General features: G+C 40.5%; 5 protein-coding genes across 7 annotated transcripts; 3 read left to right on the top strand and 2 right to left on the bottom strand.

Annotated features, from left to right (window-relative positions):
- Positions 1 to 6,148: 6,148 nt before the first annotated feature.
- Positions 6,149 to 7,478, top strand: fgfbp3 (fibroblast growth factor binding protein 3). The gene is made up of 2 exons (XM_076075684.1): positions 6,149 to 6,426; positions 7,055 to 7,478. The coding sequence occupies exons 1-2, from the start codon at positions 6,149 to 6,151 to the stop codon at positions 7,476 to 7,478; spliced, it is 702 nt and encodes a 233-aa protein (XP_075931799.1).
- Positions 7,479 to 21,001: 13,523 nt separating this feature from the next.
- On the top strand, positions 21,002 to 23,562 carry LOC142931802 (protein phosphatase 1 regulatory subunit 3C-B-like). Its single transcript, XM_076075903.1, has 2 exons — positions 21,002 to 21,164; positions 21,558 to 23,562. Exons 1-2 carry the CDS (start codon positions 21,151 to 21,153, stop codon positions 22,561 to 22,563), a joined length of 1,020 nt encoding a protein of 339 aa, XP_075932018.1. The 5' UTR covers positions 21,002 to 21,150; the 3' UTR covers positions 22,564 to 23,562.
- A 20,789-nt stretch (positions 23,563 to 44,351) lies between these two features.
- hectd2 (HECT domain containing 2) lies at positions 44,352 to 84,912 on the bottom strand. The gene is made up of 22 exons (XM_076075806.1): positions 83,694 to 84,912; positions 79,135 to 79,276; positions 74,572 to 74,710; positions 74,319 to 74,421; positions 74,014 to 74,103; positions 73,207 to 73,271; positions 72,926 to 72,971; positions 71,488 to 71,597; positions 70,013 to 70,161; positions 69,773 to 69,896; positions 68,966 to 69,062; positions 68,591 to 68,698; positions 66,991 to 67,123; positions 64,650 to 64,738; positions 60,744 to 60,808; positions 60,355 to 60,448; positions 57,952 to 58,026; positions 55,015 to 55,102; positions 54,195 to 54,301; positions 49,610 to 49,725; positions 48,387 to 48,530; positions 44,352 to 47,090 (listed from the first exon to the last, which is right to left on the bottom strand). The coding sequence occupies exons 1-22, from the start codon at positions 83,775 to 83,777 to the stop codon at positions 46,970 to 46,972; spliced, it is 2,289 nt and encodes a 762-aa protein (XP_075931921.1). The 5' UTR covers positions 83,778 to 84,912; the 3' UTR covers positions 44,352 to 46,969.
- Positions 84,913 to 99,310: 14,398 nt separating this feature from the next.
- LOC142931699 (polycomb group RING finger protein 5-A-like) lies at positions 99,311 to 114,728 on the bottom strand. Of its 3 annotated transcripts, none has more exons than XM_076075759.1 (9): positions 114,509 to 114,728; positions 110,537 to 111,328; positions 110,054 to 110,150; positions 109,373 to 109,428; positions 107,950 to 108,009; positions 107,261 to 107,439; positions 106,943 to 107,041; positions 106,015 to 106,104; positions 99,311 to 99,734 (listed from the first exon to the last, which is right to left on the bottom strand). In XM_076075759.1, exons 2-9 carry the CDS (start codon positions 110,649 to 110,651, stop codon positions 99,687 to 99,689), a joined length of 744 nt encoding a protein of 247 aa, XP_075931874.1. In that variant the 5' UTR covers positions 110,652 to 111,328; positions 114,509 to 114,728; the 3' UTR covers positions 99,311 to 99,686. The 3 variants fall into 3 exon arrangements, with proteins under 3 accessions (XP_075931874.1, XP_075931871.1, XP_075931873.1); XM_076075756.1 differs by having other exon boundaries at positions 107,261 to 107,442; positions 114,509 to 114,723; XM_076075758.1 differs by lacking the exon at positions 114,509 to 114,728 and adding an exon at positions 114,303 to 114,442 and having other exon boundaries at positions 107,261 to 107,442.
- Positions 114,729 to 120,997: 6,269 nt separating this feature from the next.
- ankrd1a (ankyrin repeat domain 1a (cardiac muscle)) lies at positions 120,998 to 138,961 on the top strand. Its single transcript, XM_076075942.1, has 11 exons — positions 120,998 to 125,927; positions 126,578 to 126,639; positions 132,611 to 132,783; positions 133,815 to 133,997; positions 135,243 to 135,371; positions 135,883 to 135,990; positions 136,265 to 136,363; positions 136,510 to 136,608; positions 136,810 to 136,908; positions 137,001 to 137,099; positions 137,353 to 138,961. The coding sequence occupies exons 3-11, from the start codon at positions 132,757 to 132,759 to the stop codon at positions 137,464 to 137,466; spliced, it is 957 nt and encodes a 318-aa protein (XP_075932057.1). The 5' UTR covers positions 120,998 to 125,927; positions 126,578 to 126,639; positions 132,611 to 132,756; the 3' UTR covers positions 137,467 to 138,961.
- The last annotated feature ends 5,218 nt before the right edge of the window (positions 138,962 to 144,179 follow it).

Genomic DNA, 144,179 nt, shown 5'->3' with positions numbered 1-144,179 from the left:
AGATCTGTGCTGTAAAGGTCACTGGCTCTGCAGGAGCTCATGTCCTCATTCACATTCAGGAGGAACTGTCAATTCTTTAGTGCTTCAACATATTTACCATAGCCATCTCAGCCATCTCACTTTTAACCTGTAGTTCGGAGCTGCAAGCTCTGCTTACAGAGGCTTCAATCAAGTTACCACACTACCACACAAGATATGACTGCATACATATCATGAAATTGTCATATTGTCTTTTGCAGGCATCAATTAGACTGAGCGTATAACAAACAATACATCAATATTTGCTGTTTTTAAACTGAAAAACAACAGACACACAGTATATCATCATGCATTGGGTTCAATAACTCAACTGCATACATGGGGTAAATTTATTTAAAATGTTTTAACTTTTTAATCATGTCGAGAGAGTCTGTCATGACACAAACCACATAAAAACCTGTTGTTTGTCACCTTCTGTGAGGATGCAGGCTGTAAAAAACCAAAGGGACGAATAAGTTCAAAGACAAGTATTGTTTCTCTTTGGGCGGCGCAAGTGAATTTGGGCAAAATGATGTATGAGAGCTCAAGTGAACTCAAGAGCAAACAAGATCAAATGGAAAGTTATCTGAGCAATTGCTTCACAGCACCTCGATAATCGTCTTTAAAGCACCCTGAGGGGTGCAGACTAGGATTTAAATTTTAAATTTGAATTGTTGGCTCAACTCACACAATTTTGTGATATTTTGTTGTCTGTTGCCTCGAAAGTATATATTTTTGCATCACTGATGTTGAACTCTCCTTCTATCTCTTTCTCCTTTTCACTGTGACTTGGAGTCACATTGAGCTGCTGATGTGGTTGTTGTGGATTTCAATTTTTAATGTTTGTTTTGTCCCAGTGCTTCTTTACAGCCGAGTGCTTCCTGCTGGCTTTCAAAACCTGACTATTTCATACAACCATGAAAATGTTTTACTTTATAAAATGCTCTCACTCTGAAGAGCAGACAGTATTCATTATTCTCTGATAACATTGATGCTTATAGTTTTCTAAATGAATTCTGAATATCATATAATGACAAGCTGCTGTAGTATATGGCGGATAATCAATCCCAATCTCTGCAACAGATTCATCGTAATGTCATGCATTATTTTTTTCACATCTTGTACATCTCTCTCTCATTCTCATTTATCTGCACTGTTTGTTGTCTGAACATTTACTTGCAGCTGTCTGATGCTTTTCCAGGGCTAGCACCGGAACATGTCTATGCATTATGATCAATAAAGTGTATTTAAAAAATATGTACTGTTCATGTTAAAATTAAATATAAGCATGGTGCCTTCATGTTTATATCAAAATCCTTGCAACTTTAGAACACTAATTCTTTTATCATATTTATTTCAAAAAGATCAGACAAAATCAAGATGCTGCAGTTGAAGCATTTATGCAGAATCTTATAAAAAAGAGTTTTGTTCTCGAGATGAACGACACTGAGGCATCCAAACCCCTGAGATGTCATCAGTGTCCTACAGAGTGGGAAACTTTGGCAAGTGTGTCCATTCTCTCTTACTCTCTCTCTCTCACACACACACTCTCTCTCACACACACACACGCACACACACACACACACAACACACACACACACGCACACATATATAGGGTTTTGTCAGGAGGGGTAAATGTGGGAGGTGTTTTTGGTTTTTGGGTGGGCAGTTCTTCGAATAGTCCTCCTCATTCCCCCTCCTTCCTCCACCCTCTCCTCCTTTATCCTCGTATTCTCCCCTCTTTTATCCAAGTGTTTGTGGTCCCCACATTCCCACAGCAACTCTGAGCCGTGGAACGTCACATGGTAAGAACACCGGGCCTCTGCTCACACTGACTAACAAACCCTGAACACTAAACTACTCTTTTCTACGCATTTCTGCATCTTCCTAAAGCTGTCAAACCAAATATTAGAGCGCAAGAGACAAAGAAGAAAGACCTATTTTTTTGTCATGACTTATTGATGAGGGGTGCATTTGGAGCGGTGGGGGGGGGGGGGGGGGGGGGGGGGGGGTGCATGGAAGGGGGGATTATTTTTGTTTTGGTGCTGTCTGTCTTTGTTTTCTATCTCCCAGAAACTCGTTTTAAAACGCTGCAGTGGAAAGCTGTTTCATATTGCCAAATGATGTGATTTTTTTTGTTTTGTTATTATTCTTATTTCAAGATGAACATGAACTTCTAAAAATAAATCCTGAATAGGGCGATCTGAAAGGGAGAAAAAAAAGTCATCGCCTTAAACCAGTTTGAGAGAAAAAAGGGACACTATTATATATATAACGTTCAATTGTTATTAACTAGTAACTACAGCTGCTGAAAGCAAGGTAGTGGCCTCACTTTCTTCTTTTATAAGAAGCAACTTGATGTTATTTCTCTGACAGATATTGTCGCAAGAGAATTTACTTCGGGAAACCAAATAAATATTATTTAATTTTTAATTTTGATATTATTTCTTTGCATATTTATTTAGCCAAACTCAATGTTTTTGGCTAACAGCTAGTGGAGCTACCAGTGCTGAGTACATCGCCGCCTCTCAGCTGCTGCTACGCGGGCAGAGACCTTGGTGATGACATTTCTAATACAAAGACTTTGAGCGTATGGCCTACATACATCGCTACTTGTTTTGAGTTTGAATGAAGTGCGTTCGACAACGCATTAAGGCCAATTGGTGTCTAGACGTGGGGGGGGGAGTTAGCCAATTGTCTGTTGTATTGAGTCAATCACATAATACAGCAGTGCTCTTGCAGACACACATGGCAGAGATCTGCACTCATTGTAGTTGAACAACAAATCAATTCAGGGTCAGACACAAAATTACATTTTACAAATGATAAAAAATAAGTAACTACACCAAAAAAAATGTATTTACATTCGGCAACACTTTGTAAAGTGAAATGAAATGTTGACTGACATTGATCCCTCTTTGACTAAGATGCACAATGATCCCTTATGGAAGGACAAAGCACAGAATAGATGCTAATGGTTTACCTCTGTGTGCTATATTTTGTAACGGCACAGGCCAGAGTGGGGAATAATCTTCAAACCATGAGCACTTATCACCATTCAAAGTCAATTATTAAGCATACCATGGCATCGGAGAATTCTCAACTCTGATTGGTTCACATGTATTGCTTTATTTTTTTGTATTATACAGGTGGAGGAGATCTTGTGGTAAACCTTACATGCTGTTGTAATATTTACAATGCCCTACATATAGAATTTTGTTTCCTTGCTGGACAAACCAGTGATTTTAGACAGTGACAGTGTAAGTGGAATGTGTTTTTTTTTTTGTGCTGCATGGAAATAAAGTAGAAACCATGCCCACTAACTGTCTAGTAAATGTATTCATAATAAAGTAGTTATAAAAGTAAATGAATGACAGCTATTTGTTACATTTGTTTGTATAAGGTTGTTTGTTGGCGAGTGGCCTTGATCGATGATATGATTCTGCTTATGAGTTTTACGTTCCTCACTGATGCATAATCATGAAGCGCACAACTTGTCGTGTAATATCTTTTATATTGTGTCTACTCAGTCACATCATTCAGTTATCCGTTACGGAAACAATACTCTTTTATATAAATCAAGATAGACACCGAGACACTAATAGAAGTAGCTTCCTTGGTCGATCCACTGCACTGGACTAAAATGTAATTTACAGTTTTGCAATGAGACAATGAGCAGAAAAGCTCTGGGATCAGTATATGGAGTGTATTTTTTATTTTTTTTTGCTTCCCAATGGGAAATATAGATAAATAAATATAATAATTGTAGTAAAGTGCCTGGTTGGCACATTTGTTCAGAGAGCGTTTTGGCTATAACCGAAACAAAAACACGAAGAGCTCTGGAGCATAATCTACTATTGATTTAATTTTCCACCTCATTACAACACAAAAACAAACATTATTAATCAGAATAATTATGAAACCTCACAACCTGTTTTGTTGTTTGCACTGTATAACATCATTAACGGTATGTTGGTACAGGGATACAACCTGTTCAGTGTTTATACACTGACCCAGGGGCACAGTGGTACACAGGCTCATTAATTCAGACTAATTGCTTACTTTGCTGATTGCAAAGGACGTTAATTAAACACACAACACCTAACTTGACAAATCGACTGCAGGCAGAAGAGACAAAGGGATTTTACCTTTAGATTCACTTGTTTTATAAATGTATTGACTTTGCTAAAATCAATATTAGAATATTGTTGTATGTGTTAGATTTTTTGTTATTATTAAAATAATTTTAATTTCACAGATGTTTTTTCTGTATTTTCTTGTTATTTTTTGCATTTGATACTACTGTTTTTTGTAAAAGAGAAATACATGTGGAAATGAATTATTAATAGGAGTTTAGCTGTAATCCGTGCACCTTCCCTTCCTCCGTGCTTGATGTTTGATAGCTGCATGTCCGGTCTGGGACATCTTGGGGGAGTGTTTCTGACGCTTGGCTGACTTTCAATAAGTCACTGACAGAGACTCAGGCCCCCACTCTGTGTTCATTGTCCATTTAAAAAAAAAAAAAACATTTAACACTCGTGCTGTGTCACTCTATGACATTCTGGACCTCTTGAATACTGTTTATGCAACAAAAAAAATCTCTTTTCAAAGATTAGTAATGCTGAATCCCTTCAGACACAGAGAATTACTTCAAATTACATGTTATAGTGTTGAAAGTACAAGTGTCTATATATTTTTATTTTAGCTCCTAAGATCTCGTTTGGAGTATTGAAATACACCGCTGATTTATAGAGCTCTCATTCTCACAGGGCTTTTTTGAACATTTCCTTTGACCTTTGTTAAATATGTGGTAGGGATACTGTGAGTTACATCAATGAGGAAACGATTTGGGACATTGTTGGGCGGTCTTGGCTGACATGCCTCTTCAGTGTGGTATGGAGGATGGGGACAGTGACTGTGGAGTGGCAGACCTGGTTGGTGGTTTCCATCTTTAAGGCCGTGTGCCGGGGAATCCTGTGGTGGGTACTGTGAAAATACAGGGTACCGGGCTCGTTGCTACGAGACATGCAGTCCTTGTATAACCAAAGTGAGAGCTGTGTCCGTATACTTGGCACAAAGTGACATATGTTTCCAGTGCGTGTTGGCCTCCACCAGGGTTGCTCCTTGTCACCAATCCTGTTTGTGGTTTTCATGGACAGGATTTCTGGGCATAACGAGGGGAGTGTCCCGTTTGGGGATCTCGGAATTGCGTCTCTGCTCTTTGCAGACGATGTGGTTCCGTTGGCTCCTTCAGAATGATCCTTGTATCTGATCGTTGTGGTGAAGAGAGGGTTGAGCCCTAAGAACAAAGGTTTCGATTTACCAATCCACCGTATATGGTCAGACCCTCACCTTTGGTCATGTGCTTCAGGGTGGCTGGGCCTAGACTTAGAGATAGGGTGAGGAGCTAACAAATTCGGAGAGAGCTCCTAGTAGAGCTACTGCTCCTTTGCATTGAAAGGGGCCAACTGAATGGGTCCGGGCATCTGACCAGAATGCCAAGAGGACCTGGGGGATTATATATATTTCATCTGACCTGGGATTGCCTCAGGGTTCCCCAGGAAGAGCTCAAAAGCTGTGCTGGGGTGAGGGACGTGAGCCTGTTACGTTTGATAAATGGATGGAGGAATGGCATTTATTCCTATCTTTTTGTTTAGTTCAGTTTACATTTAACTGTGAGTCGTATTCAGCCTGTGAAACAATGTTCTCCTTGGCTTTGGGGGGAGCTTTCTAAATACTAAAAACTAAACCTGATGATGGGCACATGGACATTTACCAGGCACAAATGGCCTAACAAAAGAATCAATGGAGTTGCATTGTGGAAAATGTAGGATCCAGTGTGTAATTATTTGTTTTTGTATTTGTTTCACCTGATAAATGTAAGCCCAATATTCCCTTAGTTTTAGCTCTGCTTTTGGTCTCCACCGACTCCTGAGAAACATACCTGTCTCTTTACCTGATACATTTTACATTTTCTTCTCGAGCTAGGCAGGTAGGGTTTTGTGGGTGGTTCTATGTCACAAAACTAAAACTATGATCTTTAAGTGGATGACATTGCATTTCAACACAAAGCAAAAGCAAAAGTCGACCTTTTATCTTTTTTTTCTGTGTCCAAATGTCTCCAGCCACCATGAGTGTCCTGCCATGCAGTTTCCTCCTTCTCCTCCTCCTCCTCTGCCTCCCCGTCGTCCCTGAGGCCAAGCGGCAGCCTGGTGAGGAGAAACCCGAAAAACCCCGTCAGCCTCCACCGTCACCGCAACCAGCCAAGAGAGCTAGAAATCGTTCAGTGCCGGGCTCTGGAGAGCTGACCACCAAGGAGGGCCATAGCTGCACTTGGCAGACGTCTGGTGAAGGCCTGGTCCGCTTGCTGGTGAACTGCAGCACTGAAACACTGGGAGTCCAGCAGAGGTGATGGAAGCATTAATAGTAATAGCTCACCTGAGACATAAACGTCTCGCAATGGATACCGTATCACCTTGAAGTCACCTGTGAAACTGACTAAAGCGTCATTTTGAATTAAAGTCTTTTTCAGTCATTTAAATAATTCAGGAGTTAACACAGTGAGAATGACAAAACTGGAGCTTATTATTCAAATCATGTGGTGATTATTTTAATTCTGGACTTAACTGCCTAATGGGGAACATTTAATACATATTTATGATTTAGACGGAACAGCTGAGTTGGACAGTCTGTTCCTGTTTGACGCTATAGCAGGAACATAAAGTCAACCAGTGAGTGACGTTTAAAGATTCCTTCTGTTCAGGGCAGTCTTTGTTAGTAATACTCAAACATATCTGACAAATTCAGCACTTTGACATCGGAGACGATGGCTCACATCATGGTTAGGTTCAGGTTGCACACCTGGTTATGCAGAAAAAAAACAAGATTGTTTCTTTCATTAAGAAATATGAAATTATTAATTATTAATGAATTGCTTTAGTTGTTCACTAACTTCAATTTCTTTCTTGACCTCTACGCACGCTTGTCCTTATCAAAACTCTCTGATCTCCGTGTTTTTGCTTCACTTCTCCTCTAGGTATTGGTGTCGTTACGCTGGTAAACCAGACCTTTGCCAGGCCTATGGAGTGAAGTCCAGCCAGTACTGGAAGCAGCTGGTGGGGAAGCTGAAGAAGAGGCAGAACGCCTGCGAAGGAGAGAAAGTCCTCAAGGCTAAAACCTGCAAGAAGGCTCCCGCCGAGGCCCACATGAAGCTCGCCCAACGCAGTGGAGAGGAGGAGAGGAAGGGAGGGAAGAAGAGAGTACCGCCGGCCAGTAAGAGCTCAGACGGAGGGAAGGTAGAGAGGAGGAAGAAGAAGGAGGAGGGAGAGGAGAAGAAGCAGGAGGATTGGACTGGGTTCAACGAGGAAGGAGTGGTGAACGACATGGAGCCTGTGCAGACTTACTGCAGTGAGGGATGGCACTCCGTCTGCTCGTTCTTTGTCAAGTTTTTTGAGGGTTGATGGGAAATTATGAAGGAAATGCAAATCTCATTTTTGATACATGATGGTGCGAGTTCACAATCTGAAAACAACCCATTGAAAGATGTTTTTCTTTATTATACAGGAAACACCAGGCAGCTCATTTGTAAAGATAATTTAGATTTATTTTTTCTTCCACAGCTGTTTAACTATAAAGTAAAAGTGGAGATTTCAGCCACTTTGACTTTGATTTGACCGTAAAACAAAACACTTTGTTCATATGAGCTTTTTAAAAACGTAGACGTTTAACAAATGGGGCCACCTGGCATCTAATTTGCAACTTAAAGTGGATAGTCAATTAAGACCTGGCGAATTATACAAAACCATTATATTAAACCTATCAATACTAACTAAAAGCCACAATTCACTAAATGTCCCTCCAAGTCATTGCACACTCCATCTGCTGACGTAAATCCATGGGGAGGGAACAGATGAACAATATTTGAATGGAGGAAAATGAACCATTCTGATTACTTAAGTTTTGTGTTAATTAAGCATATTTAGCTTTGGAATGTGTTATGTCGTATAAACTTTGTTGTAGTTGAGCTGTTTAAAATGTGTAATTTTTTTACTTTCTGACTAACAAATAAAAATAGTGTTTTGGTGAACAATCAATCAATGACCACCACTGATGATGATGGCGATAATAGTAGTGATTACTAGTTTATTTTTGTGATGAGTAACTAATATTTTGTATCAACTTTGTGTAACTGCTCTGTATAAACAATCTGGTTACTATTGGGTGTGATTTGTGGCAGTTAGCCTTTTTTATTTTTTATTTTTTTTATTTTTTAAAGAAATGTTAACATTGTTTCTGGAATTCTTTAATAAAAACAATATTGTTTCAATAAATAAATGTTTTTCCAGCTCTACCTCGTCATTTAAAACACTCACACGTTCACCTCAGAGATGCAAATGATTAAATATAAATATAATGGGGCGACTTTTTTGGTCAATACAGGATAACAATGTCGTAATACTATGGAATTTACAGAGGTTATAACCATATTTTGTTTTCATCAACGAAAACATCTTGTAATAGCAAGGTTAGTTTTAGTAGTAAGCTTCTGAAAGGGCAAAAATGGGATAATATTGACTTATTACAGCTCAGTAACACCTTTCACCAACCACCTTTAAGATATTTCATTGTTCTCTCTCACGAAGTTATAAATAAAGTTTTGGATGAGAAGCAGTTGTTCATAGTGACCTAATGTGTTCTCTCTTCCTGTTGCTGTTTCCCTTCCTCTCTTACTATATCTCTCTATCTCACATTGATTCATACTTCCTCATCTTTCTTGTTATTTTACAGTTTGTTGATGTATTCCCAGTGATGCTGTATTGCAGCAGTACGAATGGAGAAAATACAGCAGAAAATTGGTTCGAGGAGTTATAGAGCACCAGTGTTCCAAGCAGCTGCACTTTTCTTATTGTTGGCTCTTCCATTGATCTGTGGCTGCATGTTGCTGCTGCAAACTGCTCTGTTGTGCTCTGGAGTGAAAAGAAACAGCTTGGGGGATTCATGTACTGTACAACTGGAACTTTGAGAGAAACCTTCCACCTTCACAGTGGAATTGGAGGTAATAAGTCATTTGTTTCTAGATCTGGCCACAAAAAGGATTGATTAGGTATGTTTTGACTGAGGAGGTTTCAGTACCACCTCGTCTTATTTCAGTCAATACCCTAAAGGTACATGCACTGACCCAAACCAAGATGCGACATCATGGATTTGATTTTGGAAGATTTCTTTTTAATTTTAATTGTAAGTGTCTAAATGTAATTTGTTCATCTCTGACCAAATAGTCTTCCTGCTGATTGTAGCCTTATATTAATTAATGCTTATATAAATTGTTCTGAAGGGCAATTACAGACAGCAAGGTTAATGGTGTATGGTATATGGTTTTAAAATATATTCAAATATATGAAATTATGCAGACATGTACTGTATGTACTCAACGGCTTAACATTTGCAAGCACCACTTGGTTGTCAAGGTGTGCATGTCCACTCAACACACTGTCTACAGAAGGGCTTTAAATATAGAACATCTAACTTTGCAGTAGTATGAGTCCCAAGAACAGAAAAAAATAGGGAAGAAATGGGAATTCGAAGAGCCTGGACACCTTTCAGTTGTTACCATGCCAACAGCCCAAAAGGCGGTGTGTGTGTGTGTGTGTGTGTGTTGTAGTGGTTTCTGTGACAATTTGGCAGGATGTATAGCCTAGTGTAGCCTGCAATTTGTTAAAAGGGGTTGTATGACCCTGCGGGCGCAAGTGTGTCACACACACACACACACACACACACACACACTAGCCCACCCAAACTAATCTAAAGAACTTTAGTGTGAACTGGGACAACTCTCTGCTCTGCTTGATTAGACCTGGGATCATACATTTCTCCCAAATCTGCATCCATTTATCCATTAGTTAATCCGTTCCTTCATTCATCCATTTGTCTACTAAGAACAAGATAATATTATAAAGTTACAATTCTAAGATGCTAATTAAATCACACTGGCCCTGTAAGGCTGATGTTTAGATGTTATAGAAATATTTTTTTCATACCTAATTTCCAAAGCTATCAACATTGGATTGCGCAATTAGGAATCAACCACACCAGTGTGTCAGTGCTCAGAGTAGCAGTTTTTGAGATTTTATCGCTCTAATGTTCTGAGTTCTTACTTTTAAGTTTCAAGTAACATCTTTAGGCAGTCAGGCCTAAAGCATGTCAAGTCTCACAAGTTGAGCAATAACATTCTTATTTTTTAGTGTTTCAAATCTGACAAAGAGTCAAAGTCTCAAGTCAACAGCTCTGCAGATACTCTTGTGATTGTATCACATCGTCAAAGGGAAAATCACACCTTTTATGTGGATTTCCAATCAGTTCTGTAAATGTAGCTCACTGAAGAAATCCCGGGAAAACCCACGCTGACACTGGGAGAACATGCAAGACTATGTTTAGCTGTTGGAAAAAAAACACGATGAGAACATGGACATTTTTGAGCGATATTGCAATATTCCCTACACAGAATACAAATAGCAACGCCAGTGTGCTTGTTTTTCTCGAGGACAAACTTGGGTGGGATAGGGAGGCTGCAGCAGGTGCAGCGTGATTGACATAATCGTCAGCAATACATTGTGCTTACAGAACGCATATTCTAGCGAGACTGCGGTTATACTGTTATTGGTCATTCCGCAATTTTGCATCCAACATATGGATGCGCTGGCACTAAATAAATCATACTGGAGGGACAGTATAGCTTTCTTCCAAAAAACATTCCATCATTAGGTGTTCAATTGAGCTGAGAGCTGCGACTGCAGAGGCCTTAGTTTACATCATATATCAAACAAACCAGTGAACCCTGTATGAAGCCATCTGCACTCCTTATGCATGTGTCTCATCTCATGCATTCAGGATCTTACTATCACACACTTTGTCACAGGCTTTGCTTTGCATGTAGCTTTACCAATGTGTATGTATGCTGAAGTTGAGACTTTCTGCTAGACCACCCCAATGTTAGCCCCAGTGTTGTGTCGAAAATCCAAAGGTCACATAAGAGCAAAATTGGTGGATTGCCTATATTGCCCGTTATTACAGGCTTTTCAGATCCAGGACTGAAATAACCACATCATAATCACCTCTTCCACTTCACATCTCCATGGTCGCCTGATTGTTTTGGTGAAACACACACACACACACACACACACACACACACACACACACACACACACACACACACACACACAGCAGGGAGCAGCATGGGTCAGATCCTCCATAGATTCGGACACTAAGACCCCCCATGTTGGACGCTGGCGTTCTGCCTATGAGGACTCGGGCACAGTGAGGGTCTGGCAGCTCTCTGCCTCGGCTCAGCTCAGCTTTTATTCCTCAGCTTTTCTCTACCATCTTCATTTTTCCTCTCCCTCTTTGGTCATTGTGGGCACTCACCACCATGCACACTGTCAAACAAATCCAAGGTTCTGCTGAGCCGCGGATGAAAGCACTAAACCTTTGTGGGAAACAGTATTCTCTATCGTCTTTCACGAAACTTAAAGACACAACTTTGTAGTCGAACTGATTTCTTGTCTCCTGGTTAGACTGTATATTTTAAGTTGCACACTGGATTTGAACCACCAAGCTCTCTGGCACCGAACATTCTTCACCAGCCGAACAATCACATCAGCGGATCAGAATTTTCATCACAATCTGTAATTAAAACAAAGTCTTACCCTTTGATCTACATCTACAAGAACATTAAGTCACTAGAGATAACTCAATGTTAAAGGTACTGTATGTTTTTGGGCTGTCGTGCATAAAAAGCCACACCAGTGCCTGTGTCCAATGATTGACTATCAGTGATTCATATTTAAGACAAATTAATGACTTATGGTGTAATACGTGTACATCTGATTTCAAGACATTTAAAAACAATATACTGTGTTATTATTACGATTATAACTTTTATACAATCAGGTATTGTCATTGAGATAAAGATCTTTGCAAGAGGATCTGGACTACAGCAGAAGACTACTATGAGACACAACAGAACACAGCCACACACAAGCACATGCAAACAGCATCAGAAGCAATCACACACATCTAAAAATTCATTCATCCAATGAGACAAGAGTTGAGTTTTAAATTCATTTGGGAGGTCATTCCATTGACTTCCATTGAAATCAGCTGCTGCTGCTGCTTCCTGTTTGTTTGGAAAGACTAAACACCGCAGACTCTTCTGTAGCCCATGTTTGTCCAACCCTGGTTTCAAGCAGATGCATTAGTTTGAATCCTGAGTTCAGCTCATCTCTGCTGCTCTCTGCTGGAAAAGGTTTAGAATTGCAAAATGTTGGTCAATAACCAATTCAATAAATCCAGAATAAAGCATTGATATTCATAACAAATGAATGAAGAATGTTCTAACTGTATCATTACACAATATTGATATGTAATAAGGTCTTTAAAATATTGATTTCAGCAAGAGATAATACCTGACCATTGTGTGTGATTAAGTGATTCTCAAGTGATGTTATTGAATTTTTTTTTAGAATTACAATTTCTGCACAGCAACAGAAACATGACCAGTTAGGATGTGCCACCAGAGGTCACCGCTGGATCACTGCAGTAAAAACACTACGTAATGAGTGAGTGCAATAGGGCAAGACATAATGGAGATACACTAATGTGTATGAAATATAATGAATAGAATGGCAAATTATCTACGTGGACGACTGAGAAAGAGAGACAGAAATAGATCAATAGATATGGCTGACAGGACTCCTCATGATCAAAGCAGCGACAGTAAGAAAAAAAAAACAATCACGCTATAAGAGGAGCACAACTTTATGTATTTTATTCACAGGAAACAAGTGTTACTGTATTAAATGTACAGCTTTAAACTTCTAGTGATGATCTACTATCTAAAATGTTGAAAAATGTCCTGTCTTATCTCTGACTAATGGTTTTGTCCTGTAGAACTCTGACATAGCAGCATGCGGGTCAAAAACTGAAACGTGGGCATTTCACAGCTGCTGCTTTATACATGCTTCCTTCACTCAAACTAATTGATCACACGATTTACGATGAGAATGAGGCCAAGAGTCACCTGCCTCGTGTCTCAACCTTTAACACGTCTGGCTAATCATTTACCACTCCCATCCCCCCCTTTCCAATCGTACCATTCCACTGTCTGAGCAGGAGAATGATATAGCGTCTGGGATCTTTCCTGCACTGTAATATCAGTGGTGGAAACAATTCCAAGAAGAACTTAAGAAGAATCATACAATGCATATCATGTTCACAGCAATATTGGACTTGAGATTGGTATATTTAATGTATGTGTAGTTAGGGTCCCACACTTTTGAGTGTGGGTATGTGTTGCTAGTCACCTTATATGTCCTGGTTGCATATATTAATGTAGCTCTGGTGCAATGAGGCAAGGAATTCAAACCGACTTACATCAATGAAGTGGACGTAAACAAAAAAAAGTTGGAGATAACTCCATTTTTTGAATTTTTTGTTTTCGATAAAACCACGTACCTTACAGTATGAATGCAATGAGTATTTAGTCAGTTTTCTGTGTTCACTCACTAAAAACGTGAGTACTGTCTGTAGGACCATGGTTGCTTTTTGTGATGAGAAAAAAATACGCCTTACATGGAAAATCATTTTACATGCCATTACTTCAAGAGAGACTTTGGACAAAAAAAAACACTACCTGTGTGATCAAGGCCTTCATGTGTAAATTAATGCTTTACATTTTATGAGCTGCAAAATAACCGGTTACTACAGCTTAAATTTAAAAAAAAGTAGTGTAGGAAATTGCGCTACATTTCCCTATGAAATGCTATCCCTACAAGAAAGCCATCACACTCCCACTTGATATAAGTCCAGCAAGACTTGTTGACATTGTGTTGTCCTCCTGTGTTGGACTAAAGTGACCGCTGGTTAAGGACAGTTTCCTTCAGTGTGAGTCTCTCACACCCCTGTCAGAATATTGACACAAGCTTCATCATCAGTCAGATAACAGTCTGGTCACGGACGCCTGATTATTTCAAGACCAGCTGAGCCTGAGGTGACATAATGTGTGTGTGTGTGTGTGTGTGTGTGTGTGTGTGTGTGTGTGTGCGTGCGTGTGTGCGTGTGTTTGTTAATGTGGTTCAGATAAGGACAAGAAAAGGTTTCAACATACTGTGAGCCTAAATGGATGTTAGTCAATGTGCTTGTGTGGGTAGGGCTGACCTCATTTCCCCACAATGCTCGGGTGTGCCAAGTCTGCAGGGTTAACGAGGGATACACACCTCAGCATGCTGAAACTACGTGACTGATAGGGACAATTTTGACTTTTAACTTCATCGACTGCACTAGCACAAAAAAAGCAAACAATCAATTTAAAAACACTCTCCCCGACTGAACTCTTGGACGTTGGAATGTTTACGTGCTCCAAACATAGCACATGAAAAAGAACTGGTTGGTCCTCAACTCTCCACTGCAGGTCACCTGACCTTTTTAGAGTCAATGGTGACCTGAAGTCCCTGATAATGAAGCCATGCACAGGGCCTCAGGCTGCACACCGGATCCTGACATTAGAAAAAAACATTGAGATTGGATGATTCAGCAAAACCTGATTACATGAAGGTTTTCAATGTTTAATGCCATGAGACATATTTCCTGCTGCAATATTTAGGTGTCGCAACCATAGACTGTATATACGAAGTGGAGGTAGTCATCATGACGTCTCTTGGTTTGTGGACTATTGTCTACCTATTAATGACAGGGTAGCCCTGCCCTGATTCATTTCCTGTTTTGTCCATTATTTAATAAACTATTTGCTGTGTATATTGAAAAGGATTGACGTATCAAAACTTCTTTAAAAAGTTAAGATCAGTGAAGTCCGTAAATTATCCTGACAGAGTTCTGGAGTGATTGGCCCTGGAGTGACTTCTGATAAGTTTTCTGAAAACAGGGTTTCGAGAGAAATTGGGAAAATGAAAAAAAAAAGGTTGTTTTTCGAGCAGAAGCCCAACGATGCAGATCAACTGAGAAGTAAACCATGTTGTTTGAGTTCATTTCAACAATGTAAACTTGTTTGTTACACGTCTACCAAAAGGAAATGAGTGGCATTTCTTGTGCCTGAATAGTGGGTGGAATTTGCAACCCACCAGCCAATTTTGGTAACAAAAGAGAAAACAGCAGGTAATAAAACAGGGAAAACACGCACAGCAGGTATTTTCACCTTTTCACCACCTGAACATTTTTAACTCAGTCAAAGTGAAAAATGTTTAATATCAAATTCCTTTTTTCCCAGATTTAATCTTCAAGACTTCAAAAACATAGTAAACATTGCCCTCTAAAGCTAGACTCAGGATTAAGTTTCCATGAAGCAAGAGCTGCGGGCACTTCATTTGGCTAATCACTGTACCAATGGCCTTACAGCTTTAAGAATAGATGTGTGTTGTGCAGTGTCATGGGTGTGTGTCCAGGTTTAAATTTGGTCAGCTTGCAACCCAGATTCTTTGTGAAGTCAACTTTCAACTGAATCTGAGGAGCCAGATAAACATCTCTGGAGCTCATAAAATATCAGTCTCATTTACATTAAACTAGACCTGGACTAGTTCTGCTGGACTAGACCTGGACTAGAGTCTGCTCCGTATACAGCAGGGGTATTCAATTAAAATTCACCGAGGTCCACTTCGAGAGAATTTCCTCACGCAAAGGTCCGGAACATCACAATAATGTCTAATTTGCGCAATGATTTAGTACCATATGTATTGAAGTAGCCGAACAGTTGTATTACCGTCTGTATGTAGTCAACAACTGGCTGTCAAATAAATTATAGAAAGTGCAATTGAATAATATCTCAACAATATTTGTCAGTTTTCAAATTTAACTGGATGAATTATAATTAATAATCAAATACATGAATTTAAAGAAATTAAAATATGGACTGGATTAAAGAATAAGTTACATAACGGAAAGCTTTTAAAAATGGTGCATCTTAAAATAAAGTACTTCATTTTAGAAAGATGAACTGAATTGACATGCAGCTTTAAATTCAGTTCATTCAGGTGTGAAGTCGTGGCACTTTTTTTTTTTCAGGTGCAGGTGAGATTTGGGTGTGGCTATAGTTACCACACAGTACACGGGATGCACTATATTAGCATTTAAATATGAATTTGCAAACATAGACAGCTTAACAATGTTAAAAGGATAATTTGTGGAGTTACTTGCAACAGCTTAAACTTTTGTTGTGACTTGTTGCATGTATGATTTAAAATATCTGCAATCTGCAAAGCAATAGACACATTTCTTTTTTGTAATATACAGTGTTATTTCATTACTGCTAATGGGTCATAATGTGTGGAGTTTTGTGAAAACTGTGCCATGGAAAACATGGTGAACGCTGGACTAGCAAATAGTGAATTCATAAAAGAATTCAAAAAAGAATTCATAAAATATGTGTAGTCAACAACTGTCAAATCAAAAAAAGAAAGTACACATCACTTATATTTTAACAATTATTATTCTCAGTTTTCAAATTTAACTGGATGGATTATAAATAATACATAGAAATACATAAATAAATTCTCATTTCAAGTAAAATAAGGGCTCCATCTAAAAATAAAATACACAAAAGAAAACTTTTGGAAAACTTGCATCTTAAAAGAAAGTGCTTGATTTTAGAAAAATTAATGAAAATGAAAAAGGAAAGAGTTCGGCTGGAGTTAACTTATTTCTTCTGTTTTGTTAAATCCATTTCACATCATAACGGTCTCAATCAACTTTATAATAAACTATCTCTACACATCTCAACATCTTGCCCTCAGTTCAGACTGGAGTGTTTGCTCAAAAGAGTTCTGTTTGGTCTCGTGGTGGCGTTACACATCGGTGCGTTTAATATCGGCCACGGTATCTGAACACATGAGGCAGAGTGGTTTAGTAGCGCCAGCAGGAAGAATGAACAAATAAGAGTCCGTCCATTCTTTGCTAAAAGCTGCGTTTTCGAGATCCACTCGCCGTGTGAAACTGCTTCTCCAACTGCTCTCTCTCTTCCCGTCTCTCGACTCACGATGCATTTTGGAATACACATATTCGATTGGCTGAGTAGCATCACGTGAGATGATTTACAACTTGTGTAGCCTAATTGGTCGGTGCGTTTCCTGGACTGCTCACTGAGAACCGTAGAAAACCGTAGAAAAACCGTAGAAAAGCTGCGCAGGTTAAAATAGAAGCGCTCCGCCAAAATGTATAATTCTCAATTATCCATCAGTTATACATCCGGGTCCGGATAGGACAGCGTCTGGGTCCGGATCCGGACCGCGGTCCGCCTATTAGTGACCCCTGGTATACAGCATCACTACGTCACTCCACTGTAGTCCAAATATGGTCATTTCCATTCACTGGTTGCAAAAAGCCAAGATGGCGATGACCGTAATCCAAGATGGTGACGGCCAAATCGTCAAACTAAAGGCTTCAAATGGGTGACGTCACGATGACTCGGTCCACTTCTTATATACAGTCTATGGATTCAGCTTAACTCGGCCCTTTTTGTTTGGTTTTCATTTTGTTTTACTGACCTATCAAACAGGTGTCACTATGAAAATGAATTGTTGCATTCTATTTAGGCATCTTCATTAGTGTTATTGGTTCAAGAAGCTGCGTGTTTCTGGTGAAATTAAGCCAAATGTTTTGGAATTACTATTTCTGTCAGGGCTAGAGGTGAGCCAATCAACGTAATAATAAAACTGATACTAATTATTGTTTTGAGTACCAATACTGACATCAATAGGATCAAATGATACCAAAGAAAGGATCCGTCTCACATAGGATCTCCTTCTTGGCACATGGAAATGGTATGACTCGGGAAGAGATATTCTGGTTTTACCGTATCTGCCAGCAAACATTCTTCTTGACCCCTACACAGAGTTAACCAACAAAGAAAGTTGGCAAATGCTCTCATCAATGTTTGTTATGCGGTTAATTTATCAATAGCATGCTCTACAAATAGGCTTAACTGCTTCAGGTGACCTCAAACATTTCAAGTAATGAAGTAGACAGCTGTCAGCCTGTTTCGTCTTTTTTAAATAAAGCCGGAGTATTCATGTTCACTTGTGTACTCAGAAGACTGCAAAGCGTTAACCGTAAATTTATCTGTTGATCCTGTCAATGACTTAACTGACACAGTTTGATCTTGACCATTGACTGGATCTCCATTACTCTCCTTAACCCGAATAAATGAAGATGGAATTAAATCAACGCATGGAAGGAATCCTTGCTATTTTTATTCTGGCTATCACACAGGTATGCTTGATATTAGACTTTGCTCTGCTGGACCTAAGTACTTGTGGGAAATAGACTCAAACATAGATTTCTCTTACGATGTTGACAGCACTAAAGTTAAGTCATGCAACAGCTGTCAGCCAATCGTGATAGCCTCTCCTGAGTACTTTTGTCTGCAGGCCATCGAGTGATTGCTACGTGAACAGGAACCGTGTCAACTGGCAGCCCGTCTCACACAAGGGCCAAGAGTGTCACATGGTCTCTCTGTCAATCGCTCTCTCTCTGTTACCAAAAGTGTCACAACCTTCATGTTGCCTTCAGATCTGTCAGGTCTCTGTTGTAATGCCGGCGTTTCCAAACAGACTAAAAAAGGAGAAAGTTCAATGTTATATTTGCACAGGAGTGGCAAGGAGTTTCCTGCATTAGAGCATTCAAAGAACACAACCCTAGTCATACAAAGTGGAAGGTAAAAATGCTGAGACAGCATTAAAAATGTTCTACTGTACAGAAATATTGTCAGTACTAGTACTCATTAAGCAAATTAGTATGCCTATATTGAGTATATATTTACTTATTGTGTAAACATAGGTGGTACATTTTTTTGGATCACAAATGCGACCCGTTTTATTTTGATGCAAAAATGTTGTAAGAAAATAAATATACAAATGTTGATCTTTTTACTAATGTCATTATTGCCCCCAATCCATGTTTTGATTTCTGATTCAGCGATATGTACACAGGCAGCAGTGGTGATCCAGTAAAGGTCACTGAGCTTGAATTGCAAGATAGAAAAAGAGAGATTAAATTAAATGTTAAATGCTCCAAAAGAGAGCAGAAGTGCTCAATGAGAGTAAACACCCAATATTCAAAATCCCACAGTAGCCTCACCACCAAAATCAATAACATCAACTTATTTGCTAGTGGTCGAAAAAAAAGACACTGAAACTATCATATTATACGTAAAAATATATCTGAATTTCTGATGACAACTTTAAAGTAAAGTCTATTTATAAACCACATGAACAATATTCACTTTTTTATTTTTATTCTTACAAACCTGTTATCAGTGTTTTGAAAGGTTAACCTGGATTTTTCCAGCATTTTTTGTTAATTTTTGAGTTTACTTGGTTGAAAATGCTGCTATATAAAGAAATGTGTTTTCTGATGCAATACTGAGTCCATGTTGAGATTGATTTCAGTACAGCCAGACAAGTCTGTTGTCTTTATGATCACGCACAAGTGGCATGTTTGATACTTTGAGTCTAAAGTCTCCCTGCAGATAATCCAGAGGCACACAGAGGCATTGCACCCTTCAGAGCTGTTATTTTGGTTTGAAGCAGCACAGCCTCTAGGAGGCACAAACAGGCCTTTTAACTCTCAGCCCTGTTACTAAAGGATCAAAGAACTTAAGGAGGTTGGGATGACCTAAGATTTAACAGTGCGAAATGATATTAAGTTCACCCATTTCTGTCAGTTGTGATAAAACATTCCTCACCCAAATAAAGTAAACTTTGCTCCATTTGATGTTTTTGGGGATAATGTTTAACCGACCACTGAAAAATCAATGAAACGTTAAAAATAGCATCCCTGTCAACAAGTATGGAACCACACATCAAAACCACTGCTACCAAGAGAGGAAATCCAAAACCCTCAACTTTTACTTCTTAAATACAAAGGTTTTAATCTTTGGGCATGAATACAATATGTTTTACTGAACATTTTTAAAACTTACATGTGTTTTAATCTGAGTATATCGAAGATTTCTTACACCACTAATTAGGAAAAGGGCGTTCTCATATCACATATTTTGGTCTGATCCGCTTTGACACTAAGGCAGGGGAAGAAAAGCCTTTGAATTCACACTGACATTATTCATTATTTAATTTATGCCTAATGTGTTAAAAACCCATCAGATACATCACAATATGACCCTCGTTATGTAAAACTACAAAACCCATCCCAGAAATCACAATGTATCAGTGTCAACGTGGTCTATTTCAAATACATTTCTTCAATTAAAGCTATCTCACTGTTGACTTTCATTTTCTAAATAATGTTTGGTTTGGGACATTAAAATTGTGTGCGAGTGTTTCTTTCCTTTTTTTTGTTGGTCTCCAAATGTGCTGACCCAGCAGAATTCGACAAAAATGAATGCCATTTAAAATGTGAAATTTTTGTTTTGTTACTCAATTTTGTTTTGTGGAAAGGAATATCAGTATATGGCTTATAAAGCATCACTTTTCCAAAATAGATTTTAAAAGTAAACTGCTTTTCTCTCTGTATTGTTCGGGCAATTAAATAATCCATTGAAAAGTATCTGAATATTTCATCATATAAGGAAATGCTTATTTGTTTCAGGAACTAGGGCAATCATATTTTTCATGCATCACACTTTGCCTTCAGCAAAGTCACTGGGACAGAAATAATCCTGCTGTGAAATGGAGAATCCCAGTCATTAGGGTGTATATGCAGCGCTCTATAGTGAAGGTCATCTCCTACACCAGCAGGGGTCCTTCATGTTTCTCAAATAGCAGCTGAGGCAACAGCCTGAGGCATCCCAACTATGAGGCCCATGCAGGCAACACTCCCCTATCAGCTGGCCAGCATCCAGGCCAAGTTTGGGCTGATTGGTTGGCGAGGAATTCCACAACCCTTTCATTGGCTGTTTGAAGAACCATATGACAGCATATGCAAATTGTCTCTATGTGGCAGTTGAAATCCCTGAGTGCGGAGCACAACCCCCACACTCTGAGGCAGAAAGAGCAAGACTGAGGCGGAAGAAAAGGAGGCGTGACGGCAGTATGACATTTTAAGGAACCAGTCAAAGGGACAGAAAACTTTTAAAAGTGCCTTTCCCCTTGGAACTGTTTATTTCTTTATTCCATGAGTGCTGCAAGGTAAGGATCTGAAAGCGCTTGGTTTTGGTTTTGCAAAAGTGACGCACGTCATGCTGAAAAATAATGATGATGATGATGATGATTGAACGTCTTTAAAAGTTTTTTGTGTGCATTATTTAGATCCCAAGTCTAGTTTAGATTTAATATGCATATTATAAAGAAGCATTATTTGTAAAATGGGGACTTTTCACAGAAACAGAAATTGCAAAGTTTGGGGATTTTGCTGATTGCAGAAGTGACAAGTTACATCAAACCAGAACTTTTTTTGAAGTCAGAAAAGTAAAGCCACTGTTCTAATCCATCCCTCTTTCTCTTTCTTTATCTCTCAACTTACCAACTCTCTCCCTACCTCCCACACCACCTCCCCTCTTCTCTTCCCCCTCCCTCGCTCAGTTTGCTCAGGTCTTTCAGTCCATCAGCAATGCCTGGTCCAGTAATGCCTATGGACATGGCTATGAGATTCTACATCAGCCACTCTCCGCCTCCTCTCCGAGGTTTCCTCAGCTCCTACGAGGAGCTTCAGAGGACCAAGAACCGGGTCAACCAGCAGCACTACAAACCATTGCGGCCATGTCTCAGCAACCTGCAGAAAGCTGAGGATGATGGCAGCTGCGTGGGCTGGAACAACAGCAAGGCTGGCAAGAAGAAGGTGGTTTTCGCAGACACGAAGGGCATGTCACTCACCGCCATCCATGTCTTCTCCAAGTTCGACGATGAGCCATATCAAAACAAGAGTTGTAGGGGAATCAGTGAGGAGCTGCAATTTGACATGGCAGACCTGGAAACAGCCACAATGGATGTTAAGATCAGCTTAATGCGCAACCTGGCACTGGACTTTAAACAGCCCTCAGCCGACTACTTGGATTTCCGAAACCGCCTGATTCAGAACTCAGTCTGTTTGGAGAACTGCTCGCTGCAGGAGCGCTCGTTGACCGGCACCATCAAGGTCCGGAACAAGGGGTTTGAGAAGTCGGTGCAGTTGCGCGCCACATTCGACTCGTGGGTCAGCTTCACTGACGTTGAATGCACCTTCATGAACAACATCTACAGCTGCCAGGATACTGACACCTTTGCATTTGTCCTGGAGCTGCCTCTCCACATCCCACCACAGAATCGCGTCGAGTTCTGCATCAGTTTCAAATCCCAGGGTCAGACCTTCTGGGACAATAACGACGGCAAGAACTACGTTCTCAAGCATGGTAGCTGTAACGGAGAGGACTTGAACACTCACATGCCCCCAACTTCTGTTGAGCAGAGGAAGGCATCAGAGCACAAACACGGGGGTGTGAAGGTACTGGAGATGGAATTTGATCAGTTTGGTAGCCCACGGATGTCCAGCGGACTCTTTCCTGGCTGGCAGAGCTGGGGCCAGATTGGTAACGCCGTGCCTTATTGGTGAAAACGTCAGAATGTTTGATGAAATATCATTGGAAACCAGCTGTGCATAGACTGGCTCTCAGCCAGGACTAAGCTAAAGCAAACAACCTCTGCTTTTTTTAGCAGCGGAAGTGTACAAACCAGTCAGAAACCTGTAATGTACTCAACTGACCCGCTTCCTGTTGTAACATGATCATTAGGCCCTAGAGACCTAATGAAATGTGGTTGGAGGACAAAAAAATGGGAAAATAATTATCATTTTTCACATACTGCTCTTTTGTAAAATATTAATGTGCCTTCTCAGAGTGCCTGCCCACTAAAATACAGACAATTTGTACAGCCCACTACAAATGTTGAGCCCCTTCTGAGGGCCTGATGTAATGGTTAAATATGCACTGATTGCGATGTCCCTCTCAATGTGATGTCTGAAACTGAAGATGTGGAAATGGAGCTGATTAAGTCCTTCATATTGAAGGGAAAGTACGGAGTGCATGGCAATACAATGCTTCTCTAAAGAAACACAATTGATTCATTTCTAATGAAAAATGGACACTAAACCTTTTCACTTTCAAACGAAGGAATAATAAATTATGATTCAGAAGGCCTTCATTTTTAAATGTTGAGTCATGCAACCCTTTCTTTCCCTCTATGTAAATAGTACTTGTCTGATGAAAAATGTTTGGAAGATGTAAGTTTGAGGTTTCTGGTGGAACCGAGTTGCTATCAACAGATGTGTCAGAAGAGAGACTCTGCACGTGATTGGTTGTCTCTAACAAGGAAGACGTTTGGAAATTTTGGTGGTTCAAGTATGTCAAGAAAAGAGATGGTTGAAGAAGATTGTGTCTATTTGCCTGTTTTAAGAAGTGCAATTCTGTGATGAGTGTACAGTATGTGTGGTTGGAAGTAGGATATCTATTTTTACTCAACATGAAGAAAAGTCTTCGCCCCAGCATTTTGTTTCACTTGAAGGTGTGTGTGATGTATTTCCCTTGCAGAAATAAATTTTTATATTTAAAAATAATTCATGACTTCGACCCTTTTGTTATGAATGTTTTGGAAGTTTTTGCTCAGTATGATGATCAAGACAAAACTTCCAGGTGTTTTAATGGAAGTGCTTAATGTGTAATAACATTTATTATACACATGTAATAATGATTGAGAAATAAAAGTCAAAAGGATAATTTTCTTAATTTGTTTCTCTATTTCCATCAGCTCTTTACACATTCTTGTGTAATTAAGTGTACTTTTTTTCCTTTTTTTATTATTTATTATTATTTTTTTTACTTCCACAATGCCTTCCCAATGTGCACGTAATGAACAAATAAAAGTACAATTAGTGCTCCACACATCAAACAAATACATCCAGTACAACTATTCAAAACACAACAGGTTTGTTAGAGCTGGGACTCAGACATAACGACAATGTTAACAAATTAACTCATGTAATCAAACCTGTTAGAGGTTTATTACATAAGTGATGTTTGTAAACATACTAGAGGAGCAAACTATATATAAACTATAGTCTTGTCTTTACAAACATTTGAGTTACATCAATACTATACGCACCTAATCAGAGGGTGCAGCCTTTATTTACCTGAGCAACGGCGTAAAGCAACCCTTAACAAGACATTAAGTCTTGCATGTGTATGAATCTCTCTTAATTTTGTGTCCTGCACACACAATCTACCTTATGCGTTTAGAATTTCTGACTTGCCAAATTTCCCTTCATTTGCAGGAGCCTGAAATGAATCACTAAACCTCAAACTCATGGGCTCCATAGTGGAAAACACACTTTAACAGATATAACATTGCAAAGCCCTCTGTTTATTGTATATTTGGAATAAAATGAAAGCAGAAAAAAGGCTGAATTGCTTGCAGCAGTCTCTTCCCTCTGACTCTTTTCAATTGTTCATGCCGCTGTCCATGGATTCAAAGTCAGCAGGAAGAATGCTCACTCCCTTCCTTTGGCATGCACAAAGGAAAGGCCTCAGGCTGGACAAGGATGACCCTCTTAAGCTTGAAAATCCCTGCTTTATTAGTTTGTAACTCTTTAACCTCAGGCTTTTCTTTCTGGGTATTTATTTTAACATAAATGGCAAAACTCTAAGTAGTTAAGAATACCATGACATGCCATTTTCATGGCTCATAGTGGTATTTTACCCAGTTACCATATCAATGGTAGTAGGAACTGATCTACAGACTTGTAAGGTCGATGCAGATGTATCTATAATATACAATATATACTTGACGTTTTGAGGATTCACTTCAGTTTTGATTATGTTTCTAAAAAAATCATTGCATGTGTAAAGCATACTGTGGATGCATTACTTATTTTTTGATTTGTAACAGTTTGTTGGATCTTCAGAGGTGAGTCAGACCTCAAGTTATCACTGTAGGGTTTATTATGGAAGATGGAAAAGCTGATTCAATATCAACTACAAAAGGCAGCTTTATCGTGAACTGGACTCTGCACCTGGTGCCTGATACATTCCTTTAATACCTGCAATTTCCCAATGAATCACTGTAACCATCCGCATTCTCTCCAACCCTCCATCTATTTTTTATTCCCTTTGCATCCGTATGTTGTAGCATTCACCGGCTTTCTCATTTCCCTGTTTTGTTTTCCTGTTTACATTCCTTGATGAATTAAAAAGTAGTTTTACCAATGATGCTAATCTGCTTAGATAAGGCCAGCTAGTGGTTCATTTCCAGTAAGAGGTGACTGCCATGTTTGAATGGTTTCCCAAAAATGTTAAGAAGATAAACTGTTTAGACTAAAGACTTAACAACACAGTTTGTTTAGTTTAACTGTCCTCCAGGCGAGTTACTTGTGAAACTAATGGGAAGAAAAAGTATAACAAAAATATAACAAGTCTACTGAGGAAATTAGTGGCAATAAATGGTATTGTAAGTTATCTGACTTCGATATGTAACAAATAGCCCAATAACCTGTAGGCGTGTGTCTCACACAGCAGATACTCTTCTTAATTACAGTATTTGTAAGGATACGGCCTCCCTTTAGTTCCTTGCCAAGGTGTCTGTGTTACAACAGCAGTAATGGAGCCTGAGGCACTGAGGCATCCCTCATATACAGAGTTGTTTGATAGCTGGGTCAATTGGGCTGCTGTAGCGTTTTTGCAATACTTGCAAACAGCCAATACATTGACGTCAGTCTAAGAGAAATATTAAATATTATTGGTGAAGTCTCAAAATGAATGTTGTAATATATTATTGATGTGAAATACACACAGAGGGGTGAGTTCACAAAAGGATTGCGCATCAATGCCCCGCCCTGTCTCTGATTCACAAAAGACTCACGAATGATCACACACACCCTTGAAGTTTTGCGTGTGAAATTTGCCATTTGGGCCGTGTTGGGCAATATAGGCGACATAGAATTCACCTTTTGCAGGTGCTTTGAGAATGACACATCTTTTTTTTTTGTGTGTCTCATTTGCACAGGTTTAGTAGACGCAAAAGCCGCACGGTAATTTTGTAAAATTCAACCCAGACAATCTTTAGGAGTACAATAGCCGTCTTAACTCTGGCTGAACAGACAGGTTGACACAGGAGAGATTAAAAAGATATTATACATAATTGGTGTTGTGCTCGGTAACATGGAAGGAAGACAAGCCTCAGCAGAGACATTACGTGCAGGTTGGCAAGAACACACCACGCCAAACTGGTCGGATGTTCCCTCCACCAAAAACAAATACAACCAACTCCTCTTTGAAAACAAAGGAAAAGAAAACTAGGTGACCAGGTTGATGTTGTGTAAATGTACCTGTTTGCTTTGACAGGAGATTACATAATAAGCTTCACCCTTCTGTTGTGTTCTGGTCTAATTTGACCAATTTTAAAGTTTTATTTCTGAAAAATACATTTGATTTAATCTGATTTTCATAAAGTTTCATGACTTCTTCAACACAGAGTATCTCAACACACACAATTTACTTTTGATCATTTTCATCAAGTTTTTGGTGTTTTATTTAACTTTTGGTGTTCAAAAATGGCCGGCTATTAGAAATGAGTGGGTGAGACTACAATTAGTGAATAACATTGGGTTTAGACACATGCCCATTCATCAGACGGACACACACAAGAACACACACACACACACACACACACACACGAGAACACACACACACACACGAGAACACACACACACACACACACACACGAGAACACACACACACACACACACACGAGAACACACACACACACACACACACACACACACACACACACACACACACACAATGATTAAACGATAAACTATTAATGTGAGACTTGATCATATCGTAGATCATGACATTGGTGAGGGGGAGAGAGGCCAGGGAACTGACAGTGAAGAGGAAGTTATGACGTAATGATGAAAACAACACAGATTATGAACCAGACTAATATTATTTATTTATTTCTAAACAATTAGCTGTAAGAGCACAAATCATATAAAGCAAATAGGAGTTCAGTTGATAAAAACATCTAACACAACATTAGGTGATAATATATGTGTTATTGTGGATTTATAATCAGCTATATTGGGGCAATTATTTAGCATCACAGCATTTTTTAACATGAAACAAATACAACAGGTCAACATTTGTACTTTATAACAAGTACATAAATGTGTGTGTGTGTCCGTGTTTTTGGACTTCACAAGGCCAAATTAACTGAATGTTTGTCCTTTTTGACACTGGGTGTGTGTGTGTGTAGGTGTGCGTGTGTGTAAGTGTGCGCGTGTGTGTGTGTGTGTAAAGTGTGTGCATGTTGTCTCAGTTGAAAGGTCATATGGACAGCACTTTCCCTGGCACGTGACCAGAGAGATAAGCAATCAGTCAGGACAGAAGGTATTATTTTAGAGTGTGTTTATGTGTGCCAGTGGGTTTGATTGATTGTCCTGTATTGATCCTGAGGGTTCATCAGGAGTCAAACCTGGACGCCTTTTCATATTTGGTGTTCAATAAATGGAAGCACTTTCAAATGGTGGATGTTCTGATATAAAGTTTCCATTATTCTGTCTAGAAATGTTGGTGCATAATTTCTGAAAATCAATTTTCTAATGGTAAAGCAGCACACAAACAAATTGTGTTCACCTCCATTGTATTGGAATGAAACAGAAAACTTATGGAAGACAAAAAAAAGATGCAGCCTTTCAAAGTGCAACAAGAAACCAAGGAAAGGATCTGAGATTGTTGCAATTTATATTTCCCTCTTTCTTTCTGTCTTTGACACAGCCTGCAGTTTTGTTATTGTGTTATTTTGGCCTGGAGTAACTTAGACACTGATAACCTCTGCTCACACGTGTATGAACTCCAACACATCTCCACATGCTTTAATACATGTGAATACAAACCAACGCAAACAAGCACAGATACATGACTGAACAGAGAATATCATTTAAAGAATGAATGAAGGTAGCAATATGTTTTCCTGCTCTGCTTTTCAATGTTCACATGCATGATTTAATTATATTCATTTTATTCTGAATGACAGTGGACGAGGCTCTGATTGTTTCTCTCCACAGTTGTGTGCAACTCCACGGTTTTCAAGTTAAAACAACGAGGTAGTTATGTAACAATAAGCAAAACATGGAGAAAAAGTACAACTTTTATGACTCCAGCAATTCACGCATCTCTTTTTGATATCTGTAAAATCTGTAAAAGTTTTTAAAAGTGTAATTTTACAGGAAATTTGTACCTTCTTGTATAGAAAGTAAATGTTGCATTTAGTCTAATCTAAGTACATACAAAAGGAGTGGACCAAGGCAGAAGAACCTCCAAGATAAATTATCCTAAACTTACAGTTAACTCCCAAAATGAAGTGACACTGATAAAATGAAGAGTGGGATTTTAATACTAATTGGACAAAGAGGGGTAGGTAATAGGACGGTCTTCTTTCAAAGCATGATCTCAACACTTCAGGTGTTGCTGCCACAAATCTATTTGAGAATATGTTTTACACAACCCGTTGGAAATACAGGAGGCACAAGGAGCTTCACTTTACTGCCGCTGCTAGATCTATATGTTGTTCATACATAAAATACAAAATATAGATTTGTCCAGGAGAGAGTCCACCAGCAGAGATGTTTTTAGAATTTTAAAGATGATTTTTTTTAAAGGCTCACAGGTTTGAGGACAAGTCTCTCTTAGCACAAGTGTTCTGTTCTGCCGTGAGAAGGAGGAGTGTAACGGTGGTTAACCAGGATGGGAATAGCTGACGACTCGCTTTCTGCAACAGACTGTCTGTCTGACTAGCTGGAAGAGGGCCATGAACGAGACACATAGGCATGCAAGAAGGCATGCGAGCCAGAAATACACACACATGCACTGGAAAAAACTATAGCATTAACACCTGACTCATGACTCATGTTATTCAGAGCATGTTTATGTTCCCTCAGATCAGTTCCTCTGCTGGTACCATGCCATTAGTCCATCATTCAGAAACCCCAATAATCCCAAAATGGTCCCAGTGGACTGAAAGACCAAACTGCCATTGTTGCTCAGGTCCATTGGTCCGACAATAGAACAAACAGAAGCACATGGCTTATTAGAAAGGTGGACTCAGTAGAGTGCAGATCTCCACCAAGTGTTTCCACAACGACCACTGCTGTAATGTTTGATTGAATGATGTTTGTTCGAATAAATACAACCCACAACTGGCTAACCCATGTCGAGACTACAAGTGTCAGCTTGTCAGGAGAACGCAGACACAAGATTGATGAATGTTCACAGTAATTTGAATGGAAATAAGTGTTGAGTCTCTCTGTCTACAAGATCTCCTAAGTTGTAATTGGTGAGGTCTTAATAGAGAGCTTCAGTCTCCAATGAAATAGAAATACTCATTCAAAAGTGTGTATACACTGGTGAACTCTTTAAAATCCTGTGAGACAAATGACAAAGCAAAAACACTTCTGTACACAACCAACCATGCACAAATACAGTAGAGTCTCTATGGTTTTCAAGTGGGACTAAAAAAAAACAGTAATCACCAACAAAGACCTTCTTGTTGCTTCCATTGCTTGCTTGGTCACAGAACCTGCATGAGTTTTTTCTGTGGTTGAACTTCACATATCAGGACCTGTAGGGAAATGCCTCAAATCTTTGAAATCTTTAGCTTTTGAGAGACTCACGCACAATTTGGAGTTGGCAGACAGGCAGAGGTCATGCAACAGGTTTCAGGGCGGGATCTTACGGCACATTAGCAGGGCTGCATGTGGTTGGCCGCTTCATCAAATTTGGGTACAAAGTGCTGTTTCAGGTACCAGATTAGCTCCACAGAACTAAATGTGCTGCAGCTGCAGCAGAAAAGAACATATTTTAAAGTAGCATTGAGAACATGGCCCATGTCAGAGTGCTGGGAGTTTCTGAATGGGAACTTTCCTGGCTCAGGAACTGAAGTATATCACACATGATAGAAGTGCTCTCTATGTGGTTCTGGCTAAGGACCAGAGGAAACCTCACACCTTTCTTTTGCCAAAATAACTCTGCTTGCTACTGCAAGTGTGAGTATAGTGTCATGTGTTTATGTCTCACCCCCTTTTATCAACCTATCACATCTGATACAAACCTTTAAGCTCAGTCTATTTGTGCACAAGATGAAAGCAGACTGGATGACTCTTGCCCAGCAGCAAGCTGCTCCTCTAAGAGCTTCTTTATAAAAGTCCAGTTACATAATACAGTAAAAAGACTGTTTAATGGCATATTATGTCTAATAAAGCTCCAAGACCTGATGTCAGCCAGTCAGCAGCACTCTATTTAATGGAATAAACAGGCTACCTGGGAGCCATATATGCCTACCGCTGGGCCTGCAAAGGTAGAAAAGAAAAAGATGGAACAAAAATAGAAATGTGCATAGTGTTTATTCATAAACTTCCCTGTTTGTTTGTTATTATGCACTTTTATTCAAGTCCAAAAGCTCCATCGTGCTAAGTTGATGCATCGCTGTTAAACCTTGTTTGGATATAAACTAGAATTATTGCGTCGTCAGCAACACCAAAGATTTGCTAAAACAGCTTTGGGGTTGTCATTATGCGACTCGTTTCCCGCTGCTAATCTGAGCACCAAGATACTAATGGCAAGGAAGAATAATGAAAACTGTATTATTTTGCTTTCTGTATATACCGACCACTTTCTAGGGTTGTTTTTGGAGTAATGTCTACCTGATCAGAGGATGAGGTTGCTCTACCTCTAAGACAAGAGCTTAAGAGTTGAGTTCACAAAGAATTGATACAGCCATGCAGACCGGGCATGCTTTTAGTGCATGTTTGTGCATGTGAGCTGGTTATAGATCCCGGCTACTGCCTTGCTCTGCTCTCACGCGGCGGTTACAGCTGATAACGCCATCCCAACCGACAGCGTCCTCATGGAAGCGTAGCGTGCACCCTACGGTCCACCCTCAGGCAAACACTGTCCGCTCTGTCAGGACTTTCGCCGTTGTTTGCATTGTTATACCTGTTAGCACCACATACCGCCAAACAAAATGCTCCCAATCTCGGATCAATAGAGGGATCAGGAGGTTGAGGTTTTTTCTTCATCCTTCCATTGTCCAGTTGTTGCTTGTATGCAGCCTTGTTTGATGTTAAACACTGGGAGCTGTGAAGACTGCTCAGTTTATAAGGTCATAAGTATGTTTTACCATATACAGAATTGTAGTTGTGTGTGTGCGTTTACGTTTGTGTCATGTGAGCAGTTTGTGCGTCAGTGTGTGTATTTGTGTCTGTGCGATGATACTGGCTCAGCATTGTAGGTTAAACAGCATAGAAACATTGTATCTCCTGAACTCAAAAAACATAAGATCACATTCCTCTGACGCAGAAATTTGTCCCAGCCACACCGCACCTCCTATTTCAACAACCTATTAGTATTTTTCCATGTTGAAGTCCAGTTACTACACATCATCTAAACTTTACATTAACTCCAGACTTTACTTCAAAAGCAGGATACTCATACGTGGATTCTCTTTATCAAGCAAATGTTAAGTATCTTTTAACGTTAACTATTTAAAACATAGTAACCAAAGACTGAGAATAGAAGCTTGATAATCGGACTGAACTTCAGTCTGACATTGTGTTTTGGTGGTTAACCAATCAATATTCAATGACATATTGTGTATTCCATCAATGTGATTTTCAGATGACACAAATTATGTGGAAGTGGTTGATAGGAGCAATTACCTTGTTGTTTATGTCCATTAAATACATATGTTTGTGAAAGAGTTGTTATTTCTGTTGGTCTATTGACAAAAACCGGTGGAGTTGTATCTCATCCACTCATTTCTGGTCTGAATGGATGCTGGCTCTGCTACTAAACGACTACATCCCTATTCTTAACCTTGTACAGCTCTGGTTTGGTCGACTATCTCTAGAACTGGGGAAAGAGCCATGAACCAGCACATCAGACCTATGAAATCACTGAACAGATTGAAGGTATAGGCAGCGATTCAGAGGTCTGGAACCAGAATGAAGATATACATTTGAAAGTATAAAAACTGTCCTATTCTTTGGTTCGTAGTCAGCAGGCTTCACATCTAACCCATTCAATACAGTCGGGACTTAAAGGCCTTTTAAAGACCTATAAGAATCACAATTGTTTCAGCAACAAGACAATCCAATCCAACCTGAAAGCAGTCGCTGCTGTTATCTTAAATATTGAAATAAAAAGACAGCAACAGCTGCAGCTTTAACTTTACATTTGGAATGAGTTAAGCTGCAAATGTCTACACTCCATTGAGCCCCACTGAAGGAGTCATGAGCCTGAGATATCTTCTGTTTTTTTCTCCCACACGTTTGTGTCTTATTGTTAAGAGGATGAGTCCTGATACCCTTGGTGAACCTCTGACTTTTCAGAGGGGCACTGACCAAGCCTCGGCATTTGTTGAGTTAAGAACAGGTTGATGAACTTGGTAAACATTATACCTGTTTAACATCAGCATCTAGTTCAGACTCTTAGGCCTTGTTCAGAGTGTCAGCTCAAATTCTTTTTTTGGCATGCCCAGATTGTATCCAGAATAACTTTAGAAATTCTGGACATCAAAAAAACACATGAAATGTGATTTTTGCAAATTAGATCCAAACCACATTTGGCGGTGGTTTGAAATGCAATTCCAATAGGATCTCTACAGATGCTCAGCACAGACAATCAGATTTCAAAGTGTGGAAGTACTGAGCAGAATCCATGCTGCCAGCAGAGCGCTACGGAGGACAACATGGAAGAAAACAAACTCAGTTCTGCACTCAAACTTGACAGTGCGATTGTTTTAAAGCACAAATGCTTCAGCGTAGAAAAGCCCCATCACCAGTGAAGCTACGTATACGCGTACATAGTTAGTTACCAAAGGAAACCCATGCAGATTGATAGGGTAGTGATGTCTGGACAAACAAATCTGATCCCTTGCAAATAGTCTTTCTCAAGGATCTGATTTTAGAAATCATTAGAGTTTTCCTGCAGTCTAAACGTAGCCTTAGTCTTGTATCAGTTCGAGATGATAAGAGCTAAATTGATGGTCAACGGGTCGTCGATAAGCAAAGCTTAGGAGATAACGTAGCTCAGAGAGAAAATGGGTGGAGATGTTGAGATAATGATAATTTTCCAGCTACAGTTACTTCTCTAAATCATAGCTAACTAGAGTTCAAAGTTCAAGGTACAAGGTAAAACTGATAAGAGACTAAAGTTCCTGAGAGTGAGAAATGCTCCCATTGAATTTAAAAGGTAAATAACCAAGTATATGAAGTCATATACAGTGAGTGCAGTTTTAAAGGTTCTGCTACTACTAGTATTTTAAATTTGAGAAAGTGTTGGTCTTGTAGAGAAACAAGTCTAAAAGCTGTCGAAAAAAATGGATTTACCCGTTAGGCAGACCAGTAATTGTAAATGCACATACATTTTCTTTTTACAAAGGTAATCTGCATTACATAGTTAGTGCTCATTTCATGTAATCAATAAAACCATGTTTATCAGGTCTGTTTCTGAACTGTGAAATGCTCCGATAAGCCTGCGGTGACTCCTTCCTGTATTGCACCTATTGCTATAAGTAATCATGAATGTGTTTCAATGCCAAACATTTTAGAGATCTAATAAAAAGTAACAGGCAGCAGCAGTGAACATCCTGCACATCCTCAGGTGTGGACAGCATAAATTTATTGTCAGCATAATGGACCGTCTTCTCCTGAACATGTCAGTCAGCTGGGGTCACGTTTAAGAATGAAGAGCAGCTATTCCTGTAGAGCGGTGGCAGCTGATGGGGGTTGCCGCAGAAGTGTGCAGCTGTAACGCGATGCCATGGCAGTGCAGCCACGCAGGGTCCATGGGGTGAGAGCGTGATCAGCTGGAGAGGGGGAGGGAATTGTATAGGAGAGTAGTAAAGGCTGAGGCGAGTCGAGGACGGGGGAGAGTTGGACAGGAGAGAGAGATGGTAAGGCACTAAAGAGCCTTTCAGAGTCCTGACCTCAACTCTTGTTCAATTCCAGTCAAAGTCTAGACACACAGGTCCCATCTTTTTCTATGTATCGTGTACGTACAGCAGGAGTTCACAGTTTGTCACAGACCGGTTCTCATTAAGAATTAAGGACCCTTTATTAATTATCCAATTTTGTCCAAAGGACCCATTAGAGAAGATTATTATGATAATTAATTACATTTAAAACTTTTTGGGGGTTGAATACAAGACAGTGAAAAAGCATAAAATGTGTTCCACATGCCTTTCCTGCATGACAAAAGTACTGATCTGTAATAAAAGCTGAAGACTATGTGCCATCAGAGATAAATAAGCATCCATTAGCAACAGTAATGCAAGAGCACAGAGGATAGCGGCGTCTTTTTCTTTTTTTTCTGAGAGAGAATTTTAATGGGTTGTTGTTGTCTGCTGTCAGAGAAATGTGACGAGGAGAGTATGAAAAGAACCGGCATCCACGTGAGTCTTTCTGAATAGACAAAGGGACAAAGAGAGCAGAAGCCTCTTCAAACCCCACTCACTCACACACACACACAACCTCCCCTAACAAGCTATAAAATGTTGCATCCACACACGTAAACACACACGCATAAATAAACTCTACGTACTCTCACGAATGCAAACAAGCACACATACACACATGAGGGGTGAGCAGTTGTCTCTCGTGATCTTTACTTCCACCTCACAAACATAGGAACACACACACACACACACACACACACACACACACACACACACAGGCAATACGCATGTCATTCATTTAATCACTCAACATTTTTCTGTCTATTTGGAGCACAGAAAGAAAATCACAGATTCAGAGGTCAAATGCCAAATGGGTCACAGTGAAGGAACGGGGAGATCCAATGTCACCTCACAAACATAGGAACACGCACACACGCACACACACACACACACACACACACACAGGCAATGCGCATGTCATTCATTGAATCACTCAACATTTTTCTGCTGTCTATTTGGAGCACAGAAAGAAAATCACAGATTCAGAGGTCAAATGGGTCACAGTGAAGGAACGGGGAGATCCAATGTCGCTTTGACTTTGTACTGAGCTAAAGAGGCTGCTGACCTGTTACAGTTGACCCTCTAATGTAATAATCAGCATCTGCTAAATTAAACTTCCAACATATTGCAACCAGGACACATGAAGGATTGTTAAAAAATTGCATGCAGATTTAACTAATTGTTGAACGTGGATAGAGGGCAATTACTTCATTGTGGGTTCTGTTCACCAAGCGCAGCAGGTGCAGAATGAGGTTGACTTGATTAAGCGGTGATGAAAGTCACACGACACGGTGCTGACAGACAAGTCTCGGGCAAAAAGTAACAGGAAGCGTCGCTGCAGTGAGGGAGAAACAAAACTATTTAAATCAGTTTCAGCAAACATAATAGATTTAATCTATTTGAGATCTTAATTAATATTATTGCTTCCAGTTACCACAGACACATTTTAATCTGGTTGGCATTATCGTATTATTTAGGTCTTTGGCAAGATCGAGTACAAACTGAAAATAATACGGAGACAAACAAAAAATATACAACTTGCCATGTATTTTTATCAAATTTATAGATTTCAAGGTTACAAAGGTGATTAATAAATCCATTAAGCACCTAACATGATAATAATAATGGCCATTGGGACTTATGGGTCATATTAACTTTGCAAACAAAGCAAGTCTTAAGCATGGCAATATTTATCAGAGCTGCAGATATGTTGACATTTTGTGCATTTCTTTCACAAAAAAAAGTTGCATTTTGTTCTCAAACTGTGTTTGTCTTTCCAAATAAATGTGGTGACCATATTTTAAATGTTCCATTCAATCATGTAACACATGCTTCCATGTAGTTATACTGGATGCATTTACTGGCAAGAATTCAGCCAGTTCAAACTGGTTGACATGGGATATGGATGGAGGCTTTGTCAGAACATGTGAGCTGGAATTAGGCCATAGGGTAAAGGTCAAACACTGTATATAACAGAGAGGGGGGAGGTAAAGGGAGAGACAGGGAGATTGGGTGACAACGAGCTGCAGGGAAGAAGAGAGTGTCAGAGCGGTGAAAGAAGATTGGAAATGGTGCAAAAAGTGGAAAAAAAGCAGACGTGGGTAAAAGAAAAGATGAAATAGGTTGAACAAAGGCAAAAGACAATAAAAGTATGTCAGGGAAATTGTAGATAAAGAAGTGAGAGGAAAGAGAAAAGTTTGGATTGAGAAAGGTATAGAGTGAAAGAGCTGAAGCCAAGTTCCAGTTGACCCTGAATCAGAGGCGAGAGAGAGAGAGAGAGAGAGGGTCAACAGCAGGCTAACCTGATCCTATAACTTCATCAGATTCTTTAGAACACACTCCTAATCCACTGGCCATTACACACCATATTTAGGACACATCTAGAGAAGACGTGTGAGTATCCATAGTTTCACAACAGAGAGACACACACACACACACACACACACACACACACACACACACCCAGGGTGTGATTCCAGTTTACTCAACTCACAGTCAGACTGACTGGAGGATGATAAAACCATCTTCACTTTTTTAAGTCACGTCACAGTCATTACTAATACAGTGAATTCTTGTCATCACAATAAACTAATTATTGTATAGTTCAGTCCAGTCATTTCAAAGATATCCTCTTTGGGTTTAGTACTGTTTTCTGTCTTCAACATGATATTTAATGTGAAAGCATTTGCTCCACAATAATGATTTGCAATAAACATCAGGGATGAAATTGATCTAAATTTGTCAATATACTACACGTCTTTATGCATGTTGCAATTAAAGTGTTCTTGCACAGTACAATATGCTTCATTTCTTGTTTTTTAGATGGATGATAGATGATAACTTTGAAGAATTAAGAGAAAGCTGAAACAACCTTGTAGAATGAGTATGTGAGTATGACGACACTGGGCAGGGTACCTCAAACTGCGAATATATTTTTCTATTTTCACAAACTCAAATTGTGTCAAACTAAAACAATACCATGCAACAAAAATGTATGTTTTCTTATGTCTTCACCTCTTAGCAGAAGCACCATTCCTAAAGAGCAAAGAACACGATCTACTTTAAAGTATACTAGTCTAATTACTGATGGTGATCTTCTGCGGATCACAGATTCAAAGTAAAATCATGGACTTTAAATGGGAAATTCATGTTTTAATACCCAAAGAAAGTGCAGACCCAGCCTAGGCAGTTTGTGTGTATGCTGCACTGCTGCCAAGAATATTGGTTTGTATCAAGTTCTCACCTGATTTTACTGAGTCACGTCCTCCTTGTCTGCCTACAGTAATACAACCCGATATTGCACAAGTTCGTTTGGGTAATGCAATGTTAAACTGGCAGATAAAGGGTGGAGACAACAGTGTTGCACAGCATCAAGATAAAAGAGAGAGAGAGAGAGCACGTACATACTTTGCTTTGTAATTACAAAACCAAGAAAACACAAACACATCATCCTTGTATTGTGTAAATCTAGAAACCAGTTTGACCATACGGGAAGTCCAGTAAAGTCCCTCCCTTGTTGACTGTGGCAAAAACGCAGAAAACAAGAGAAAGAAAATGAGTATGATGGTGAGCATGATGGTGACAGCCTTACGGTTCTGACCTCAAACACCTGTTGCTTTCCGGGTCGAGAATTATGGAGGCTGAGTCAAGTTTCGTGCAAACTCAGGAGGTTCATCTCGCTAGGGTTCTTTGTGGGTATCATATAAACATAAATAGGACTATATAATACTAATATAATACTGCTCAGGAATTCTATCTACCTCCCCTCTTCATGCATACATTCCCCTTTCTCAATACACTGTTCAGCTTAGGAAGTAATTCTAAAACACTGCAGCTGCTTTAGAGAATAGAAGAAGTGATGTAAAGTATACAAGCCTGTGAATGAGCTAAACCATAGATAACACAAGTATGGTCCATCACACTAATGAGAGACTACGTATGAGGCCATGGGATTCTGTGTGTGCAGGGGTCTATGTTAGCTCGCAGCATGTCTCAGTAGTTGTCTGTAAAAGGTTGAGGTGATATTGACTGTCAGAGAGAGACGTCGGAATGCTAACGTCTGCACATCCAACAAGGCATGTAGTACATATAGATACACACTGAACTGGAACCTGCTGTCCAGTTTAAGTAGCAATTTAAGATCAAACTGACTGAGATATTAAAGGGGGGAAAGCATTAATCAGGTATGTCTTGTGTAGTAGTTATAATGTGGGTTTTATGTTTTTTCTCAATTAGGCCTGGTGTCCAGGGTATAAGAAGAAAGAAGAAACATTCCTTTATTAGTCCCACAGTGGGGAAATTATTCTCTGCATTTGACCCATCCCTGTATATATAGGGAGCAGTGGGCTGCCAATGACAGGCGCCCGGGGAGCAGTTAGGGGTACAGTGTCTTGCTCAGGGACACTTCGACACAGGACACGGTGCAGCCGAGGATCGAACCGGTGACCTCCTGGTCTCTAAATGAACTCATAGGTTTCAGTATAGCATAATTACGAAATTTAGGAAATGGAGAGAATTTGCAATGTTTTGTTCTCTTATTAAATGACGAGGTAAGATCTGGTGAAGAGAAGTGATGCAAGTTTTCTTGTCTTCTTTTCTTCTGCCATCTAGTCCCACTGTGTAGGACAACAAAGGAACACTTTTAAAAGATTCATGCAAGACCCTTAATTAAGTCCGTCAGGTAAGGAGAAACTAAGCCTAAAGTTTCAAACTAAAGGAGAAAACTTAAGATGTTCGATGCAACACGCCCCAGGTTTAAGCATTTTAACATTAGTATTAGGGACTAGATGTTATATGATGGTCCTCGCAAGTATAGAAGTACAAAAGTGTGTGTCTTTACTTTGAGCACTGTGCTACAGGTCACCTCAGAGTGCTGCCATTATGTCAGCTGATGGAGGAAGGAAATAAATACGCATTACTAGCATAACAATGAAGAACATGGAGGGACACCAAGTCTCTGTTGGATCTGAACAGATGGACTGACCTTGTAAATCTATACCAGTCGGCGTGTGTGAGCTGCTTTTCATCTGGTTTATTCCATCTAAATGGCTTTCCATTGTGCCCTTTTATCCTGCATTATGTGCTGGATCAGTTTAGGCTTTTGATATTCATCGCTGCATTTTTAATATATATTTGAGTCAAGTCCAAGACTGGATGCTTATTATCTTTCCTACATGCATAGCAATGTGAATATGAAGCAAGCAAAGCAATACAAAGTAAATAGGTTATATAGGTCTGTCTCAGGTGTACAGACTTCTACCTGCTGTTCCTTTTTTTCGTGCAAGTGCAGCAGCTAAAGTGCGTAAGGGCTTGTTGAAGTTGAATATAGATCGGAGAGTGTGGTGGTTAATAAATATGCTCTCAGCCATTCACATCTTTAGAGTCATCACTCTGAAATATCGGATTCAATCACTGTAGTACGATTACAACAAACAAAAATTAGGAATTGGCTTCTCTGGAAAATCGTATTGTTCATATTCTAAGAAATCAAAAGTCATGATGTTATTGGATGATGCAGTTTGATGAAACCAAATCTCTTGTTGTAAAGTGTTATTGCGTTACAGCAACAGTGTTTGCACTATAATGCATTTAAATAAGAAAACATGAAAATATTGCATATTTTTGCCCTGCTGTTAGGAAGTATGAGCTTTTTTTTATAACTCATGACTGCAAATGCAGGTTGTATGGACCAAGGAGAAACGTTTTGAGGACGTAGGAAGGTTATTATGAGAAGAGGGTTGGAGGAGGTGAAAGGCTGCCCCTTATGCTGCATGCAGACGTGGGACTTTTTCATTACACCCCCCCCCCCTGCCACTAAAGAGCCTGGAACACCACTGCAGGACAGGTTATGTTTAGTGCTGGATACTTGGCTGGATACGTTTAATGTTGTTTACAAGCAGTGAAAGGGTTAGATGACATTTCACTGGCATCAGATGGACATGATTAAGATACTGGTATCCACTAATGGACAGAGAGAGAGAGTATGTGGCGGACAGGAAGGGAGTTTGGGTGGAGCAAATGAGGAGAAAGAGAATTTTGGGCAAAAGGATAATTAAGCTCTGTCGTCTGCTTCAAATGCTTCCAGGCATTTGGCATCAGTGGCAGAGATCTGTTCAAAGAGGGGATTATTTTCTTGACGGTGTTAAATGTAGCACGGCAACATAACGAGAGCCCGGGCAAAGTGCTGAGCACTGTAGCCAATGTTAGCATGACTCAATATGGAAAAGAGTGGAGGAACAGAGCAGACATTTGCATTACTCTCCCCTTGGTGTGATGAGGAAGCTATGACGAAGCTAAAAAAGCTGCTTGAGTAACCGTTCTCGCTCTGTGCCAAGTTTGTTCTCTCACCCAAACCAGGTTGTTAAAGTCTATTAATCTGCCAAGTCAAGCTCTGAAACTCCTCCAGACCGCCGACTGGCTCAGAGTCTGCTGCACACAAAGACTGCTTCTTTACATCTGGAACAGAAACAACAAGAGCTTGTAGGGCTGTCTTTGTGTGTTGTGTGTGTAATACTTGTGTATCTATCTTTCTGTGGACCAATTTGAGTTTTAGACCTTCAGAGTGAAAACATTTTTGGAAAGTGAGGACATTTTAGCCAGTGAAAGGTCTGCTTGAAGTTTCATACTTTAATTAAGGTTCAGGTTAGAATTATAGGTTTAGGTTAGGGTTGAGGTAAGTGTTAGATTTAGGCAATTAGTTGTGATGGTTAAGGGGATAGGGAATGCATTATGTCAAAGGGTGTCCTCACAAAGATAGAAACAAGTACAGCGATGTTGCTGTGGATGTGTGTGTGTTTAAAAGAGTGAAGTAAACACGAGTAAACTGACTCACAGTCAGTTTCATTTATTTTGGCCGACACATCTGCTTTATGGAGCCAAGAATGAAGAGAGCAGCCTCAGGGGTCGACTGAGGACAGCAGCCTGCACGATGATTCAACCACAGACAACTTTAACTTTACAGACAACAGGATCACCATTTAATATGGGCCCTGGAAGGAAACATGCTTCCTTTTTAGGTCAAAACCATTGTCCCTTTGCGCGAGACCAAAAGATTTTTGTGCAACCCGGAATTTGCGATATGATCCTTTTATTTAAAGATGGGAATAAGATCAATTTCCAGTGTTCGTCCCTATAATCAGTATCACAAATCAAGTTAAAACTTTGATCACTCAATTTACAACAACATCCGTTGCATTTGTGAACATATCAGCGAACACATCAGTGTTATAATGTATGTAGCCTATTAAATGCATAATATTCATTATTTAAAAGGTAAACTGACAAATGTGTATTATATGAAAAAAGTAGCCCTCCATATTACTCTCTAACCTCAGGTACAGTAGCTCTCAAAACGTTTGGTGACCTCTGTTTTAATAAATTCAATGACCGAAATTGAGTTTATAAATAATCCATTGCTGTCTAAAGCAATGACATATGAAGATCTGACACAAGTCAGGTTACCTTTAAAGAACAGTAAAGGTTATTCTGAATCATCATGAGGAAGAATTGTTATGGTTTCAATAACCTCTATCGTCTCTCCCTACCTGCCTGTTTTACCTGATTATCAGGTATGAGGTGTGTTACACAGGACAATAGGACTGGCTGACAGGTAGAACAATAAATTGTTATAAATGTCAATTTTCTAATTATAAAAAAATCTTTTCTTTTTCAAGTCATGTCAGGTCATGTTTAGAGCTGGATGTTAGGCATATCAGGAGCTGTATTTAATATTCAGAGCATTAATATAGCAGCAAAAAAACGTTTAGCTATGTAAAGATGAAGTGCAGTAATGTCTACCTGAGCAGATAATGAAGTTGCTCTCCCTCTGTGTGTGTTGTTATCAGAACTTCTCCTTGCTTTGTTGACGTAGCCAGGTGGGCTGTGCTTTTAGTGTAGGTCAGTGCATGTAAGCGTGCATCACTGGTTAGCTCACGGCGCTGCTCTGCACTGCTCTCATAACAGCGTCCCGAACGTCATCATGAAAGCACATAGCGCCCACCGTCCGGTTCCAGCTCAAATAAACATTGTTAGCTCTGTCAGCATGTTAGCGCTGTTAGCAAAGTTAGCTATGAGCTGCCGGCTAGCGTCGCCATGTTGAGAGCTGTTGAGAGGCAATCGAAACGCTCTTAATCTTGCAATTGTGCACCTTTTAATGCTGTTTGCAAGCATGGAAATGGTCACATGACTTTTCGTTAGCATCAGATGGACATATAAAATATACTGGTATCCCCTACAGTGAAAGAGTGTTTAGTGGCCAGGAAGGCGGTTTAGGTGGAGTGAAGGAGGAGAAAAAGAATTGTGGGAAAGGATAATTGGCTCTTGTTCTGTCTTCTGCTTTAAATGTTTCCAGGCGATTGGCATCTGTTGAAAGATTTGTTTTAGTGTTGAAAAAGAGAAAGACAGTGGCAGAGTAGTCGAGCAAAAGAAACTAAACCAAACCAAGTAAAAGAAAACATGTCAGAGCCAGCAGGAGTTTTGGTCAGTAACCTTAGCTTCAAAACAATGACACACTAGGTGTCATGGAGGTGGAAGATTTCAGTATGCTGTCATCCACAGAATCCACAATATAGGTCAGAGGACACAGAACACAAACAAAACAAGAGACTTTGACTTAAGTGAAAGTGAGTTTGTGGGCATGTATTGACTGTTAATAACAAACCACCAATGACTACAGTACCACCTCCACTCCCCCCCCCCCCGATGCTCCTGTTATGTGTACACAATTATAAAAGTGACAGATCATTTTAAGGTCATTGTCAGGTCACGTGGTGCAATAGTGTGATTATTTTAGAAAAATTAATAGGATCAAATTTGCTTAGTCAGCCAGCCAGACTGCTCTCCTATTAAAAAAAGATAATGGTGGACTGTTGGCAGGTTACTGAGTGACCAAGCGGCGCTGACCATGGCCTACATATTTCTGTTTGTTTAATAAACGATAAGATCCCTTGTTCCCGGCATCAAAGTAGGCCACCTCACCACCAAAGAGAGACAGAGGAAAAAAGAGCCTGATAAAAGCATTGAGCATTAACTGGTGTTAACATCAAAAGAGAGGAGTGATAATTGTGTTAAGCGGCAACCTCCGGCACTAAGAAATGAAGCCAACATGGAAGTGCAAAAAACAGGTGCAGTTCTTCGATTGGCCACTTGAGGCTGGCTTCAAAAGCGAGTAAAACATGTGTTAAAATGCCCAAACTTTAAAGCAGAGATGAACATTTACAGCCTGGTACAGACTGTTTTTTTTAACTTATCTAAGATAAGACATATAAGTTAGACATAATTGAGGGCGTGACCGCTTTGAGTGACATGTGGTTGCCGTACCAGGTTGCTAGCGAACGATATCTGTGTACTTTGCTCATTTCAGCTTTCCCTCAACTCTGACTGCTGAAAAACACCCAAATAGCAGGATGCTGCAGCCACCACCATGCTTCACGGTTGGATTGGTAAAGACCATTTTCACTGCAGCTATAATGACATGAAACAGCAGATAAACACAGGGTTCTGTTCCCTTTAATGTAGCAGTGCCTTTCCAGCGAGCCAACATGCACAATAACCCTGCACCCTGACTCTGTTCGACCTGAAGGACTGGAACCTTAATTATTATCATTGGCAACACTTGTGATCTATTTAATTTCAAAATGGCTGCTGTGAAAACGATCTCTTATGCAGGTGATGAGCGGTGTCTGGTTTCCTCCAGACATGACGGTTGGATGCTTTTTTGCAAAAGGCGTCTTCAAACTCTAGGTCGTGTTCCAAACTTCTACCATTTAAGAATTATGGGGGCCGCTGTGCTCTCAGGAACTTCTAATGCAGCAGACATTATTTTTGTAGGCTTCCCCAGGGCTGTGACACAACAAAACCCCGTCTCTGAGTTCTGCCAGTAATAGCGTCCATCTAATGGCTTGGTTTCTGCTCTGATGTGTCAGTTGTGAGACCTTATATAGCCAGGTGTGTGCCTTTCAAAATCATGTCCAATCAGTTGAATTTACCACAGGTGGACTCCAATCAAGGTGTAGAAATTGGAAGTACCTGAGCTAAATTTCAAGTGGAAAAGGGTCTGAATACTTGTGTCAAAGTGATATTTCAGTTTTTTGCTTTCTTTTAAAATAGCAAATTATTCTAATATCCTGTTTTTGCTGATGAGGGGAAATTGAACATAAAATGCAAAAACAAGTGGATGCACTATGTATATAACCTATTCCAACTTAAGTCTGAACCATTACCATTCAACTGCCCAGTGACAAGAGGACTGGTTGTTCTGTGCAGTTCCCAGTGTGAATGTGAGGATGTGTATGAATTCACAGGGAGGTGTCCCTAACAAAAACAAGCATAGTCCGCAAATCTTTTCGAAGAGAGTGATGACCCCTCGTCCACTTTTTACTGTACATACTTGTGGAAATGCTGCACTATATACAGACATTATATGAGACGTGGGCAACAGAGAAGCATATGTACAGTATGGCCATTCACTAAGGAGAGAGAGGCATTACAAACTGCTGTGACTTGTGGTAAAACCTAACAGAACTAAATGTACACAACATTGAACAGATACTGATAAACCGGAAGGTTTATATTTGTTAAATAATAATAATTAATTAAACAAAAAAACCATCAGAAATACATGACCTTTCTCTACTTTTGACGTGCTTACAAACATCTGACAAGTGAAAATAATTACATCTCAACAAATTCTTTGGATCAGTTTGAACTATTCTCAAACCGCCATCCCACTGTATAACCTGACACAGTTTGGTCCCATTTACAAACAACAGACCTGGGTCAGATTAACATCTCGAAAAACAACTTTTCTCGCTTGACCAAGAATGCGTTCCTTCCCATTTAAAGGCCAAAAAATGTGTCCTTTTAGTATTCAGCACAAGGATGCTGGCATTTTCTCCCAATCAGCTGCTCGTTTCTACAATAAGTCCGGCGTGGTGCGAATGTGGTATGAGGTCCTTCTCGAACCCCCTCCTGCTGTTGCACTGAACTTAATATAAAGGATCCACTGTTGTATAAGGAGGGACCCACATTAGACTGATGTGAGCTGCTCGACTGTTGCTTGGTAACTTCTGGGCTCTTTTGTCAGTTAGTCGTTAGGACTTTAGACATCTTGCATGGCAACCATACGTAGTGTTTACAACCAGCACTGCTCAGCTCCAGACAAGGGGCACGAAAGCCAAACAAGTTAAAGAAAGCTGCACTTGTGGTCTCCATTTAATCGGATCTTCGATGCATTTTGTCAAGCACAAATTATCCAATAGAAGCAGATCCTCAGTGCTTTACTTAACGATTCCATCAAAGTTTTTGATGACGTCCAATGCTGTGTAAGCCACTGAAGCTATTTCACATTAAACTTGTTTATCGGCACTTAATACCATGTTACAGTCCGCTTTCTCCTATCAGCTTATTTTTGAAATGTCATGTAAACGAGAAACCTGGTTTGGTTCAGAGCACTGAACACCAGAAATAGGTGCTTAACTGAAGTTGCTTTGCAGGACCGTGATTGTAGTCTGCTGTAATAACCAGTAAGTACTTGGCCACAATCACTGAAACATCTCAATACTCAAATAACCAGTCTGACTATTCACCTACAGTACATGCTAATAACAGAACAGGACACACAGAAGATGGCTTCTTTTTCCATCCTGCTTCATCCTCTGTACGATACTCAACTAGCAGTCAACATCTACCAGCTTCTGGCTGCAGTTTGCTGGTCATCTCTCAGCCTGGTTAGAGCCACGAAACAACAGAACAACATAAGAGAAGTGAAATAAACACAGAGTTGTCAATCAACAGTTCTGGATCAACAGTATCATAATATTACAACATTTAAAACTAAATGAAAACATTTCTGCTGCAGCCTTTTGTTCAATAGAACAGGCAGCAATGTCAAAAAAACAACAATAACAAAACTTCAAAAGACAATCTATATCTCATGAAAAACAATAGCATTGTTCTCCCAGCAAAGCTTTATATCCTGACAGTGTGCTGCAAACAAAGCTAAATGATATGAAACATATTTCCTATGCCTTCATATATTTGAAAAGTCACCAAAGCAGTGAAGTCAGAATAAACACATCACAGGAAATATTAAAACCATACATCGCAAATCTTTGAGTGACCTCCAGAATCATTTTCTTTACTCATTGCTGTGTCATAAAAATACTTCCTTCCCTTTTAATTCTTTACCCCACAATCATTGAATCCATGTCCTTTGAGTATTTTGTCTTTTGAAGCCGGATTTTCTGTTCAAATCAATTTAGCCGGCTTAATGGAGATGTTCTCTCAGTTTACTCTGGACCATAAAATAGAGGCTCATTGACCAGAGTGTCACAAAAGTAAATGCCAATGGTGGGAGAATACCCAAAAAAGAATTACCTGAGCAAATCAGCATCCTATTACAATTCAAGAGAAGTTTACCGTTCTGTTGACACAAGGTTTCTAGAGCATATGATTATGTTTTCAATGGTATGGGACCAGAAATATTTAAAACTTAATTAATGAAACTGTAACTATGACTTGACCAGTTAGGTTTCTGGGAGGCTGACATGTTCTTTTAAATAACATTACTGACGTGTGAAAATCTAAAATATCATTGTCTTCAATCAGTGTTGTCTTAAATTAGAGCCAACACAGTCCATGTGCAAATAAAAGGATTTCTAGTGTTTCTCTGTAGCTGTTGCAGGGAGAAGCTCCCACCGATTCTGATGCAAATTAACAAAGCACAACATTAGCAAATTGACGAGTCCAACAAAATAACAATACAAACACTATTTCAGTCATTATTTTTTGACATCAGAACTCATTTGTTGACAATCCAGTTTTCTCCAAAGTCTAATCCACAACCGCATAATGTGTGTGTTGTGGTAGTTGTGACAGATAGCTAACGTCGCTAATAGTCTACCTGTGTTTGTGTATGTGTTAGTGTGCGTGTGCATGTGTGTGTGTGTACAGGCTGGTCACTCCAGGCCGAAGCCTTCAGCGTTGGAGATGGCGATGGTGAGTTTGTGCTTGAGCTCCTTCCTGGTTCGATAAGGAGGCAAACAGATCTGATTAAAACAGGTGTGAGAGATCGGCAACCTGCAGAGAGAAAAACAGACGGAGAGGGAAATTAGTTATTAAAATCATAACTTTGATGTATGTTGAAACCTCAACCTCAAAGTTATTTTAACCACAAGTCAGTAATAAAAAAAAGAAAGCCTGGTCAAAGTAAGACGTTTGTGATGGTTTAGGGGCTACGGAATGCATTATGTACATGATGGTCCTCATAGGGATAGAAAGACAAACATGTGTGTGTGTGTGGGTGGGCATAAAAGAAATACGGTGGGGCCGCTAGCCCCTTCCCTGACCCAGATTCAGGGAATTTGCTGTTAAAGTTCGACGGTGGATTTTAACTCCTGCAGTTTGTGATAACAATCACTTCAGTACAATCCACAGAGAAGAAAGAGAACAGTTGACGTGTCAAAACATATCTGCAGATACCTGTGAGGCAACACAGGCAACACACAGATATCTGCTTCAGTTTGATTTCAGATAATACAATCAAAGGGAGGAGACAGAAAGGTATTTGAGTCCTGGAAGGTTTGTCATGACTTTTTGTCACATTCTGTCGTCCAAAGGTGTATGATATTAAAAGTTATGTGTAAAGGCCTTTAACACACAGGGGGCGTGACAAATACAAGCAACACAAAAACGTGAAATACTTGCATGTGAATAAAACTATTCATACTGGAAGCGACGCAAATTTGCGGAAATCGTAATACCCCTTTTCAATAAAAGCTTTAAATAGATGAATGCAGGCAGAGGACAAACTACCGGGTTCCTATTGACCCAGAGCAGCGTCTGACAGTCTGAGGGTTGTTGTTGTATAGCCTAAGCAACTATAAGTTATTTTATTGAGTTTTCTTTTATCAAAATGCTTCGAGGAACGCAGTGTATAGGTCTAGGGCTTTTATTGTGAAAGGTAAGAACGGAGGGGGTGGATCTGAACTGCGCTGCCTCTGTCAAGGTTTAAAGGAGTAATAAAGTTGGTCAGCTTGTGACTGACTACCGAGCCTCTGTGCTGTGGTACACTATAGTGTATATGCTGAATATGTCCTTTCCACACAACGTGATTGGTTGATGCCTTTATTGGCAGTGTGAAAGCTCGGAAAAATAGCCCTCGCTAAGGAAAAATAGTACATTGATTTTAACCGCGTAATATTCATGTTCTGTGTGAAAGTATTTATGACAAAAACAGTTGTGTTCAGTGTATATGAAAGTAAGAGATATATTTCCAGTATCTTTCAGGGCCACTGTGTTAACAGATTCTTTTAATGTACATTCAAAGTTGTCAGTGACAAAACTGAGTTGTGGTCTAAACTTCTGGAACCATACCAGTCCGTTGGAACGTCGATCTTGGAGATTTTGAAGTTTAAGTCGGCCATTCCTCCGACGGGAACGCGGTCACTTCCTGTGGCGAAGTGGAGGAGCTTCTTCTGTAGCTCCAGAGGGAAGGACAACACCACATCCCAGAAACACCTGATGCAACACACAAAATGTGCATTGCATTAGCTGATAGGAGGCCTCAGTGTGACCTGGGTGAGAGCTGCAGGCACATGGCGTTTTGACCTCCAGTGTGACCTGGAGCTGGAGTTTCTCATTTCAAAACAAATGTGCTTTTTGTAAACAGTAAAATGGAAGATTGTACTGTGAACAAGGAAAACCTTTCCACAACCAGGATGTTTGCATGCAAATAGTTTTACAAATGATAGGATCAGAAACAAACAAACAGACAGACAGACAGACAGACAGACAGACAGACAGACAGACAGACAGACAGACAGACACAAACACACACACACACACACACACACACACACAGTATTGACATTGTGCAACGAGTCTGCAGCTGCTTGTTGTTAGCTTTCAGCACCGTGCTGATTAACATTATCTGAGGCTGACAAGTGTTGGCTCGTCTTCCTCCCATACTGCATGAAACAAAAGCACATCTCTATGTGTGTGCGTGTGTTTGTAATAGCGAGAGAGAGAGAGAGAGAGAGAGAGAGCTATTTCCTGCTACAAAGTGAATGCCTTGCATGCAAACATTTGCAGCTTAAACCAAAGGCTAAACATTAGTCATCCATCACTGACTTTTACTTGAGTAGAAAAATCAAACGGGCCACAATTATTTTTTTCCAGTCTCAAGCAGCAATGCAAGACAGTGGAGCCGAGTATCACCAATATTTTTGATTTGCATACTTTGTTTATATGAAATTAGCTCAGATTCATGATACCTGGGCCACCTTTCTGAACACTTCAAAAACTGTATTTCTTTTTCTGGAGTGGTGACCTCTTGTTTGTAATTGCACTAATTGAATTCAAGAAAAATGTTTAAAACAAATTAATAAACAGACTGTCCTCACTACCAAACATCTGTTAGACAGTGACTTAACCTGTACCACACAGTGGGATCAGTCTGTCCAATAGAAGAAAATGTTTTGTAAATGTGTGTATTGGAGTCTATTGAAAGGAGGTGTGAGGTGGTTTGACTCACTCTACGAGCAGTGAGTGAGTTGTGAGCTGGCTGCCGTCATTAATAGGAAGTACAGGCCTCTTACCGTACGGTGGTCTCGGTCTTGCTGTATCCTTCATACTGAGCGGCTTTCTGCAGAGCGCTCATGTCGAGCTCTGGACTCCCGCACACCAACATCTCCACCTCCTCCGGCCGCAGCAACTGCAAGAACAAGAGAAAAATAATAAATACACCCTACTGACAGAATGTGTGTGAATACAGATTGGGTGTACAATTCAACTTAGACCAAAGATTTTCAAAATGTACAACAACAGCAAACACCTCAAAAGCCTTTTCACATGTCATTAAAACCAATAAATAAAGTCTACTACTGCAATAACAAACATTGTGACGAGGGCCAGGTGTGTAAAGTGGAGGGGCCCTTTCCCCACATCCTAACCCCTACTTCCTGCGCCCCTTGCTGGGACCACACACATCTTCAAACGTGTGTTCGTAAGTGTTGTCATTATCTCATGTAAGAATAATTAGACAACGTAAAATGACACAACAGAAAAATTTACGGAACATAACATTACAGAAAACAACTTAATGTTCCATACAAAAACAATGCAACATGAAATAATGCAATGTTGTGTAAAATAACATAAAATAAGTGCATGTGTTATAGTGTAGTATGACGCAGTGTGCGTCCTTAGCTGGAGCATGTTATTAAATCAGCTGGACGGATGCAACGTCAGACTATAGAGCAGAATTTCCTCTGAAACACGACCGCAGTCTGAAGCAACAATCGAGCGGTGTAAGAAAATATCATGCAAGAGCGACACAGCCGGTAAATCAGCCGAGGCAACAGGAAGTTCTGCTTCATCAGAGCAGCTGATAATATAAAATGTGCCACACTGTCAAAAAGTCATCTTCATAGGGGTTTCCAAGAGTGACATTTGTTTTTTATTTACAACCAGAACTGAAAGTGCATTATAGATTTTGTTAGCCACACAATTTACAACCTAATGTCTAACTTGGTGGGGACATCTGCACACAGGAGGAATCAGCTAAGTATAAACATAGATTGGACACGTTTCTAACAGCAAATAACACATGTAAAATACACTGATGATTATATAGTGCTATTTAGTGGTACATATAGTATATTCACAAGTTCAGTAGTTGCTCTGACAGAACTGAGAGATGAAATATCTGAGACCAGCTGCACCTTTCACCATTTTAACGTTTAAAATACCAACACATCTTCAAAGATGGTTCATTTTACATCGGAAAACTTTGTATCTTCTGGAAGTTCAAACTCACAGTGAAGGAAATGAGCTGGACCTGAGACCATCTTCAGGGCCCGTCTAGTATCCCGTATTACAGTAGTCTCTCACCCATGAAGCATTCTTTTGTGGAAAACCAGAAGACAGACGCACCTAACACCCAGTATGACCTTGGTGTTGCTGCCTGACCAAGATCATTAGATCTGACAGCCAAAGAATCCACAGCTGTGTGTCACAACCACACCCACGAATAAACGACAGGCATGCCTCATCACATCCTGTCAGACCATGTGGACATGACAGAATGATCGGATGCAAACTGAAGAGACATCCAGAAACAAAAAATAAAACAACAGTGACATGTAAGCCAAAGAGCAGTGTGCACACACACACACACACACACACACACACACACACACACACACACACACATAAATGATGTCATGCAAATATAAAAAGGTAGCTACTTAAAGTTGAGAGTGATGTGCGTATATTTACATTGATTTATTTTGAACCTCAATGTTAGCTTCAATGTCTTCAAATTAATGATCAACTTCAAATGCAAACAGGACTCAGGAAAGTTGTCTTTCCAAAGTGTGGGGGGAAGAGAAGGCAGGTCAAAGCAGGTTAGTTATTATCTGCACAGCTGCGAGTGAGACTTGTCCTCTCTGTTTTAGTCTCAGCAGTTCAGATCAGGCTGTCCCTTCTCTGACCCAGATTCCGGCTCTCAGCTGATGGATTGTGTCAAACTGCCAATTTTTCCGTCTTATCTGCAGTCTGCCTTTATTTCACTGTGTTCCCTCTGCTGCCGAGCAGATCGGAGGTGTGACCTGTTAAAAACAACGTGCACACAGTCGTGCATAGATCACCGCCAACTTGACTGTTCGACCTTCAAGTATAAACTATGTGGGCCAGGACCCAAAAGATGTCTCTGGTCTTTTTTTAGCAGTCTTTGTTGTGTTAAAGTCAATTTCACCACGACTACTGTTATGTTCAAAATGTTATGAAAAAGCCCCCCCCCCTCTTTGCTCCTGATCCGTCAGCAAGATAAGGCCGAATCAGCTGGTTGAAGTTTAAATCAAAAGTATTTAATAATTAACAGAAGCTAAAACTGAATCACACTATGAATTACAAAACAAATATATATATTTCATGAAATAGAGGCCCAATCTGCACCACACGACAGACTGGTATATCTGCCCCATAGTCCAGAGGAGGTCTGATCATCTCTGGGGATTCACAGTATCTTTGTCCCTCCAAAGTCTCTGAAATGTCTCATATTACACATTCCTTAGCCCATCGATCAGCTCAGTGATTGGCTGAACCCTTCGGACTTCAGTCGGCCACTTCCTTGACCAATTCCTCCCCCCTTCTTGAAGGCTGTGCTCAGAAACTCTTCATTAACATCCCCCTCTCTCTGATTTGTATTACCTTTTATGGCAGCGTCATAAATTCTCTGGCTTCTCTCACAGTGCACAATAACTTCAGTAACTCTCCTTTTAGTTTAAACCTTCTACAAGTAAACATATTGTAACACATAATATCCATCGCTAGGAGCGCTTTTAAACTTAAATTCCTCACACTACCAATAATACTAACATTTAACTTACATATAAATAATGTAGGTATTCTTTAAAGGTGCTACTACAAGTCAAATAAAAAGCAAATTTATAAAAAGGAAGCAATAAATAATAAATAAATATATACATCGTAATAGTGTTAACAATAAGGCCACTCACACACCCACTAACTAACAAACCAACTACACAACAACGATGCTCTGCAACAAAATCCACACAGCACACACAATTTTACTTTATACATATTTATAAATAATTGTTTTGCAATTTTAATAATGAATCTTGCTGGACATAGTAAGCTCTTAAGATACATGTTAGTGACAATTGTAAGTGACAAATATATATATATATATTATATACCTGTTGAGGCTTTCAGGGGGTCTCAAGTGTCAATCAAGGGGTCTAGGACCTCCTGAGACTCTCTGTATTTAACACACTGATTGCAATAAATCTTATTTATAGACTTTAAAGAGATTATAGATCCCCAAAAAATACCAAAAAACAAACAAAATCAAGCCAAGTCACATGAAAACTCTATGTGATCAATTGAATTATTATTATATTTGCGGACAGGATGCATGTTGTGGATTTTTATACTGTGTACATTTGAGTCCCTCTGGGATCTTTGACCCTCATCAGGGCCCCCAGAGTTCAATAAACAACAACATGGGCAGCTTTTTATCAGGGAGAGATAACTTTTGGCAAAGGATGACAACAAACAGAGTTTACTGCCTGAGCTCCATTTTTGGCCAAATGTTTTTGTCCACGATGAAGGAAAATGTATGTAAAGGTTAAGATTCACAAATGTGTGTGCTGTAACTTCCTACTAAAAGAAAACAGTGTCTCAACAAATGAAAATTCTCACTGTTGCTAAACAGGAACAGATATGTGTCATTACCGGCATGGTCCAAATGTTCCAGGGAATTTATATTCACAGTTTATTTTGTCTAAACCAGACTGATGAAGTCCACTGAATTAATTTAGCAGATGTGTTTCCGTTCAGTACAAAGAGAGAGTTGGTTTATTTCAATATCTATTCTAGAAAAGATGCAATGACGTCTCTTCAGATATTGATAAAATAATCAGACCTAAAAATGAATACACCACATTTTATATTTTTGACTGATGCAACATCACTGTTTTAGAGAGGGTTGATATAGTCGGATACACTATAAATGATGTGAGGGAGTAAAGGAGTGAATATCAAATCCTCTCCAGTCGGTGACCATCACTGTTCATTCTGACTTCAACTCAAACGATACTAGATTTCTGAGACCAATACCGGTCATTCAGGATCAAAAATGCGCCTAAGATGTATTGAGCGTGACAGTTTACAGTTGGAAAATACACTTTCCGCTTTGACTCAAAGACACAGCGTTTAAAATAAAATAACTTGCAGCTTGGTGTCACGCATAACCAATTCATTGTTACTAAGTATATAAACATCTACTGATAACTCTGTCATAACCAACAATACGGCAGTGATATTCAAACACAGGCGGTTCCAGTCTCATGCTGCTCTCTCCAAGGATGTGGAAAGCCAGTTTTGCCACGACTTGTTACCTGTGTTGTTTGTGATGCTGCCCCGAAGAGAGCCTACTGCTACTGTACACGGATGCCATTGCATCTTCATATTGAATGTCATGCAATGTCAACAAGTGCATGCCACTGACATACACTGAGAAGCATTTTTGGCTGCAATGAGAAACTGGACGGACTGACGAATGGAAAGTTTGCGTGTGATATTTGTTTAATGAACAAGTAACCCTCAGCAAGCACACACACACACACACACACACACACACACACACTGTGGACTCACCATGAGCGCGTCAGAGGCACACACACTGTGGAAGCCGTGGTAGAAGGCAGCAAACTGTTTATAGATGGATTTATTTAGCAGGAAGTCGATGTAGAGCTGGACATACTCTGTGGAGAAAGAAGGAACAGAGAGATTTTCAATATTCCATTACAAACCTTTACACTTTCACCCTCCAGTCATGGCCCTTCAGTTTAACACACAGAGGGACATTGGGCACAGAGCTGGACCTGGAAAATGAGGTTTAATGAGAGGAATAAAGTTGACGTTCTCAGCTTGACTCCGTCCTCTTAAAAAGAACAAAGAAGCTCTTGAGCTGAGGTAGGTTTCTGCGTTCTGTGCAGTCAAACAGCACATGAGGAGGATTAAAACAGTTGCTGTGGATTACACAGTACTGGACACACTGTACAGACAAAGTGGCATCAAGAAGAGAGTGGGTAGCTGCCACTGTCTTGAACAAGCGGGGGAATAATTTCCATCGGGGAGAAGCTTTTCAAAATCATATTTTTTGGCCCCTCACTTTTGTAGTTTCAGGGTGATTTTCCACAGAACAGTACTTCATGGGTGAGAGACAGGCTATGAAGATAGTCTTAGGATCGTCATTTGTATTGAGATGTGTTGATATTTTAAACTTGAAGAAGAAAAAAGGTACGGCTGGTCTCAGATTTAAGCAATTACCATGTTTGTCAGTAGAACTTTGTATCTGTTTGGACCATCTGCTCTTGATTGCATTGTGGAGCCGGTGGTCTGTGTGCCAATGAGCAAGAAACACTCCCATTGCTGAGGAACACGCTCATTGCTGAGAATCTCAGTGAGGACTCACCCTTCCTGTTCTGCTTGGTGACGGGGATTTTGTCTCCTCCAGCCTTCAGGTTGTGGGATTTAACCACGCCCATTTCCTCCTGGAAGACCTGCAAAACACACACAAAAAGTATGTCACATAGGGGATTAGGAACTTGATCGAATACTTTTATCGTTTAAATTATATAACAATGGTAAATGGCTGCATTTATATTGTGCTTTTGTCCAAAGTGATGTAATATACATTTGCCTTAATACACTAACCAATGGCAGCAGGCTACCATGGGAGGTGACCTGACCATCAGGAGCAATATGGAGTTCTGAACCAGAAGTGACAAGAGAGGATGGGGCTAAGTACAACCGAACACTGAACAAGACATACTAAAATGCTAAAAATAACTTTAATGAACTGAAACCATACTGTTAAAGGGTTAAAGTCGTAAGTTGAAAACACAGACAACTCCCAGACCGGATACATCTGTGGTAGAGACCTGTCAATCACAACGTAGCCACGCCCCAAAGCATATCCTGTTTTATCATCTATTTGACTCTAAATGGACCATCGTTTACTAAATTAAAATCATACTGTATTGAAGAAGACTAGAAACTAGCGATTGAGACCTTAAACTCGTGTTTACAATGTTTATTGAGGTAATAAATCAAGTGAAAAGTGGGGTAATTTTCTCATAGACTTCCATACAATCAGACTTCTTTTTGCAACCAGAGGAGTCGCCCCCTGCTGGCCATTAGAGAGAATGCACGTTTAAGGAACGAAGGCACTTCAGTTTTTCAGAGCCGGAGGTTGATGCCTGGTTTTTGCAGAATTATTAATGTAGGATTAAATAAACCAGTTATGATGTGTTTGAGCATTAAATGTGCTCTAGCTTCATATTTAAAACTGATTGTAGGTTTCTATCTATAATTTGTTCATCTTGATTTCACGTCTGTCCGTCCAGGGAGAGGGATCTCTCCACTGTTGCTCTTACTGGGGTTTCTCATTTTTTCTCCATGTTATAGGTTTAACAGCGAGGATCTATGGGCAGAGTTTTTTCTGTACTGTACGGATTGTAAAGCTCCTTGAAGAAAATGTGTGACATTGGGCTATACAAATATAACCTGAATATAACTTGATTTGCCCAAATGTGTGTCAATGTGCTATATACAGTAAATAAAGTCTGGGTTTAGGGTTATAATTAGGTTAAGGTTATGGTGAGCAGCTAAAGGGAATAAAGTATCTAGTGAGGGCTCCTGCAAGTACAGCAGTACAAAACTAATATGTGTGCAAAAAATAGAGGGGTATATATAAAAGAGACACACATTGATGAACAAACATACACAAAAAGTAAGGAGACAGTGAGTGAGAGAAATGACAGAGAGTGATCCAGCTCACTGCAGGTCGGTGGGTTTATCTGTTCCACAGTGGCGTGACTGTGACCAGCATATAGCTCACAGTCAGCTTACACTGTGGGTAAAAATAACACCTCCATTCAAGCTTTAACATAATGTTTCTTCTCATATATGTTCCAGCTTCATGTATAACCCCAGCTGCACCATAAAATGTTCCATTATATCTGGTTGCTACGCTCAGAGGCAGAGAGCAGCCTGGTCGGACAAGCCTGCGTCATAAAACATGCTGATGTCATGTAATGTAAAACCTAGTATGAGGAACTTTTAAAAGGTCCAGTGTGTAGGATTCAGCAGTGAGGTTGCAGACTGCAACCAACTGAAACTTCTCTTGTGGGCCAAGCATGCCGTAGAACTACGGAGGCGTACGCAATAACAGGAATGTCCCTATCTAGAGCCAGCGTTCGGTTTGTCCGTTCTGGGCTACTGTAGAAACATGGTGGTGCAGCATGTCGGACTCCGTGAAGAGGAGCCGCTCCCTATGTCTATAGAAACAGCTCTTTCTAAGGTCACAACAACACAATGACTCTTATTTACAGGTGACCGTAGAACTCACAGATAATCATTGTGTATTTAGTTTCAAGCGGTTAAAGTGAGCAGTTGGTCAGCATTCCTGTACTGGTCTGTAGCTGATAATCAGTACACATATCTAACTAGGAAGTTGAACATGTTTGGGGCACTTTTTGCAGTCAATTGAGCCTGCAGTGCTTGTTTACATCAATACAGAGTTCAGATCATATCTATTGCCTCCACCCGGCTCTGAACATGGCGACTGCTGAGCCGGTGGCTCGCAGCTAACAGTGCAAACAGTGCAAACAGTGCAAACAACAGCATCAGTGGTGACAGCGCTGACAGTGTTGACGTGAGAGGGAATCGGAGGGTGGGTGCTATACACTTCCACAAAGACGGCATTGCTCGGGACGGCCAAATCCTGGTTAATTTATCCTATCAATGTTTTTGTTAGAATAAGTATAATATTTGGAACCAAACAGTTCCTGCTTACCGAAAACCTACATTTTTATGATTAAATAAATCTGCTGAATGATGTAAGTGGGACTGATCCAGATTACCTTCTGGTCTAGAATTAACTTTATTAATATCACGCAGCAGTGACAGCAGTCACAGCAGTCTGTCAGCACCGTCAGACGTGCCGAGACACTGTAATTGTGACATCTGTGGTGTGTGTGTGTGCGCCCTGACTTTTAACAAAGTCCCATGAGGATTGACTCCGACTTTTCTCAAATCATTAACAACAGTGGTTATAAAATAAAAATAAAAACCTGGCAAATTAGTAATGATTCGTTAAAGAGTTTATCAAGCATACTGGTAATGCGAAACTGAAACCGTGATGAGGTGACAACAGAGATTAAGATTATTTTATTCCTTCTTGGCTTCCCTCATATAAGTGACATTCTTGTGACCATTTTTATGCTTTTATGCATTAAAATCAAGTAAAAATACATGGGGCAGACAAACTCTTTCTTTTGCTATTGCCAAATTCAAATGGCCCGTTCATCATGAACCTCCTACCCAAGCTTTAAATGTATCTTGATACCTGGAACATGAGGTAGAAGTCCTCCTCTACATTCCCCTCGTAGCTCAGCAGTTCTCCCAAACCATGAGCCAGCTCCTGCAACGGAAAAAAAACAGTTCAGGATCAGGGAAAATCTTTTGGAACAACAAAATACAGTGATGGGATTAACAGGTTACTAGATTCAGTCCCAGAACACCTGAGAATAAGTGTCTGCTCTCAGAAATCCAAGAGCACCTCATGTTTTCAGTGTATAGACTTTTAGACTCTTCTGACAGGACACCAGACTAAGACCTGTCTGAAATGCTCATTGCCTGAGGTCTGGGCTCATATGTAACACCTAATTCTGTCACTATTTCAGATAGTGAATATCAGGACACACTTAAGCAAGGAAGCAAAGCTCCACTTGGTTGTACAGATTGATGTAAGGTATCTGATGAATAATGCTCTAGTACTATGCTTGCCATGGGTCACGCTGACCCCCGACTGCAGGCCTCATGTTTCATATCCTGTGTGTGTGTGTGTGTGTGTGTGTGTGTGTGTGTGTGTGTGTGTGTGTGTGTGTGTGTGTGTGTGTGTGTGGTGTTGTTGACTTTCCCAGTGGGAAAGGTTTTGGATGTGAAACAGCTTGAGGATCAAGTAACTTTGAGCGAGTGTCAAAAGGAAGTTTAAGATCTTTCCCTTGCTGTTGCATACTACTTCCATCTGTCACACAGTGAGCCTCTGTTACAAAGTGAGGACAAAGAGTAAAAGAAAGCTATTCTCACTAAGTTGCAGACTAGAACTGTCGGACCCTGCAGCAGGTGTGTGGGGTTACAATGCCTCACGCAAACGCACCTGAGTCTTTGTTAGCAAGTGCATGAAGAGCATGGTTTTCAGAAAATACTCAAATCGTTACATATTGCAGCATCAAAACAAGTTTTTGTTCGGCAAAAGGTTTTCTTCAAACTACATATCCGCCAACTGTCTGTCTTTAAACTTGGCTTGCCTTGATGTGGATACGTTCTTCGCATCTCTCGAGAAGCATTCAACTGATCGACTTTACACAGGTATCGTGACCTAAGGACACTCAGCATCCAACATGCTACAATTTGACCAGATGGTGGCGCTGTAACAATTAACTTCACTTTTCGGCCTCCAACTTTTGAACAGCAAGTCTCCCAGGTATTGTGAGTCCAGACAAATCCATCTGTATAAGCAATGCCCAGTTGCATCAACATTTTCTGCTATTTTGAATTGTGTCCACATTTATTTTCCTACTCCTCCCACATATTTTCAGCAATTGTCATATCGCCAACACTTTTTGCTATTGTGACGATATGACGTCAGAGTGTCCATGACAGATGATGTGCCATTTGGCCAATAAGTGGCGCTGTAGCAGCATCATCTTACAATAATGGAAAGGAATCTCTGTTTATCTGTCTGTGTCTTTGTATTTATGCATGTATGCAAGCAGCACTTCTGTTCCAGACGGGCACTGGACTAGTATAATCCAAAATGTGTTCACAAACCTCTTTTTCAGATGCACAGTTTGCTTAACTATCAAATCAAAACGCAAAGCACTCTGCCTGTGTCTGTGTCCCTGAAACGTACATGATGTGAAATAAAAATGTGTGCAGAGAGAGGAACAGAGGGAAGTGAACTGTAGAAACACTCAACAATTCAACTAAACCTTCTAACTCTTTGTTCCATCTATAAATTGTTAAATGTGAACTTTACCTCAACAAATACTCTGTGGGGAAAAAAAACTATAGTGGGTTTAACTCAATATTTGGAGCTAATTCACTCACAGAGAACACCGTGAAATAATAATAATTTAAAAAAAATGTATGAGATTGCATAGCTGAAGGTGAGCACACTAATTAGAGGAAAATACATAAATTTCATAAACTCATAAACTCTGAAAAAAATCTTCAAAAAGGCATGCTTAAAAATACTTAAAAGAATGTACAGTTGAAAAAGTACTGTCAAGGTTGATTCAAAGTTAACAAAACTGAATATACTATCTGGTGGGACACTTGACTTCATTCTGACAGCAACATGTGAAGTTAAATTTAGACTTTGTAAACCATTAAGGGTTTAGCTGAGGTGAGAGTAAACAAAGATGAAAAGTTGCACTATGGCTCCCTCTAGTGACAGCACAGAGAACTGCAAGAAGTAGATAGTAAACAAATGTGCAGGTAAATGTGCTGTGGGTGAATTTTGGCTGAGTTTTCTTTTAAAGTTTTGGTGGTTTCTACTGCCCAAATAAAATATGCATCAACAAGCAAAACAATAAATAGAGCACCGATGCTGATTCATAGCAAATGTACCCTCCAATTAAACCTTAGTCTTACATTTCAGGTCATATCTCATCACACTTTCAAAACACATTTTTGAACACTGTCTGGAACTCAAACTACTGACATGTCAAGCTGAGACACATACCGGCATGATCTGCTGCAGGTCCTCCAGGGTGGTATTTGCCATGCCGACAAGGGCGTTTTGGTCACACGGTACATTGGGTGGAGTGAGGAGCTTCCTGTCAGGGGACACATAAAGATTTCTACAGCAGCTATATCTTTCATATTTTTGAACATTTTGATTTTTTTTCTCTATTCTTGACTTTTTCTAAACTTGCTCTTACTTTTATTTTTTCTTGCCACGTTGATTGTTGTGCAAAGCAAATTCCTTATATGTGAACCTGATTCTAATAACACTGCGACTGTACAGAGGCCTAAACAGAAGCACTCCTATTGTCTTGATGTGGTGATTAGAGGTGACACAGCTTACACAGCAAAAGTAAAAACACTCAACACACACACACACACACGTACCTGTAACAGTAGAGGGGGAAGTGGATGTCCAGAGCGATGCTGTTGTAAACTGCTAAGCCCATCAGCTGAGAACACAACAGGTTAAGGAGGAAGTAACTATTGACAGATGACATTGGCTATGTGCGTATCATTTCCTTCCCCTGTAGTTCGGTGCCCTCGGTCCACACCCCTCTTCAAATTCGACATTCATTTTGACTTGCACTGTCCACAGACATCTGGCAATGTACTCAAAACTGCTTCTGTGGTAGTTCCCGTTACAGAAGGTCTCTCAAGGAGCACATTACGCCATGATGACAATCACACACAGACTCACAAGATGAAAACAATAACAGTAACTATCACCAGGAGTCTTCCGTGGCTCGTAGCAGCCCCATAAACTAACCTACAATTCATGAGCTCAGTTTTCACTGTGAGTTTGGAAAGCAAACGATCAGTTACATGATGTCATTCTGACAGGAATGTGACCTACCAACTCTTAAAACAACCAAATCCTTTGATCAACAATCAAAAGTAGATGTTAAAGAGCTGGATAGTTTAGGAGAACTTTGACTTCATCACTAGAACAGCCACCATCTTTTATCGTTGTTTAGTTTCAGAAACCGTAAGCAATGACCAAAGACAGGTTCATCCTCTACCTGATGAGTCAGATGAGGTTCTGATGGGGCATCTCTGGCTCGAGAGTTACAAAATGATTTTGTTTTATCTTGGTTTCAATTCTAATAAATTAAGTTCAGATATTACCTTCCAGTTCAACAGGAGATGCTCCTTTTTATGGAACATGATTCAGATGGAAGTAAATGTCAACAAAAAACAAACAAGAATGAAAGCTGGTGGAAGGGAAGTTAACACGGCTTCTATATAGACATGGAGCTGAAAATCCAACAACAGCTGGAGTGAAGACCAGCTCGTCTACTGGTGTCCAGTCTGAACCTCGCAGTGTAAAATCTGAACTCATGGTTCATTTAAGAGACCTTGTGTGAAAAAAGACCAGTCAGTCTTTAAGTCTTTAGCCAGAGTTTAATACGGGCGAAATTACTTCATTGTGTAACTTCAGTGTGTGTGTTGAGTTCATGTACTGAACATCCCATCCACCTGCAGTATTTTTATTTATTTGTTATGTTCAAGGGGTGGTGGCCTCTCACACACACACACACTCTCTCTCACACACACACACACACACACACACACACACACACACACTCTCGTACACACAGCTGCCACATATGGTCACCACATGTGGTGGCCATATGTGGTGTAATTGTATGTGTAGGTTGAGTGTGTTTAGGAACTGAACGCTACTGATTACAGGTAGGTGACACACACACACTCTCACACACACACACACACACACACACACACCGACATGAAAATAACCATCCACTGCACTATTACCACAAGGTCATTATGAAGTCAAAAACACACACACAGATATCAAAGAGAGTGTAACAGAAAAGCATTTAGAGGCCCTCTTTCATATATCTCCACTTTATGGGACAGGCATGAATAAAGCTCTCTCTCTCTCTCTCTCTCTCCCTCTCTCCCTCTCTATTCATGCCCGCTCTGTTTCACATTATGTCTCTGTCTGTTTTTCTACTTCACTTCCCACTTTCAGCCCGTTCCTTTCTTTCCTTGATGCTTCATTGGTGCGACAGCAAGATGAGGCACAAAACAACAAACTGAGAAAAACAGATTCTGCAACAATATTATGCAAACATGAAGGTTACAAAAACTCAAGAACAAGAACGATCTTCTTATCAACCAAAATGTCCAACAGAATTGCTAACTGACCAAGAATAAGCCCGGAGCTTGGTAATAAATTACTTGGTAATAAAGACTTAAGGGACAGAATCTGCATGCATGTCGGTCTCCCTACACAGTGCAGAGACCAACTTTTACTCTACAAACTAAGAGAAGCTGCGTGGTAGTAAATCATTTTTATCACTGAAAATGCAGTGTAATACAGTAAAAAAATCATCTTTTCCCACTTTTTCTGGCTCGTACACAGAACCATAGGCCTAGACTTTATCAATCTGACAATAGTTTTAGACCTGAATCTACACATTATTTCATGAATCTGGTCCTAAGTGACCCGTACTTGCAATTATCTAATTCTCCCTGTCCAGCCTCAACAAATGTCTCTCTACTAAGCTTCCCATCACCTGCCTACATATTGCATATTCCCAAATGAATCAGTGATCAGTCAAAGTACCACACAGCAAACCTGTGTAATGTAACATTGCAGCATAGGAATAATGCACACGTGCACAAATGCACAAAGAGCAGGGAAACCGGGCAGCTGCAATGCCTCAGTCTCATCTCTGTACTGTCTCTCTCGCTTCATGTCCCACTTTGTCTCTCTTCTTCTCTGCTTTCTCATCAATGTTTGTTCTTTTATGTTTACTTTTGTTCATAGTCTTTCCATCTTTCTTTCTGCTTTCTCTCTCTGTTACACATTTTCTCCTCACCGCTCCCTTTTCATCTTCATAGTGACGCAACACTACCATGACGACTAAACAGGATCTATGGCGATTGATAAATTAGCTCTTAGCGTGCGCACACATGTGGAAAACGCATGGAACATCCAGGAGCGCACACACACACACTCACACACACACACACACACAAGAACCTGGCGAGGAACAGGCAGCTATTAGGTTATATAACCTTTTGACAGTTCCCAGCTGGCCAGTAACTAAGGCTGAAGTGCTGGATCGTTCTCTATACACATACACACACACACTGTACTGCATAGATAGACACTCTCACAGACACACACACACACACACACACACACACACACACACACACACACACACATGGACAAAGTCCTGAAAGTACACTATACAAAAGCAGGAACAACAGCAGAGCTATCCTGCAGTATTTGAAACTACACAAGAGAAAGTCATGTGAATGTTTGAAAGAAACGTATCCTTCGATTTCTGTCCACCTGACAACCATTTGTAATTACTAAGTACTGTACGTTTCTAATGAATGCAGGTACAAATGGAGTAGTTATTGTAAGTGTCGGGCAAAATAGACTCATTTCCTGTTAAAACAAGCTGCAAGTGGAGGAAAGAATGTGCAGCTGTCTGAGGTATTATGTGCTAAAGCTGTCTCTAAGAAATGACTCTAAGAAATGACTAGCTTGACCAAACGTCTGTACAGTCAGTGCACTGGCTCTTTGTAGTATAACTACAAACTATCAACATACACTTTAAATACCACATTCATAGCATTGCTAGCGGCATCCGAAGACCTTTCAAAAGAAAATTGCGAATGTCTTCTACAATACTCAGTTCGCTTTTAAACAGTTTTGACTCATTTCTTATGTAAGAGTCTGTGGGTGTGAAATTACTGAGGCCGTCTTGTTGTGGAGAAATGTTTCACTTTCAAACCCCGTCTGTTTCATTTCATATTTTCTGCAGAAAAAAAGTTGTATATAGTTTGCGATATATCTGTTACAGCCTGAAAACACACATTAAAGTATCTCTTTCTCCTCTGTGGTTTGAAATAGAGGAGTTTTATCGTACAGTTTGTGAGAGTTGGGGAGGGAGTATAAGAGTAGAGTACGTATGTAGGTGTATGTGTGTGTCTGAACAACCCCAAAACACTGCAGTTTTGTCTGGGAGACATAAAAGCTACAACCAGAAGCTGTGAAACCACTGTAGAACTATGAATATAATTGAGGAACATTAAAATGCTAATGTATCTGTCTGTGCAGACGCTAAGCTACTCTTGATGGGAAAAAAGTCAAAATTGTACAAACAAACAAATTATAAAAGCTAAACATACAACCATGACTAAAAAACAAACTCTCTCACTTTATTTTAATAAGAACATACAACCCACAGTCTCCATAAAGACAGTGTGTGCTGAATCTAATGTGTTTTGTTTCTTTAAGGATACAGTCCCGACCAACTGGAACTCAGAATAGTTGTCACACTTCCAACTGCTGAACCAATGGCAGCGCGAGTCCTTCATGTAGGTGAACATTCCTAAAAAAATAGAATTAGGTTTAGCACATTAATGGTGGTTAATAAATCAATAAAGCCTGGACGAATGGACCGACAAGGGAAGGAGAGAAGGAAAGATGGAGGCAAGGTAGGAAAAAGTTGACGAGATGAGATGCAAGATGGACGATGGCCTTGAAGGATGGATGGAAAGAGCAACCAAACTTATAGAGCAAAATTGTATTTTGTATTGTTAATTTCTATTTGAATGTATTTTCTATTTCACTTTGAATGACGAGAAATCTGCATGGTCTGAGTTGTTTATTTCCGCTCTGCTGAGCACTTCATCGCTTGTAGCGAGCGATAAAAGAGGAGCAGGTAGTTGAGCAGAATACACTTGCAGGATCGTGAAGCGCCGCTAAAGCGTTCCAGCTCTGACTGAGAGAAACAGCAGCAGTCTGTTCTGACACGCATCTGGACCGCTCACATCTCTGAACACCAGAAATTGACACCACTTCACGCATAAAAGAGCCTGTGTGTGTGTGTGTGTGTGTACACCTGCATGTGTGCAGCTTAGTGTGTGTGTGTGTGTGTGTGTGTGTGAGGCAGAGCCGGGGCTTTCCCTGTGCTGCTAATGAGGGGAACACAGCTTTCATTGAGTGTGTTGCTTTGGGCCGACGTCCCCTGGCACCAAAAACACAGACGACCGCAGAAAGACGGAAAGACGATGGAAAGAACAACTCGAAGAGAGGAGAGAGAGAGACAGAGATAAAGAGAGAGAGAGAGAGAGGGGGGGAGGGGGGAAGAGAGAAGAGGCAGATACAGACTCGGTTTCCATTCAAGTATTTTTTATGCAGACGTCAATGTACTGGAGGAGAAAGGCTGACTTGAAACAGCAATTCTTGGAGAAAATTCTACATCAATATTGTAAAAGAGCTTTTCATCCTCACATGACGTTAGAATGTTTCTTGTGGTTAAAGGAAATATTGGAGCAACAGTGATGGAAACGCACTTGTTGAATAAAAAGGGAGAAAGCTGTTCACTCACATTTCATACAAATTCAATTTGGATTTGGATTAAAATAATGTCTGCGAGTCCCAGTCGTCTATGCAGTGTGACTCCACCAAATCACACACTACCACTTCAGCATATTCCGTTCTCAAAGTCAGGTTTACTTTCCCAAATATTTTGAATATTTCGTACTACTCTTTGTTATCGGCATAAATTACATCCACCCCAATTGTGCGCTCCCGCAGATCAGAAAACATGTCTCTGCCTCATTCTAGCTGGCATATTTCATCATTTCATGGTCATCAAGTTTACATTTACTCTTCTGTAAGCACCAATGGGCTTGAGGATGTGAGCCAAAAAGTATACGGATTAGTGGAAGTTATTGGGAGACATATTTTTGGTTTTGGTCTTCAGAATAATACCAGTGTTGTCATGTTTAGGCATAAACACGGCTGGACAACCAGGATATAATGGATTTCAGTGGTGACCCAGAGGGAAGCCAACAGTTGTTTGGAACATGCTGAACTTATGAATCAATGGAGAAGAGGTGGATTGTGCTGCATGAGTGGTTTGAGATATGAAAGTTTTGATGCTTGATACTACATTTTTTTCAGAGCCACTTTTTAAAACTATAGGGGGCAGATTCAATACACAAAAGATCCATTTTTGGTTTGTTTCTTTAAAATGTCAGGATTGGAGAGGCTCAAAGACAAACGGATTAAAGGAGGAGAGAAGAAGACAGGAAGGGAAAAGAGACAAGGGCACACAAACATAGTGACACAGATATGGAGATAATTAGAGTCAGGCCGTCTGTAGGAGAGTAAACTGAAAAGAGAAACAGACGGAGAGAAGAGAAGTCATAACAGGAGCTGCTCCAGTTTCCAAAACCAACACTGACCGCTTTTCTCAGCCATCTGACACGTATTCCTGCTGCAGCTTCCCCAACTTGAAAACTCTCAGAGCTTGTCCACAGAGACCTCCATCGAATAAAAATGCACTTTCATTTTCTCTCCACTTGTTTACAGTAAATTACGGCTTCACTTTCCATTGACTTTGCATCAAACTGGATTTCCCACCAGAATCGAGTCGTTATCTGTTGTTCTCTGTTGGTAGATCTCAGCTTTTCCATGTTCTTTATTCACACTACATTGATTAAGGCTGTTTTATGGACACAGTTCATACAGTTTGGTAAGAATAACCTCTAATAAGACCACCGCGTGGTGTGCGGTGTCAGCTGAAGCCCCTCTGTGCTACACTCTAGACAGCCTGATGGAAGTGTGTCTCACCGTAGTCTGTGTGGAAGATCTGTCGCACCAGCAGCAGGAACCACTCCTTTGTCAGGCCGCCCATGTCCAGCCCCGCCTCCCCGACAAACGTCACCCGCAGCTTCTTTTTCAGGTCACACCGCTTCCTCGTCAGCTACAGACGGAGGAGACACAACATAAGATTAATGCATGCAGTTTTGAAACCAATATTTTCTTTTTTTATAACAAAAACTATCACGTAGCTGTTTCATTAAAACCCCAGAGTTTAAAACATGTGATCCTTTACTCCCAAACTTGTCCAGGCCAAAAAGGACAGAACCCCGAGGACCATCTTAAAGCTAAAGACATTTGGGCTGAATCTTACTTCTTGAAGAAACTAACATTTAACATCACTTAGACTTAGATTTGAGGGTTCACATGAGATTTACAGTTCGGTTTAGGTCAGACTGAGCGTCTGAGGTCGACACATGAGTGGTTCTGTATTTTCACCGCCCTCTCTGTGTTCCCAGACCACACATTTTGCCTGTTTTTGTCATCAAAACCTCATAACGCCCTAAAATTCATCTGTGAGATGAAGTCCTTCCTTCTGTATTATCTTTGCTCAGTGCTTCAGTAAACACACTTCTTACAGGCAGATGTGTCAATAAAGCATCATGTGGTAATCTCGTGATATGGGTTTGTATTTTTGTTGTTGAAAGGTTTAACGGTTTTAAATGTTTCTGCCTCTTTCCTCGTGGAGAATTCTGGAGGCTGTGTGGTCAATTATAAATTAATGTTTTGACAGCAGTGTGGATGCAAATTCAGGAGGCTCATCTTGCTACACAGCATGGCGACACATTCACACAGTATCATATAAACACAAAAAGGTATATAATGTAATAATAATAATAATAACATCAAATATAAATATCATATAGTATAATATTTTGTATATAAAGGCAGAGACTTGACATCATACCTGGGAGATAATACCAGTACATTTGAGTAAAATACAGACTTCCTGTGTGGATGCGCTGCACAAAACACAGACATGGGGGATTATTCCTACATCACATCAGGTCCCCTGGTAATATAAGTCCTGTGCAAATACTAACTAACTAAAACTAATTAATTACTAATTAACTAATTAAAGTTGATTTGTTTCATTAATTAAAAAATGTGTTTGGCACTGGACCAGCTGATTGACAAAACATACTCAACACAACAACCATTGTTCTACATTATCTCAGAACATGTGTGTGAACACAGAAGTATTTCATACAGTACTTCAAATCTCAAACAAGCCAGTTGGTTGCTCCGGCTTCCTGTCAGGAGGCGAGTTTGACATGGAAAAGATGAACATATGTTCATGTTTGTTCGTGTAGAAGTTCAAAACTTAATCACCATGCGTCCCTCAAACACCTGTGAACATGCGCTTATGTTTGCCTCGAGAGACAGAATTAACTTCTCACGCATAAAATAACGAATTCTCTGCGGAGGAAACATGATTATTTTTGTTCATTATTATTTTCCATATACATAGGGAGCCCTTGTTATGTAATACTGCTTTAATGAGTACCTTGTATTATATTATATTTTATTTGATTGAAGTGTGTGTGTGTGTGTGTGTGTGTGTACTGACCTCATCCAGTGAGTCGCTGAGGAGTTGTGCTCGTCGTACTTTAATGTTGAGGAACAGAAGGTTCATGTCCACTCTCTGCCTGCGAGAAACCTTACTGACCAGGCTTTGCTGTCAAACACACACACACACACAATTAAAGTGTGTGGACATGCATTTGTTGCTTGCGTACATTGTTGCACATTTAGCCTGATTTCTAGGTTTAATGCGTCTATGTTACTGTACTTCTACCGGACTTGTAAATAAGGAAAGTGACGTCCTCGCTTCTACAAAACAGTTTAACAACGGCATTAGATTAACGGTTAGGGTCGTATTATTTAAATGAGGTACAAAACTGTTTGCATGTGTGTGTGAGTGTGTGTGTGGTGTGTGTCTCACCCTGGCCTGACTGATCATCTGTTGCTCAGAGTCTTTCTGGATGATGGCTTTCTTCACCACTGTCGAAAGGATGAAGGGAAACTGACAGAAGGAAAACCTGAGAGAGGACGAGAAGAAATATGAAAAGTTAATAACCCTGAAAACACTTCATTCTCTCAAGTGTATTTTTAAAATCATTTTTACTCAAATGAGCAGGCTCTGAAATCTACACCCGGAATGAGCAGAATTCCCCACCACACCAGCCAGGAACTTTTAGAGCCGATCGTTTGAGCTGTAAACTCTGGATCCATTTCCTTTATCAGACGTCCAACGAGCCGTGACGCAGCGTGAAACAGACTTTGCGGCTTCTGGAAGTGTTTCCACCATTCTGGATGAAGTGCAGCTGTGTGGGAACGTTACTTCGTCCCTGCACAGGCACAGATACTTGGTCTGACTTCCAGGAATCTTCAGAAGAAGCTAACATCCCTCTTGGTCATCTTTGTAGTGAGTCAAGCTAATGTGTTGACACATCTGTTAGCATTTCTGGTCCTTATTAGGGGGCGAGAGCAGGGACACCTTCCCTGGGAAAATGTCACTACTCACTGTTTATTCCACTGCTCCATTATTTAATATCCATCTATGTATAAAAAAGCTCTGTGTCCTTGAACATTTCACACAAGCAACACATCTATTATACAATCAAACAACATTTCAGACAACGAAGTTTGGTATTAGAGACATTCTGGACACATTCAGTCATTTTAGCAAAAGTCAGTAGCTGGAAAAGCCAGTTAAACTGGATAGACAAAGAGACAGACTTTATCTGACCTATTTGAGTTGCCGTAGTTCTGCCAGGTTCTGTACTCCTCCATGAAGTCTATGTGCTCCAGAGTGATGTTGTAGAAGTCGGTGAAAGGCATGATGGGAGTAGAGGAGACACTGTTGGCTGCATCTGAGGACAGGAATAGAAGATGGAAAGTTAAGTGTGACAAAATTATCTTTTGTGTGTGTGTGTGTGTGTGTGTGTGTGTGTGTGTAGGTGTTTGTGTGTGTGTGTGTAAGACTCACTGAACAGGCCGAGCACTTTGGTAGCAGAGGGAATCCACCAGGAGCACTTGGCCAGAGGAGGAAGTTCGTCTGGTTCTGCAGGAAACAGTCGGGTGGAGATAAACTGCATGAGGCGCTCTACCGGCTGCCTGAAACGCCTCGCCGACACCCTGACACACACACACACACACAGTTATTGGTTAACTTCAGCAGCTTGGCAGAGGCAAAACTACACAAATTACACATACCCTGAAATATACACACATGCACAAAAATAGACAGTTCAAGAGAGGAAAACTAAACAGAACTTGTAATTTAGAGCAGTTAGCTTATAAATCATCACCACATGAAGGATGCATTCTTCAGGGCTCCTTCTTAAGGCTGAGAGAGAGGATGGCTTACATTTGCAATTGTAGGCTGTGTGTCAAGTTTTAAAAGCGTTACGGTTTGATTAAACTGGCTGGCAGTTGATAACCTCCAAAATACTGAAATGTTGCAGTTTTTCTTCCAGGCTGGGTAGCGATGCCGCACACATGCCATCCAACTGTCTGATGAGGGTTGGACAGTAATATGCTATTGTAAAGGGGTGTCTCGATTCTCCAGATCTACAATTAGATTTTCTATTCAAACAGTTCTACAAACAGTTTTTTAACACTTGTAAGACTTTGGAGTCTTGATTCGTAAAAGACACCCTGACAACTGTCATAAACATTTTCAAATGTAGCATTATATGTTTTTGGTAATGTACCACACTAAGGCGCTGTGGTGAAAGTTCAATAACTTTAACAGTGTTGAAGCAAGTAGGCGGCTGGGGTGGAAGGAAAGAAATGCTGGGAAAAAAACAATCCTGCTTTTGACATTAAAGTTGGAAATCGAAAGCTCATTTCAGCGATTAACGATTTAGAATCAAAATCATGACGTGCTGTATATGCAGCATATATGAAAGTGGTGAAAATGTGATTTCCATAACTGTGACCCCCCCTCCCCCGCCCCCCTCCTCAGATTAGAGTGGGAAAACAAAGAGGATGATGATGATGATGATGGAAAAAAGGAAAATATTCCTAGATAGAGATGGAAACACTTTAAATTTACGTTCCCATCACACAATCAATCACCAGCTAACCCTGCTGCAAAGACCAGATGACAAGACCCAATCCGCCTACACTTCCAAAAGTTATTTACAGTACAGAGACTCAAATCACATATTTCCCTTTAAAGAGTTTACAATCTGTTCAAAGTACTACAGCCTCTGTCCTCAGACTCAGTTTGGAGGAGAAAATGTGAAAGATAATACAGCAACGATGCAAATACCCCCCCAAAAAATGCCTTTGCTTTATTCCTGCTGATGGAAACACAGTAAAGACAGGAAGAGGATGACAGGTTGAGAGAGAGAAAGACAAATAGAGACAAAAATAGTTTAAAAAATGACAGAGAAAGCTATGGCAACTTGCAAGCAAACATCAAAGGTTGACACACAAACACACACACAGACTTACTTTTTTAGCCAATGAACCAGGAAGTGGTGGTCGGCCTCGGAGAGAGCTGCGATTTGCCTCAGCAGGTGAGCGTAAATCACATAGGTGCTGGTGCTCGAATACTGGGGGTTCTACACACACAAACACACACACACACACACACACACACATGCACACAGTAATATGTCATAGTGGGACAAAGCTTCAGTTTCCATTCTGCTGTGCATTACATTTTGGGATAAAGGTGTTCATCAATAACACTCATAGGCTTTCAGTCTGCATACTCGCATTAATAAAAACTCATATGGGTGGTTCCATCATTTCCATCGAGCTGATACTTCAGCTCTTGGAATGTGGTGACATCACTATAAACCGCTAGGCCCATTCGGTTTTCACAGGGTTTTAACACACAGATGAAGAGTGAAAGAGGAGAGTTGGATGTGTAGCGTGCAGAGCCTTTAAAGGAGGGCGAGTCGTCATCAGACAGGAAACCAGCAGTCCTCAACTCCAACATGACCTCACCCAGTCCCAATCTGTGTGTGTGTGTGTGTGTGTGTGTGTGTGTGTGTGTGTGTGTGTGTGTGTGTGTGTGTGGTTGTGTTCTCATGAGAGTTGGAAGACGAGGCGAGTCCTCAAAGTCAAATGGGACAGAATCAGACATTTGGTTGGTGTTGATGGAGCGTAGAACCACAGTGGAACTACTGTAAATTCCTGTCTTCATCTGATTCTAATCCCCAAAACCATATATGGAAATCAGACTGGAGAGAGAGAGAGAGAGAGAGAGAGAGAGAGAGAGAGAGCTTTATTCATGCCTGTCCCGTAAAGTGGAGATATATGAAAGAGGGCCTCTAAATGCTTTTCTGTTACACTCTCTTTGATATCTGTGTGTGTGTTTTTGACTTCTTAATGACCTTGTGGTAATAGTGCAGTGGATGTTTATTTTCACGTCGAAGGGTGTGTGTGTGTGTGTGTGTGTGAGAGAATAGGAAAATAGGATCAAACAGGATTGAAGAAAAGACCCCACAAACAGAACAAGACAGAACAAAACAGAAAGAGGTGCAAGTAAAATATTCCTGTACATCATTACTGATGAGAAGAGAGAAATAAGGGAGGAAGAAAACAAAAAGAAAGGATTAAAAAAACAGTTGTTCAAAGGATGAAAGCATAAAAATAAGGGTGAGGACAGATCATGTTTACGTATCAGAGTCAGCTTTACGAATCTAATCCACTGTTTATTGTAACCCTGTGTGTTCCCCAGCTGACATGGAGATCTAGTGAACCACAGCTGCAACTGAACAGCAGCCAACAGTTTCAATTAATGGTATATATTATTGACAGCATTCATCTGTGTACGTTCTGGCAGTTTATTTTTATTTTTATTTGAAACCAAAAAACGAAATACCAGGAGACCTTTTGACTTGGACTGCCTTTACTGTCTCTACGGGACTTTCAGTCTCACCTGAACAAGAATCAAATAAGCCCGAAGGTCGTCTTTTGTCCGAGGCCTGAAAACAGAACACAAACAAACCAAAACCTGTCACACAAGAGAGAGAGACTGCACAACAAAGCACAACAAAGCCAAGCCAGGCTCGCCCACATCTACCTGCTCGCCAATCATTTCCATTTTACTACGATTTTTTAAATGACCAAAGTATATTGAAGCTGAAAAAGGTCAAGTAGAATATAAAAATAAGCAAATGGATCACAAAAATGCAGATTGTGTCACAGACGTGTTCTCACCCTTTCCACTCCCTCAGCAGGCTGTTGATGATCCCTTTCAACACGGACTTCTGGATGTCCTGAGGCTGAACACACGCACCAAAACAAATTTGCAAACGACTCAGGAGATTGAATCAACATTCCTGAATGTCAGAGACCCACAAAGTGGAAACACTGGCGGCCATATTTATCTAACCTTTTCTTTACCCAGAGAGGTCATCAAGGCAGCGGGTATGTTAAGTTTTATTGAACGTATCTAAACTTAAACAGATGCTATAGACTCTGTTACACACTTTGATGTCATTAAGAAGAAAGACATTATCCGTTTGCAGTCCTTGTTGGTGGTGGCGGTTCAAATCTCCAATCTGAAATGTGCCATAGAGCTCAACTGTGAGGTTCCACAAGTGAAATTCCTCTTCATGATCTGAATCGAGGATGATTCACCACGAGCTATGAGATCGTGAGACGATGGTACATGCTCCTGTAGAAGCAATATGATATCAACCTTGTTTGAAGAAACAAGTTTTATTTGCAATGTCATGGAGAAGTACTAAACTACCCGTAATCCTAAACTGTAACAGCAACATATAGTTGTAGTTCTTTCACTTTTAAATAATGATGTACACAGTCTAGTACCTTTGCCTTATTTCAGTTTATACTTGCTCCTCGTTCAGTGTTTTATGGTCATGTAGTTTGCTGGCTAACGACTAATAAAAGGGTTTTCTGAATCATTAATAGTGACGTCATAAAAGGTGAATCGATCTAGAAGCAGTTTGATGATGAGCTCGTATGCGTTTGCAGACGGGGGTCTTTTTCTCTCGTGCTTACTGTGCTGAGCAGTGCGTCGTAAACAGCGTTGACAAACTTGGCGTTGACTCCCGAGTCGTCTATGGTGTTGAAGGATCCGTTCGCCTCTCGCTGGGAAAGGACGGAGGAGGGAGGACACAAAAATGATGAAAGAAGGAGAGAGCATGAGGAAAAAGCAGGAAAACAACAGAGAAAAGAAAATGCTTTCCCATAGTAAAACGGTCCAGGCGTCTGGTGAAATTTTAACAGCATCTAAAACTGTTTTCTCACAACAGGCATTCTGCTGAGAGCCAGACTGTGTGTGTGTGTGTCTGTGTGTGTTCTACCTTGAAGGCAGCGTTAATTTCTATGAAGGAGTCGAAGGTGGTCAGGTAAAACTCTCGGACCTCCCTCCAGTCACCTGATTGGACGGCACGCTCCATGTCCTCCCTGGCAACACAAACACATACACACAATGCTTAAAAAAGACAAACCAGACCCGGCTCCAAATGAACTTAGTAATTGTAGGTAAGGTGGTTTAGTTTAATGGGGAGAGCCGTCTTAATGTTTTGGGTCCCAGTCCAGGGACTAAAAACTCACTGAAACTCCTTGGTGGTCTTGGTACGCAGGGGGATGATGGGGTCGGAGGGGAACGGAGCTTTGACCTCGGGGGGAAGAGTGTCAATGGAGAGCCGCTGCTTTTGACGAACATCGCTGCAGATCGGAGGCAGATCTCTCCCTGGGTGAGAAAAACAGGCAATAAACCATTTATTAATCCAATGCAGCAGGGGTGACATGTTCATTCCAGCTCTGGAGGACAAAAATAAGTCTTAACAATTAAAGTTATGACCCTGATAGATTCACACAAAAGCAGTCGTTACCTGTACGAAACCTGATGTTTGTATTGATTATACTTCTTTAAATAAATAATTATAATAAAAACATCTGGGAAGTTATATATAGCAGGACAAATCGAGACAGAAGGACAGACAGCGAAAGATATTCAGGCTGAGACAGCGATGTCATTGATGATGTTGCTTCCTCGCACTCCTGACCATCTATTCATTCTGTTTATAATTAGCCCCCTTTTGTCTCCGTCTCCACAGTAACAATAGTCACCAGCAGGCCTGTCCAGGTGCATTGTGGGTGCATGGACAGATTGCACAAGCAGATAAAAGGGACACAGGTACAGAGGCAGACAGATGGATGCATGACAATGAGAGCAGGTGTTACATCACAGGAACCCTGATGTTTCTTTTTGTGTGAACAGTGGAGGTGTTTCAGACTGAGGGTGGCGCTAGAGAAAAGACCATGGGGTCATTAGAATCAAAGGAGTTCATCCTTTAGGGAGCATAAATGGAAATTTCATGTGAATCTATCCTGTAAATTCAGAATTTATTTTGTGTACAAGTACAAGCATTGGTTTGATAGTGTTGCCAGAGGAAAGGTCAGAGAGGTTCAATCGATTTTTGTATTATTTCGTGGCATGTTGTGATAAAAGGATCAAGGATGGAACCGCAAGAATTGAGTTTTGAAAAGCTTTAACACAGATTCTAGCTAGCTAGCTTTTTCTATAGCGCTGGTGAGCTATCCAACCATTATATGTAGGTTTCTGAGCAAGTCACCCCACAAAACATCTTAAAAATACATTTCCCCGATCCTTAGTCCCCGATTGATATGTATTTATTTAATATATTATGTTTTTAACAATCCTATTGCTATATGGCCATGGAAATTGCTCTAAAAGGAAAAGTGGCGTTGCCATCGTCGGGCCATGACTCTAAGAGGACACAAAGAGAGACAAATAGAGCTAATGAGAGCAGGAACAAGGAGACGAAAATGCTCTTAACTCCCCTCCTCCCATCTTTGCACCCTTGTCCTCTCTCCTCCTCCATCACTGCTTCATAATTACCTCTGCTTTTTCAGCTGGTGCGTCACCAAATTTAGTCCTGACAGCAACGAGTACCGGTCGTCATGGCACCCTTTTATTTGGAATAGTCACCTTGAAGACCTCTGAGGACGTCCTCCTCCCTCTGCTCTCCTCTGTCTTTCATTAAAGTTTACTTCAACAAAGCCTTTGATGTCTTCTGACAAGGGATGAGAGGACAACCCTGTTATCTCCCTCAAGTGTTTGCCATCAAGTACTGTCCTATTAATTATTATTCCAGCTGATGCTTAATGAATGAAGCAGTCCACAAACATCAGACTGAAGATTGCCTGATAACCACGTACGTCCATCCAGGATGATGAAAAACCAAATCAGGACTTTTTCTTTTAAAATGCAACAAGTTCATTATAAGAAATCCAGTTAATTAAGGAACAACTCACAGTGAAGCTCAAACACTCACTAAAGGAGTGGTCCTTATTTGATTGGGGTTACATGTCCACTTCAATTTTACCCATTTACTTACACCGTGCATGAAAATGTGAACTGTATCTGGATACATTATCTGGATGCCAGGCTGTAAATGCATGCAAAGCGTTTTCGTTCTAACCTTTAGAAATCCTCCAGGAAAAAAGAGTCAGAACTTATGTGGACCTGAATGCAACTGTATCAGCCAGACCAGACAGAGGTGGTCGGCTCGCTTTGCGATCACATCTCCGTCATTCTACAAACCTCAAATGTCAAATTATTTTTCTCTGAGCATTGAGGAAGTTGGGGATGTTTGCAGGACAACCAAACCAGGAGCATGGTAAGTGTTTTAATATTTCACCCTAACAAGCTGGACTTCGATGCCAGCGTTTCTAGAAAAGGTGTCCGTGTTTTGTGATCTTGAAATGAAACTCAAGACGGATCTCTGCTCTGCTCAGCCTCAGCGCACAAAACCAAATTTGACAATATTAAAAGGAATTACAAACCTCCAGTAATACTTTACAGATGAAATAGCAAATTGTGGTGATTATCCAGCAGGCCGGATGGCTGTAACAGGCCCGAGGAATGCTACACTATCTTGTGTGTGTGTGTGTGTGTGTGTGTGTGTGTGTGTGTGTGTTGAGTGTTTTTACTTTCATATGGTTTTCATTTGGGGCGGAGGTTTGCATAATTATTCTGGCATCAGTAGCCGTGGTGACAAAGCGGGCTGGTGAGCACTCCGCTGGGTCTGCGTTCTCACGGCAGTCAGAAATAACCTCGCCTTTCTAACAGGAAGCAACGTGCACTTTTATATTAAAACACTGACGACAAATAAAGAAAATACAACCTCATGACATGTTCCTCCCCCCCCCCCCCCCCCCCCCCCCCCCCCATCTTCTTTCTCTGTAGCAGTGACAGTTTCATGACAGATATTTTTGATTTTCCAAATTTCCTTTTCAGTGAAACATCCTGAGCAGGGAGATAACCCGAACACCTTTCAGCAGAGACTTTGAAAATTCCATGATGTTGAAATGGCAGAAAATCTAAAAAAAAGAATCTTATTTTCAGTTGAAACCTGAATCGCCCCATAAATACGCCTGTACCTTTCTTTACTTTCTAACTAGAAGTGTGATCCTGTCATTGTCTGCGCACTGAGAGACTCTTTAAATGCACCGTCACCAACTGGAGAACACGGACAGCTTTTCTTCTTCTCCTCTTTTTTTTCTGAAAACCTTCCATTTTGGAGACACGAGTCGCTGCGCTGATGTCGTCGCTAGCAGCTCAACATAAACAGTTTGAGCCCATACATCAAGCGTACTGTAAATAGAGGAAGTAACACATCATTACCTCCTAGACGAGACAGAGAGCACAGTGAACACACCACACTGACATTCAAACTGCAGTTTGGTGATGTTGAGCTGCTTTACTGATTAACGTTTGCTTTGAAATTAACTTATATGGATGCAAATGAGAAAGTACAGAAATAGCTTGTTGCACAACTTGAGGAAAAAGTGCATTGGGTATGAGAAATTGCAAATGCACACTTTCAAATGCCGAAAAACATACTAAAATTAGACGATGACTCCTTTCCCACTGCCAGTAGATGAGTTCGCTTTTCTGTATCTCTTTTCTTTCTGGTGTATCACGTTCGACGTCACTAACACACCAGAAAATACTACCAAACAGTAGAAAGCAGCATGGAGGCCGGTGAACATGTCTTTTTCATTTTTGTTACTTTTTTACTCTCCTTTCAAACTCGGTGCAGACTAATGTGGATCAATGTTTGAGCACTGCTCGGACAGAGACGGGTGGAATTTGTCGCTGAAATGACAAAGAAACAGCTGGAAAAGGGACGGAAATTGGTGTGTCCACCGGGGTGTCATGTTTCCATCAGTGCCGACCGGAGCTGGAGCCGATAAATACCCGTGACTTCCGCAGAGTCATTTGTCCCGGGAATGAATGCCGATTGTAACCTTTCCCGCTGAAGATAAAAGCCAGATGTTAGTTGGTGTTTTTTTTTTTGTCCAGTGGGAAAGGGGCTATACAGTGTATCCGTGCTTCTTTTTTCTAACAGATTACTAATGATAAAAGCGGCACTGCCAGTGGTAATCAAAACATTTACAAAAGTCACCATAAATGAATCATATTAGTGGTTTCATTTGCAGCTAATGGACAGAAAAAGCTACTTCTGTGTTGCAGCATGAAGCCTTCATCAGAGCACAGGTGAGATCAACAAGACCAAGAGCTACAGAGAGAAAGAAGTCTGTCCATTAGATGCAAATGAAACCAGTAAAAATGATTCTGACACTTTTTACATTTGCCTTTAGAATGTTAGTTTTTTTTTGTCTTAAATCTGGTTTTGTGAAATATAAAACTATGAACTGAGGGGCACTTGTTTCCTCTCATGTCTTCCCGTGACAGCCAAAGCCACACCAATACACACAATATTGGTTCAGGCAAGTTCCAAATATGAGAGAAGGAGAAGGATTAAACCTCTCGTCTAGTCTCATATTTCCTTGAACAAGCACAACATTTGCCAATGTGATTATTTTGTGTGTGTTTTTACATTAGTCATAGTGTTTCAGGAAATGTTCAATGTTTCATTTGAACAGCCAGCAACAGCTGAACGTTAGAATAAGACATTTTGTGGGTTGATTTTTGATAAACGAGGTCCTCTTGTAACAAGAACAACAAACATGCTTCTAGTAACCAGAAGGGATGAGAAAAATAAAAATGAGCTGAAATTCATTTTGAAAAACAAAAAAGAATGAACTGCTCTGTTTGATGGAATAGAATAGTTGTGAGCTCACCATGTCTGAGCCACTGGGTGCCGGTCAGGGTGCCCGTCATGCCGCCGGAAAAGCTCCGTCCCCCTGCGTCCCTCCTCTGGCTCAGTGTGGAGATAAAGGTGCCCAAAGACGGAAACGGCTGCTTAGCTCCTCGCCCAAAACCCTGTCGCAGGAAGATAACATCATCACCACGGGGAGCGGTGAAGAAGAATTTCGGCTGAGGAATTGTATATTATGTGGAAGACATTCTGAGGGACAGGAACACTAAATATGTCAAGAAAGCAAAACTTTCAACTGTATAAAAACGTTTCATATATATATAAAATACAATTACATATTTTACACACATAGGTGACAAGGACAAACCTTTTGGCATGGATCCCTAAATGTAGTTTGTCAAAGAGTTGTTTAAATTAAAATGTACTTTGAAGTGGTTGGAATATAATTGTACATCTTAAAAATGTTACCTTCAATGTCAAAGATGACAATAGTACCACTATTGTATTACACTTGAATGATGAAAAATTAAATCAAATATACAAAAAAACACAATTTAAAATGTAAATGTGCTGCAATTTACTGCACTGCAATCTATTTTTACTAATCTGCCAAGATATCCACGTACAGTATATTGATAGTATTGATAATTCTAGAAATTCTCAGAAAGCGCAACATTTTGCATTTTATTAATAACAATAAATGAGGCATGAAATGAAAGTATGAACACCAATGCAAACTTGTAAAATTGTTTTGCTCTAGCTACCATTACTAATACATTCACTAAAGCAACTCTCTGTATTCCTCAGATATTGAGGTTTCTCACCAGAATGGGAACTCCTTAAATCAATCCAGACTTTCAGCTGCATTAACAGACAATGACAATATAATAATAACTGAACCGATCTTTCTAACGTAACATTTACTGAATGTTCCCTGAGATTAATCAAGCAGAGGAGGACGTGAAGAGGAGAGGAAGGAGGGATTTACAGGAAGGAGGAGAAAATGGAAATTATACCACAAACGGAAAAGAGGGAATGAGGTAAGGTGAGGCATAGAAAGGGAGATATGAGAGTGAAAGAAAAAAAAGACAAGAAAAAAAGGGCGGGGAAGAAAGAGAATGAGATGAAGGAAGGGAGGAGAGCAGGGAGGGAGGATTAAGAGAGGGAAAAGAAAGGAAACTGATGTATAAGGCAGGGAAAAATAAAGATGAGGAATAAAAAGGGGGGAGACAGAGAAAAAACATGAAGGACTGAAGGAGAAGAGAACACGAAGGAGGGGAAGTAAAAACAATGGAGAACAGAGCGCATACAGCAGGAAGAGAAAAGGAGGAGTGATGAGAGGTGGAGGATGAGGAGGTGGAGAGATCAACAGATGCACAGCAGCCGCTCCTGACAGCAGCAAAGACACACACATACACATACACACACACACACACACACACACACACACACACAGACACACACACATAGACTCCAGCAGTGATGTGTTCATAGGCTGCAGAACAGAAGGAGCAGGAAGACGGTTAATCTGCCGTTCAAAATGAATCAGTTTCCAAAGAAACAATACCTCAAGGAAGAATCTGAATAAAATCAGTGATATGGCAACAACACACACACACACACACACACACACACACACACACACACACACAGACATAGCACTATCTGCCTCAAAGGTCAAACATGAAAAAAATAAATAGCTCAATATGGTTGAAAATAGTAAAAACTATCATTTAGAGGCCAGGGCTCTAGATTGAAAGCCTGAGATAAAAGAATGTATGATGTTATACTGTGATGGCCGTGGGATCGAACATGGTGGTTTTAATGGGTATCAATGAGGACGTTTTGGTCTTTAAGTAGGACCAAGCACATACTTTCTATTGTTTCCATGACATGGTATTATTTTCTCTCTTGTGCACAGCAACACAGAGAGAGAGAAAACAAAGGAAGGCTTGTCTTCGAAGAAACAACCTCAGACAGTAACAGGTTGTGTTTTCAGAGTTGTGACATAACATACAAAGAGACATAAGCTACACTACACAGACACATATGCGTCCTGTGTCTTTGAACAGAAGCTCCATCTGTCTGCAGAGCACTAATGAGATGCAATAGTGAAGGCATGAACATGTGCAGGTTTCATGAAACAGATCTACGGAAATGATTGAAAAGAACATCTGTGAAATCAACACAGAACTTAGTGGATCTCCAGTGGTCCCTTTATTATGACCTACATTTACAAGATGCTTCTTATTTCTTTCATTTAAATGTGAAATGACTCATTGCACCAACTCTATAGATGGCAGGTTGGTCGGTCCACCACCTTCTTGCAAACACTACACCATGAGGTTGACATTTCATGGTTTAAGTGAAAAGCATTGGATGATGAGCTGCCATGAGATTAGTTACAGATATCAATGTTACCCTCAGGATGAATTGTCTTTTCATAGCGCCAACATCAGATCAAACTGTCCAATACTTTGTTACATGAGCGAGTGTCATTGTGAGCATGTTAGCATGCTGATGTTCAGCATTTTGCTTTAAGTCCCTCTCTGCCAAAATACAGCCTCACAGGGCTGCCTGCGCTCAGGGCTGTTTGCTAAATCCTTGCACCTATGAGGGACGTGTGCATAGTAACACTTCTTTCTCGGTGAAGCCACAGAACAGCCACACTTCACACGCTTCTCTCTCCTAACTCTTTCATCATCAACACCACAGACGGCTGATTGACAGGCGATCTCTGGGAAACGTGGAGCAGAGACACTACATCCAAATCAGTCACGCTTTGGTTTTCATTGAGGAAGAATCGGCTGTGGACAAACATTTCTCACAGTTTTCCTCGATTAAATAAACACATCTGACAACTTCTAACAGTTTTAGCAGCAGTTGTTTTTTTGTGATTTCACTATCTGTCATTAGAGACAGACAGAACTGCAGCTGATGAGCAGGTCTACGTAAACATGACGACCAGGTATTTACTGAGACCAGCAGTCGGTTAAATACGTGTGTTAGGGGACCAGATTTGAGCCGACTCTGGCTCCTCCGTGGCTGCCAGATTTGATTAGATTTGGTTTGGGTCTGCAGACATTAGTTGATTTAGGTTGACAGATCGGCCCTAGTCAGCAGCGGTCAGGCCTGAGACGACTCGTAGAATTGATCTACGTAGACTTGAGCTGATTCTGGGCAACCGTTTATCACAAGTCTGGGATGAGTCTGGCAACTGGGTTGTGACAGATTTCGGCCAGCACTGGTCCCTTTGGCTCTCTCTGTGTAAAAGACAGAGAATAATACCACGAGTAGTCACAGAACCAGACTGAGCAAAATAATCAGACTGAAGTCAAAATATTGGAAGTCTGGAGAAAATGTTGTTTAAGAAAATTGAGTTAATGAGATTTTTTTTAATCCCTGAAAGCCTCTTGAAACAGCAGCTCTGGTTTAATATCTGTTCAGGTGAAAACTTAAATTCTTCTATTTTTATTGGTCTGCCATACAATGTTGGACCTTTTTTGATCCAACCTTTGAGCCCTAATCTCTTCAGACCAGCTCACGGGGCCAGAAGACTCCTGAGGAGGAATCAGACAATCAGTCTGACTGAAGTCCCAGAAAAACGAGCTGCAGAGGCAGCACAGGCAGACACTTTATTGCATTTCCAGACACAACCAGAGTCGGTCTTAGCAATGACAGACTGTTTATTGGTCAAAACCGTCTGATCTGCACATTCCTGCTCCCTGACACTATGGAGATGACATCAACCAGCCAGCCTGTAACCCCGCCAGTCTGCTCCGAAGTGACACCGAGAGCCAAACGTAAAACGCACCGATAAACAGCCCAATAGTCAGCCCCCTGCTATGCATTTAAAAAGCACTGCTGGAGAGCTGGATATGTCAGGAGTCATTATGTAAGACAGCTGCATCACTTTTTCCACCGAGAGAAAACTACAGTTTTTCTTCAATTTGCTGTCACTTTATGTCCACTGCATGTTAAAGTTAACAATTCAAAAGATTACCAGCAGAATCAGTTCAATGGCCGATATGTTATTATAGAATGATTTGGGATCGAGTGAGGGACTTACATTTGATTATAAATTTGTAATAAAATGCACATAGATATGACCGTGTAGGGCTGTTGAGCCCAACTCCCTAATTAAAGAAAATGAGTGATGTAAAAGTTTAGCATCATTCATTCGGACATTATGCTGCTGCATCACACAAGGCTAATAATTATTCACCAATCATATTATGGTGCTTTCCTTAGTGTTTACTAAAAATAAAAATGTTTTTGTAGTTTAATTGTGTTTTTTTTATCAATTATTTGTTAAAGGATCAATACGTTGCCTTTTGCACCATTTCTGCAATTTTTAACAATATTTGGATTCACATTCTTATTGTTATTCCTAATTTGAAATAAAGAATAAATAAGAAGTTCCACATTGGATGCCAAGTTACTGTTCTTTCCCCACTGTGAAGTATACTACGTTTTAAACACACAGAAAAAACATTTTTTGCCCAACAGAGAGAGCAATTCAGGTGAAAATCTTTTTTTGTTTTTGTTTGAAATAAATAAGGAGAAATGCAGTTTTCTTACAGCAGGAGCGGAGCTGTTGTAAATTGGTGGAAGCCTCTCTCTTTCCCTCTCAACTCCTGACAGCGCAAAATGATCTCCATCCATCCTCTCGGTGTGGAAGAGAGGAAAAAAGTTGTTGTTTTTTCCCCCTGGAAAGACTCAGTCCTCTACAGCCTCTGTGTTTCTGCTCCTCACAGGGCCGCACATGTTCTTACCAGAGCCAGTCTGACCCCGAGCTACCCGTCTGTCTGCTCAGTCTGCCCCGTTATTTCATATAAATCAGAGAGATTCACATCCTTGAACAAACGGAGTGAAGTCTACCTTCGTCGGACAGGTGGGCTCTCTGTTACGCGCACAGTCTGACGCGTAAACGTCTCCAAAAGCTGCACGTAAAGTCTCCGGAGGAAACCTTAAAGAGCGTGGAGTTTTGTTCGTTTCAAAAGAGTTTGTAAAACACGTTCAGGATGAGCTGCTACCCGCTTCTTCTTCTCCTCCTTCTGTCCCTCTCTGCGTCGTCTGTCGGGGAAGCTGCAACGCTGCGGGCCGGCGCCATGTTTGGAGGAGGAGGAGGCGCCTGGAGAGCAGAGCCTGGAGACGGCAACGCAACACACACACACACAGAGAGAGAGAGAGAGAGAGAGAGAGAGAGAGAGAGAGAGAGAGAGAGAGAGAGAGAGAGAGAGAGAGAGAGAGAGAGGGGAGAGAGCGAGAGAGAGGAGAGAGGAGGGTAAATAACGGGAAATGGGAGCTTTGGATTCACAATAAAAGAGGGAGATTTATAAAAGAAAGAAAGTCAAAATAAAGGGAAAAAAATGTTAACCAAACCTGTTAAAACTCAACTGCACTGAAGAAACAAAAAAAAATGATAATAAATGCAAGAATACAAATTTCTAAAGGATGAAAGCCCATTCTGCCAAGAAAAAAATAGATCCAGTGTCAGGAATTATAAAAAATAAATAAAATAAAATGTGGTCAATCAAAAGAAGGACTTTTTCTGTAAAATATTTCACTTCAAAATGATTCAATGAAAATCTGAATGTAGGCTTCTATCTCTGCCCATGCAGAAAAATATAATAAAAGGTTGAGAGGAATCTATCTTACTTTGCTGCTTGCTCCATGATGTTATGCCACCTTCCTGAGTCAGACTTTTATTTTGACAGTTGTGTGAGGAAGTGATGAGCTGTGATTCATTCTGTCTTGACTGTGGCCCTGCAGACTCTGCGTCACCGCTACAATTTAACTTCTGTCCATAATTAGTGAGCAACAGGATCCGGGCTGCAGGCCAACTCTCACTGAACATTAAGAAACTGAAGGGCCCCTGATGTCGCAGATGTGTGTGTGTGTGTGTGTGTGTGTGTGTGTGTGTGTGTGTGTGTGTGTGTGTGTGTGTGTATGTGTGTGTGTGTGTGTGTGTGTGTGGTTTCTCGGTAAAGTTGAGATCATCTGAACTCTCTCGTCTGGTTTCATAAAATCAGCTTCAGTGTTTCTGCGGGCCCTAGAAAAGCCTTGAGGACAGATTTAGATCTGATATTCTTGTAATGACAGCTTTCCTTTTTTGTTGTTCAGTTTTATTTTAAGGCCAATAGAAAGTTTATCCTCTCCGCCTTGTTTAATACAAGGATTCAAAACGTTAGAAAGGCCTCAGCAACTTACCTTGATGAACTAGAATGGCTTTTTTGTACAACCAGGAGCACAAACAACAAGCAACATCTGTCGTGTCTTTGTCAAAAGTGACTTTTTGCTTTTGTGACGATTGTCGCTGAGGGAGAAAGCTGCTTTTTTTGTAGCAAAACAAACTCTCATTTATTCTTTTTAGAAAAAAATTGTAAGCATCAGCTTTTTCTAAAATTGGTCCAGTCGAGCCGTCAGGTTGAGCTCTGTTTGTTTTTGCAGCTCAGACTGTTCTGCAGAAGTCGGTCCGTGTGGCGTGTTACTGTAACAGCAGATGTGTTTTGCTTCACTTTTTATGGCGTCTGGGCCTCAAACTCTCAGTCCAGCCCCTCTGTGGTCCTGTGCACCTGATGTGGAAACACAGAGCCTGCTGGGAGTTTTGGCACGTCGTTTAATATACAGCACCTCAATTCTGAACAGCGTCTGTAGTGAACGCGCTTATCGTGTTGATGTTTTACAGTTCGGATATTTGGATATTCCTTATACATGAAAAGAGAGCTGGGATTCAAACCTGCGTGTTCATCGTTTAATCCCGGAGGATCACGGCACCAGGCACTGTATGGGCGTCTTATGTAAGAGCAGATGGGCCGCGGCTGACTCATGGATTTATGGGCTGTGGGCTTCTTCTGCAAACACGTCCAGGATGCCTCACAAGAGCCGGGGAACCAATGCATGAGTCAGGAGGTGAATAAATAAATAGGTGAATGAATGAACGAGTGAATTAATGACTAAGTGGCCGAGAGGCCAACCGAAGAATTGCTTATTTGATTTTCGGCTTTGACACATGTACAGTGTGTACTTGATGTATTCCAACTGAGGACATTTCAGCAACTTTCCAACAGAGACTGGAAGGCTGCTGGTTAACTTTCTTGCCCCTGAGCAAGGCATTCATTCTCCACAAACCCTCCAGGGGCACAATATTGGGGTTGACCTCTGACCTCCATGAAGGAAAGCAAATTGTAGCTCTGTCCGATTTTAGGGACACAACTGTTTCCCTCAGAAGACAAAAGATCTCCTTCTCAGACAAAATGTTCCTCAAACAATTAATCAATTTCCAAACCCCGAGCCTTCTGCTACGTTCCAGACAACACGGAGGTCGGAATTACTCCGGTTGAAATTTCCAACTTCCGACCTCCAAGTGTTCCAGGTGCACGACAGCAAACACAAACACAAAGCACGGCTGAGCGTGAGTTTCTTTGTGTACACGCAATTGAACTCTCACCGGAACAGCCTCCACATTTTTTGGGGGCTTTTTTGAACATGTCACCCGAACACTTTTTCTGCAGAGAGGATTACTTTCAGAGATTGTGTATTTTGACATCAGTTTACAAGTAGGAACTCTGACTTTGAGTGGCATTACATTGTACTTCTTCTTGTAGGAAATCAGAAATGTTCAAGGTCTGAATTTGTATGGAGCGCAGCATTACTGTGTAGTAAGGTGCTCCTCAGTCATTTATGATTAGTGCTCAGTACTTTTTTATTAAGGACAGAAATAAGGCTGCAACTTACGATTATTTTCATTGGCAATTAATCTGTCTTTTCTTTTCTCCTTTAAGCGTTTAGTTGTTGGTGGAAAATGTTGATCAGTGTTTTTGCAAAGCTCAAGATGACATCTTCAAATGTCTTGAATTGTCCACGACTGAAAAGGGGAGAGTGCAGATAGATAACGTCCACTGACTGTCAGAATACATTTGATGCCATTTCCTCCTCATGTCTGTGACAGTGAGTGTTCTTAGGCTGAACTGAACAGTAGTTGGGACGACTATAGGACCAGTTGGCAAAGAGGAAACTCTGCAGTATTTTTAACCCACACAAGCAACAAAGCTGCTGACCTACACAACTTTTTTAAAGTCTGGGCACTCCTGGAGAAAATTGCCGAAAAGAAAAACAGAACCCTGCCTCCGGATTTTCCACCCAGATCCTAAAGAAGGTCCCGAACAAGAAAAGTTAAAGATGTAATCAGGACGGACACTGAACCTCTGTCTCTTCCCTGGAGATTAAAAAAAAACACATTTATTTGACAAAGTCACAAGTAATAAGGATGAAAACACAATAAAGACGATAGCTATATTTCCATTGTGGTCCTCTGTGGAAAGGGCACGAGAAATCTTCAGTGTCTGCTGCACAGAAAAAAAATATTAATAATAACAGACGTAATTAATTACTATTAGGAATAACATTTTGTTTAATCTCTTCTGACGCCAGTAAGAAGTCTAGATGTCAAGATTAAAACTGGCCTAAATTTATATAAAAAGTGAAAGAAAAGTAATTTAGGTTACATTTAACTTAACAAAGCTGTCGAAACCTCTTTTGACCTACAAACCACCTAATAAAAGGGAAATGAGCTGAGCGGCCTCTTGTTGTTAACTTCATGTGAGACCGTCAGTCACTTTATTTGAATACTTTTTTTTACCATAACAAATTTGTGATTTTGAAAATGTGTCGAGTACAGATGCATGCAGGGAGATCGTCTGTGCGAGAAACACGAGCAAGTGAATGAAACACATACTGTGTGTCAGATTTAGAAGAGGATAAAAGCTGAATAGAACATGAGCAAATTGAGTAACACATTTACACATTTACATTTGTGTGGTCTGTCCATCCACTGTGATCACTGTCCGTTTGCACTGATGTGTGAACACAGAGGGAGAGGCATCAGTAGTCAGGAGGAATATTTGGTTTGATTCATAGCAACGCCTCAAACTGTGGGAGAGAGAGAGGGAGAGAGAGGGGGAGAGAGCGAGGGAGAGAGAGGGAGAGAGAGAGCAGAACATCTGGGAGAGAGAAGCAGAATCTTCTTTTCAGACCACTTGGCAGCAATACACACACGCCTTTCCTCCAGAACCAGAGTGGAGAGGGAGAGAGGTTACTTCAGTTCAACTGAGAGCCAGAGACAGAGAGTGTGTGCACATGCATGCATGCATGTGTGTGTGTGTGTGTGTGTGTGTGTGTGTGTGTATGAGAGGGAGAGAGAGAGAGAGAGAGAGAGAGAGAGAGAGAGAGAGAGAGAGAGAAGAGGAGGAGGGTGAATGGTGCACACATTTCCTGCACTTGAGGGTGTGTTTCTGTATCCGTTCAGAATGTTTCAGTACACAAGCGTCTGAGCAGCACTGAAGGAATGAAGAGCGGAAAAGAGGAAAACAAGGAAAAAATATTTACAAAATGTATGTATGAAAAGAAAAAAACTAACATGCAACACACAACAAGCAAGTAAATGTAAAGCAACAGGAGAAAGGCTGCTGGAATAATGCAAGGCAGGACATGTGTGGGAAACCATTAACAAAGGAAACAAAGAATAATGTGTGAATGTCCTTTTTTCTGTTCTTCTTGTCGGATTTGAATGAGGGTGAAGAGTCTTTATTTGTCTAAGTAATCAAACTTTAATACAAATCACTTGTCATGTCTTCTCTCACCACAAGAGGCCGCCGTTTACCCATGATACACACGGTCTCCATTCTTTTCAGTTATCACAGTAATTACCATACAGTTGTAATTACAAGCTGCAATATGACTGTTTGTCAATGAGACTATTCTCAGTTTCTCTCAGTGGGTTTAAACCATTTTAGTTTCAAGGACCCCGGAATTAATACACATTAGCACCCCAATTTGATAAGATTTCGCTTCAGGGACCTCAAGTTGAAAACATTTATGGCTGTCAGATATAACTGTTTAAAAGTTTCAAGGTTGTTTATTGTAAAGTATTCAAAAGTTCAGTCTCCAGTGCTCCCTGTTTGGGTAAAGTCCATTTTAAGATTGTAACCAAACATTTAATTGTGTGCGTTTGTCAGTGTAGCTCACCTGCTGCTGTTTGTTTGACAGAAGTCAAACTTGGTGAGCGTTATGAGCCTTGTGTATTTTTTATTTCAGATAAAGGTTTTCAATAGATATGTTTATGTTTGTCTGGATTCATTTGTCATGTGTTTGTCTGTTTGTGAGTGTGTGTTTTTGTGTGGGCATGTTTTTAGAACTTAAATCTGTTTACACAGTGACATTGTGGGGACTCGCCTTCCTTATGGGGACAAAATGCACGTCCCACTCAAGTAAAGCATTCAATTAAAGGGTGAAGACTTTGTTCGGAGGTTAGGTAAGAATAAAGCAAGTTTTAGGTAAAGGTATCAGTTCTGGTTTGGGTAACACTCCAGGAAATTGATTTAATTCAATGTAATGTCCCCAAATGTCATGAAAACGTGAATATGTGTCCATGAAGGTATGGTTTCATGACTTGTGTGGACATAAATCTGTTTACACAGTGACATTGTGGGGACTTGCCTTCTTTATGGGGACAGACTGCACATTCCCGCTTTTAGAAATAAGAATTTAGGATATTAGGGTTAAGGTTAGCGTGTCAACTAGGATCCTCCAGAGTACAGTAGAACAGAATGTGTGTGTGTGTGTGTGTGTGTGTGCGTGTTCTTGTTAGCGTCCCTGTCTGTCCCTCAGACATTTACTGCCTCACATTACCACCTATTTACAGCCTCCTGCTGCTGTAGAAATATGATCTAATTAATCACACACATCAAACTGCTCTAATGTTGGAGTCCAGTGTGTGTGTGTATGTGTGTGTGTGTGATGCACCTGCTGGGCCATCTGTGAGACTGTGCTTTAAACACCGACCCATGTTTGATTCAGACTAATATTAGGTGTGATTTGTATTCATTGGTACAATGAATGAGAAAATAATGAGACTAAGAGTCTGTACTGTAGGTGGTGTCCTTATAAGTCCCCCACAAAGAGATCAGCAGAATATTGCACTCTAGACTCCTTATCTTTACCATTATCACAAACAAAAGTCTTGATAACATATTCTCTTTGCCCCAAAAACTAAAATCAGTAAATGTTACACTTTTAACTATATCGCTTTACTTTGAACTGCAGTGAGCTGAAGTTCTAGGTGAACACACTTCCATACATCCTTCTGACAATTAAACCTGGCTGTGTTTGGAATCACATACTATTCATACAAGTATTCTTTATCTAATTAATTCAACTTTTGACATCAAACATTTGATTCAGCTAATCACCATGAGCTTTAAGGAGACGCCAAACTGTGACCGACGTGACTCATTTCAAACTGCAGCATCCAAAATACAGCAAAGGTCCAGATCAGAAACGGAAAGGAAGGAGACGAGCAGAGCTTGACCCCAAAAGAGCTGTACAAGTTTTAAAAGGTTGCAGAATTGTTGCTGAAATACTTTTGTCCCTCTATTTCTTCTATCTAAGAAATGCATAAACACATTTTGTACCTGCTCAAAGCCACACATTTCTAAATTGTTGATTCAGTTAAAGCTTGACCTTCTATTACGTTTTACTGGTCCTGTACATTGAGATGTCATCATTGTGGATTTCTGAAGTTGCTCATGGGAGCAAAACACATGCTGGTGATCATAAAACTACATGACTTTTTACAGTATGTTGAAGGAGTATTTATAGCGTGATATGTATACTGTTCATGATGTCTTGCCCTGTACTTTACTTGTACAATGTCAGCATGCACTGAGTGACTGCAGCCATGTCTCTTCACCATGTCTCACATTCTGATGTGTTTGGGTGTTAATGGTTTAAAGTGTAAGTGCCGTTATTAACCAACAGTGGATTAAATAACCTCTGACTAAAAACACGTCTAAAAGGTAGAAATAAAATCTGATTGAATTAAATATCATGGAACAAAGCTCATGAACAAGTGATCTTTACAGCTCTTGTCTTAACTCATTACAAAGCTCCATCGTGGCCAAATAAACTGTAAGTCAACACCTCCTTATTTTGGATGAAATGTAAACTGCTAAACTGGTGTCGCTATTCAAATTATTCCCTTGTAGCTGGCGCAGCAACATTGGTGTATCACGGAGAACTGTAACTCAACGTTTCTCTGCCACTGCGTTTTGTTCCTATGAGCGTTGCTCACTGGACGTAAATACCGGAAAAGTGTTCGCACGCTCCCGCGTTTTTGGGCCCATAGATTAAAGTATCTGTGAATCCCAGAAAAAAAGTATTTGCTGTTTTAAAGTTGCTCTTTTTAAATAATTGCTTCTGAGATAAATGCTTTTATGATTCTGCCGGAAGTTGCAATACTAAATGCGGCCACTACCATAAATTAATGGGATTATATTTAAGGCGAGCACAAATTTAACATAATATGTAAAAATCGTGACAGTGAAATCTCACACTTGAACACAGTTTGCCGTGAGGTGTCTGACGAGGGTCCTGAACCAATACACTGATTCTGAAATTACACATTTGCTGAATTTACACTGCTTCTTTTTATTGTCATTTTTCAAAGCTGCGAGTGCCACAAGCTAAATTCTACTCAGCTCCATTCTGTTGGGAGGCAGAAATGTGACAGAAACAACTATATCTGCATGCCCAGACAAAAGACAAGTTGAAAGTTAACTTGAGTGAACGGTCTGACTTGTTGTATTCCCTCATGAGAGGAGAATGTAGATCATTCAACTCTTCCATCGGTATTTTTCCTTTCAGTCTGGGGATAAGATGCAGTCACGAGTGTTGATGTCACGGATTTCTTTAGCTGTGAATGTTCACGATGACGATGATTCACAGAATCCTGAGGGACGCGTGTGCAGGTACTGTACGTCCGACTGACATGTTCAGATCTTGTAAAGTGATCCAGTTATAGACGATTATGTAAAGACAGATCTCTGTCGCTGAAACCTGATAACGCAGCAGCCATATGTCAAGGCAAACAGCTCAATGTGTGGAGAGGACTGTAAAAGATACAGCATATACACACTCGCTCAACGTCATTGAGTACTACAGATTACACACTCGCTAGTCAGCATATGAATGAAAATCCACACACCCTTTTAAATCCTCTTGGATATTGGTATTTTGGCTTCAGGCATTTAATTAAATCCACTTAAACCCAATTTTTTGGATGCCCATTTGAAAATGATATATTACAATGATTCTTCCAAATTAATAGAATATTATTGTCGCTCATTTGGTTGCAGCTTCAGTCAGAAAAAAAAGCTGGATCAACAGACAAGAGCACAAACTAATTATTCTGTGATCATGATAAAACAAACATAGAAAAATGTATAGCCGTTAGTGAATGTTAGCTGCCGTTTCAAACAGGTTGGATATTTAAGACCATGCATTTAGTGTAGAGAGACAAACAGCAGCAGCAAGTTACAGCTCTGCTCAGCGACGAGGTAGACTCGTATTTGTGTATCTTTGAGTCGAATGGGTTTTAAAGGCAGCACAAAGTGCAACAAAAGACTAAAGTGTATAAATCTTCAATAATATAAATTCCCAATCACACACAAGTGCACACACACACACACACACAATGGCCTGCTCGGACAAAGTTACATGGGCGTGGAAGTAACAGCATATTTCACATATATACTGCATGCTGTCACACACCTGCTGCCATAAAATAGAGTCACACCCACCCACAGACACACACACAAACACACACATACGCACAAGGCACCGTAGACCTCACATAGAGAACACACACGCCTTTCTTTCACACTTTCGCTCATCTCCCTCTCCTTTTTCAGTCACAACATCTTTATTTTCACACGCACGCACGCACACATGCACGCATGCACACACACACACACACACACACACTTCTTTATCATCAGGCTGCAAGTCAGAGCATTATGTCATCTTTCTATTCCAGAAAAGCACGTGTGGCTCAGTGACACACACACACACACACACACACACACACACACACACACACACACACACACACACACACACACACCACATTCTTGTCAGCATCTCGGATGATGGGATGTGAATATATTTTGGCCTCTTACATATACATTTTTATATCTGAATTACATGTATGGTTTTTATTTCTGTCCATGGCTACTTTGGTCACAGTCTTTCTCTTACATGAAAACATATTAGTTGAAATATTTGAGTTGTATTTAACAGAGATTATGAGGACTTTCTGAGTATTGTAAACAGTAAGTCACTACTCGTAATGATACACCTAACAAAAAGAAACAAGACACTTAAAGGCAGCATTTGCATCTCTTTGCCTGTGAAAACCAGGCTAAACAAATCATCAAAGCTGTGGGTAAAAGTCACATGAAAACAAAAGTAAATTCATGAAGAATAACAAATATGCTTGATTAAAAGTTGGGTAAAAAGGTAAACAAAGTAAATCCTTCCACAGGGGTCTTCTAGAAGGCATCGGCCCAGTATCAAATCAGCAGGTTCACAGGCCAGACTCATTTACATTTTGCAAGGACAGCTCCTTATTGAATCTGCCACAAGGTCCTTATTTCCCAATTCAAACTCACCAAGAGAGAGAGAGAGCGCCTCGTTCAACTTTAAATCATCCTGCTGCTGCTGCTCCCATTAGGTTGGAGCAGAATATAGAGAAGCACTTTTGCATCATTCATTATTTCGGACACACAGGACAGAGAGCGACTCCTTTGAGACAGTAAACACCAACAACTTATACAGTTGGGGAGTACATGTAAAGGGTTTCTAGGTTTTTCTTTCAGTTTGTAGCAAGTTGTCATAGATGTGCTCCACACACTCCATCAGTCACGCATGCACTTAACAGTATCAAACATCACACGCTCGGCAGGCTCTCTCATGTACTGTATCCTCCGCCTCCTGAGCCCTCACACCCTGTTAAATCTGAAGGACCTCTGACCTGCAGCCATCTGCAGTCATGCAGTCACTCCTCTGGCATCCTGACCGCCAGCTACAAGTAGCTGGCTCAGTACACCAACATGACATTCCCACAAATGGCTGTCGTCGGTGAGCCATGTGCTGAGTCAACTGCCCTGCTTGTCGTCATGACCGTCGCTAACACACTCCTAGTATGTCCAGCAAAACCCTCACATACTGGAATAGGCTAAATGAAGTCATGTCAGTTTAATGTAACCAACTAAAGCTGTCAGAAATGCAATTGAGTAAATATTTCCACCAGAAAAAACTCAACTAAAAGCACCTTCAATTACTCTTAAGTACAGTACTTGAGAGATGAGGAATGTACTTAGTTACTCTTCACCTCAGGTGTGTTGCGACATCAGATAATCAAATGTGAGCCGCTAACACACATTCATCATTTGCATACTGCAGCACTGTCACACAGAGTTACACATGACCTCATATACATCAAACACAAATGTCCAAAGTTAATCCTCACACCACGCCTAAAGATGTCTTCACTTTCCAAAAATGTCCTCATCTTTTTAAAAGTCAAATTGGTCCTTAAATAGACAGAAGTACAAGACCCCCCCTACACACACACACACACACACACCATCTCCTGTAATGTCACTTATGAAAATAACTTACATGTTCATGTTATAAATAGCTCATACCTCATCCCACCAGTAGGATACAGTCATCATATTCTATTCATTTCATCATTCATTCATATTGATTCACAATAGAAATTACTTGAAATATAAGCAGATAAATATTTATGACCTTTGGTGACATCAGTTGTCTGTCACAAGTGCTAATGCAGAAGTAACACTCCCACTTAGGGATCAGCACGCCCAGCCCGAGAATACACACTGCCGCTGCTTTGTCGCCTGTTACCGCTACCATGAGGCCACTAAAAGTTTGAGTTAGAGTCGGGTAGTCTGTGGACTGAATAATCAACACAAGGGCACTCGATCCAACAAACACAGTGTGAACATGCACTCGTGATGCCCCAGTGTCACACATGGAGGCTCTCTCAGCAGGATTCTGCTGGCTGCTGTTTCTCTAAGCAGACTCAGTGTCAGCTCCGCTCTGGCTACGGGACGTCCCGTGCCATCTGCTCTTGGCCCAACCTTTGACACATTGATATCTGTGTCAAGTGTTGATACCCAGTGGTGGGATGGTCTCAGGGTGGAGTAGCGTCATGAAGCTGCAACCATGACACATACTTCCTCTGATATCAGAGTGTGGCAAGTTCCCGACAATTCCACTCAGGTTTACTAATGCGCCAAATAGAAATGTGCTTAAAATCAGGTGCATTGAAACATACTGGTTTAAGGCCACGTCAGAATTTTGTTGCCGACTTTAAGTATTCCAATGGGATTGCAGTGATTAGTGGATTTGCTCGGGATGGCGAAGTTGAGCTCAACTTTGGTGGCCCTTAAATATGAACTGTTGACCAATAGACCCTTTTACAGTGTACGTCATCAAAGACATGCGTGTACATGTTGGCAGCTGAAGTGGCGTTCTCACCCAAGCCAACCAGACAAGTTAGCAAGCATTAAACATTGAGTTAAAACTGTGAACAGCATCAAAATGTCTGGTTTTTGCATGTTCAGTCGTCAGAATCAATATTCCAACAGCATGGTCACGATCGCGTCAGAGCAGCAGGTGTTTCAGTTTAACGAGTTACTGTGTTAACTGGTGACTTTCAGCCGAATGTGTCTGTGGTTGCTCTTAGTAGTTTACCTAAATGGTTGGTGTGGAAAATAAACACTGATGAGTATGTATTTTAAATTGATTAGAGGCTCTTACAAGGACAGATCTTACCGGTTGAGAGTCACCAGTGTTTAGGTTGCATTCACGATCTTTGGACCTTTGCCTTTGATCTTTGCCTTTGCATCAACTTTGCTAGTTAAGCCATGCACTCTCTTGTACTTCCAATGCTAGCACCAATGCTAGCAAGCTAACACATCTGCTTCCTGAACTTGTTATAAAATCAATACTCTTACAAATAACTCATGATTCTGTGTGCACATTTTCATCTTTGTCAACACTCTCTTACAGATGATACTAAGGAGTGTATCCAAGGTCAAGAATGAACTTTAAATCTCACTGACAAATGTGTTATTCAGCTTTACACCTACAGTAGAATCACACTGAGGATAATATATTCATAAAAGAAGGACATGGCTGGATCCAAGGTTGAAGCTCAGCGGTGACTGCTGCTGTTGTCGGTCCACCTGAGCTGCAGGGATGAAACAAAGTCGTATCTCGTGCCAGTTGCTGCTTGCCTTCAATGCCACTGATACCACTGCATTGTTTCTCTCTATCCGACAGACTGGCAGGAGTCCAGAGCTGAAGGACTCCGCTTCAGCCTCCAGTGTGATGTGAGAAAGGATGTCTTTAGAAACTGGACTGAAGTCAGTCTGAAGTATTATTTTATCAGAACGGATCGATGAGGTTGTGGTTGTTCAGAGATGACTCTTGTTCACATATTGTTTTTTTAATTTAGAAATAATAGATTGGTCTTGATTGAAGAAATTTGCATTATCTTCTGTCGCCTCCTAATTGTATGAAAGAAAAATAACTACTGTGGCGTCCTTTTCTATGGTTGCTTTTTTGTGCTCTGATAATTTAATTATATTGAATGAATGGCTTGAATTTACCACTGTAGAGTAATGCTTTAACCTGCTACTTCAACATTTATACATGATTCTATTATAGCAACACAAACAAATAAAAAGTATTGTTGTATGTAATTTAAAACAGATAGAATATGGATGATGTGAAATTAGATATATCTTAACTCAAGGTCTACTTACTAGTTTTCACAATCTTCATTAGTTGATTGAGTCAGACCATGAGATCTGGTTAAAAGCTCTGGAAAAAGCTTGTGAACCACCCTTGAGTTAAGTTAATCAATGCATTTATTCATGGCTGTGTTATTTGTGTTGTGTTGATGTTGAACTACAGTTTGGCTGATGACTGAGTAATCGTGTGTGCTTCCATTTATCTTTTAATTCGTTGCCCTTTTTTTTGTCTGGTTTGTCTGTGCTTTGTTAGGAAATGGTGACAGACCCTGTTGTTGTTGTTGCCACGTCATCAATACAAAGAGTCCGTTTCAGTTTTTCACCCAATCCTTTTGTTTGATTTAAGTTTGAGCACCTGTAATGAATCAAAGAAGAAGTGGAACTCATCTGCCTTCAGACAGCAGCGTCACTGAACCAGAGGGCAGGTTGTGTTCTGAGTACAGAGACAGGAACTCTCTCTTTCACTTCTTCACAGATGGAAACACTATTGCTTTATTGTTGTTACTTTCAGTATTGATAAAGTTCATTATTACTCTCCACGCACATGCATAACAAAACCACAGCAGAGAGAGAGAAGTTCAGACCCCCGCAGAAGGTTGATGAATTGCATTCTGGGAAATGTAGAACTTGATTTACACAAAGCAGACAGAAGTTTAAGGAAATTCAAAGCAGTTTGAGTCATTCCGTACTCATAATTTGAACCACAAATTCTGTTTTGACTTTTGACGTGAGACCCAGTAATATGTTGCATTTCATTGTTTGAGTCATTCTCGTGTAGTGTGCAATGGAAACCCACTGGTGGGTCAGTGTGGTTTAAGTGTTTCAGAAGGTGAGCTGGTAACTTCTTATATCGATCAAGATTTGTCTACTTTTGCCTTCCATTCACCTTTCACATAGCCCCAGTGGGTTTTACAATGTTGAGGGTCACCGAGTCCTGTTAAGAACCACGGGGACCTGTGGCCGACATAACTGACATGAAAAACCAACTGCAAGGGCAAGACCAACAGCTGGAAGGACGAGTGTGTGTGTGTTTGTGGAAAGCGTAGACATGAGCCTGTGAAGGTGTGTACAGTATGCATGCGTGTGAGCATGCATTCCCACAATTGTAGGTGTCAGTACGGATGCTATGATCTACTGCAGTGTATAGGTCATCTTGAAGTGTATTTGTGTGTGTGTGTGTGTATGTGTGTGCGTGCACTTAGATTCCTTCCTGCTATTCTCTTCATTTGGAAATTCACCAACATTTTTCACCTTGTGACATGGTTTAGTGACATACTCTCTGTCTAACCCTGCCCACTTAAAACATGTTGTATGTGTGTGTGTGTGCATTTATTCCACGGTAAAAACTAATATTTTACTGTCCCTTTAAAAAAAATGACCTTAATCGATAAATGGTTGCATGTAATTGCTGATAATCATTGTCAGTCACCGCTCTGCAAGTGGCAGAGGAGCACTCAGTTTCCCTGTCATTGCCCTCATGACTCCCTGAGCTTTGAGTCACCAAAAAACAAAATGAGCAGTGAGAGCAGTGACGGCTGAAAATAGGGATGGGAATGATTTTGGCCTTTTCAATGGAAAGAGATGCTCTGTCTGTAACTTAATGAATAAGTTCATGTATTGTGCAGTCCATGACAAGTGTTACATCATCTGTCAAGAGGGTGAAAATTGAGTAAAACTACAAGTACACATTTCATTTGGACTTACTTCTTCTTAAAGCCTTCAGCCAGACATGTTTTCAATCATGGAAAACTCTGCTTTGATTAAGGGATTTAAAAGTACACTTTAAAAGTACAAAAAAAACTCTGAAAATACTCGGAGGAAAAGACTTGGAGCGACACGTTTTGGCCTCTTGAATATTTTCTCTGCTAGAGGAAACATTGTAGAGATGTAGCCTTACATGTTTGACTCAGAGACTAGCCGACATATTAGAATGGTAAGTGTAGTTAGCATCTTTTATTCGTTATTGTCCGTTTTTAGCTTTTAATTGGCAGTGGTGGTTGTGAAACATACACTATCTGCTATGACGTTCCAGTGTGCTCACATCTGCCATTGTTTTGAATTGATATACGGAACAGGTATTACAAAATACCTATTCCTACACCTGGCTTCCCCTCTGATACCCCTCATTTCGCCCTAGCATACGCTATGATAGAGAAAGCCCCAGCCGCAAGTTGACTGGATTGGTTTCTTAGGTCTGTGACTCATTAAACCCTGGCTGTCTGACTTATTGGTACACTGCAGGGCAGAAATGCACAGCCATGGGGTTGACTGCTTATTGTCCTCATAATGTGTATATAAAAAAACACCATATGGACATATCAACAAGGTTAAAAACTTGATTTTCATTGGAGGGGGTCTCTCAGCGAAGATCTCGGATAGATATGATGTCTCAGACTCAGATAAACCGTACACGTTTTAGGCTGACTGTTAGTTCTATTAGCCACACCTTCAGATAGTGAGAGTGACCGCGATAAAATCCAACTGCAGAGGCAGACATAAGAACAACCATCAAACAGTAGAAAATCAACATTTAATCTACAGAGTTAGACAGGCAAAGTGAAGATATGGTCAAACTTCATTTGATCTCAACAGGTTTTTAGGCACAGGGACAAACATTTAAAAATATCATATATAATAGCATATATTATTCTATGTAGCATAAAACCTCTTTACCATGACAACGTATGCACTTCATCATTGGCTGTACAAAAATACATTTAAATCTCTCTATCTCTGCACATTGTGGGCATGTTTGTAATTGTGTTTGTCCATGTGCAAATGTAGGTGCTCCTCATGTTTTCTACACTTGTTATGTACGTCTGCATATGTCTGTGTGTGTATGTCTGTGGTGTGTGTGTGTGTGTGGTCCTCTTCTTGCAGCTGTGGTTCAGCCAAAGTCGATTCGTGGGCGGTACTCAAGAACCATGGGATATGTCTGAGGGAGAGACAGAAAAACGTGTTTCAGAGGAGACAATCTGTCTTTTTTGGTCTTCAAACCATAAACGTTCACCACACGGCTGCTGGAACACTGAGGCCAGTAATTAGATACTGAATCACTAAAGCTAGAACATTCTGTGCGCAGGTTATCGTTTATTAAACAGGCTTTTGGAATTTTTTTTAAAAGGTGCAAGAACAGTTGTTACATCAACAACCTGTATTTTCAACCCAATTCCACATGACATGCTGAAACACAGACACACGCACACACACACACACACACTCACACAAATCTCCAGTAGTTAGATTTGCAGCCATAAGAAGTCAGACTGACAGAGCGAAAGACAGACCGGGCGACTCCTATTCCATCTGACGTCAAACTGCAGGTTTTCATGAATTCAGAGCCAAAGAAGAATGTGAAGCCGTTCCCATTAAAGTGCCCAGGATCGACCTGGCTCTGCTCTGCTCTGCGAGGATAGAAGCCAAGTGTCTGATGCAGAAGAGCTATATATGAAAAAAAGAAGCAATAAAGGCTGCTGCTCGCTCTGCTGAAGCTCAATTGAAAAGTTTATCATTCGATATCTGTGGAATACAGAGGGCTGTGTAACAAGCCACTCTTTCTATTAGCTTTAATGGAGCATTTCTTTCTCCCAAATCTGAATCCAGAAGCAAGCCTGCTTATCACAAAGTATTTAGGTTTAGCTTTTGATTCCTGACAAAAATAGAAAGCCTATGCGTGTATATTTGGTGCATTGAAAAATGGAACAGTCTAACCATGTGTTTGCGCGTTAGTGCTTTCATAACAATAAACAGTCTCAGATTTCTGAAGTGATTTAAATGGGTCTGGTGTTGTGCTCAGTGACAGACTGTGACCAGCTTGGATGAGATCAATGCAGCTGTCCAGGTTATTATTATTCAGCTTAAAGGACAAAACACATTTTAATTGACACATTTCATCAACATGAAAACTATAAACTGTTCCAAATGATGTTAGTCAGACGGATACGTCTCTTGCCATTGATTGGTTAGAAGAAAATACCCCCTCCCAAAGGGGGAGGGGTATAACACGAACACAATAACAGACTTCCTACTTTGCAATGCCATCAACTGTTAGTATTTTGAAATTTGTTGCGCTGTGATTGACTGTATGTTCCTCTTGCATAGAAAACATGTCTTTTGTGTTTTGGATTGTTAAAAACTTAGGAGACAGTCAGGTGACGGGGAGAGAGAAGTTATGACAAACAGCGATGAACATATTGGAGTACTGGTAGGATTTACCAGATCCCTCATTGGCTGTCCAAGTTTGTCAAATGTTTCCTCTTTTAAAACTTTTTACCAGCACAAAGACACAGGGTCACGTAACAACACTGCCCTACCACAATGTAATAAGTGTAATGAGTGCAAACATGTCAACAAATAGCAATCTCTGCAACTTTGATCACGGTTGCAACATGTGAATTCTCGCAGCGGCGTCTGGGAGCCTGTATTGCACAATGTCAAATACAGAGTACATCAGGCCAAACAAACACTTCTTGATATTCATGTCAATATCTGTCATGTAGCTTTCGCATGGTGAAAGTTTAGATTGTACCTTCGGTTTTTCAAAAGTTAACTCTCTTGATATATAGATGAGCCTTGACCTTGCAGGTCCCTGTGGCTCTTTCAGTAATTCATCCATCATTCTGGATAACTAACAGAAATGTCAATGAGGACAACTTGTACATCGTGCCTCCTTTGGTTGCAAAGCACATTTGAAAGAGTCAAAAGATGTGAGCTACCCTTTTCATAAAAAATTCAAAAAGTGGATGTTTGTGAAAGCAGCTGCAAAGTGAAGACACGGTCTCCTGTTTCTGGAGCCTGTCTACTATTTCTGGCTGCTCGAGGCTGCTGGTGCAGCAGAGTACAGCTGCTGTCATCTCCTCTGGCTTTCTGCATTTTGCTGCATCATGCCTCGGAAATAAAGAACAACACTGAATCCAACCTAAGCAGCCTCTCGCTGTGCCTTTGTATCTGCATCTCTGACACGCTTTCACTCAGCATTTTGCTCTCCAAACACTTGAATTATACGGCGGTAACAGATTTTCTCTTCAGCTTTCAGCTACTTTTAAGGGATTTTGTTGTAGTGTCAAATTGACGACTGTAGAACCTTCCAACCTGCAGCACCAGCAAATCTCCAGTTAGGTGAAAATACTGAAAACTAGATCTGCTGTCAAATATTACACAATTAACGTACTTTTCCATCGTCTATTTCCTACAGGAATATGTGGTGATTAGACGTAATGCAAATATATTCTACTTTAATTTGTCCCCTCTGGGGTCACACTTAAGCTCATTAAATGTACAAAATGTAAAAGGTTCTTCCACCGGGGACCCTGAGTATTCGTCTTTGTACTCTTCTGTCATGAAACAAAGTGTCAGGGTCAATGCTACAAGAAAGGGGGTCAACAACATCATTAGGAATCATCCTTTAGAGGTCTGAAGAGTACACACTTCTGTAGCTTCAACGTGGACCTGCTGTCAGATAAAGCAGTGATTCACCTTGTTGATGTAAAACTGATATTATTTATCAAGGACGAGGGACATGATTCATGAGAAGGTTCTCATTCCAGTGGGGTTGCCTGTCGAGATGGTTTAACCCGAGTAGATACGATGTAGGTTTAAGGGCGGGTCACGCCGCGGAGTATCTTTGCTTGGGTGAGTGTAGGAATGTAAGGCTGCTTAAAGGTACATTACTCAACGGTTAGGGAATGATGCCACTTGTCAGAGGGCTCAGTAGATTTATGACGACAAAGCCTGATACCCATTTCAGGACCGGGACGAATGCTCATCCAACTTTCTGCACACATTACTGCATATTGATAACTGCTTTTTACGGCAACAAATAGATTGATTCAATAAAGGATTTGAAATAATTTAAAATAAATATGTGAATCAGACATTACATTTTGATTCAATGAAATGCTGGCCACCCTGGCCACAAGTGTTGATCTTTTTATTGTTGATAATAAAGTGATTCTACAAAGTGTCTGTAGGAAAACAAAACAAAAACAACGGTATCAGTCATTTCATTTCAAATGCCTCAAGATATAAAACATCAAATTAAGTTTTAATGACAAAGACCTCTAATATGCATGTGAATTATAACTCTTGTCCCAAGGAAAAATACAGGTATTTTGTTGTTTATGTTGGAATACTTTTTGTCGAGAAAAAGCATGATAATCTGTAAAAAACAATTCATAGATTTAGATTTCCGATTAGGATATCTGATATGAGAAGAATTGTTTTAGTGGCAACTAAACTGTACTTTAACAAATGATGTCCTCTTGAAATTAAACACATGTGGTTTTCTGTCTCAGTGGGATTTTTTCCGATAAAAAGAAGCCGTATTTTAAACTCCACATCTTGAGAGTGTGCTGAGTTTGAGGTGGTGAAGAGGTTCAGCATTCTCTGGCGGGACCATTTGCTTGAAGGTGTTTAGGAAAGAGTTTTGTGTTTCATTTGTAAGTTATGCTCCATCATCCATCATCCAGACAGAAAACCTTCCTGCTTCTGAACAAACGGTGCCAACACCTGAAACTGATTTGTGCTAACGAGGTGAGTCCACTGCTTCTCAATAAGGAGGGATGGAACGACTGCCACAGCTGCAATAAGTGACTGTGTCTGATCTCAGAAATACCGTTTGAGGTTGAAAACAATGAGAGTGCTCTTTCTAATCTAATCTGAGAGGGGTTTGACCTTCATCTGAACAGAGTACACAGAGAGGGACTATCTGGGACGGCTCTGTCTATCCAACACGGCCATCTAACATTTAGGCATTTAGTATGTTGTTTAGACACACAAAAACTTTAATTCTCGCCTGTGAATATTACATATCGAGGGCTTTTGTTGTGAAAGTTAAGAACAGGAGTGGAATATGGTCTGTGCTGCCTTTTGTCAAGGTCAAAAGTTTTAAAGGAGTAATAACAAACACCAACTTGGTTTGGACTACGGCACCTCCGTGATGTTGTTTCATAAAGAACTCAACCCTCTTCGCACAACGTGATTGGTTGATGCCTTTATTTGTGGAAGTGTTCGTACTTCTGGATTCCCAGTATGAACACGTGAATAGCTCTTATGTGTATCATTGGATTCTTTCCTCTATTCATGTGAATGAGCCTGAGATCGAGGCTGGACCGAGGCGGGGTTAAAGGAAACGATAAAGCTCATATGGGACCATGGATGCAGAAGACCACCGGATGAAAAGGCTAATTTTATACTGTGAAGTCAAACTTTGCTGTTCCACTCGTTATGTCAGCTCTCGGGTCCGGTCTTGAGTCCTAGGGAAGACCTTTAGACCAGATAGCAATTACATTTGACCCAAAACAGATTTGCTTTAGGGTTGCTAGGACAAAGTATTCAATGGTAGAACGTCTTGCTGATGCAATTTAAATTAGTGACAATTTAGTTATCTAATCTAATATTTCTGGAACATGACACATGACAGTTCATTTAAACAGAAAACAAACTGCTCAACGATATAATTAACTGCCAGTCAGCAATAACAGGCATCAGGATGTGTTCATTACCCAGTCAGCACAGACAACAGTACTTCCCAGATACATTTTGAGCGAGTGTGCATGTTTTTTTTCTTCTCATCACCATCAAGGCAATCAGAAGGTAGTGTCCTGTTCTGGCTAAATGACATCCCGAGACGCTGAGTGGTAAAAGATGAATTTTCCTCGTTCCCATGTGAGTGCAGCCATCCTGACCGGCCTCTGTGTGTCTCAGCGTCAGAGGGAGAAAATCAAGTCAAGCTGCGTAGTTGTCAGTAGGATGAGACTGATGAATGACTCGGGTCTTCTTTCTCTCCCTCTTCTGTCTCCATTCCTGACTTTCATGCTTCGAATCTGTCTCTCTCACCCTCTCCGTCACTCCTCTCCTTACCTCATCCTTAACCGGACAGGAGTTCTTGGTGTTTATCCTTCTGACTCACCAGGAGGGACATAAATAATTCTGACGGGCTGATTTCTGTCTGTTGTTTTGGAGCGTGCGAGTTGTGGGCAAAGTGGGGGCGGAGGAAACACTGCTAAGGAAAGATTGTGCTTACAAAGAAGCTCGATGATGAAAAACCTTCACAATCTGTTTCACTTTGAACAAGCCATCTTCACATATTCAAATTCAGTGCTTCAAATACATTCAAATTCAGAGCCTTCACCTCGAGTGAATGTGATTTCTCCACGGCATCTGCCATTCTATATAAAACCATCAGGCGTTTCTCTGAACCAGAGTGGACCCAAAAGTGTGAGAACAGGACAACTCCTCCTGGTGCTGTGTGTGTGTGTGTAGGTGTGTGTGTGTGTTCTAGTGCTTCTATCTTTGTGAGGACCAATTAACATTTTAGACAGAAGACGTTTCTTGAGCAAGAATTTGTCTGTTTTGATGGTGAACGTTAAGGTTCACACAAGTGTTAGTGCAAGCATGTGTTTTTTGTGTCTGTCTGTGTATGTTGTTCGACTTTCATTCCCTGAAGAACACTCCCATACATCCAAGTGTGTGACTCCATCTCCAGCACTCAGGAGTCCTCATCCGCAAAGCATTTCCTTGACTCTTACTACTATGAATCTGTTCATATCTAGTCAATCTTTCAATATTAACGTCTATAATCAGGAAAGGTCATTAATTCCTGATGATATTCAAAGGAACCTTTATGATGATGGATATTGTGTACCACTGGATTGAATAGAAAGCGCATACTGATTTTAACTTAAGGTAATGTGGGAGTCAAACCAAAGTGCAGTCAACTAGAATTTACTTCAGTATTCAATTTGACCCTCCGAGTTGACAGTGTTCACAGTGGTGAAGAAAGCAAACAGAATGGAAGCCTGTGGCACTTGAGTATATAGTGTGTAGTCAGAAGGACAGAATCAAGGCTTTGAATAAGTGAAAGGAATATTCAGTGTACATGTCTAAGACATTGATCATTAAAGGAAGCATAACTTTCTTTCAAGAATCTTGAAGGAGAGTTTTAGCGACATCTTTAAAATGTGATTGGTTTCTTACTTAGAACAAAACAACACCAACAAAACAACGTTAAGAAAAGTCTCCTTTCTTTAGCTTGGAGTCAGAATTCAGTCGTGAGTGATGACAGTAATGACAGATTATTTGAATAAAAACGTTCTTCCTGCAAAAATGATTTAGAAAAGAGAAGTCATTTAACCAGTACTTTCCTGCTCCAGTGCATCTACACATGAGCACGCAAACACGCACACACAAACAGGAAGTGAGGGTGACAGCCTTACATTCTCTCCATGCAGCCTCCATCGGGTCATGTAGATGAACTCCAGAGTGTGATCTCTTCCCATGATCTCTCCGTTACACAGCACATCCAGCTGGACACAGCACAGGAAAAGAAAAAAAAAGATCAGAAATAAGTTACATTCAATTATTTTTAGAAAACAAAATTAAAGAAAAAGATTAAAGAATCAATTTAGTTTAATAAAAGGATCAAAATGACAATGCGGTGCCAAAACCTCAAAGGGTGATATGACATGTAAATTGACAAAGGAAATGAAAGTTTATAAAAATCGTAACCCTGATGCACAAAATGAAAGAAGAGGGGAAGTTGACTGCGGTAATGCGTGGGAGGCTGCACTGAATGTGTGAACGACTGTTTGAGATTCAGTACAAGCTCAGTCTAAAGCAAACGTGGAAGCCGTCAGTTTTGAATCCAAGCTGACTGATTTCTTTAAGAGTGGTTCAAGTTTCATTCTTTGGATGTTTTGTTTATTTTCTTAAAGTGGGACATTTGTTGGTTATTTTACTTAAATTGTATTTTTGTGTTATCTTTCAATTGACACATATACTTATTGGATTGGCTGTTTCATAGTTCTGTGTGGCAGCTTGATCACTTTTGGGGTTTTTGAGTCTGTAGCTATCAAAACCATTGCACTGGCTAATAATAAAGCATTTGACAATAGTTGTTCAGATAAATGTTCTTTACTTTGCTATAAACTCACAGAGTTTAGGTAATGTTGCTGGTAGTCACCTAGCCAGTTAGCCATGATTGAAAATAATTGGCAATAAACTTTATTCTATATGAGACCAGTTCAATCATAAAGTCATAGTGTTTGAATAATAAAATGTCTGCATCGTATAACATAACATAACTGTTAAGGGAGCTGCAGTGTGCGGACCTTAATTTAAATGTTCAATGAATCTGTTCCTTACCTCATAAGAGCTAGGCAGCTTCAGTTTAAGACTGAGAAACTTCTTAATTGTTCCCACTGTGACTCTACTGGAGCAGCGGATGAACCTCTTCATCAAATCCTAAACGGACGAGAGACAAATTCCATTACACTCCAATCTAATGAGAGAGGTAACTAAAGTCCCCAAAACACATTCAAACCTTTACAAGAGATTAGTTACTAACTGTCTAAGAAGCTTGGAGGCATTTAGAAAACCAAGCTGTTTTTAAGGCTTATTGATTATCAAAACACTTCTTGATGAAAATGTTGCACATATAATCAATAAAACACACACACACACCGTGACAGTGCTCTCCTCTGACTGTCCTGTGTTGCGTAGGCAGTCCAGACAGATAGCTATCTGAGGGTCACTCCTGTGGTAATCTTCATCGCCGCCATCGTCATCATCATCACCACCTCCACCGCCACCATAATCGTCTCCAACATCAGGCAGTCCAATCCGCTGACACCTCACAGTTTCTGCTATGGTATGAGACACACACACACACACACACACACACACACACACACACACACACACACACACACACACACACACACACACACACACACACACACACACACACACACACACACACACACACACACACACACACACACACACACACACACACACACACACAAATGTTAGAGTGCTAATAAGTGAGATGTGAGCCACTCAAATCTTTCTTTGAATAGGAAAAATTGAGTATCAAAATGGGGTGTATGATGCATATGAGCAGGAAATTCCCTGATGTCCCACATTTTGATGAATCAAAACTTCCCTCATCTATTTATTTTACTTCTGCCTACTCTAACAATGAGAGGAAGAAGACAAAAAACTGTAACATGATTTACATACACAATATCTGACATTGCTACTCATCCCAGGGCTTCTCCTGGTACAGCCAGAAAAATAGCAACTGTATATTAATCCATTAAAATCATACGGTTCAATTATATTCAGTTTAAATGTGACAGACAGCTTACCTTGGCCGTTTTCTCTGGGTTGGTTCTTCTTCCAGAATTCCACTTCCTGCTGTTCCTCTTCTGGTTCACATAAACAGATAACACAGAACAACAGGTAAAAAGACAGTGTTAAAAAGCAGCATGGAGAATTCGGACAGACAGTATTTCTATAAAGAAGGACAGGTGATTCTGATAATGCATAAGCTAGTGCACTGATTGAGATCCTGTCCAGATAGAGACCATGTGTTTAAAGTATTTGTGTTTGAAGAAATCAATTGTTCTTGATTGAGCTTAGCATTCAATTCAAGTTCTTTGGGGTGTAATGGAAGAATTTGGGAAGGTTCATCCTAACTATCAATGCATACAAGCTCCTTTGCATACAGTTCTAAATTACAGTGAGAGACCCCATTATAAAGACTAACGCAAGCTTGTAAAATAGCCTACAGTATGCATTCTGTCCAGACAATAGGCTGCCTTGCCATAACTGATTCATCTACAGTGGAATTTGTTGTCTTATATGAACTACCTTCACTCATTTGGAAATACAAATCATAAAGCACTGTCTCGGTAGCCGGAAGCGTATGGCTAATATCTTTTTTATAACAGAAACATTTAGAACTATAGTGCAACCTAGACAATCAGTTTTGTTGTTGTTTCTGTCTCCTGTGGTATTTCTGTGAATTCAATTACTTTTATTTCACACTCTGTATGAAGTATGTTCTAACCTCTAATGAACAATGAAAAGAGAAATTGTATTAATGCCAAATGAGGTAAAGCTAGCCGCGGGCTAGCTTGATTTTAATGAATAGTGCAAAGAAATCCTCTGCACGGACATGACATGTGTCAGGTACAGAAAAAAACCAACAGTCTACTCTTCAAAAAGCATGAAACAGAATTCATACGATACAGATTTTTACACCACTTGGCCGAGCGACACGAGTGCCACTAAAATACAATACGTTTGTTCCATCAATCGGCTGCCAGAGCGCTCCGTCACCGGAGGTGAAGTTATGGAGTCATAAAATTATAGCACCATCACAGCTTTAGTTCGACATTTTGACTTGGCTTCTTGGATCAAAGCTGCAGAGCAGTGCCCAGGAGCTTGTAGGGATTCCGTTTTGCTCAAAAGCACTTCAACATGCTTTTCGGCCATGCAGGTTTGAACCCAGTACCATTTGAGGCCATTGGGTCTGATTAATTACTAGCTTCTAAAATGAGAACAGGCATGTGTTCATGTGGGTTACTGTAATGTTAATCCGGATGTTGCTTAGCACAGTATGTAAGTACAGTATATAATAATATGTGCCTTTATAAAAAACGGTGTTCAAAGTGCTGTTGTTTACAAAAAAAAGATGTCGTCTCCCCCCCCCCATGAATAGTCATATCATTAAACATGGACTGCAAACTGAGAAGACAGATTGATGAAACCATTTGGCAAGCTCACGTTCTCTGAGTCCAGGCACCAGCTTGAAAATGATCTCCTCCAGGGTGTTGTCCAACCTGAGAATATGGAGAGAGAAGAGCGTGAGAAGGAGGTGGAGGGAGAACATGATGACGAGGAGGTGAAGAGGAAGTTGCGTGATGATTTAAAGTGACAGGATTTTAAGAGGGGGAGCAGTAGCGGAGGTAGAGGAGAGAGGGATCAGGTGGGCGGAAACCAAAGAGAAGAAGTCAAGAAGGAATACAAGATTAGAGAAAAAAGGAAGATATAATAGAGGAGAATGAGTTGGTGCAACAGATGAGTAGTTGTGATATAAGACAAAACAGATGACAAATCAGAATGAAACATGAATAAAGAATAGGAAGCAAATAAGATAAAGAGACAAACAGAAGGATAAGAAGACTGAGATAAGGTAATAAGGGAAGGATGAGATGATCAAAAAGTAGAAAGACCAGAACATAGCAGGTGGACCAGGGGGGCCACTAATCAAATGGAGATGAATGAAATTTAATTTGTACTATAAGTGTTGAAAACCCCATTTTTAAAAGCCACAGAATCTCTTTTAAGACGAAGAGAAAGAGCATTAAAGAAGGATAAAGAAAGTGAAGGGTGACAAACTACCAATCAAAAAAAGAGGAAATAAGCTCATTCAAATAAGAGAGGTAAGAAAAAATGACATCTTACCTGAGCATCTCCAGAGGGTTGGTCTCATGGACCTGAATGCCACATTTAGGACAGTCATTACTGTCCTCAAAGTGCTGCACTATACAGCCCTTACAGACTGCAGAAGAAACAACATAAACATAATTTATTGAAGTTAAATTGGTATTTCTAATGGCTACTCTTTGTCAAGACAGTTTGACGTCATCTTGTTTAAGGATTCCAAAGAAATAAAAGAAAGAAACCTGCTTTTAGCACTTGACAACCACATGCTAGTTAGCTTAATATCTCACTCATTAGCAGGTTAGCTAACTTATAGATAGTTTGCTCACTCACAAGCTTGCTTGCAGGTGGGTTAGCTTGCTAGGTAACAAGCTAATAATGCGTTCACACAATGCACTGTGGGACAATTCCAAACAAACCACATGATGTCAAACTGTCTTGATCTTCTGCCATTGATTTCCACTCATTGAAATGTGTAGAAAACGTGTCTGTTGTTTCACTCACAGGTGTGCAGGCACTCGGTGACCGTGGTCGGTTTTATCAGGTAACCTCGACACAGGTAGCAGGTGATGAAATGGTTAAAGTCCCTCACCAAGTGCTTCCTTCCTGTGGCAGCCATGTTTGGAGTCTTTTTTTAGCAAAGCTACAGCGAGATACTAACCAGGAGTCAGAGTTACAGTTTAAAGCTGAAGGGAAGCTTTCGGAGTCAGACGTCCATTCACAACAATAAGGAATGGAAAAGAGTACAGTTACAGGCGAATATTGGGTGTCAAAGTTTGGTATCTTCACCAACACTGGCTAATGTTAGTCCAGGCTAGTGCATACAAATGTTCGTTATCCACAATTTATGAGAGAAATGAGAGAGCCTACTGTGTAAAATCCTGCTCCATCCTTGACCCAATTTCTATTTTGTGATCAGTTTTTCTTTATCAACATCTCCCACACAGAACTTATTCCATCTTCACTGAAACATGTTGCTCCCATTGAAATAAAAAAGGAGACACCAGGTTTGTCCAGTCTGTGCAATCCTGTTTCAAACAACCACGTTTGTTAAAGTCCCAAAATTCCTGGAGAGTAAGACGTCGTGCTTCCCTCCCCGTCTCAGCCAAAGTGCCATTTTTAATCCATGAGGGGTCAGAGGTCAGCTGACGACAGTGAGGCCAAAGACCTCTGCGTAGTCGGCCTCATCCCAGTCAGTTCATTCATCATTATGGTGCTGCTGCTGTTGACGTCCTTCTAGTGGCACATGGTGACGTGGAACTGTCTGATGACCTTTTAACCTCAAACTCAAGTTACCTAAAGACAATAGAAACAAACATAAGGAAGTGTGCTATGTGCAGAGTACAGATAAAAAAGCTGGAATAGAAAGATATATTCATGAAGATATTTACAGAGATATGCAGAACTTAAGACACAATAAAACACATTCAAAGGGAACATTTTGAAATGTCTATAGAGTCCCTTATAACAAAGACAAAATTAAATATAACTATATCTTTACAGTGATTTTTGAGGAATGACTCTCTGACGTGTAATACTGCCTTCAACACCAGGAATATTATCAACAACCAGAGGAGCTCCATATGACGATCTCAGTCAGTGAGCTGGCTCACAGTCAGTTTAAAGGGCAGTGATTAAATCTAGACACCTTACTGACTAACTGAGTCGTGAGGATTAGATCTCCTCAAAAGATGGAATAACTCCTGGCTCACCACAGGAAGTTACATGTCGGACAAACATGAACGCAGGTTTAAGTATTTAGGGTTAGGGTCTATTATTATGACCCTTTAATGCTGTGGTTTATGGTTCTAAGACTATAACTTGCAGGTTTTTCAGACTATTTTTCTATATCTATACAGTATATAGCGTGTACACAATCATCATTGTACTGTAATGCTTGTGCATCTTTATTCTTTCCCCTGCTTTTTGGTTTGTTCTCTCCTACTTGTTTTGTTGTGTAATTAATGTATTCATCATTAACTAACAATGAAATGAACATTCACAGGGTTGTTGCAGTTCTGACCTGCATGCGTCCGTCTCTGGATTACCATTACTATGAATAGCTAAAGTCTCCAACTTGGATCAACTCCATCCCCATTTTGATGGATTTGAATGAATTTTGGTTGCCCGACTTCAAATATATTAATATATAATATTAAGCTTCATAGCCGTGGCGGCAATTCCATTCAGAAATGTCCCTTCTACTGTGCAAAGCCTTTCATTCAGATGGTATGGTGTCAGCGCTGCTATTACAGTAAATGAAGCGAGCAAGCCGGTAAATGTTTCTGGATGTGGGATTAGTCACTGTTCTCAGGTCTCATTCATTTCCTTTCGAAACACACAGCAGTCTATCATTACCTGGTAATATCAAATACTAATCATCATGCAGATTATTATAATAACAGTTACAGAATAAACAGTTTGGCAGGCAGGTTGTATTTATTGACTTTATCCAACACCAGTTTGGCTCTTCTTACTCCATTTTTACTATGAATGCAACCAATATGCAAAATGAGTTTTGGTGGGTTTACCTCTTTTTTTGTATTAATGGTAGGGGGATACCACAACATATCATTGTGCCAGAAGTCAACACAATGAAGCAGGAACAACTCACCGCTGCTTATCACAGACAAACTATACGTTACTGTAGGAATACTATCAAAATAAAGTTTGTGATACTGTAGCTCCTGCGTGAATACTGTATGTATAGGGCTCAAATAGCTGCTCTAAATACCATAGAACATTATGGTGACATAAACAATATATCTGCCCATGTGTGCTGTCTGCTTCTTTGACAACTTTCTTTAGATACGTGCACACCATGAAGAGACCAAGCAATAAAGTGAATAAGTCTTATGTTATACGTTACTGTTATATTTTAATGAGATAACATACTTCTCCGTACTAGAGAATTTCTTAACGTGAATTAAGTCACATGTTCAAGATACTTTTTAAATTGTACGTCTAATTGCGTAATTACTTCGTCTAGGATACAAAGTAGTATTTTGACTATATATGCAATGAGTCTGTTTTATATTGTCAATTTATATGTTTGGGAAATATGCACTTGAAATTGAAACATTGTGCCAAACTTTGCACCTTCTTTAGATATTTCCGATAAGCTCAATTCTGGTAACTGCTTAAACTCTACCAAGACTTTAAATACTCAGAGTGTTCGACAATTATGGGATAGCTACATGTGCCAAATTTTTTTTTTTTAAGTGAAGAAATATTTTTTAAATTCCAGCAACCACAAGAAAAACAACCTCACCTGTCCCTTAATCCATTGAATCAAAATTAAATAAATCTAAATCTGTCAAAACAGGCAAACAGATATTTCTTGCACAGCTCTGTGTATTGAGACGAGGCAACAGAACTGCATGGCTACATAATTGACTTACTCAGCCAAAGTTATCATTATCAATAACTAAGTCATAACATTGACTCACTGTCAGATTTGATATAAAACGTTACATTTGTTTTTTATTTGTTCAACTTATTTTAATTTGACTAATCATCTCAAATTAATAAAAGCAAATGTTGATGTAGGTGTTCATTTGTGGCATTAGTTGTTGTAAATTGTAGCTCATTTTGTATCCACCTGATGTATGCTGCAAACATAATAGGTCCCAACAGTAATTTTCCCAGAACTACTTTAATTTGGGGTCTACTTTATTCTCATACTTCCATCATTTCAAAACGACGTCACACATACGTCTACGTCAGGTGTGTAAACAGTGTTGAACACATGCAGAGCTGGCTCCAGGCAGCTTACTCACTGAAGAAACAAACTACACACAGAGGACATGTTGTGTACTCGACTCCAGACGCTTGCGTCTTTTTTAGCGTGTGCCGCTTTTTGCTAGAAAAATCTTAAATGCGCAGCTCTGAAACCCCCCCAGTATCCGTCAATGAGGCACAGTGGCGCGCGCACAGGCGTGCTATTTATTCACACGCAGCGGATCTGCTTATCTCATCGTTGAGGCGCGTCACGGTCTACGTCACCTGTGTCAAAACAACATCAATGGACGACACACGCACATTACAGTGACATACGCCGATACATTATAGCCAACACGTTCAAACGCGCGCAAGCATACGCGCGTGTCGCAGCTCTACCCATCTATCTACACACTCGAGCACACACATAGACACGCGCGCAGCAGCACGTATCGACAGTAAAAGTTGCAAAGCTTCGTTCCGCGGCCTTTTAACGACACCAACGGGAAGCGCACTGTACGCGGGTTATTCGCCGTTTGCGTGAACATACCGTAATCCCGCATGTGAGTGTGCACGGCGACGCACTTTGCGTTTCAGGAGAGAGAGAGAGAGAGCGAGAGGGGGAGGGAGGGGTGGAGAGAGAGAGGAGGTCCAGCCAGCAGCGTCAAAGTTTGGCTGTAACGTATCGCGACCGACGTCGACTGATGAATTCGTCATCCGCGCAGAAATAATAAGAAATAATAACACATTCCTCACCTCCGTCCACACTTTCCCTCTGCCCCCGGAGTTATGGATGCCGCGGCTGGGCAGGAATGTCCACCATGACACTGCCCGGTTCTCCTGTTCACTCCGGTCCGTGCACTGGGTGAGGAGAGAACGCGGAACTGGTCGGCTCGGATCTGCCCCAGTCCGCCCAGCAGCCAGGCAGTCGGGTAGGCAGGCAAGCAAGCAGGCAGCAGAGAGAGCAGCGGTGGGCGGGGAGCCACCAGGCAGGCAGGCAGGGCTCGGAAACTGAAAGCGGTTGTGTAACTGAGTGACTATTGGCCTACAACACACACACACACACACACACACACACACACACACGCACACGTACACACACTCTCATGTGTGTAGTGATGAACAGGGATGGAGTGAAGGCAGCTCAAACAAGTTTGGTTTGGTTTAATTTTCATGCATCATACAAAGTACAACTACAATAGCAGATCAAGTCAAGAAACAACATTTTAAATGTGCTACAGGCACCATAAAATACACATCAATCACATACATAAATGCATATATACAAGTGTAATTTATGCCACTCGTCCTCATCTGTTATAACGGATCAATCATATTTAGGCCAGATAGCATGAAAAGTCAAGTTCATGAGAAAAGTGTTAATGCTCCCAAAAAAATGTATTAAGTACAGTTCAGACGTTTCAGCACAATTTCTTAACAAGATACTGAGCATGGGAAAGCATCAAATACAGACCTTTATACAGGCTCCTCAATCTCCTCTGGGATTGAATAAGGACACAACATTAGACCTTATGGAAGGTTCTGTTTGTCCGAGACGCCGTATTACCATTCAGTACGTACATCAGTTACTCATATGTGCCACAATACTGATGAAGACGTAATGGCACAACATCATAAAGCTGTACCCAATAAAAAGGTTCAGTGTGCTGGTGCCTGATATTCGGATGAGCACGCACACTACTTTGTCCCTTTGAGAAAGTTATCTTACCTTACCGTTGTGAGATAAAAACAACTGCAAAATACTAAATCATATTAATGAGAAGGTTTTTCATCATATAAAACCGCATTCACCCACCTCGATCAACTCAAATACTGTCATCCAAAATGCAAAAATACCAGCATCTGAGGCGATTAAGACAGAGAGATTAAGTGCATTGTTGTAATTGTTTTGCCATATTATCATGTTTACTATTTATTATAGCTATTGCAGATTTCAGTGTGGTCTTTTTGTAATCTTGGTGGTTCTTCTATTGGATTACTGGTTTTGTCTTTTAAAAGGCTTATGTTGGATGTTAGTTACACCTGATAGCTCAGCTGGTTCAGAACGTTTGTGTGGTTGAATCTAGTTGGGGACTTTTAATGAATTGTCTCCTGTTCTCAAGTAAATAAACATGTTGACAGTATATCACACATTTCCTTCTTCTCATGTTGCATACGTTATGCAATAGTCTGATTGAAGTGTTTTCTAAGAAAAAAGCCTGAATTGTGGCTCCCTTGGTAGAGAGATCAGTGGGACTGAAAAAGACCTTGAAAAGAAAACAAGAGTTTCTCTCTTTCACGCTCCTCCTCTCTTTGCTTCAGCTGACATAAGGTAGAGAAAGATCCGAGGAAAAGAAAAAAGAAAGAAGGATGTTGATGTGGCAGGAAAGTGAGAAACAGGCTAAGAGATGCAGAATCGGGTTTGATTTACAGGTTTAATTAGAAAGACAGAGGCAGTGAGTGATTCAACTGTCGACCCACTCTGATCCCACTGTGGGACCCTTAAGTACATGTTAATGCACGCACATATACATGTTCCACAGGATTTATCAGGACGGGGGACAATTACTACTACCAAGCACACCTCTCAACACACGGACAACGCCTCAGCAGACAAAGAAATCAGGTTTTGTCTCCCAAAATCCACCAAAACAAAGTTCATTTTGAAAACTGTATAATAACACCAGTAAACACAAGGATTGCATTGGTGTAATATACCATGTATACTGATTGTCCGATACCTTTTAAATCTAAACACAAGGTATTTGTCAGTGTGCACAAGTGCAGGCTCAACGCCCGACTGACAGAAAGAGCTTCAAGCGTCATAGCAATAGCCTTGACACCGACACATTGACTGACTGACAGACAAAAGACCTAACCCTGTTATCACCTAACAGGGAACATGATAAACGTTTAAGTAAGCGCTGACAACAATCATATTATTATTAATATTATTATTTGTATTCGTATTTCTATTATTATAATGTAATTGTTCTTTTCACTATGTAAAGCGGTACGATTTAGTAGTAAATGTTTGAGTACTTTACAGATGTTTGTTGGGACTCGGGACACCCAGCTTTAAAACCGGAATAAGACGTGGAGTCTGCTGCCGTATCGGCTCTGAGGCTGTGCTTACACTCAGCAGGGCTTTAAGCTAAATGCCAATGTCAGCATAACATACTCACAATGCTAGCAAGCTGATACTACGCAGGTTTATTGTTGATGTTAGCATGTTGCTCAAAGCACTGCTGCACAGAGTCACAGAGCTGGTATGTGGCTGTAGATTCTTATTTTACATCTGAGGAGTCTCTTCCAGCTTTTTGTCAATCTGCAGGCCTTTCATCTATACGTCAGGACTGTTAGCCATGGCTACATGTGCCTGATACCACTTCTTGTTGGCCGGGAATCAAGAGCACAAACCTCTACTCCTCCTCCTGTTTGAAGGAGGAGGAGTAGAGGTTTGTTCTCTTGAGTTTGAATCAAAATAATTTTAGAAATGCCTGTAGTTTTTTAGCAGAGTTGTTGGAGCAGCACTGACACACATACAGTGAGGGGCCACTGGAGGGATAACAAAGTCTTCAGTGACATCACCCTGTGGGACATGACCTCTTGTTTTGGGAAGTGGAATGTATCACCACGGCAACACAGTTCCCAGTCACACAGTTGGACAGTTCTTTAGATTGTAAATTCCAAAATGACATATTTGCCCTGCAACGTCTTCAGTGAAGAAATGTGTCTTTTTCTCTTGAGGGGCAGCGATCCGTATTGTTTAATGAGTCCGTTCCCACCATCTCCTGAGGTGCTGATAGTTCTCATAAAATTTGGCCCAGACGTCATGCATTATATCCTACCTGCCAGATGAGTTGACAAAATGGAAATAACGGCTGTTTTCATCAAAAAGAGGAACTCACAAGTCGTCCCCTATATGATGCTGAATGATAGTTTGAGCATGAATATGAGACTGGGAGTGTGACAGTTTTGGGGGTTTTAAAGTTTGAAATGTTGCCTGTTAATTGCAGCGCTTCCACTTGTTACGGACTCAGGTCCGATCCAAACACAGGACACAGACAGTGGTGGTGGTAAGATGAGAGTTTTTGTTTTGCGGATGAAGACCGGTCTGCATGGTGAGCAGAGGTAGGTTGGAAGCTTGGTGGTTACTGCAGGCAAGCAGGGAGTCAGTCAGGTGTATATATATATATGTATATATATATATATGTATTTAGTGATGCAGACCTTTTCCAACTTCACAACATAAACATTCTACCTGTATTTCCTGTTTGCAGTAGCTGACAGGAAGTAAACTTGGACCAAAGCTCTTGCCCTCACAACAACATGGCAATGAAAAGGTCTCAAATGCAGGTTGAAGAACTGATGAGGGACAGGTGAGCTTGATGAGCTGATTGCAGACAGGTGAGGATATGATGAGCAGAGGCGGGAGCAAAGATCACAAGACGAGAGAGAGCGAGAGAGAGAGAGAGAGAGAGAGCGAGAGAGAGACAGGGGACCACTGGGAACACAGGGAAAGTGAAACACAAGGATACACAAGGGATCTTCAGGGGACACAGCCAGAGCTGTAAGACCACTGGCACATATTGTTTTGGAAGTCTTTCTGCAAGGTAACATAGCAATGTAAAAATGCACAAGCGGTGGCATAAAAGCTATCTTGTATAAACAGATACACAACAGAAGGTTAAAAAAATACAATGATACAATTCTTTTTTAATTTAGGGCAGTGGGTTTCACTAGGAAGTGTATGTAAATATCAAAATTGTATTTAAATTTGTGTTTGCAGTGTGACCACAGAAGTAAAAAAAAAAAAGAGACTGAGAATAATAATAACAAAACTAGTTATAATAATGTAATATATCACTTTAATGCATAATTTATTGTTTAGTACTGTGACTGACCAGTAATGTTGGTGCTCTCATTAGACCAATTAGTGCCAACTGCAAGGATTGGTGTAGCGAGGCTCATGTCCATCCGCATTAGGAGTAAATATAGAAGACAGCGAGAAAATAGAGAGACAAGAGGTTACAACTGAAAGAGCGAGACAGGAGGGGGTTCACAGGTCAATTAGAAGCGGGAAAAGACACATAGCAAAACATACAGATACAGATGAATCGATGAGACAAAGCAGGGAATGGGAGCGGTGGAAAGAAAACAGAGAGACAATGGAAGTGAAAGTGACAGGAGAGACATTTTAGACTGTATATTCAAGATAACGAGACAGAGGAGGAGACATATGGTGAAAGAATCAAGGGCAGAACTGAGATGAAGAGAGAAAAATACGAAGAGGTAGAGGGACAAATAGAGAGAGATAAGGAAAGGCAGACAGTGACAGGACACAGATACAGTAGGTGGATATCACAGGAGAACAGAAGACAGCTGCAAAGAAAGAGAAGATTCAAAAAGGCCGTCAGGGAAGAGGAGAGATAATGTGTGTGTGTGTGTGTGTGTGTGTGTGTGTGTGAGAGAGAGAGAGAGAGACTCAGCTGTCTACTTAGGATGCTTTATAACATGGCAACAGTTTCACCAGTTTGTTATTTTTATCTGTTTATTTAAATCACACAGCGTCATACTTTATTGTGCCATGTGCACGCTAGTCTACATAGATACAGAAGCTAAATACGTGTTGTTGTTTTTTATAGCGGTGTGAGAGTATTTTATATATTCAATTCCACTAATGAAGAGGTATCAAGTACGAATCTACAGCCATGCTAATGGCTCTGTGAGCCTGCTAACATACTAACAATGACAACACTAAGGCTAATTGTGTTCACAAAATGCTAACAAACATTTGCGGAGTCGTGATCAACACAGGGTACAGCTGAGGCTGATTGGAATGTCACTATAGTTTTTCTGGGATTTTGTCGTAAACCAAAGTATTGGACAGTTTACAATTTGGACCCGAGGATGGTGCTTCAGTAACATTTAGGGTATCAACAAAGTAATCAAAACCCTCTGGGCAACATCAATATGTCTTATTGACAATCCATCTCATAACTGTTGAGATATTTCAGTCTGAACAAAATGAGTGGGCCGAGCTTCCAACAGACCCACATTGCCATAGAGACACGTCACTACATGGCGAAAATAATTATGCAGTTTGACTTCTTTAATTTAGTTTAATTTGTGAGGATGAGTGAGGATAAAAGAAGGCTGATTACTGATAGATTGAAGAAAAGATGGACTTACTGTTGCATACCAGTATTCCTCATAGAGCAAATGATAAGAAAAGGTTACTAAGGGGAGAAGCATCTGTCCTCCTCGTCTCTCTCATCTTGAACAGGATCTCAGGGTGTCTCTGATGTGCCCTACATACACTGCTGGCAGCCATTGCTCTCTATATCCTCACTCTACAGGAATGTGGATCGACTTCTGAACCCCCCAATTACTGACCACTGCTTCATGAATTCCCCTCTCCTTTCTTTCTTTTCCTCGATTCTGATGTGCTCTGTTCTCCTCATTTTTCTCTTTTAGCCCATTCATTCAGCCCGGAGCTCTTTCTTTCTTCTCATTCTCTCTGCTATCTTTTCCTCTCTTGTCTCTCAGTCCTTGTGCTTCTTTTCCATTTCTTTAATCACCTCTCTTTATCCATCCTCCTCTCCTCTCAACTTTATCTTCTGTCTCTTGATCAGCAGGTTCCCGAATGACTGACTGACTCATCATCATTACACTTTGAATGACTCATTATTCTCTGTGCATGATTTACACCAGTCACACACAGAAACATGTCCAAATTTACAAGCAATGCGATAAACACAAGCTCTTTTGACAGCAGATTGCTGCAGAGCTGCAGTTACATTACGGGCATTGGTTCAGACTCAAAACCACATGTTCCATTGTAACTCATTTCCTTCTATTCTTTGTTTTATTTTGATTCAGAGTTTTTATTTTCATGTTGATTTGTCTTTAGATGGTGTGGTTCAACAAGTTAAAACATTAATTGTGATCTGCACTAAAGTGTCCACATGTCCGTATCCAAGGTTTGCTCAGACGCTCGCGAACATGGGCAGATAACAAAATATATGTTACTATCAACCTCGTATAATTTGAGTTTAAAAGAATAAGGCCAGTTGCTTTTGACTAATTTCTTCTTTAAGCTACAGTCGACTTGGATGAATGAGATCCTTCAGATATATTTCTCTTATTTATTCAATTGAATGTTATTGTCATCTGTGGATTTAACACAAATGTAGTTTTACAATATGTTCACCCTAGGCGAGAGTAAAGACTGGAAACAGCCTGAACACAATGAAGACATTGTACGCTGGGACCTAGGATCAAACCAACGACTTTTACATCTTCAGCCTAACTCTCTCCCAACTGATATATTTCAGCATAAAGTAGTGCTAATGCACGATTAAACCCTGAACAGTCTAGAAAATGGATGAACGAGTCTCGAGAGTACTGCTGTCAAGACCTGGACTTTTTAACGTACCTTGTAGGTTCTGATTAATGACATCGGCCTCATCAAACCAAACCATACAAACATTACATTCCTAGCTTCTTGCCCTTCTTCGTGGTCCGCCGAGCAGCAGGTTTTCTGACTCCACTTGCAGACTGCATTATTGATTATATTATTATATTATATTATATTATTATACTATTATAGCTGAACCCTACGGTCACTTCCTGCGTCCGTGAGGGACGTAAATTTCGTCATCAGAGGGAGTAGGCTCTGTGCCTTCGTCCACTTACCGAAAATTTGTTGTGACCACAACAAGCTATTTTTTCAACAAGAAAATCCAGTCAAATAGCAACCAAGATTTTAGAAATCGAAATTTCAGTACAAGTAACTTTTTAAGTCACTCCTTTTGCCCCACAAATTTACTGTGGTCATTTTGTTCCAAGCCCATTTAAATCAAACCCTGTTTTGTATCCAATATTGCCAAATGTTCAGGTTGAGTGCCCAACTCTTTAAATGAAGCGAGCGGCAGCTGAACAGCAGCTGAGTCAGAAAATAAAATAACTGGGATTATTTTCAGGGTGTGGTGGACACACCAGTGCATGCAACACTGCAGCTCCTGGGTTGAATACTCCGAAGATGTTATTCTTGATGATTTCACTGTGTAACTTTTGTAAGAAGAAACAATCAAGCTCATACAAATCACACATTGAACTCCTTCGTGATAAAACACACCTTTGTTCACTTGAATATAGAAAACGGGTTTTGCAGCTCCATTCTTACATGATCTGGTATGACTGGTGGCTTGTGATGACTAATGTTAGCAAACATAACTGACATTACTGAGTCAGTTTTTGGACTTTATGAACATCCTCTATCCTCTACTTTTTCGCATCACATATACACTTTTCAACAGTTTTATCACAGCAGTAAAACAAGAATAAAACCTCGGCAGGAGGAGTCGCCTCACTCTCAGTCACGTCGCATAATGCCTTCAGAGCAACTGACTCAAGAGGATTTTGGGGACAATTGAAGGTCCTCTGCATGGAGTTTCTCAGTATTCTCAGCAAAACTCACTGTGTGGATCCTTGAGGCCTAACAATACGCTGAGTGCATTTTCTTCCTCATGAATTATTCGCTTAGCTGATATTTTGTAAAGTTTGAAAACTGAATTGTTCACAACTTCGTTTTTTCCATTATACAAATGAATACAGAGCAATGTAAATAAACCAAAAGTGTGAGAATTATTCCTTACCTGGTATGGCACTAACCCCACTGCAGAGGCGTGTCACATGACACTGTGGCAGTGTATTACATTATTAATCTGATCATTGGCTCTCCCCTCCCTCTCTCTTGTCTCTAACCTTGAACCTGGGGATCAGCGCTAATCCTCCTGAAGCTGCTGTTTGGTGTTGGCGAGCCTTTCTTCACCACACGGCCTCTGACGCCGCGTTACTGCGCCCGTTCCACCTGTTCATGGCGAGCAGTTGGCATTATATGAAAACACACTCACACAAATTCATGCCACAGGATTGTTGCCCCTGTGTCTGGTTTAGCATTGGTCTCTGTTCACAGCATGTAGAGCTGCAACTTCTGTGTTTGTGGACTAGCTGATTAAAAATAATCACGTTTTTCAAAAGAGAGCTTCACATTCTATCATATATCTCTTAATACAATCCTCACATGGCCAAATGTAGATTGAAAGAGTCCACAGTCCTCATTGTGTGTAAAAAATACAGACAAGCTTAACACAAAAATCTGATATGTAGCAATTAACTGTGTGGGTAAGGGGGTCTCCTACTGAGCCTCTCAGTGCTAGCCTGGTGTATCTGGTACCTTCTTCTTTTATTACATTCTCAATTTCTACAGTGAATAAAAGACACTAGAAGATTGTATTTACTTGACTTAAAACTAAGCAATTTCACATAATTTTGAACCATTATTATTTCTATAGAGAACGCCCTGAAAGCTTTAAGACTAAACTTGCTCAATACAAAACTCAGAGAATATATATTGCCTCCACATGGCCCTCAACATGGCGATGGCTGAGCCGGCGGCTTGCAGCTAACGGTGCAAACAACGACAGCAGTGCTGACAGAGCTAACGGTGTTTACCTAAGGGGGAACCTGAGGGTACTACACGTCTGCGGCGAAGCCGTAGGTCTTAAAGCGTTATCTGCCCAAACCACCGTATTAGAGCTTCGGCCGTAAACAAGCCAGTGGGGCACGCTCACATGCACTAAAAGCATGCGTGACCTCATTCTCTGCTCAGGTTGACATTACTCCACTATATCTTACCCAAACATTGCTAGCAACCATAAAACACTATTGCAAATTGCTCGTGAGTGCAATTCATAGAAAACATGCTTGAATACAGAAATTCTGTATATGCTAAATAGGGATTCATTTACAGATTTCATCTTATTTGATTCTTTCTTTTAGTTGTGACCAACAATTGATAAACTGTCCTGTATTTTCGTCCACAGCTGGACTTCCCTTTTGTTAATCTGCTCTGTGTTGTTGCAGAGTGCAACTTTGTTTGAGGAGTGAAGGAGATTAGAGGAGGATTATGGATTGTTTATCATCAGAGGTGTCCAACAGAAATAACTTGTATAGGGTGTTGTGTAGCAGTGTGTGTGTGTGTCTGTGTCTGTCCGGTTACAACAGGTGCTGGGTCGCTGCACTTGACTTTTGCCCCCACTTTTATGAGGATGATCACATGTACACACGTGAAACCAAACACACTCACGCACACACACACAAACATACACACACACATACATACACACACACACTCACACACACTTACACACACACCTACACCGTTACCCTGTGACCTTGAGCTGTGAATCTCTCTGATAGCAAATGTTGTGAGTGTCCATGTATGCTCATGTGTGCATGTGTACGTGTGTGTGTGTGTGTGTATGTGTGTGTGTGTAGAGTATGTATGATCTCAACACATCCCCACCATCTTAAATACCCTCATTACTGCCATCAAGCTCTCTGTGTGTATTATTACACACCAATATGCTCCACTCTAAAGCTCTATTAGAGTTCAAAGAAGAAGTGTTTATATGTGTGTGTGGCTTTTTTTGTGTTTTTCTTTGGGTGGGGGGTATCACCCGTTTTGGACTTGTGTCACGACATCCAAGCTGACCTCATTCACACACTCATAAATTGTAGCATCAATACAGTTCCTGTCAGACACACAGTCTACCCCCTCACAAACACACCAACATGTATCTGTGTATGAAAGAGGATACAATACGGAGATGTTTCTACTGCCTACAGTCTTAGTTTTTTACTGCATTGATTAAATCTTTCAGATGAAACCTTAACACAAATTGCTGCACATGTTCTCAATGATTCACAAACGGCAGAATAACTTGGCTTATGGAATGGCTAACACATAATGATACGGAGAAGAACACGGAATGAAGCAGATGATGTTTACTATACCGCATCTGTTATTTTGTATATCAGGGTACCTCGCATTACAAGAAGAAAAATGGAAGCTGTGTTCAAGTTTTGATTCATTCCAAAAGGTATTTGTCAGCAGAAAAGAAACCTAACCATACCAAAGCGTTCAAATGGGAAAATAGTTGCACAGTTTCAAACAGTCTCTCCTCATTCATGATGTTGCACTCGGCTGTAAACACTGAAAGTGACAGAAGTTGCTGTGTGAAGAGTGAAAAAAAGAGAGCTCGAGAGGGAAGTTAAAAAAAGCCCTACTTTCACACCTCTGTACAGCTGGCCAGCCGCTGAGCAAAATAAGCATAAATAACAGATCATTTTGTTGGATGCAGACTCTACTCCACTGTCAGTAAGGGGGTTTGAGATGCTGCTAAATGATCCGACAAGCGGTATTTTAAATCATACATGAGGTCTAGTCGAAAAGATGGAACCCTCCTCCACCCCATTCACCTCCAGTCTCTATCATATCCAGTGCCCGGTCCTGCTCCTCATCCCATCATTGGATCTTCAGCAACTCCCTTCACCACCAAGGGGCCGCATTCCTGATCTAACCACAGCTTCACTACCCCCTTTTAATAGACTACGTCACGATGGAGTCCAATCGCCAAAGACTCTTCGCTAATCATTTCATCATGCATGTGTAATACATTATTGTATAGTGGAGTAGCAACTTGAGTAGCAACTTGAGATGCACAAATTGGATTTGAGAGACGACTTCTACAACCAGATTGTTTCACAAGTAGCCAGTTTACAAGCAAATTTAAAGCCAATTAAAAAGTTAATAAAAAAGCCAAATCGTAGTTAACATTAGCCGAAGGGTTCCGAGAATGCATTTCGGCCAATGCATTCATATTCAGAATCTGTTTTTGGACATTACCATTTAAGTTGATATGGCAAACGTATTGGCAAACAGTTGTTTATTTAAACATCCAACAGTTACAGAGTAACTTTATCATTAATTTAAAATCAGATCTGATGAATTTAAATCCAAGAATCCCGCTCTTTAAGCTCTGTTTCGTTTTGCTCTACCAACTCCTGGGGGACATTTCTTGATCTTTAGCTGCTAAACGCTCCACTATGCAGTTCACCACAGTTATTTTTTTTCTCATTTTTTTCTTAAAAGCCAGCTACCTGCTGCGGCCAAAAGCAACAGAAGTATAACATAAATGTGACTGTTTTTTATACTCTCTGACACTGCAGCTCTTCTGTGGCACAATCAACCCTCTGATGAATATGTTAATAAGCATGAGTCATCCAGGTTGAGAGAGAGAGAGAGGAGGAGCAGTGTTGTGAGGTGTGAATCATGAAATCATTCTTTGCATTGTGGTTACGAGTTTGTGACTATTTCCCTTTGTACCAATAAGCATTAATCACAGATACTGCTCTCTAAAGTGTTTGGCGGGGTTCGATAAAGACAGCTAAAAATAGAAATATTAAATAGGGATATTCATTTAGATGTATGGAGTGAACCACAACACATACTAAGGCGTAGGGTTATGTTCTAATGTCCGGGAGAGCAGTGCCCGACGGCTACCTCAGCAGATGGCCGTCAGCCGTCGATCTCGTGTGGTGTCCACACAGACAACGTTGCTGCTACTGCCAGCCTTTTCTTTCTATATGACGTATACTTTTCATAATGGCCGTTTCATTATGAATATAATTTATATGTATTTTAGACATACTTTAGAAATACTTAAGAAGCATGTGCTCACTCACGCAGAAACAACGGGTGAGATTCTGAATCTATTGAAGATACGCAACCGTCAAGAAGTCGACATGCAGCCGAGCCGCGCTGCTCAAACAGCTCGTTCCATTCCAAGTTACACAACTTGCAAGACAGACGACTACGACAGTCTTTGCTCACGTGGCCAATAGATAAACACCCAAAACAAACACTTTTAGCAAGTCAACTTTCTCTTGGTGTAATTTCTTCTCAATTTCTAGGCACAACTCCAATCTGTGATCCTCTTCACACAGCAGACAAGATATCTTTGTCGGCTTGTCAGGTAAGTTTTCCTCATTTCACATTTGCACTAACAGCTGCTACAATGGTGGCAAAACCTGCTACCTTCTCCCTTGATGTGAACATGCGAGACTTTGTTTCCACCTTTATCTTCTGGTGGTGAGATAGAAGTGTCCTGAATGTTTCCACAGACTGGGTTAGAAACAATAGACACAATGAAAGTGACTGACTGCTTGATGACATGTGCTTCTCCTGCATCTCAGTGTTTTTCACCATTTTCCCTCTGTTTATATGGTAACTTCAAGATTATAGCACACATGTTGGATGTCATATTCATTGCTGACTTGAAACTAGAATCCTCCATGGCCTTACAGCAGATGCGTAGAAACAAAGCAAAAGTTTGCAAGGCCTTGACATCCTTTGATTTCACTGGTGACATTCTTGTTAAAGTGCCCTTGGCCTTTGATATTCCCTGATGGCATGACAGCTCCTGACCAGCTACCTAGGTTGTCCTTTGGTGCACTGTTTCAAAAAATACCAGCAGTCCCCGCTGATAACAACCTTTCCTTCCACTCTATGCTCAAACACTCGGATGGACGTGCTGTACTCAAGAGGGTCTCCTTCAACAGTTGCTATATCCCTTGAGGATAATGACAATGAACACTGCTGCTTCACTAGTAGAGCCATTATGTAATTTTGCTTTTGCCTGATGCTGAGAAGATTGCCATATTGGTTTACACTAAACCAGCACACTGGATTGCTGTGTGTGACATGTATGCTGAGATCTTTGAGGTATGCCTGGTTTGGGATTCAGAGGATGAGCTTGTTGGTCCCACTCATTGTAAAATGGTTTCCTTGGGTTGTGCATCCATTGGCGTTGCAGCTTTGCTGCCTCTTATTGAGCTGATTGGTTTGAATCTAGTAGAACAAACTCCAGAGCTGAGGATCTGAGAGAAAATCTGTATTTTGAACTTTCCGGATTCAGTCCATCTGAATGAGCTCTGGAGCTCTGTACATCAGAACTTAAGCTCTCTGTACTGAAGCACAGTAACTTGCTGTTACTTTGCAATTCCTTTTTTTGTCTGATTTTCTCATGTTTTTTGTTGAGGACAGCTGCCATAGCAGGGAGAGGAGCCCTTTCAGCCTTTGCTTTGAGGCATGCAGAGGAGGCTGATAACCTTGAAGACCTATGGCTGGAGCAGCCAGCTCATGAGCACGTTTTACCACCAACGTTATAAACGCTGTCACCTGGACCAATATCATCAATGACCAAAGATATGTTTGCCACAGTATCCACCGGTTTTTGTATTATTTCTTTGTTGCTGTGCATTCAGGTTTCAAACCATCCATGTTTTGTTTTTTTTCATTTTATCCTTATAGGTGTTAATGGTTTCAACGATTTAGGAGAAAGTTTTTTTTTAAATAGAAGCGACCCACCGTCTCAGACACTCTACGCCTATGAACTCAGGTGTGCAGATGGAGTAGCAACAGCAATATTTACTCTGACTACACACAAGATATAGCACACGACAAAGCTAAGTCGTTTTGTTGACTTAAGTTAAGTAGTTCCGTTTCACAAAGTGTTTAAAGCTGCGACCATTTCACAACGTGGCCAACGGCCGATTCTGTCGTTTAGGTATGAGTAGGCCTACATGTTGCACTGAACGGTGGCATTGGGCGTAAATCATCTGGAGTGAAATTGACCAATACAAACATTGTTCCTTGGAATACCAGGCTATTTAAATGTAAATGCTGCCTGACACATATGCTACAACGCTGTATGCAAAGCGCCTTACAGGAGGACTGAGCACTATCTTTCTACCAACATAAGTTTCATGTCACATTTATTTTTTATCTCATCTCGTTTCCCCTGTCATTCGCCCTCATGTCTGCTCTGAAAAATGCGGCAGCAGTGTGACAAATTACCTTTAAATTTCATCCCTGTCAGAGTTACAGCTCTTTCAGACAGATGGATAGAGGACGGTCGGGGTCTGCCGAGCCTGCAGGCGCTTGTCAGAAAGCAAACAGCGTTGTGAATTACGACCGGACGGTTTGTCTCTCTGAGTGAAGGATTATCTTCATACGATGACACACTCATAAACAGTGCTTAGGTGCTGCAATCGGTCCCACAGATGCAGTGCCTCCTCAAATGAGGACACTGGGTGAGAGGAGGATTTACGCTGCTAATAATAGAGTAAACTAAATACATATCCAGAGAAGGAATTTTGCATGTGGACTATTTATAATTACAGAACCCTGTGATGCATCTCTCGTGGGTTAAAGCCAAACCGGTCTTGGACTACCGGCACACCGCTGACCAGGCTGCAAACTCATCACACACACACACACACACATATATAAAGATAGCGTCATCTTTACACTCTCCTTTAGACTGCTGACAAACATGAGCCAAGGATATAAGGTGTGTGTGTGTTCGAGAAGAAGGAGTGGCAGCTGAAATAGGCACAAGGGACTTTATTTTGATGACCTGCACCTTTTTTATTTATTCTCCCTGTTGGTGCCAAGCGCTCGTTGCAACAACGTGATATTTCTGTTCACGATCGAGCTGTGAAGCTGTCAGCAATGGAATCACAGACTTCATGACAGCACTCAAATCAAAGCTAAAAAGGTGTTGCATTTCATGACCAGTTGATGGTCAGTGCTACTGCTGGCAGAGAATAGGCCGTAATAAATACAGAGTTGCTGTGATGTTGTGTTCAAATCAAATGAAACTGGATAATTAACACATGCATGGTATGTTTTTAAGGTTTAACAATGTAAAAATACTATGAACTATCAGGTTGATGCGTAGTGCAATATGTTTTCCCTGTTTGTAGGTAGAAAAAGAGGGTCTCAGCATTTCCAAACAACTCCCAAACTGTGATTTAATGCAGTCATATTCACAACGTTGTTCTCATTGACACATTTTCCGTCTCTTTTGTCAGACAACAGAACAAGTTTGAAATTTGGTCACAGCGTGTTACCAAGCTGCTGCGCTGTGAATCCAATTATTTTGTATAATCACAACATCATCAGACACAGAAAAAACTGACAGTGATCACTTCAAATAAGCGATCACGGAGAACGTGAGTGTAAGGTTTTCATTTTAAGTACATTAAAGGTTGACTAAACGGCTGCTGAAGAACAGAAGCCCGACGTGTAAAACATTTCCTGCGGATGCTGGAACTGCGACAGAGCTAAAATGCATCCGGATGAACGTGTATGTGTCAGCAGGCTGAATCTGAAAATGTGTCAGATCTCTTTACACACTAAAACACGTACAAACAACACTTTCCGAGACAGCCAACAGCCTGGAGCCTCTAGCAGCAGAGGTGAGCAGCTGGCTACAGAGGTCTGGTTAGCTCGCTTCTTCCTAAATCCACACCTCCAGATATTTCTACTTCTTTAAACTTGTAGTCTTTAGACTCAACCGACGCTGACTCAAGTGACATCATTTGATGCATATCACACAGCTCACACTGGAGACACTAAAGGCTTCACTTTACACATATTCACATATGCAGTGTTGCTCCCTGATGGGCCGTTTTTTCCTGAGGTCATCATATTTTTTTTAACGTGGAATGTTTATATTCTGCGCAGAGCTCTGAACGTTTGGCGAATTTTTGTCTGATCGTCGAGAGTTGAAAAACATTTTGAACTTTGGGTAAAACGCTGCGCTCGTCACTGTCACCTTCAACTCAACCGTCCAATACCTGGAAACACATTTTGATGTTTAGAATCGGTGGGGTTCCCCTTTGACCAAGTGAGAGCAAAAACAATGAAACAAAAAGATGCTTTTGTTGCTACAGGCTGATATTGAAGGAAAAATAAAGTAAACACATTGTCATTGAACATTTTCCTACTTTGCAGGTATTTTCTATAATAATATTAATACATTGATACAAATGTAATTCCAGTGACATGTCTCTCTTAGTTGTTCTAGGAAACACGGATGCTTAGTACGGACAGAAGGCCAAAACCAAGAAAACTGATTTATTTCTTTAAGACACGAGATGTTGACCTTGATGAACACAAATCCCGCGCACAGTAATTGTTGCCTTACAAACTGCTGACCTGAATACCTTAACTATAACTTGCTGTCTCAATTTATAAACCGACTTCTGTGACAGCATCTGCTGTCCCCATTAATTCCTGTAATTGTGTCACAGCTGCAGGTTCAAATCAAGGCACCACATTGCTAATACATATCAAGCTAGATGTGAAAGTATTGTGCAATAACTTTCAAGGTCTCCATCCAGAACAGTTTCCCCTTTTACCATCTATTTCAGTCACAAGGTCAGTTTCAAAAATAGCTCGCAGCTATGAATTCACTTTCAGACACCACGGCTGCTAACATCTGAGTGGCGGCACCGTTTTGAAGAAAAGCAAACCACTGTTATCTTCTATTTCCTTGTTCTTACATTTGTTTTACATTACACACTGATACTCTGGATAGGCCTTGATTCTTCTTGACTAGCAAATTTACTTTTGTCAAAATAATTGTATTGTTTCTTTGTGTGTCTGTGTGTAGTTTAAGACCTCTTTCAATGGGTTGCGTTGTTTTAAATAGTAAGGTTTTCTCTAAAATGCATGTTTGTGAAGTAGAAGTTGTTTTTTTATATGCATTACACCTGACATCGTCACTCTCGGGCTCCTGATTGGTGACCGGTGAGCTCACGCAGCTTGTGACCGTCACATACCATCAGGCGACATCACTGTCAGAATGTGTGTACATCGCTATGAGATATGCAATATGCATTTTGACCACATTTAACAGCAGGGCAAAGAACATCTGACATGATGTTACCCGCTGCCAGCCGTCAATCAAACTCTCAGGCGTCCTGCTGATCTCTGAACTTGATCTGTGATTGGCCGCAGTGCAGTGAGAGGATGTTTTGGAAGGGTGACTATTTATTTCTCAACCACCATGAACCTGTCTCCTCACAGTGATATCACTGCATTTCTGTGGCCACATGCCCAGCGTGACGAAACGCTGCAGAGGACTGTCTATGTTTGAGAAGGTGAATCACTCGGCAGTTAAGAGAAAACAAAAAACGGTTGACTTAAAAAGGACATTAACCTTAATCTGCGTGCTATCCTTCTACAACTGGATCGCTTTACTTCGCTAATATTACAGGAATATTTGTATCCTTTCTTTCAGAATTGATGCACCTCGCTCAGAGTTTACTAAAAGTTTAAAGAAAAAGAACATTATATTGTAGCTCTGTACATTGGGGAGGCAGGAGCTGCTACCAAAGTTGTTTAGGAAATGCAACATTCGCCACATTTGACTCTTGTCTTTTGTTATTAATATGCTCAGTTTTCTCCTCTACTCAGTGTCTCTGTGATATATTTTGGTGGCATCATTCTCACCTGGACCGGATCAAATGAACAAACGGAGTAAACATTGTGCTTTTTTTAAAGTGCTCTGCACATTATTCTAATTACAGTAAAAATCTCTAATTGAGACAGTTTCTTGTAGTTCTAGTGATGAACATCATGATGATTTTTAGGGAAAACAGGAGCAGTCAGACAATCTAAAACAAATTCTCACTTTAACAAAACTATCCAAACTGTCCGATGGTATTGAACAGTTGCCTGTGTGGATTAGTGTTGCAGGTTTAAGTTAAAGGTGAACCAGATGAAGCTTTGCAAAAATATCTTGTTTCAGTGATACTTTAAAAGTTTACTTTAATTTCCACTTCCAAATAAGTGACTTAGAGATTTTTTTTAAAACACGTCTGCTTGCTCATGTTGCTCATCTCATTGTCTGACAGCCCACAAATGTGAGGCAGAGTGACCCCTCTTACCTCACCTCCGTCTCTGCATGGTGACACAGAGAAGCCAGCAGCAGCCCAAACTGGGCAGAGCTGGTGGTGGGAGGGACTGGGTACAGAGATGGAGATGGGGGTTGGTGATGTTGGTCACACTGAGCGTGCCAAATGAGCACATGAAGACAGTAATGTGATCTGAGTTGAGTGACAGGACCCCTATTTTTCTTTTTTTTTGTACAGAGGTTTGACAGAGCTATATAAGAGGCCGAGGCTCCGGCTGCAGGCAGAAGAGACAGACAGAGAGAGACACTGACCATCACAGCAGAAGACCAGTGGACTTAACTCTACATACAGTTACCCACAGCGCTATTAGACTACTGAGAAGAATGGGACTGCACAGCGTCGAGGAACTGGTAAGATCAGTTGTGTAAATAATAGCAACTATGAGAGGAACCGGGAAGCAGATTGGTATCAAATAGAAGCTGTAGTATGTCTACTCCAGGAAATGTGCAATTATTTAAAATAAGGGGTAATACGTATGAAAACTAGAAGTTAAAGAGTTTTTTTAATACGAAAAGATTATTTTTCTCTGGTTACAATTCTTAAAGGATTCTAAAAAAAATTCAACCAAGGAAATATTTTTTAAGAAAAGCAGCTCTTTACATTCTATGACATTTTGTTGAATAGTGACGCTCTGCTGGAAACTGATTCTGCTCAGAGGAAGTCGACGACTCATCTTTAAGACAGATTTAGTTTTTTTTGTCATTTTTCCATTTACATGTAAAGTTTGTATCATTTCCCTTGATTTTCTTGATTTGTCTTTCTATCACTTAACATGTGACATCATGGAAAACAAATACATATAGTGTTGCATATAATATGAGGTAAAACAAGAAGAACACATCCTACTTGTGTAAGCAAAGGACAGAAAAGAAAACAAGCACATCATTTCAGCACTGGTGTTTAAAATGATGTGACATCAGAACACTTGAAAACGAAAACCGTCCAATCAGGACCAACAATACTTAAAAGCGACAGAGAATTACCTCAATTATCTCTTCTTATCTAAACTCAGGGTTCCTCAAATCACCTCATTTCATTGCTTAATTACCTCTTACTTTGGAAGCTTAGGGGATGGGCTGCTTAATTACAACTTAACTTAGATAAAGGTAAGAATCTCATTAAAGTCCTTTACCCATCACTGTTGTTACTGCACATTTTATCTTAATATTTCTTATTTTCTTCATATCTTAACTGAGGGGTCATGACTAAGCATTAAATAGAAAGAGTCACAGACCATAAGCAGTTTGAATGATTACACGAGCACTTCAATAACTGGACATACAAACAGTTGAGCTTAGATTAAGACATTAGTGTGGGAACCTTTTTTCTGTCATGACTCAGGCTCGGAGTGGACAACATCTCCATCTCTTCTCTCCCTCAGGTGTCCGGTAAGAGGTCAGAGGGCAAAGAGGCCGACGACTTCCAAGGGGGCGTGTACGAGGCGGCTGTCAATCAAGAGAAGCAGGATGACCGCAGGTCCCACAGGGAGCAGGTGGACGGAGGTCTGTCAGAGGAGAGTGACAGTGGCAACGAACAGGAGCAAGTCAGTGTTGCAGCTCTCCATGTAAGAACACACACAAAAAACACGGACATATTGGACATATTGTACCTTTTATGAAGTTGTTTTGATACCTGGGAACTACTGTAAGGGGTCACACAAATAAAAAGTCTAAAAACAAGATTTGAAATGACAATTTTACCAAGTAAGTTAAATTAAAGAAGTATTATCAGCTAAATGTACTCACAGTGGAAAATATAAGGACACATACTGTTATACTATTGGATCCATAGTATTGAAACATTAGCAAATAAGAAGTAGTGCTGCTTTATATTACAAAGTTCAATATTTTCCGCTGTAAAGGGAGGAGGAAGAGTTGTAGCTTTAACATTAAGTGAAGATTCTCAAGTAAAGTACTTAAAACATAAATGTACTTAGTTACATTTCACCACTTGTAGTTAGTCAGTTACATTGCATGGAATGCCCGGCCCACATGGACTAATAGGCTGACGTTAGCCTGTGGTTACCTCTTCTGAGTTTGTCTCTTGGTCCATGCTGCCACCTGAAGGCGTTGGCAGTATAACACATCTTGATAGCAGTTTACTCAGGAGTACATCGGTTATAAACCTCATAATTTTGGTCTTTACATTAGTTTTTGCGTTGAGCGTTTATGACACTTTAAAAAAATTAGGTGTAATTTGCAGTATGTAAATCCAAACACCATGTTCATTGCAAATCTATATAATTAATCTTCTATGATCCTGTTTCCACACATATTTTGCCCACAGGGTAAAGAGTCTGTGTGAGTGCTGCATTTGACAGATCTTTAGTGATCATTCAGTCCGAAGATACAGCTGTATGAACGGATCATAATAGAGTAATGCAAATAAAACGAAGAGTAGTAATTTAAGTACAATTGTGAGGCTTTCTTCCGATTTCCGATGGGAAATATTGTATGCCATTAATCTGATTTGCAGAATATAATTTTACCTGCAAAGCAAATGATCTCTAAAAACTAACAGAATCATTACCTGGACAAGCTGCGGAATTAAATATTGTTTACAAGTTAACATTCAAAGTATCATTAATTCACACTCTGATATCTCTACTCGTGTGTACCTTTACTTTTGTTATTTAAACCCATTTTACTGCAGAGTACTTGGTAAGCTTTTAAAGCAGGGCTTGACGTGTTCTGTGCCCTTTCACTTGATTGTTATTCAGTGAACAAATAAAATCTGTTTTTTGAAATAAAAGTTCCTTCTTTCTTTGTCGTCGTGTGCTGAGAACCTCTGTGTTGTCTCTGCCCCTCAGACGGATAAATGCGGCAGGCTGAGGTTGGAGACAGTTGATGACCTGTTCAACATCCTGCAGCTGAGGAAGAGGAGGAGGGAGAGGAAGGCTCCCGTCCACAAGAAACAGCAGCCAGAGCCTGAGAGCGTGGTAAGATTATCTTCTTCATTATAATGATCAGTGTCTTACTTTCCCGACTCAACAAACCAACATTTTACTTTGCTTTCCATAAGAGGAACATACTTATATATCATAATATTATTACTTTGTTTAGTTTTTCCTGAATTTATTTCCTTTATCCCACAACTGATACAGTTTTATTCTGTAACTCTGAGGATGACATCAGATGAATGAGGAGAAAGTTAGAGCTTAGGTGTTCGGAACTGGCAAAATCATAAATGTAACAGCTACATGTAAATGTAGTACAGATATTCTTTGTAGGGCTTGTAGTGCATTTGTTTTCATAAGAAAACACAAAATATATGTATTTAAATGAAAACATCTCGTAATTTAATCATGTATCGGAAGCTTCACACGACCAGAGAGCAAACTGTCTGTGTGAACGATCCCTGAGGTTTTAACTGACCCAGATACACTGTCCCTTTACCTTCAGTTCATATGATTTATACATATATGATTATGATTGTTTTTGATTTTCTAGCCAGAGACTGTGGATGATGAGATGTTTCTGACAGCAGCCATGGAGAACAAACTGCCTGTGGTGGAGAAGTACCTGACTGATGGAGGAAACCCCAATGCAGCCGACCACGTGAGTGTCACACAGTAATGTCTGCAACTTGTCCGAATCTCATTAAAACATGCTAATCAACATGCAAAAGTAATGTTCACATGTTATCGTACTTTCATGATAAAAATACTTGAGGCAGCTGAGGCTAATGATGATAATAGCAGGCTGTAAAATACTACTATTATTAGATGCATGAAGCTCTTTTAGATGGAGTATAATTAATTAAATACACTTTATGTTTTGTTATCCTATCAGTATCAGTAAACCAACTGTCTTTAATTAATTTAATGTCCAGTTCCAGAGAACAGCTCTGCACAAAGCCTCGTTCAAAGGACACGTGGAGGTCATGAAAAGACTCCTGGAGGCTGGCGCTGCCGTCGAGAAAAAAGACAAGGTAAGAGATTTAAAACGCTCAAATGCTGCACACACACACATACACACACATACACACACACACACACACACACACACACACACACACACACACACCCCCCCAGATACAGCGTCAGTCTAACAGTTCTGTGTGTGTATGTGTGTCAGCTGGATGCCACAGCAATCCACTGGGCCTCCAGAGGAGGCAGCCTGCCGGCCCTGCAGCTCCTCCTCGACCAGGGAGCCAAGTTCACCTGCAGAGACAAGGTTGGTACAAACACACTGGGTTGGCGATCTGCGCAGGTTACGGAAACCCCTTACTTTGGCACCATCTCCTGGTGGAAATAAAACAGACAACTGTTTCTTTGAGGATTTCTGTACATATCTCCAGTAGTGACCACGAATTGTACATCTATGAGTATTTTCCTCGCATTAATAGATACAACTGAAACTCTTTCCTCTCCTCAGTTGCACAGCACTCCTCTTCATGTCGCTGTGCGGACAGGACACTGCGAGTGTGCTGAGCATCTCATTCACTGTGGAGCAGACGTCAACGCTAAAGACAGAGTAAGGACACAACGCAGAGATCATCAGTTGTCTCACAGCTACATTAAATGCTGAAACGATGCTGAATACTCTGTTTTCCTCCCCCACTGAAGGACGGAGACACGCCCATGCACGATGCTGTGAGAATAAACAGATTCAAGATGATAAAGCTGTTGATGATGTATGGGGCCAGTCTCAACACCAAGAATTGTGTAAGTTCAGAAAAACTTGGCACATCTTTCCTTGACATTGACACTGACATTGACACCAACGTCTGTAATTTGAAAAACACGCAAACAGGTTTGACAACTGGCTCAAAGCCAACAATGCAGCCTCTATGGGGACAACTATGAGGCTAAAGACCTACCTGTGCCTCACTTATCTACGCGAGTGAATCTTAAGTGTACATGCTTCAGTTTTTACAGTTTTGATTTCAAGTCCTGTGTGTTTGTTTCTCCTGTGCAGGATGGAAAAACTCCACTGGAGACACTGTCTTCGTGGCAGAACGGAGCCAAGAGCCTCCTGTGCAACTTCAGCCAGGAAAAGCCCAACCAATTAGAACCCAACACATTCCACTAAAAGCAGGAATTCAACATGAGACTCCAAAGGATCTGTGTTTTTCCAGCGAGGCTGTGGCAAGTGCTCACGTCACATTCAAACAGTCCCACGTTTTGACTGACAGATGTTTATGCCCTCAGGAAGCAACCGCATTATTAAATCTGAAGTTGCCTGGTTCAGCATTTTGAAGGATTTTGAAGGTTACCAGCAGAGCTACATTTCTCATGTTACATGTTCATGCATCTTACATTCAGATGTACAGCAGGAACCTGAAGAAGACTTTGATCAACAATGTGAAATCTAATCAGGTTGTTAATAATGTGATAATTAGCAGCGATAGATTAATTGTTCGCCAAATATTGCTGGACAATGTCTCGGCTGACAACATGAAGATGTTTTCTTAATTTTGAATTTAAGCTGAGTTGAAGTCAGCGATACTGCATCGAGAAGATGACGTATTTATTGATTAATGACAACTGTCAGCAATCAACCTATTGGCTTTGATTGATTTATATCAATATCATACACTTAATAACCAAGTGACTGTCTAGAGTTATACTGTAGTTAGATCTTTTGAAAATTTGTCACAGTTAGACTTTAGACTTTATTTATTTAACCTGGTTAACATTTTCCTCACAGTTCCATTGGATCAACAGTCCGTGGATCGATCCAAGTGTAAAACTGAAGTTATGTATTTGTATAAAATGACTCCAGCTCAGTGTGAAATGACTGAGCCTCACCTTGCTGGCAGATTTTGTGTGTTATACTTAAACATTCAGACGAGTTTAACCAAGTTATTTGGTCTTATGCATTTTAAGATTGAGAGATGTGACAGGATGAAGAAAGTTTTTGGATTAGGATGAAGAGAACCTCTCCACTTACTCTCTCGAGACACGCGCAAATACCTATACTGGCCTTTTCTCCTGCAGCAACATCATAAGTAAGCTGTAAGTTAAACAAACAAGGGTGCTTGATATTCACACATTTCCACATAAAGTCAAGTCAAGTTATTTTGACTCATCTTAATCTTGGCTGTAATTTTGTTACTTTTTTTCTCCTTTCAAACAACCCTCTTACTCAACCCACAACATTGATTCGGCATTTGTTTGGAGGTTTAGTCTAGACAACCTTCAGACAAAAGTTGATCTTTTTCAGATTTTCTCCTACCAGAGCTAATTTTGAGCATCTGGGGCCCATATACCTTATCGAAGGTCACCTCAGTGATACAAATGCTTCAAATTACCCTAGCTGACATCCCAGCTGCTGGCCCATTTTGTCACACATACACACACACACAGACACACAGACACACACACACAGACACACAGACACACACAGAGTGCGAGAGGGAAGAAGCTGAAAAGTCCGTGTTGGTTCAGAGGATGTTTGACAAGTGTTTATGTGGATGAAACAGGTCTTGATATATGACTGGAAATAAGATTTATTTTTTATTGTCAAAGATGTATGTGCATTTTGCCTTGTATTTATGGAGTGTTTAAATAAAACAGATTTTGAATTTGAGCTTTCTTTATTGAGAGAGAGAGAGAGAGAACAGACAGAGAGAGAGAGAGAGAGAGAGAGAGAGAGAGAGCTGACAGAGAGAGAGAGAGAGAGAGAGAGAGAGCTGACAGAGAGAGAGAGAGAGAGAGAGCTGACAGAGAGAGAGAGAGAGAGAGAGAACTGACAGAGAGAGAGAGAGAGAGAGAGAGAGCTGACAGAGAGAGAGAGAGAGAGAACTGACAGAGAGAACACAACCTGCATGAAACACAGACAAAGACAAACATGGCTACCAACACAAGCTTTGCTCTCACTGAGAAAAATGCAAGCTGTTGAGACAGACCTCCACTTACTCACCGAGTGCACCAAGTATTCTGAATAAAGAGAAGAATTCTACGGAGCCTAGAAGGTGTCATGGAGGAATAAGTAATGTGTGCTCTTGATTTAATATTGATTCAGAGTGAGAGAGCATGAGACTGAGCCACTATTATATCGAGAGCACACAAATTATTCAATCTAGAGCACCAATTAGTTACTAATACAGGGACACAAATGGTCCGTATTTTGCGTGTCGCTCTGAATTACTTTTCTTTTGGGACGACAAAACATAAGGTTAGGTTTAGTCAACAAAACCACTGAATTAGGTTTTGGAAAACCATCACGGTTGGGCTTAAAATCACTACATACAGTTAGGTTTAGGCAACAAAACCACAACAAGGTGTCTGGTCTCTCCCGCCCACTTTGGTATTAAAAACTACTACACTTGCTCTGAGTGTTGCATAGTCACATGGATGAATTTAATTGATGTGTCCATCACAAAAAAGGATCCTAATTGACTTTTCATTGGCCTTGTTTTCCTCCTGAGCGACAAAAAAAAAAAAAGACAATTAATGTCCATGTACACAAAACTAATAGATTTGGCATTTTGTGACTATTTCGCAACCTGCCATGATACTCGGCTGGAAGCTATGGAGTTTCTGTCTTACAGTTTTTCTCAGTTGCTATCGTATACACAGATACAGCCGCTGGCTTTTAACCAGATCCAGTTTTCCAGCTTTAAGATGTCTCATGCTGTCTTGAGATAGAGGCCAGGGAGAGTGAATTTTCTGCCTCCTTACAGTTGTAAAGCCGTAATACCTGTATATTGTGCAGATTTAAAGACACTGGAGCATTGTGCAATTCATTCCCTGAAGGTATCGTTAGCAAATGTTTGAATTTCAGTTGAGCATCAAGAGGCATGGTCGGCAGACCTTGCATTATTCCCCAGTACTTTTCCATTGTGTGACTATTGACTTCATGATTATTTTTTATCAACAGAAAAACACAATCAGTCTCCATGTGTTTATAACAAATTGTATATTCATCCAATATCGCTGGTTTCACCACAGCAACTCATAGAACCCAGATCTTGCATGAATGTATACATTATTCATACTCATCGTGCAAGATCATTTTCTTGATAATATTGGATAAGCAGATTGATTTAAGAATAGCTCTTTCAATTGATCTAGTTGTTTTTTCTGACAGCTATCACACCAGCCTAAACTTAACCAAAGCCAACCAGCAAACCACACTTAACAAATGTGATGAGTAAGCACATTCAAATTCTAGAGGGAGGAGTGAGACAGGAAACAACAGCGCAATGATACCCCATCATTATATTCTGTTAACTTAACCGGCAACCTCACTCTGTCAAACAACCGTCAGGTTCAGGATGGCTGTCAGTATCCCAGGAGTAAAAGTAATGGTTTTGTTCTACCTGCTGATCCTTGGAGTCGGCATCTGGGGTTCGTTGAAGTCCAAAAAGGAGAGGAACAATTCTCGGGGTGATAGTATGGAGACGGCCCTGCTGGGTAACCGAAGCATCAGTGGAGTTGTGGGGATCTTCACCACTGCAGGTGAGTTCACCTTATATTGCAGCCCAGTATCATGACAATGATAACGGACAAGAAATGACAAATGAAATGCATCCATGTGACTATTGTGGTATATTTTCAGGCCTTACACAGTACAGCGAAGACCCCAAGTGTAGTTGTCTTAGATGAAAACCAGATGTGCAGGAGACCAGGGGCAGAAGGGTGGATGTGTAGAATGAGGGGGCCACATACATTCTCTTATGAACCGCCCAGATGTTGCATGACATGTACCCTATATAAAGATGAAGCAAGAGCCCTAGAGGCAGGGACTTTCGGATTCGACTTGAGACCTCCGGACGATCTAGACGTCCGTAATGGCATGTGTTGCTTGTTTGTAATAAACTTTATTATACCAGCAAGAACAGTGTCCACGGAGCATCCTTCCTCATCACTTCAACAGAACTGCCGCATGCAAGACACGACACTATGCAACGGGTCAGAGCTGGTGACGTAGGTAGCATTGAGTATTGACAAAGACCACTAATGGTGGGCTGGAGGGGAGGTGAATGGATCCAACAAACACAGGACTTTCAACCATGAGATTGGTGTTCAATACTGCGTGTCCCAGAGTGCTGTTGTGAAGAGACTCATTTGTGACGGTGTTCTTGAACCCAACTTTGTTAAAAAAGTTGTCTTTGAAAGCATTGAAACACATTTCCATGCACAATTTAACCTTAGCTAATTACATTCAAAACTGCTATTTTTAATATGAATCTGCAGTCCAAAGGGTATATTTTCCCTGTACAAAACTCAACAGAGCTTGAAACAATGTCAAGCAGACTTGCTGGTGTGTGTGTGTGTGTGTGTGTGTGTGTGTGTGTGTGTGTGTGTTTTCATATACGTTTTTTCCTTTTTCAGCTACGTGGATTGGAGGAGGCTTCATTATTGGAACGTCAGAAATGGTGTACAACCCGTCAATGGGCTTAATCTGGGTTTCCAGCTATTTTATGGGAGAAGCACTAAGTTTGATTATTGGTAAGTCTGTTTTGAACTACTAAAGTGTAGTGTGTGTTATTTGTGTTGCCAGACAAAACTAACAATGTTGAAGTTGTACAATTTTGTTATGCTGTACGCAAGCGCCCCCACAGATTCGATGTGTCCTTGAGCAAGACACTTAACCCCCCAAAACATTAATTATCATTGTACAGCCATCTCTTTTGTAATGACTGTATGTATCGGTAAAAAAAGTATTTTAGGGCCCGTGTGCATCATGTGATCCTGTGGGCTTGGTTTGGGTGTATTAATCCACAGTTATTCATCCAACATGTGGTGGCGATACGCACGGCATTCAGCCCGCGAACAAAACCGCACTAATTGCTATGTCTGCTCAATGATGCCAGCCACATCTCACCAACCTCGTATATTAGCGACTAGTTCTCTAGGTCCTACAGAGGGCTGTTTCGTCAGTAAAGCAGTTTTAGGGTATTACAGTAGTTATGCAGAATGGGCTTCAGTAAATAGCACTATATGTGCAAAAACACACTCTACACAGAGATACCGCGGAAACAGCGCTACTTCGTCCCAATTTCAAGCATCACACGTACAGTATGCACCACAGTTGAACTTTTCATTTTGTTTTGCGCGTAATGGCTCAAAATCAGTAGGTCAACTTAATCCCTCTATGTGTAACGTGACTTTCATAGGGGCAACTCTTGTTCAGGACGAAGACTGCTCCAGATTCAGCGACACATCCAATCATCCAGCCGTCACCGTGAATGACAGTTACACTGTGTTCTACCGTCTTTCGTGTGCAAAGAGCTCAGGTAAAATAACAGCTGCATCTATAAGGAGGTGCATGCAACTAGCGAGACGTGAGGACTGCACACTGGTTAAAGACTGCACGCGAGTTCCATTTTACCTACAACGTTTTTCATGCAGTGGGTGGAAGCATGTGGCACGAGATACAGCGGACTGCCCAGCAGGAGTTAAATGCTCTCTAGCCCACCACACAGTGGTTCCTGGTAAAAAGGGCACATATCCGGTAACAGGTGGTTAGTGGCTCTGCGGTCACACAGTGTATGCTGCACTTCCTCCAGATTGGGATGGAGTTTGCGCTCCAGTATCAATATCCGACCACACAGTAATAATATCAGCTGCGCCTAAAACACGTTCTCCTCGCGACTTGGAATTCAAAAAACATGACTCAGTTTGGGGTTCAGACGTCCCAGATGAGTTCAAACACTGGAGCGAGGGCTCCAAGGTTGGCATTTCACTGCTCCCTTGGGTAGGCGTGGCAAAGAACACATTACGGTTAGAAACTGTTGATTACCGACTAAAGAGTTTCCTGAACTACACTCTCGCGGCATTCACGGGAACCACTGAAGAATTGACTGCCCTGCGTCTCATGGTTATGCAAAATAGAATGGTTTTAAATCAACTGACGGCACCACAGGGTGGCGTTTGTGCTATTGTTGGGGAATATTGTTGTACTTTTAGTCCAGAAAACGACGCTGATGGTCATATCATTGCACAAGCGATTCGCAACATCACTAAAATACAAGAAGCAATGACTAAAGATGGCACTCCACCTCCAGACTGGCTTACAGGCTTATGGTACTCATGGAAGGGAACTTTAATACAAGCGGCCATTATCCTATGTGCTTTCTTTGTATTTGTACTTTGTGTAATCCAACTGCTCCGTCACATGATCTCTCGACTCTTTGCCAAACAGATGACTATGTATACTCGTGTGACAGCTAACGACCAACAACCTGACCTATTTCCTATTCCTGACAACCTCGACAGCGACGCTGACTCCTTGGATGATTTCGATACTCAGGTGTGAAGACAGTTCTTGATTTTTATCTTTTTGTTTTTATTTTTGTGGTTATTGAACTGTATTGCTTGCTTAAAACAACCAGAGACTTTGTCTCACAAAAACATATTTTTGCAATATTGAAGTGATTAAAATGTAATCAAAAGAGTGGATTGTAACGGTAAAAAATGTTTTAACATGTCCTCAGCATATTTCTCTGTAAGATGTGCAACAGGAAACACCTGCTGTGACCGCAAAAGGTTCCATATGAGAGACAGCAGAAGATACGCTTTCGAGGTGTTAAGAGCAAATATGCAAGACATGGCCCCCTCCTTCTCGTCTCCTTATTGACCTTTCTTACTGTCTCCTTTCTGTTTTGTGAGGGTATAAATTAGAATGTACGGAGATGATTCGTGGGGCATTCTCATCAGACTCTGCAATACGTGTCTGAATCTGTTCTCCTTGCTTGCAACGCAATAAATTGACTTTACAACTTTGATCATTCATCAGACTCTGTTTATTTGATATTGATTGAAAACCTTCACTTCCTTCTCCCGAATAGTCAT

The sequence above is a fragment of the Anarhichas minor genome, unplaced genomic scaffold (assembly GCF_050575085.1).
Source record: "Anarhichas minor isolate MPS153535 unplaced genomic scaffold, ASM5057508v1 ptg000054l, whole genome shotgun sequence".
Lineage (NCBI taxonomy): Eukaryota > Metazoa > Chordata > Actinopteri > Perciformes > Anarhichadidae > Anarhichas > Anarhichas minor.
The sequence above is the reverse complement of the archived record's forward strand: the minus strand, read 5'-3'. Positions and strand labels throughout refer to the sequence as shown.

Bases quoted from the DNA above. Each gene is read 5' to 3' on its own strand.
- LOC142931699 (XM_076075756.1), bottom strand. From the start codon at position 110,651: ATGGCTGCCACAGGAAGGAAGCACTTGGTGAGGGACTTTAACCATTTC. The intron at 109,429-110,053 runs GTAAGATGTCAT...CCATATTCTCAG, and splicing joins AACCCTCTGGAGATGCTCAG to GTTGGACAACACCCTGGAGG. The intron at 99,735-106,014 runs GTAAGGCTGTCA...TCTCTCCCTCAG, and splicing joins GGAGGCTGCATGGAGAGAAT to ACATATCCCATGGTTCTTGA.
- hectd2 (XM_076075806.1), bottom strand. From the start codon at position 83,777: ATGGATGGAGATCATTTTGCGCTGTCAGGAGTTGAGAGGGAAAGAGAG. The intron at 54,302-55,014 runs GTGAGTCCTCAC...CTTTCTCCACAG, and splicing joins CACCAAGCAGAACAGGAAGG to AGTATGTCCAGCTCTACATC. The intron at 47,091-48,386 runs GTATGGTTCCAG...TTCTCTCTGCAG, and splicing joins ATCGACGTTCCAACGGACTG to GTTGCCGATCTCTCACACCT.
- fgfbp3 (XM_076075684.1), top strand. From the start codon at position 6,149: ATGAGTGTCCTGCCATGCAGTTTCCTCCTTCTCCTCCTCCTCCTCTGC. The intron at 6,427-7,054 runs GTGATGGAAGCA...CTTCTCCTCTAG, and splicing joins ACACTGGGAGTCCAGCAGAG to GTATTGGTGTCGTTACGCTG.
- ankrd1a (XM_076075942.1), top strand. From the start codon at position 132,757: ATGGGACTGCACAGCGTCGAGGAACTG. The intron at 136,364-136,509 runs GTAAGAGATTTA...TATGTGTGTCAG, and splicing joins CCGTCGAGAAAAAAGACAAG to CTGGATGCCACAGCAATCCA. The intron at 136,909-137,000 runs GTAAGGACACAA...CCCCCACTGAAG, and splicing joins ACGTCAACGCTAAAGACAGA to GACGGAGACACGCCCATGCA.